The sequence below is a fragment of the Gymnoscopelus braueri genome (assembly GCF_963280865.1).
Source record: "Gymnoscopelus braueri genome assembly, chromosome: 17".
NCBI lineage: Eukaryota > Metazoa > Chordata > Actinopteri > Myctophiformes > Myctophidae > Gymnoscopelus > Gymnoscopelus braueri.
Window position 1 is genome coordinate 8,169,505 of NC_137617.1, and position 144,179 is coordinate 8,313,683.

Consider the following 144,179-nt stretch of genomic DNA (forward strand, 5'->3'; position numbering starts at 1 on the left):
TTCCAATATAGTAGGCACTTGGCAGCAAGAAAAGATTCATCGCTCTGGAGAGAACCAACAGGAGCCAGCTCATACCACAGTTACTGTCACAGCTCACACAGCCGTCACTCTCGCCGAGGTCATTAAGAGAATGATCTATTTATATTGGATCAATAATGACACATATTAGTACAGTCTACTACAGTGTAGTTTTTTCTAGCTCATGCAACTGATTTATATTAGAATAAAAAAAACACATTTAGGGCTGAAACTATTGATTATTTTCTAAGTGATTACTTTTTTGATAAATCAAATATATCAAGAGAGCGTATTATTTAAAATACTTTTGAAAGAATCGATTAACCAGTTAAGCCTCATGCACGCACGCACGCACACACACTGTGTATGGATGTGCTGTGTGTGCAAAAGGACACAGACAAAAAATACTCACCAAATATAATCCTTGTGGTGATATTGCCATATATGTAGGATATGTCTGTACATATAAGGCAAATGATCCTAATCCGCCCCCAGTATTCTATGCTACAAACTGCATATTTCCTACTCTGGCAATACCAGAATTGGAAATCAGTTCGTAGTTATGGAAAATTTGTATACAATACATGACTAAAAGGAAGCAGATGAAATACTTACTGAATAAAACTCTTGTGGTGACTTTACCATATTTGTAGAATGTTTGAGCACATTCTGCAATCCAATGTTTGGTTCCACAGTAGTAGAGACCCAGGTCAGAATTAGTTAAGTTCTCTATCAGCAGATCATAGGATTCAGTAGATTTGTTATACTTTAAATTAAAAGTTGGATCTTGTTCATTCATTTCAAGAGTAGGTTGGTTCCTGAACCACACTATGGAAGCTCCAGGTGATTTTTTGCAGTCACAGTAGAGAAGGATGTTGTCTCCTGGTCTGACTGTCAACTCCACTTCGAATCCAGAGACCCCATCCTGACTGATGTAAATGACACCTGGAACATAAAAACAATAAGAAATATAATTAACTGCATCATTAACACTATCTTCATCTGCACAGTGAAAGAATACACAGTCCATTCGAAAGAAATACCACAGTTAATCATAATTCTTGGATTATCAAAGAGCAACTAGGAATGATAATAACTAATATCAAATCATTAAAAAAAAGACTTAAACGTTTACCCAGTAGAGAAGCTAAAAGTAGAAGCAGCTTTTCCATGTCTGATGATAGAATGAAGTTGACAGTGACAAAGCTCTTTCACACTGATGTCAAATATCATGCAGACAGTCTTCTGCAAAGGCAGGCAGCCTTGTGTCTAATTATTTCTAGCTCATGCAAATGTTTTATTTTAGAATAAAAAAAACACATTTAGGGCTGAAACTATTGATTATTTTCTAAGTGATAACTTTTTTGATAAATCAAATATATCAAGAGAGCGTATTATTTAAAATACTTTTGAAAGAATCGATTAACCAGTTAAGCCCTATTTTACATTGGTCAATCAAAAGTGTCATGCAAAAATTGTGAAATAGCAGGTCTACAAGCTCTCTACGCACCGCGATGCGTGCTATTTTCACTATTTTTGCAGTTTGATTAACTGTTACATTGCTACAGGAACATTAATCACACTGGAACCATTAGGTATCCAGAAGTGTGGCCACCTGAGAAGTGTTCTTTTCCCCAGAACACTATGCACTTGAGATAATCTTTCATGGACCACATTGCAAAATGTTTTCATTACGCTTTTATGTATATCCTTGTGATTACTTGTATTTATTATCAAACGTTTGATGGATGGTCAGATGTTGCCGCAACCGTCACTATGGTACTACTTGAGAGTGATAATGTGTAGGCGAGTTGGCATGCAGTAGTGGATGGAATAGGTTATCACCTATTGCAATGCTCATATTTAAAGTCAAAACTATTGTTTTAGCCTGTAGACCTGTTACATATTCATTGAGTGTTTTGTTGAATGATCTGGAATGATGATTTTTACCAAATTCTCTAGTGAGTTTACAAACTCCCTGGTTTTCCAAATTCATTGTAACATACACGCACACACACTGTGTATGGATGTGCTGTATGTGCAAAAGGACACAGACAAAAATACTCACCAAATATAATCCTTGTGGTGATATTGCCATATATGTAGGATATGTCTGTACATATTAGGCAAATGATCCTAATCCGCCCCAGTATTCTATGCTACAAGCTGCATATTTCCTACTCTGGCAATACCAGAATTGGAAATCAGTTCGTAATTATGGAAAATTTCCCAATTCATTGTAGTGTTCATTCATTGTATACATAGCCTCGGAAACCCATGCTTTTTTTTTTGTTACAAAAGAAAAAGCATGGGTTTATTGTATACATGACTAAAAGGAAGTAGATAAAAATACTTACTGAATAAAACCCTTGTGGTGATGTTACCATATTTGTAGAATGAATGTTTTAGCATCCTCCCCCGCTGTCCAATGTTTGGTTCCACAGTAGTAGAGACCCAAGTCAGAATTAGTTAAGTTCTCTATCAGCAGATCATAGGATTCAGTAGATTTGTTATACTTTAAATCAAAAGGGGGATCTTGTTCATTCATTTCAAGAGTAGGTTGGTTTTTATGAGAACAGTTCCTGAACCACACTATGTCAACTCCAGGTGATTTTCTGCAGTCACAGTAGAGAGTGACGTTGTCTCCTGGTCTGACTATCAACTCCACTTCTAATCCAAAGACCCCATCCTGACTGATGTAAATGACACCTGGAACATAAAAACAATAAGAAATATAAATAACTGCATAATTACCACACTCTTCATCTGCACAGTGAAAGAATACACAACGCATTCGAAAAAATACCACAGTTAATCATAATTCTTGGATTATCAAAGAGCAACTAAGAATGATAATAATTAATATAAAATAATAAACAAAAAAATACTTTAACGTTTACCCAGTAGAGAAGCTAAAAGCAGAGGCAGCTTTTCCATGTCTGATGATAGAATGAAGTTGACAGTGACAAAGCTCTTTGACACTGATGCCAAATACCATTATGCAGACAAAACAATGAACAAATTGTGATTGGTTAGCTGAGTGGAATTATTTTGGTGTTTCTTTTTTTATGACAACAGAGCTGTAGCTTTTTCTTGTGTTCAGTGCAATGACTCAAACCAAAACTCTCCACCCCTCAGGCCTAACTCACGTGTCACATGTTCCGTTGAACAATGTGACATTGATATCATTGCTTTTGGCCAAAGATAATAAGGGCACACATTTAAATTGATCTTTTGAGGCCATTGGAACATACAACAGAGATCTCTCTAGATTGTAGATACCTCCAGTAGCGTCTCAAGTCATCTCAAGCCTCCATACATCTGGCTAGTCAACCAGCCTCATACTCCGGGCTGCTATCTTTTCACTCACCCTTGGGGGGAATGTCCCGCTGAATTTGTTCATAACGTAGCAGGATAAAGTAGTATGTGACCCGTGGACGCTGCGATGGTTTGTTTGCTCTACAAGCATCATGAGCTTGTACTGTAGCTCAGCTACTTTTCGGTGTGTGACATCGCTGCACAACTAAGTATAAAATAAGGAAAACTCTAACCAGCCCGCTAAACTTAACGTCTAAATGTCTAATCCTAACCCTAAACCCAACCTGAATCTTTTTCTAATTGTAAGCTCTCTTTTTTTTGCAGTAAATCAACAATTTTTCTTGAGGAACAATGGTTCTCACAATGTCCATTTCTCACGTTTGGTCCTCACAAGTATAGTAACACTTGAATTAGCCTGTGTCAGGCCGATGGCCACATATGTAGCAACCACAGTAACTGCAACGTGCCTGAGAATATGCTGTTTACGTATAAGCACCCCTGTGGTTGGAGGCTTAACTGAGGTGCTGGAGCTAAACACGTGTGTGTGTGTGTGTGTGTGTGTGTGTGTGTGTGTGTGTGTGTGTGTGTGTGTGTGTGTGTGTGTGTGTGTGCGTGTGCGTGTGCGTGTGTGTGTGTGTGTGTGTGTTGCTCATCACGCAAACCGATGGACTGATCAGTGCCAGTACTAGGCCATATATAGATTTTCACAACATGTAATGTAGACATTTAAGCTAGCTAATACATCCTCCTAGCGTATGTGATGCACTTTGAAGGAAAGAATGCAACACCTGCAGCAGGTCACTTCTCAGTTTGAAACGCTGAGGAAGGCCGACGTGCCGAAACGCGTCTGTTTCTCTAGATAGACTGCTGCTGCTGTGAACCTATATAAACAAGTAAGACGCGTGAACGCTGGAAGCGAACGCAGCGCGAAAATATTGTGTGTGTGTGTGTGTGTGTGTGTGTGTGTGTGTGTGTGTGTGTGTGTGTGTGTGTGTGTGTGTGTGTGGCAGGCTGGTGTGCATTGTCTAAATTCCTGCACTCTGGCGCACTCTGGAGGCTGCTTACAGGCAGTGCACGCATGTGAGTCACATGGGGGCCTGAGCCAATGAGAGCATGAACACAGACAGAATTACAGACAGACACACACACACACACACACAACCTGAGCAGGGTGACATAGTAAGCTCCACTTGGTCGGAGGCGCGGCGAACTTCCGCGTTCGCAAAAATGAATTAAGAATATAGCTGAAGAGAGTGCAGATAATCCTTTCATGCACTTCTCTGAAATCACACATGTTGAGCACTTCAGTAGAATGAAACAATGTGCAGTATGGTTTTATTATTTTCCTTTATTTTATTTTATTTTTTTATTGCAGGGGGAGGTTGAATTGAGTAACTTCATAAGCAAATCAGCAAATGAATGCAAACCATGACTAAATATAGAAAATCAAGAAGTAAACAAATAAGTGACTCAATTCAAACTATAGGCCAACGTTATCACATACTATCAACATATTTCTTATTTTAAATCCAATTCTGTGTCAAGAATCAGATATAATGGAGTTCTTATGTGATCATTAGAATCAATGTAATAAGTGAGGAAAGAAATATTATGACCATTACATGCTTGTGTAGACATTGTTGTGTAGGAGCTAACCAGTTTTCGAGGCAGAGCTTTATTCCTGAACAGGACTGTTGGGCCCAGGCCCAATTGGGGTTCACATTCAAACCAGCAAACCTGAGCATGACTGGATGGTGGATGATATGAAAGGATATTTTTATCTAGGTTTTCAAACTGCTCCACGAGCGAGCAAAAAGCTGTTATAAGCTGTGTAAATAGTTGTTGATGGCACATGGCAGGTGACTACATTAAGGCCTGATGTATTATTATGTGTCAGGCTTTAACGCTTCCTAGCTCATGTCATTATGTGACTGTTAACTCTGTTAACTCTGGGCTTGAGGCAATCTAAGGCCCAGCATCCCATGCACAGTATCTGGCCCTGACGTCTGCTGAGTCCTTTGTAATGGGCAGGCAGGGCTCCCCCTGTAGGCAAAGGCTTGGCTAGGTCAGTATTAACAAGAAACAAGGGCTCAACTCAAAAGTATTCAGATGACCCAAAAGCCCACTTTTAATTAAAAAAAAGAAAACAACAGCAGAAAGAAACAGCTGCTTTTGTGAGTTGTTTAGGACATATATTCTAAACCATGTGTAGGTCCCTTGGATAGGCTTTTAATGACTTAAAGGGATACTTCACTTTCGGGCCGGGGACACATTTAAAAAAAATATTAAAAATAAATGAAAAAAGTTATGGAAAATTCATGGCCCCCTCACACATTAGTAGGACACTGCGTGTCGTGAGGGGGCCATGAATTTTCCATAACTTTTTTCATTTATTTTTAATATTTTTTTTAAATGTGTCCCCGGCCCGAAAGTGAAGTATCCCTTTAAGCGGCTTTTCTAGGAATCATTATCATCCACATTTTTAACTAATATATAGGTACCTGCCCTCCCAAAAGTCATTCAATTATAATTACACTTGAATCATAGCAAAAGAAATGTCAGAAAAATACACAACTCCATCTACAGGTTTTAAAGAACTTTGAGTGATCCGTAGTGTGTTTGATGCAGAGCTCAATAATCAACAATATTATGCAATACAATACAATACATAACTATTTAAACTGCCTCAAATTCTACTGTTGTTTCTCCACATGGTGTCATTGAGGTAGGTGCAATACTGTAAATGGTTTATTGTTTAGCCATGAAGACTACTGGTTACTAGAGTTGGCAGCTGTTGTTTAGGGTTTTTATGTGTTTGTCTTCTGTTGCCAAAGGGTCAAAGACCAGTGACAGCTTGATAGACAAAGATAATCAAATGGGATTGACCTTGATTGAGTTCATGTGCATGTTGATATTCTGATATTTGGATTACTAAACTTTTTACTGCAAGTAGCTTGAAGATGGTGTCTGACCAAAAGCATAAATGACTTTTGCACAGCTCTGAGTGTGAACAGTAGTTTACTAGTACTGTTACTGTAAGCTCCAGCACCTCAGCTATAAGACTCCAACCACAGAAGGCACAAGTAAGCTTCATTATCCTTTTTACATACAACTGAATACAGTTTGCGTGCGTGCGTGCGTGCGTGCGTGCGTGCGAGAGAGAGAGAGAGAGAGAGAGAGAGAGAGAGAGAGACAGAGAGACAGAGACAGAGACAGAGACAGAGACAGAGACAGAGACAGAGAGAGGGTGTGTGTGTGAGAGAGAGAGTGGGAGAGTCAGAGAGAGAGCGAGTGTGTGTGTGTGTATGTGTGTGTGTGTGTGTGTGTGTGTGTGTGTGTGTGTGTGTGTGTGTGTGTGTGTGTGTGTGTGTGTGTGTGTGTGTGTGTGTGTGTGTGTGTGTGTGTGTGTGTGTGTGTGTGTGTGTGTGTGTGTGTGAGATACAATAAGTTTCGTTTTTATTACTTTTTATTTGATACATTTAATTCTACCTACATGTCGCTCACATAAAATGTCATTCATATTTTATGGCATGTGTAGATCAGTGACCAGTCAAATATTCCAGCATGTAGGCCTATGCAGTAGCCTAATTATGTCTGCCAGGCCAAAGGCTGAATGTATGTCTAGATCTTTAAAATTGAACGTATCCGTGTAGGCCATGGGTCCATGGGGCAAACGTAGCTGAGTGGATAGGGAGGCTGACTGGGAAACAGAAGGTCCCTGGTCTACGTATGTGTCCTTGAGCAAGACACTTAACCCCTGACTGCTCCCAGAGTACTGCACAAATAGCGCTGTGCTCACTGCTCCTAATAATCAGGATGTGTAAATACAGAGGACAAATAGAGGACATGTACAGTATGCCCTATACATACAGTGACAAAAATAGGCCAAAGAAATGGGGACCAAATTATTATACACTCACCATAGTATTGGTGTTTCCATCACACCCTTTTGTAAATGGTGCATTTATATAGCGCTTTTATCCAAAGCGCTTTGCATAGATTGTGCATTACATTCACCCAGTCACATACACATTCATACACCGATGGCAGAGGAAACCATGCAAGCCCCCCCCCCCCCCACACACACACACACACGCACACACACACACACACTAATAGACACTCTAATGCAAGGAAACCAGTGACAGCCTGACAGATAAAGAGAAACATGTTGATATTCTCATGCTATTGACATTACTCTAATTTCTATGGCAAGTGGACATCTTCAAGGTGCCTTGAAAAAGGAATACATTGACTTCTGCCCAGATCTGAGTGTGTAGTTTACTAGTACTGTTTAGCTCCAGCACCTCAGTTAAGCCTCCAACCACAGACAGGGAGCTTATACGTAAACAGGATATTCTCAGGCACTCTGCAGTTACTGTGGTTACTACATACAGTATGTGGCCCTCGGCCTGACACAGGCTAATTAAAGTGCAATAGTGCTGTGTCAAGAACATAGAAGTATAAAACACAGACGCCAATGTAACAATAGATCAAATCTTAAATAGGCAACACAGGTTCGTAGGACAATAATAAAAGCATTGGCAAAATATTTGAAGCAAGGCAATGCTGCAGTTTAAAGGTAAATACCAAGTTTATTAATAAAAGCCCTTAATAGTGGTTTCTGAAATACCAGAAGAATACAATCCACTAATAAAACTACACTATATTGAAACTAAAATGCAACCTCACAATAAAATCAGCAACAGTAATGGGGTGGGCTTTAGATGGTGGGTGGGAGCCTTCACACCAGGCAGCTTCACAGACACCGCTCCTAAGGACAGAAAGTAGCCTACTAGCAGATCACTCGAATCAATATAATGACGACTCAGTTTCAGGGTATTGGCATGGCCAATGGGTTCTTGGACAGTGCTATTCAGATCAGTACTTACCGACGGGGCAGAGTTAGCCTTAGATCAAGACTCTCGTAGATGTATTTGATCGATTTAGATTTTTTTTTCATCTCTACGAGAGTCTTAGCTTCCACCCCCCCAGATTGCCCTGGAATGTCAGCTCCAAAGCCCGTACTTCTCCAAACATGTAGAAATGCAAAATATAAGGTGCTTACCCGCGTGCCAATGAGGAGCCATTCTCATGTGATCATAAGAATCAATGTAATAAGTGAGGAAAGCTATATTATGACCATTACATGCTTGTGAAGACATGTTGTGTTGGAGCTAACCAGTTTCCGAGGCAGAGCTTTATTCCTGAACAGGACTGTTAGGCCATATTTTTTTGTCTGCCCCTCGGGATTGACCAGTCATCTTAAAGAGGTGGGTGCCCACCGCTGCTCTAAATAGTTGTTGATGTCACATGGCAGGTGACTACATTAAAGCCTGATGTATTATTATGTGTCAGGTTTTAAAGCACCCAGGGCCCTAGCTCATGTCATTATGTGACTGTTAACTGTTGACTCTGGGCGTGAGGCAGTCTCAGGCGGCAGGCCCAGCATCCCATGGACAGTATCTGGTCCTGACGTCTGCTGAGTCATTTGTAATGAGGAGGAAGGGCTCCCCCTGTAGGCAAAAGCTTGGATAGGTCAGTTTTAACAAGAAACTCAAAAGTATTCAGATGACCCAAAAGGCAAAAATATCATCAGCAATCGCAAACACGTTGTTTAGGACACTGATTCATTCTATAGCCTATCGGTTAGATTGATTAGTTCTTGTGGACATTCATTAGTGTCACTTACCTTTTGCTACAGCAGGGCTGTGTTAATCAGTGCAGCTGTTTCCCTGATTTGTCGCTTCATGCACGGGGTGACGGTACGTGTGCTGCCGATGCGTTTTGTTACCTTCTTACCACTACTTCACCAGCACCACTCCAGGTCAACATTTCGGCGCTGTTACTCGTAATAGCACAATCTTTTTCGGCCATGCATTTGGTTCCCCCAAAGCTTGGTGCCCACGGCTATTGCAGCCTGCACCTATAAAGCCCATGCATTAAGCCGGGGCTGGCTTCCAAGTTCCAGGGCTAATATTATTCCAAGTGCACGAGTAATGGATATACATCTGAGCTGAGCTCTACCCCGTGAGTGCAGGAGGTTGTTTTCTGTTTGGGGGTGCAAGGGTTAATCGAAATTATCGATCAATAATCGATTATTTAATGATATAATAGATTAATAATCAATCACTATTTTGTCATCATAATAGGCAAAATGTTTCAAACAATTTAAAAATAGTGAGCTCGTAGATAGGCTATTTTCACTATTATTGTAATAATCGTTCATTAATCATAATCAGGGCAAAGGTTTGAATTAATTGTGATATTGATTTGAAGTCATTATCGCCCAGCCCTACCTATTATGGAAACTGTCATAGACAGTTAAAGAATATGACAACAAAATGGCTGCTACCCAGCAGAGATTTGCTTTTAATTTTGTGTATTTTACTTGTACTTGTTTCTATATATAGCATTTCATCTCATTCCAGTTGGTGTTTGCCTTAGTTAAAAAGAAAACTATTCCGCATCAGAAGAAAAACATTTAGGAGCAGCTGAAAGACTTTGCAGTTAAGACATTATTCACAAACGAAAGGCAAGTCCTTGAAATTATAATTGAAAAAAGGTGCAATGGTGATAGAAAACACTATGTTTCTTATCAGAATCAGTTTAACAAGTAATTATATTCAATACCAAGCCAGATGCACCAAGGATTATTTGAATCCCTGGTCCATGGCTTAATCGTTCCACTAGAGGTCAGTAGAGGCTCATTAAGAAATACACCAAGGCTGCTCCCTTCAAAATATAATCTTATTAATAGTAGTATATGTGCAAAGCTGTTGCACGCAATTACAAAATAAAAGTTTAAAAAAATAACATTCAGAAAGAGTAAATATCCCAACACCCATCCATGTCATGTCTCCTAAAGCAGGGGTTTTCAACTGGTGATCCGTGGAGGTTTTGCATGTGGTCCCTGATCATGCATTCAGTAATGTAGAAAAGTTAAGATTGTTTTTATTTATTTATTTCAATTATTTTATTTTATTTTATTTGCCACTACTCTGACTTTTCTGAGATCGACCTGCTCCCCGACCTGTCAGCGGACACCACAATCCGACGATGCAAGGCCCAGTTTACATGCTACGGTGTGCCAGACAGGGCCATTTCTGATGGAGGAGGCCAGTTTGCCTGTGGAGTGTTCCGGGCGTTTGCAAGGGAGTGGGGATTTGAACATGTCATGTCCTCACCGAGGCACCCAAAGGCCAAAGAGGACCCCTGGAAGGCCATTTTGCATTGAAGAAATACGCCCACTGAGGGTATGCGTTGCAGCCCAGCACAGCGGCTTACGTCATGAACCCTTCTCCCTGTGGCCTGCCAGCTACTGGTACCTCAGATCGTCACAGGGGTTCCCGTCAAGCTGAGAGTGAAACATCAAGCAGCAAAGCTGATGTATGACAGATCTGCCAAGGATCTGCCGGAGCTGAACGTCGGCCAGCCCATATGGATGAAGCCACTCCCGGGAGACAGGACGGGCTGATGGAGGAGAGGTGTGTAACTGCAGCAGTTGGGACTCCGGTCCTATCTGGTCAACGTGGAGGGGACACGTATCGGCCCAACAGGGTCAGGTCACCCAGAATTGGCACCAGAGCAGCCTGGGAGTGGGGGAAGCGCCAGAGAGGTCGTCAGCAGCTCTGAGGAGTCTCCAAGGCCATCAGCCCCGAGGTCGTGCCCGTCTTCCCCGCAGACTGGGAACACACCATGCCGTGAGTTACAGGGCTGGGCCTTCTCCCGGAGTGGTAGGCTGATTAGGCCTCCTGACAGACTTGACCTCTATAGGTCACACACACACACACACACACACACACACACACACACACACACACACACACACACACACACACACACACACACACACACACACACACACACACACACACACACACACACACACACACACACACACAAGGTCGAGATGAACGACGCACCTGCCGCGATTGTGAACAGAGCAGCAGGAGCTTAGCAGTGTTGCCAGATTCTGCGAGAGAAATAAGCAGCCAGGTCTATGAAAACAAGCCCAAAAGAAGCGACTAGGCTACGGCTATACAATCTACAAGCTCTACAATCTACAAGCTCACAACGCGTGAGCATGTAGATCTGCCATTTTCAAAAAAATACAAAAATTATCTTGAATTTGTTAATTTTGGAACATTTGTGAAACATTTTAACAACACACATCTTGTAGGGGGGGTCCCTGGCACAAAATATGGGGGGTCGGTGGACAAATAAATAAAATCATTATTTCCATAGAAAGAAAAAAAGGGAAGAAGGTGGGGGGGTGGGGGGGGGGAGAGAATCAACAAAGAGAGATCAAACTAAAAAACTAAAAAACAAACAAGGTATCTACTTATTTACACATGGTACCTGAGATAAGATAGAGGTGCGTGAGCATAGCAGCAGATGTATAGTGCATACTGTTATGGACGTTAGTTAAGGTGCTAGAAAAACACCATTAAAAAAAATGGCACAAATGTTCACCATTCCTGTGGTGTATATTCTACACTGCCCTTGTGGTCTTGCCTATAAGTTCTACACGATCTGGATCTTTTTCTAAACGCACATTTTGGTGTGCGTTTGGGCCTTTCAGCCACACGCAAACGGTGTTTTTGGCTGCTAAAACCGAGAATTTTGTAAACGGATAAATAAGTGAAGGTTTTCCAAAAGATCCGGTTCAGTGGATCTCTGTGGACACCTAATCCGGAGGTTTTGAGAAACGATGATGTCATCGCGCATTCGCACATGGTCGTTATAATAATAAATAATAATACTACATAAACACCGGACATTATGATACCAAATGGAGAGATAGAGAGAGCAACACTTACAGTCTATGAATCAAGGCATGCTCATTTATGGCAAAATAACTATAATTAATAATAAGACTGTGGTGGAAAAAGTAGGCTACTCAAATGTTTTATTTGAGTAAAATAAAATAAATACTCTGTTACAAGTAAAAAAGAAGGTAATAAAAATGTACTTGAGTAAAAGTACAAAAGTATTGGCATCAAAATATACTTAAAGTAGAAAGTATAGACTCATCCAGAATGTCACGTTTCACAAGGTATCATATTCATAAAATGTATCAAAACACTTTTGAAAATAGCAGATCTACAAGCTCACAACATTGCGTCACATCGACAGGCGTTGTGAGCTTGTAGATCGGCTATTTTCAAATAGCCAAAGTTTAAATAGGGTTGAAGTTGTTAATGTATGTTTTGTATTAATAATCACAATCTACAAAGTAACTAGTAACTAAAGCTGTTAAATAATTGTAGTGGATCCATGGAAAAGATCCATATACGTGTAGCCTAGGCCTAAGAGAGCACAAGTTCTATCCGTAGGAATGACATTTCAATGATATTAAACATGACATTTCTTCTCTGCATTTTTGTGGTGTGGAGTCTGTTTCACTGCCACCTAAAGGCTTTGACCTTGGCTTGAACACATTATCAAGAAAAGGGTTCTGGTTCTATGCTTTGAACACCTTAGCTCCAAAAGGGTTGAATGATGAATTATCTGTAAATATAATATTATGATGTGTTCATGTCATGTACTGTATGTGTTTGTTTTTTTTTTCACCTCATGTATTCCTAATCTGACTTGTTTTCTACTTTGTATTTATCTTGCCTATTTGTTCATCATGTGATTATGCATTGTTCTTGTGATCAGTGTTGCCAGATTTAGCAAGAGACGCAAGTGGCCAGTTCTTCAAAAGAAAATCCACGAAACTGATTGGTGGGGTTCCATGGTTGGACCTCACCTCTCTATTCTCCCCTATGGGTCTGTCTTTGGGTCTGTAATAAATACAATTTCGGTCCAACTGACCTTCATCAGGTATCTGATACCTTCATCTGATACCTTAATCAGTTCATTAAATAAATCCATTTTTTGTCTTCACTACAAAAAGTAGTTTTAAAAAAAATAAACAACAACGTTCAACAACAGCAGTGCACTGAACGTTTCCCTTTTAAGTCTTTTCATGTTGAAGTACAGTAGGTGTGCAAGAGGACTCTTTCTATCTAGTTCTAATAAAAAAATCAGTCGGTCATGGTTTGTTCCCTTCTTCAGTAGGATCCACGCTCCCTTTTTCCCCCTCAGTGGGAGTCTCAGGGTTACAGCTGGTGAGCCTGGGACAGCTTTTCCTTGCTGCCCGGCCCCATGTGCTTGAGGGCTCCATCAGTATATTGTTCGACAATCTTTTCAGCAGACTGCAATGTTTCCTTGACCTCACAGAGGGCCTTCTCCACATCGGCAGAGTTCTGACCAGCTCCGTTTTGTTTGATTGCCTCCACCAGGTTCTGTAGCTGTTTCACTTGCTGTTTCAGAGGCTGGCACTCTTCCTTGTTGCCCTTTGCATTCTCACAGAGAGAGATGAATGCATTTGCTCTGAGGAAGATGTCATCTATGAGATCCATGACTGATTGAAAAAACAAGAGAGAAGGGAAAAAGAAGGATACAGTTGGTTGAAATCCAATAGATTGAACCATAACATGCTTTTTTGCACTGAATGAGAAGTGGCAACTGACTTCAAAGTTGTTTAATTAAGCAACAAGAGAGGATCTGCTTTATACTGTCATTGTTGGTAAAACAGTGATGTGGTCAGGAATGAGATGCTTGTACTGAGTTCCCTAAGCATCACTGTGTAAACTGTGAAGTGTAAATAATAATAATGATGGTAAAGCCCACCATCTTATGTAATATTGTCATTATACTATGGTTACCAACTAAAGAAAACATATTCAAAATACTGTATACTGTACTGAAAAAAATGTTTTAAAGACCACTACTGCATCAAAAGTAACACACTATACTATAAAAAACTGGTCAAACATTGGCCAAATTGTCAAATAATATAAGAAAGAGGCAAACATTTTGAAAATAGAAGATCTACAAGCTCACAGCGGCTCACGTTGCGAGGCGTTGTGAGCATGCAGATCTGCTATTTTCACAATATTTATCTGTGGTATCGAGTGAACTTGTCAGGGTGGGGGGTCCCCTGTTCAAATATGATTATTTGGGGGGTCACGACCTGAAAAGGTTGAGAACCACTGTACTAAAGGACCACAATGGAAACAATCTGTAAGCTTTCTTGCGTTGTCCTGTTGATTATGGTGTGTCAGATGTCTGCTACAGATGTATGTATGTATAATCAATAAAGACATCTATCTATCTATCTGTCTATCTATCTATCTGTCTAGTATTCACATGGAGTGTTAAACAAGTAGACCCCCCTCTTACTTCTCTTCAGCTCTGCATGATCCTTCTCCCTGTCTGCTTTATCCTCTGCCTGCCATGAAGTTTCTTTGGACACCTTGTGTTCAACCTGCAGATTCTGGGACAACGCCTTGAATGTGGCGTAGAGGCTGTGGTTCAATTTTTGCAACACAATCCCCTTGCTGCGATAGTCCTCAAACAAATGTACATGGAAACTCTCAGAGGTGTATTTTGTTACAAACGCAGCAGCATACTCCAGGTTGTAATTGAGATCACTGAGGTCCTTCTCCACATCACCAGAGTTCTGACCAGCTCCTTTTTGTTTGATTGTCAGCATCAGTTCCTCCAGTCCTTTCACACGCTGGACCAGACGCTGGAACTGTTTCGTGTTGGCCTTGACCTCCTCACAGAGAGGGTAGAGTGAGGTTGCTGTGGACACGATGGAGTCTACGAGATCCATGACTGAATGAAAAACATGAAGAGAAGAGAGAAAGGGGACAGATCCATTAACCCTCTAGAACCTGAACTATGAAGGAAAGGTCAGAAAATTCCAAAATTTTGAAAAGGGACACTTTATTGGGTCTTAAAACATTTTTGATTTTGTTTTATTTTTTTTAACATTCCTTTGTATCATTTATTTGTTGTATCATATTTGATACAAGGGGTATTAAAAGGGGTATTTCAAGTCGTTTTTTTTTTTTTTTACTGCCTCCCCCCTGGCCAGCCGGGGCGCCTGATGGAGGGGAAAGGAACTGGTTGGAATAACGTGTTCCTTCCACGCGCTACGTCCAACCAGGGAAACTCTCCCCTGTCAGGTGATAAGAAGGTCAGTTAGCTCTCATGCATTGAAGGAGGCATGAGCTCGGCCCTGGCCTCCCTAGGTTGGCAGAGGGAGTGTAGTGCCCAGGATTACATAGAGATTGGCACTGGGTGTAAAAAATAGGGTTACAAAATCGTGGGATAAAATTTTGAAAAAAAATAAAAAATCAAGTCGGTTTTAACATTACAAAAACATTTATTTTAGACCTGTAGTATCAAATATGATACAAATCATAAAGGACTATAGACCTGTAGTATCAAATATGATACAAACACTTTTGACATCATAAAAAACAAACTCAAATGCTAAATTTTGAGAGCTCATAAGTGCATTCAAGTTATCCAACACTTATTTCAAAATATTAGTAAAGATATACTAGGAAAACGTACCCGAACTGCTTAAAAAATAATAGTTTGTTAGTAGTGCATCAACCTCTCCTGTTTAGTTGATGGCAGCCATTTTGGGTCAGACCACCTGAGGCTCTGTAACTACCTGCAGTGCAAATGGTATGGTCCAGGGGGAAGTGGGGATGTGTCAGATATGATACAACAGGTTCTTGGTCCAAGTATTCATTACACTGATTTATAAAAAAATCAGTGTAATGTGTGTATCATATATGATACGTTTGGTGACAAATCATCATCACTGAAGTAAATCCGTGGGATTGATCGATCAATCAGTCAGTTTATCAACCAACCAAACCACCACCCCCACCCACCCACCCATCCATCCATCCATCCATCCATCCATCCATCCATCCATCCATCCATCCATCTTCACATGGAGAGTTAAACTAGTAGACCCCCTCTTACTTCTCTTCAGCTCTGCATGATCCTTCTTCCTGTCTGCTTCATCCATTACCTGCCAGGTTTCTTTGGACACCTTGAGTTCAACCTGCAGATTCTGGGACAAAGCCTTGAATGTGTCGTAGAGGCTGTGGTTCAATTTCTGCAAGTCATTCTCCTTGCTTTCATAGTCCTTAAACACATGCACATGGAAACTATCAGAGGTGTATTTTTTGACAAACTCTTCATCAGACGTCAGTGTGTTATTGAGATCACTGAGGGCCTCCTCGACACCAGCAGGGTTCTGACCAGGTCCTTTTTCTTTTATTCTCAACACCAGTTCCACCAGTCCTTTCACACGATCGACCAGACGCTGGCACTGGTTCTTGTTGGCCTTGACCTCCTTACAGAGAGGGTAGAGTGAAGTTGCTTTGGACACGGTGGCGTCTACGAGATCCATGACTGAATGAAAAACATGAAGAGAAGAGAGAAAGGGGACAGATCCATTAATCATCATCACTGAAGTAAATCCACAGGATTGATCGATCAGTCAGTCAGTCAATCAACCCACCCATCTATCTCACAACAGCTCACGTTGTGAGGCGTTGTGAGCTTGCAGATCTGATATTTTCACAATATTTACCTATGGAACCGAATCAAACTAAATGTAATGCCTCAACTCCTACATTCCAAGTACTTATCAGGGTGGGGGGTCCCCTGTTCAAATATGATTATTTGGGGGGTCACGACCTGAAAAGGTTGAGAACCACTGTACTAAAGGACCACAATGGAAACAATCTGTAAGCTTTCTTGCGTTGTCCTGTTGATTATGGTGTGTCAGATGTCTGCTACAGATGTATGTATGTATAATCAATAAAGACATCTATCTATCTATCTGTCTATCTATCTATCTGTCTAGTATTCACATGGAGTGTTAAACAAGTAGACCCCCCTCTTACTTCTCTTCAGCTCTGCATGATCCTTCTCCCTGTCTGCTTTATCCTCTGCCTGCCATGAAGTTTCTTTGGACACCTTGTGTTCAACCTGCAGATTCTGGGACAACGCCTTGAATGTGGCGTAGAGGCTGTGGTTCAATTTTTGCAACACAATCCCCTTGCTGCGATAGTCCTCAAACAAATGTACATGGAAACTCTCAGAGGTGTATTTTGTTACAAACGCAGCAGCATACTCCAGGTTGTAATTGAGATCACTGAGGTCCTTCTCCACATCACCAGAGTTCTGACCAGCTCCTTTTTGTTTGATTGTCAGCATCAGTTCCTCCAGTCCTTTCACACGCTGGACCAGACGCTGGAACTGTTTCGTGTTGGCCTTGACCTCCTCACAGAGAGGGTAGAGTGAGGTTGCTGTGGACACGATGGAGTCTACGAGATCCATGACTGAATGAAAAACATGAAGAGAAGAGAGAAAGGGGACAGATCCATTAACCCTCTAGAACCTGAACTATGAAGGAAAGGTCAGAAAATTCCAAAATTTTGAAAAGGGACACTTTATTGGGTCTTAAAACATTTTTGATTTTGTTTTATTTTTTTTAACATTCCTTTGTATCATTTATTTGTTGTATCATATTTGATACAAGGGGTATTAAAAGGGGTATTTCAAGTCGTTTTTTTTTTTTTTTACTGCCTCCCCCCTGGCCAGCCGGGGCGCCTGATGGAGGGGAAAGGAACTGGTTGGAATAACGTGTTCCTTCCACGCGCTACGTCCAACCAGGGAAACTCTCCCCTGTCAGGTGATAAGAAGGTCAGTTAGCTCTCATGCATTGAAGGAGGCATGAGCTCGGCCCTGGCCTCCCTAGGTTGGCAGAGGGAGTGTAGTGCCCAGGATTACATAGAGATTGGCACTGGGTGTAAAAAATAGGGTTACAAAATCGTGGGATAAAATTTTGAAAAAAAATAAAAAATCAAGTCGGTTTTAACATTACAAAAACATTTATTTTAGACCTGTAGTATCAAATATGATACAAATCATAAAGGACTATAGACCTGTAGTATCAAATATGATACAAACACTTTTGACATCATAAAAAACAAACTCAAATGCTAAATTTTGAGAGCTCATAAGTGCATTCAAGTTATCCAACACTTATTTCAAAATATTAGTAAAGATATACTAGGAAAACGTACCCGAACTGCTTAAAAAATAATAGTTTGTTAGTAGTGCATCAACCTCTCCTGTTTAGTTGATGGCAGCCATTTTGGGTCAGACCACCTGAGGCTCTGTAACTACCTGCAGTGCAAATGGTATGGTCCAGGGGGAAGTGGGGATGTGTCAGATATGATACAACAGGTTCTTGGTCCAAGTATTCATTACACTGATTTATAAAAAAATCAGTGTAATGTGTGTATCATATTATATGATACGTTTGGTGACAAATCATCATCACTGAAGTAAATCCGTGGGATTGATCGATCAATCAGTCAGTTTATCAACCAACCAAACCACCACCCCCACCCACCCACCCATCCATCCATCCATCCATCCATCCATCCATCCATCCATCCATCTTCACATGGAGAGTTAAACTAGTAGACCCCCTCTTACTTCTCTTCAGCTCTGCATGATCCTTCTTCCTGTCTGCTTCATCCATTACCTGCCAGGTTTCTTTGGACACCTTGAGTTCAACCTGCAGATTCTGGGACAAAGCCTTGAATGTGTCGTAGAGGCTGTGGTTCAATTTCTGCAAGTCATTCTCCTTGCTTTCATAGTCCTTAAACACATGCACATGGAAACTATCAGAGGTGTATTTTTTGACAAACTCTTCATCAGACGTCAGTGTGTTATTGAGATCACTGAGGGCCTCCTCGACACCAGCAGGGTTCTGACCAGGTCCTTTTTCTTTTATTCTCAACACCAGTTCCACCAGTCCTTTCACACGATCGACCAGACGCTGGCACTGGTTCTTGTTGGCCTTGACCTCCTTACAGAGAGGGTAGAGTGAAGTTGCTTTGGACACGGTGGCGTCTACGAGATCCATGACTGAATGAAAAACATGAAGAGAAGAGAGAAAGGGGACAGATCCATTAATCATCATCACTGAAGTAAATCCACAGGATTGATCGATCAGTCAGTCAGTCAATCAACCCACCCATCTATCTCACAACAGCTCACGTTGTGAGGCGTTGTGAGCTTGCAGATCTGATATTTTCACAATATTTACCTATGGAACCGAATCAAACTAAATGTAATGCCTCAACTCCTACATTCCAAGTACTTATCAGGGTGGGGGGTCCCCAGTTCAAATAGGATTATTTGGGGGGGTCACGACCTGAAAAGGTTGAGAACCACTGTACTAAAGGACCACAATGGAAACAATCTGTAAGCTTTCTTGCGTTGTCCTGTTGATTATGGTGTGTCAGATGTTTGTTACAGATGTATGTGACATATGATTTTATTTCATAATTAATAAATCTGTCTGTCTGTCTGTCACGTCTTCACATGGACTGTTGAGTAGTAGACCCCCCTCTTACTTCTCTTCAGCTCTGCATGATCCTTCTCCCTGTCTGCTTCATCCTCTACCTGCCAGGAAGTTTCTTCGGGCACCTTGTGTTCAACCTGCAGATTCTGGGATAACGCCTTGAATGTGTCGTAGAGACTGTGGTTCAATTTCTGCAAGTCATTACCCTTGTCATTAAACACATGCACATGGAAACTATCAGAGGTGTACTTTGTGACAAACTTTTCAACAGACGTCAGTGTGGTATTGAGATCCCTGAGGTCCTTCTCCACACCAGCAGGGTTCTGACCAGCTCCTTTTTGTTTGATTGTCAGCATCAGTTCCTCCAGCTCTTTCACACGCTGGGCCAGACGCTGACACTGTTTCTTGTTGGCCTTGACCTCCTCACAGCGAGGGTATAGTGAGGTTGCTCTGGACACGATGGCGTCTATGAGATTCATGACTGAATGAAAAACATGAAGAGAAGAGAGAAAGGGGACAGATCCATTAATCATCATCACTGAAGTAAATCCGCGGGATTGATCGATCAATCAGTCAGTCAATCAATCAACCCACCCATCTATCTCACAACGGCTCATGTTGTGAGGCGTTGTGAGCTTGCAGATCTGATATTTTCACAATATTTATCTGTGGAATCGAGTCAAACTAACTGTAATGCCTCAACTCCTACATTCCAAGTACTTATCAGGGTGGGGGGTCCCCAGTTCAAATATGATTATTTGGGGAAGAAACAGGCAGCAGTTAAAACAATAACATAATTATAAACAGTAGTTACAGAAGAGAAACAGACATACCATCTGGGGCATCAGGGGTGATCACCCCTTCAAGGTTCACTTGTGAACCTGGTGTTGAACCTGGTATTACTTGTAGAAGTACTGTCATACACACACGCACGCACGCACGTACGCACGCACGCACGCACACGCAACTATTTCTGTGAACAAATGAGAAGGAGTTCTCTTATGATGCTAATTCAGAGTTCTATGTTCACCAGAAATACAACAACAATTTACAAAAGGCAGTTTATAGGTCTGAGCACAGGGTCAGCCCTCCTAAGTATGTCTTGAATTATCTGTATACTGTATGTGATGCATATATATTTTTTATCAAATAAAACACTTTTTATAGATAGAAAAACCATTAGGACAATTAGTACCTTCATTTTCATTGCTTGGTGAAGATGCATCTGTAGTTGGGGCTGCTGAGTAGACAGGCAAAGATCAGTTTGTTTCACATTATTACAGACAAGTTAGTAAATCAACACCAGCAACCATATTTCTGTTGTATTGCTGTGAGGAGAGACTACTCAGATGTTGTAGTGAATGGTCACATCACACTATTTCAGAATACTGTTTTATTGCTGTAATGTCAGTTCTGGACTCATATTTATCAAGCCTCTCATGGTAGGAAAATCGGTCCTAAGTGCCCAGAAATTCAAATGTATTATGTGTCTGTATCTGTGTGAGCGGGTGTTCTCCATTAACAAATCCAAACTGCACTCACAACAATCTAAATGACATTATGCAAATCAACACTGCTCACAAAGTGGTCCCTGATGAGGCAAGGGGCATTTTGCAATTGGGGGATAGAAAAGGTAGACAGACCCCTCCGTGGTGGTGATCATAACCGCTTACTACTCCAACGTGAAGCCTTTTATATATAAACAGTCAATATATGGCTCCTTGTGGGCTCAACGAAGAATTTGATGTCAAGCCATTTCTGTGATTCTTCTCTATTATTTTTTATCTTTGTGTATATTTGTCATTTTGCATTGTCTTTGATTTTGTCCTTTTTGTCCTCTATATTATTATTATTTATTTTGTTGTATTGTATCTGCTGCACTTTGCAATTGGTTATCTCTAGGCGTTTTTATTGAGTAGTTACAGTTTTTTACTGTAATTTTCATGTGTCTATTTAGCTGTGAATGGTACTGTATTGCATATGAACTACTGTTGTTCTTATAATCACTCCAGCCTGTAAGCCCCTTTAATTGGAGAATTGTTCTCCTCAGCATGGCACTATCCTACTCAGCCTGAGCCTGTAGATCTGGTGGGTGTGACGGTGATTAATCACTACTACAGCTACCTCTGATTGTGACCAGACCTGATGAAGACCCACAGTGGTCAAAACGTTGTTAATGCTTTCTAGAGACTGTGATTTCCCAAACTGAATAAATAAATACCACACATTTCCTGAACTCCCTCAGACTCCTGGCTCTAAATCAATGTGCCGTGTGGCTCATGAATGAGTTTATGCTGCTCATGTCTGTCTTTTGTCTATAGGATATTTAGATTTTGACCAGACACACTACCTGCCTCTCACACCAGAAGCAGAATTAAGGAAGGTGGAGAAAGAGAGGGAGAGAGGGGAGAAACTGCGGGAAGAAGGGGGAAGCGAGTGAAAAACAGACAAAGGAAAGGTGTTCTAAAAAAAAAGGGGGGAGAAATCTGGCTTGAACTGTTGAAAACAAATAAGAAACAGGCAGCAGTTAAAATAATAACATAATTGTTAACAGTAGTTACAGGAGAAGAGAAACAGACATACCATCTGGGGAATCAGGGATGATCACCACTTCTTCTACACCTGGTGTTGAACTTGATATCACTTGTAGATACACTAAACAAATATTGCGATGCACGCACGCACACGCACACACACACACACGCACACAGATGCATATAATAAATGATCACTTGGGACCGATTTTCCTACAAAATATTTGGTGTTGTCCAGTGGTTTATAAGGTTAGATCTGCGGCCGCGCGCGCGCACACACACACACACACACACACACACACACACACACACACACACACACACACACACACACAAAACAATCTTTGATAGATAACTCAATTGTCAGACAAGAGAGAGAATGAGAATGAGGGAGGGAGTGAGGGGGACAAGGAGAGAGAGGGACAAGGAGGGTGGAGAAAGAGAGGGAGAGAGATGCAGAGAGGGGGGACAGAGGAGAGAGACTGCGGGAAGGAGGGGGAAGCGGAAGCGAGTGAAAAACAGACAAATGAAAAGAAGGTGTTCTAAAGCCTTGAACTGTTGAAAACAAATAAGAAACAGGCAGCAGTTAAAATAATAACATCATTATAAACAGTAGTTACAGAAGAGAAACAGACATACCATCTGAGGAATCAGGGATGATCACCACTGGTAGTAGAGGTTCTGTGATACAAGGCAATTTAAACACACAGTTTAAATAGTATTGTTCTTCAAAGAGAAACGTCCTCCACAACCATGCAGAGGTCTGAGTACAGGGCCAGCCCTCCTAAGCATGTCTTGAATTATCTATGTGATGCATATTTTTTAATCAAATAAAACACTTGTAGGCCATTAGTACCTTCATTTTCCTTGCTTGGTGGAGAAAAAAAAGAAGATATACTGTACATAGCAACAACGACCCCAAAAGGGGTTCCCGTCTTGAAAGGTATACCATAGTTACAAGTAGGGGTTCCCGCCCTAAATGGGTTAATAGATAAAAATAGCCGCCCATATTTCACAGTAAAGGCATGTGCTATTATATTTATTTTGGTCATTTCCAATATATTATGTAGCCTATAGGATTATATCTCCATAATAGTATAGTATTTCCGAGATGAGACGAGAAGAGTACCATTCCGCTGGTGGTAACCGGAACGCTCGCCGCAAAACACACTCGGCCCATTTTCTTTTGCGGACCGAGGCCGCCGGATTAGACCAGGGGCGAGGGTGTTTTAAGACGCCGGTTCTTCTTTTCCATTCCGGAATGGAGAGAGGCGCATGAGAGAAAAAAGGCAAGAGAACACGGTCCACTTCTAAGTTAAAAGCAGCTGTAAAGACCTTTATTTTATTTTATTTCAGTGGATTAATGAAGGAATAAACCATTGAGATGCCACCTGGAGTGGAACACGAGTCAGATCGGATGGATTGAAACGGTGTGAGTAGGCCTGTCTGTCCATACTGTACGTGCGTAATACGTGCCCTGTCCCTGTCCCATGCCCGATGTTTCCTTTTCGCTTGATATTGTTTGATGGGGAGACAATAAAATCATGATCCATACACCTAATGAAAATAGACGCTTCACAGATTATAGAGAACTTTAAATGTTAACAATCGGATCTGAATTTACTGAGTACGGCTACAGTTAAATGTGAAGCTCTTGCTGACTATATACGTACAGTATCCACGCTCTCTGTGTGCCCGATCTTTCCTTTTCGCTTGATATTGTTTGATGGGGCGACAATAAAATCATGAACTATACACCTAATGAAAATAGACGCTTCACAGATTATAGAGAACTTTATATTATAGCGATCGGTTCAGAATTAGCACGGATTAGTTAAGCTGCCAGTGTCCTTACAACAAAACATTTCTTTTTGCACTTAAAGGGTATCTTCCTGTTGATTTTGCCATTTTTAATAAGTAGAAAACCTGGACTGGATCCGCGGATCCGGATCCAGATCTTCAAATAGTAAAATCAACAGGAAGTTGACATTTTTATTAAAAAAACAAACAGTACTGGGTTTGGTGATGCTCTATATTGTCTGAATCAGCTATGTTTGGGTTCATTTATGTGCTAAAAGAGTGACTTTGAGAGCTGTTTTACCGTACAATGTAAGTCAATGAGGAGCATATTTTGAATTATCAATTTCTAATCAATGGAGCAAATATTTTTTATTTCTTGCCCACCTTTGGAGTTACATCATGGCAAGGTAACTACACAACCCAAACCAACAAAGTGGTCTTGCCCTTTAAGACGTGGTCTGACCATCGGGAATACATGGTCGCATTGGTCTACAGTGTACATACAGGTACAAAGGAAAAGTCTGTTTCTTTCCATAATATAATTCGAAAAGTGAAACCATTAGGACCATTAGTACCTCCATTTTCGTTCCTTCGCGAAGAGGCATCTGCAGAGAGGAAAATATCAATTTGTTTCACATCGTTACAGACAAGTTAGTAAATCAACACCAGCTTCAGGCTCATTTACGGTGTATACTGTATGTCACATATTTCTGTTGTATTGCTGTGTGAGGAGACTGCTCAGATGTTGGTATATCACACACAATTTTAGAACTTTTTGTGTTAGTTTTATTGCTGTAATTTCAGTTTTGGGCTCGTATTTATCAAGCCGCCCAATTTGAAAAGATTGACAACTGACAGTGTGCACAAAATATTTGGTGTTGTCCAGTGGTTTATGAGATTAGATCTGACTGCACACACATGCACGGACACACACACATGGAGGAAGGGGGATACTACAGTCTGGTTAAACTAGTCGGCCAAGCAGTTTGTTAGATTAGCTATGGAGAAATACATCAACCCTCTTATAGACGGCTAGCCACAAAGTCACTGCTCAAATAAAATTCTCAAACTCACCAGATTCAGGATCAACAGAGCCACATGAAGACAACCCACGCTTTATGTGATCTGTCAAATACATGATAACATAACAGTGATATGACTGGGTTGTTACAGCTGTTGGCTTATTTGAATGCACTCGTGTGCACAGCCACACACACACACACACACACACACACACACACACACACACACACACACACACACACGTCACACACACACACACACACACACACACACACACACACACACACACACACACACACACACACACACACACACACACACACACACACACACACACACACACAAAATATTAAAGCATTCAATATTGCTTGTGAAATTGCATGCAGCTGAGCAGTAACTATGTTATGTGTAATTTTAAATCAGTAAAGAAACTTACCACGATATTTCACACCCAGCACCATACAGACAAGGATAAAAAGGACCCCAATAATTCCTCCAACAATACTTCCCACGGGTGTATTTCTTTAAAATAAAAAGACAAAACAGCATGTGTTGTTACTGGGTCAAGTTCAATATACAGTATCTGTAGCATGTCTTGAATTCTCTGCCTATGTGATGCATATTTTATAAAATAAAATACATTTTAAAGATAAATCATCATGAGATCATCATCATTGGGAGTTTTGGGACCATTAATACCTTCATCTGTGTTCCTTGGTGTGCCAGGTGTGGCTGCGGAGTAGAAAACAAATGCAAATCAGTTTTGTTTCACGTTGTTACAGACAAGTTAGGAAATCAACACCAGCTTCAGGCTCATTTACTACAGTATATGTCACTATTTTAGAGTTCTGTTTTATTGCTGCAATGCCAGTTTTGGGCTTATGTTTATCAAGCCTCTCATGGTCCGTAAATCGGTCCTGAATGCTAAAACTACATTTTATAAAATGCATATTTTATAAAATAAAATACATTTTATAGATAAATCATCATGAGATAGAAATCATTGGGAGTTTTGGGACCATTAGTACCTTCATCTTTGTTCCTTGGTGTGGCAGCGGAGTAGAGAACAAAAGTAAATCAGTTTTGCTTCACGTCGTTACAGTCAAGTTACGTAGGAAACACCATCTATTGGTCTTGTCATGTGATTTGAAGGAGTTATTTAACATTCCTTATGGAACAATATTTCCTTTGATATGAAACAAAATACACCAAATGGAAAACAGAATGCATTGTTTAGATCTTTGCATTATTTAAATATTTTCCTTGTTCTATCCTTGGTAATACTTAGTTTCCCACTGATCTATATTTAGAATGATTGCTGTTGTTCCTGAAATCATCTCTGAATCACATGGGCGAGACAACTTTCATTATGTTCTTATCGAACATCACTGCAGTGGGCCCTAATCCCAAAAATAATCTAACCTTGTCCCCAAGACTAGACAAGACTTTTAATCATCCATCCATCCACTTACATATCGGCTAGGCTCTGAAAGAAGCTCTGAAAGAGCCTATGGCCATTGACGTCATTCATGCCCAAATGAAAGTATATAGAACATAATTATTTGAAGAAAAAGTAGTGGGATTGTGATGTGAACAACACATGTGGCAGTGATCGGTCCAGCAGTTTGCCAGATTAGCTCTAGACAGCAGACACAACGATGACTCCCCAACTACTTTAAAAGTCCTACAGTGTGTAGGTACACTACCTATCCTGTTATTTATGGTGTGGCTCTGAAAGATATAATAATAATAATAATAATAATAATAATAATAATAATAATAATAATAATTATTATTATTATTATTATTATTATTATAAACCATTTTAATAGTGCAGCGGCTAAAAGCAATATTTTGGGAGAATCGTTCACTTGGTGATACAAGCGTGAAACTTGGTACAGATCATCTTTAGAGGTCATTTATCGATTTTTTTAATCGAGCCACTTGAAAATCAAAGATGGCGGCCATTTTTCAAGATGGCCGACATCTTAGTGGGCAGTTAAGTGATATGATGGTTTATTTGGTGATACAAGCATGAAAATCGGCATGAGCAGTCTCTGTGGGTCACTTGACAATAGGCCACCCACAGCTACTTGAAATTTCAAGATGTCGGCCATTTTTCAAGATGGCCAACACTTTAGTGGAGCAATTAAGTTATATAATGGTTTATTTGGTGATACAAGCATGAACATTGGCATGAGCAGTCTCTGTGGGTCACTTGACAATAGGCCACCCACAACTACTTGAAATTTCAAGATGGCGGCCATTTTTTAAGATGGCCAACACTTTAGTGGAGCAATTAAGTTATATAATGGTTTATTTGGTGATACAAGCATTACATTTGGCATGAGCAGTCTCTAAGGGTTGCTTGACAAGAAAACACTCCCAGCCACTTTACATTTCTATTTTCAAGATGGCCGCCCCCTGGATCCTCAAAAGATACATTTTCTCATAGAAATGTATGTTTTTTTTTCATTAAGGACGATTATACGATTATTATTATTATGCTAAAGAACAACTTTTAACACATCACAATATAGTTGTGTTGATTTGTTGATCATAGATAGATTAGATAAGAGTGAATATCTGCACTACCAGGGCACACTGGTGATATATCACTGCTGTTAAACTCAGAGTGGGGTTCAATGTCAGCTAATTGAAAGTTGGTATCCCAAATGCTGTCTAATTTACCCCAAAACAGTTAGATAGCCGCACCTGAATTGACAGGTTGTGCCAGCACGGGAGAGCCGAGCCAAGGTTAATGGGGTTTTAGTTAACCGGATGGTGTACAGATCGCTCAGGATTTAAATGGCATTGGATGAACGATCGAACTAAGTGTAGGGTTAAGGCACGAACTTAGTTGTATCCCATACATCAAAGTGCTTGGTAAAAGGTGGTAAAAGGATAAACCCTCGGCCTCTGCCTATGCTGCAGACATGGCAGAAGCCATCATAACAGTTGTGAAAACTAACTGGGACAGATGTTTAATTTGTCAGCAGGTCACCAAGGAAAAACTCATTCAGCCGAGTTTATTCAACAGAGAGCACGATCGTACTGGTTATGATACCATTGCAAGAAATGTTCCATTATTTCATAAGATCAATGCTCTGCCTATCTTACTTAGTCCAACCCGACTAGATGAAGGTGATGGCATAGAAAGCACATCGACAAGAAACAGAGCAAAATATAATTCAAGCTGTAAACTTAGGTTCAACAACACAGAGCTGGAAAGGGCCCAAAAGAGAGCATCTACATCTGCTGAAGACACTGAAGATACCAAAGATATCCATGTCAAGAGGCCAAGAAGATCTAATGTATGACCGGTCCAGCGATGTCACAACTGTGAACGAGGCCAGGCTTGATCTCTTTGCCAGAAAGCAAAGACAATATGACTTGATCCCACCAACTCAAGCAGCACTCAAAGAGCATGCCAAACATGCTTCTTATGAGGCTGGATACGTGTGGGGACAGGCATTGAAGCGACATCCACAAATGCCGAGCCCATCTGACTGGGGATGGGTGGAACAGGACGAGAAGTGGAAAGTCTTCTGGACTCCACTTCCACCTATTGCGGAGAGTTGTTGGGAGTTGACCAAATGTGGGTGCTCCAAGGCCTGGACTCAGTTTCACATGCCTATGTAGTTGCCCCTGCTAGAACCTATTTGCATGTTTATTTTGCCAGAGTTATTCCCTGTTGTCCTCTGTGTTTTCAAGTGGAGGCCTATGGCTCGGCTTCCCCTCGTCACATCGACGCATCATGTTTTACTTTTTATCTAGTCTATTACTGTGTAATTTTCAGTTGTTACTTTGTAACATTGCTTCCACTGCCTTCCACTGCCATATCTAACAGTGAAGCACATTTTCAGTTTAGTTCCTTAGTATCGTTTGTCATGGTTCCGTGGCTATTGCCATTCAGTTTTAGCCATTACTCATAATTTTGGAGCACTGTCCGTTCAGCACCACAACTGTGCTTATCAGCACCACAACTGTGCTAATTTATTCATCTTATTTTTTGTATCCCCACCCCTTAGTATTTATTTGACACATGTAATGGCTGTTAGTTTAAAAAAAACAATATATATATATATATATATATATATATATATATATATATATATATATATATATATATATATATATATATATATACTCCCTTGTGACTGTTACCTTGTCGTGGTAAGGGAGCTTGTTTAGGCCTACCTCAGTGAACCCTGAGAGCTATGCCGGTGGGAGGCAACTCCTGACAGGTCTTACCAAACTGGACAGGTCGTGGGCGAGGAGTCAGACAAAACACAGTCAAACAACCTCTCTTGACAGAGCTTTTTGAGGAACCCAATACATTTCTATGAGAAAAGGTATCATTTAAAGATTGACATCTTGAAATTTCAAGTGGCTGTGGGCGGTTTCTTGTCAAATGACCTTTTGAGACGGCTCATGGCAATTTTCATGCTTGTATCACCAACTAAATGATTTCTTAAGCTTAACTAGTCCACTAAGGTGGTGGCCATCTTGAAAAATGGCCGCCATCTTGACATTTCAAGTAGCTGTGGGTGGCTTATTGTCAAGTGACCCACAGAGACTGCTCATGCCAATTTTCATGCTTGTATCACCAAATGAACCATTATATAACTTAAATGCTCCACTAAAGTGTTGGCCATCTTGAAAAATGGCCACCATCTTGAAATTTCAAGTAGCTGTGGGTGGCCTATTGTCAAGTGACCCACAGAGACTGCTCATGCCAATTTTCATGCTTGTATCACCAAATAAACCATCATATCACTTAACTGCCCACTAAGGTATCGGCCATCTTGAAAAATGGCCGCCATCTTGGATTTTTGAGTGGCTCGATTAAAAAAGTCAAAGAGTTGACCTAAAGGAATGTTCATGCCAATTTTCACGCTTGTATCACAAAGTGAACGATTGTTCCTACTATCCGCTCTACTATAAGTAGAATAATTCAATTTGAAGTTAAACAATACCTGGTAATGTGTGTGGGTGGTTAAATAATTACATTTATAGAACAGTGGTGTAAAGTAACTAATTACATTTACTCAAGTAAAAAAGTTAGAGAACCACATATTATAGAAACATAAGTGTTTCAGAAAACTGGATTTAGGAGACATTTGTAAAGATTTCCATGATTTTTCAAAAATAGCAGATCTACAAGCTCATAGTGCGGCACTCAGTGCCGCACTATGAGCTTGTATATCTGCTATTTTTTAATAGCCAAATAAATCTTAAAATGACACAGATGCTTTCCCAGATTGAATGTTAAATACGCTCCGAGTTCAATTAATACTGAGGATTTCACTGGGCAAGCTCCTGAGAAATAAAAGAAGCAGCTTTGATACATTTATACGTTTTTAACACATATATGATTAATGCTTCTAACTACCTATTACCATTATTATATTTTCAAAAATATCAAAAATGGCAAATTTACATGGTGTAGCCAGCATGAAATTTCATCTATATCACTTGCTGCTCCCAGACACCTGACATCTCTTTGCTTTAACCAACTTGCCAATGTCATGGACCAGTTATTTTCATAACACTGCACTACGTTCGTGTGTGTGTGTGTGTGTGTGTGTGTGTGTGTGTGTGTGTGTGTGTGTGTGTGTGCGCGCGCGTGCGTGTGCGTGTGCGTGTCAGACAGAGAGAGAGAGAGAGAGGGAGAGGGAGAGGGAGAGAGAGAGAGAGAGAGAGAGAGAGAGAGAGAGAATACATGTCCGTGCTGGGCTGACTCCTGTGTGAGATCAAGAGAGAGAGAATACATGTCCGTGCTGGGCTGACTCCTGTGTGAGGATCAACGAGTATAGCCATTACTACTCGACTAGTAGTTGAATAGACTGTTAACGAGCCAATCAGCCAGAACATCCCACAGCTGGGGAGACAATGCCTCTCTATAGCGGGCCATCAGAGGTACTCGCTGCAGCCAAGTAGCAGCGAGTGGGGGAGGGGGGAGAGCTGCTTGGACGCGCAGCAAGGCAATGCAAACTGCGACTCTTATGTCTGTTAGATGTAGTATCAATTTACTATTTTTAAAAGTATTTCGCGGGCTGCCATGGACCTTTCCGCGGGCCGCCAGTTTGACAAGCCTGGTCTAAGAGTACAGAGAGATACACCTGAGATTAAAAACTAGAGAGGTGCGTTCAGTGGAGCCCTTACCCACAGAAGATTTCCCAGGCTGGGTGGAACTCCATATTTGGGCAAGACTATGATATCTGTCATCTATGTATCTATCACCGACTGCCATTGACTTCCACTATAAAATGTAAGTTAAATATTTTGTGTATATATATATATATATATATATATATATATATATATATATATATACAGAAAGCTCAATTACAGTTAGTTAGCAGCAATGAACAATAAATTCTTCCTTTTTCACATAGACTTAAACTCAAGTCCTTGAGACAAACAAGAAGTGGTCAGTGTGCTAAATGGCTGCACCACTTGGCACCCCACGAAGTATCATCTCTTACAGCTGCAACCGTGCATAGGACAGAGCCCCTCTCTCCTCAAGTTTGCTTTTACTGAGACCACCACTGTCCCAAGACAAATTAAAATGTCATCATGATAACCACTCTCACAAGAAATGTTCTCAACAACACTTCCTATCTGACAAAGAGGATTCTATAAGGCTTCAACTCGTTTTTGTTGCAGTTGACCATTTTAATGATAATGATGAACTTTATTTATATAGCACTTTTCAAACATCTAAATGCAGCTCAAAGTGCTGTACAATACAGCAAAAACAAACAATATTTTTTTTCAAACATTAAAACAACAACAAAAAAGCAGCAACATCTGGGTGCTGAGCAATACATCTCATAAGATGCTAGTTAAAAGCTAAGTTATAAAGATGGGTTTAACTGTGCTTGCCTCCCTGATTTCTTGAGGTAATGTGTTCCATAGATTAGGGGTGTAACAGATGAATGCAGCATCATAAATTTTCTTCTGGGTTTTAACTGTAGTCTCTATGACCTGCCGAAGAAGATATAAGTACTCTCGGGGGCCTATATTATTTTTTTGAGTCCAAGAGATGGGCCCATACCATGTAGTGCTGTTGTTAAATGTTAAAGTCGACGCTAAATGAAACAGGGAGCCAATGTAAAGTAGCCAAGACTGGGGTGATGTGCTCATGTCTTCTGGTTCTTGTTAGCAGTCTAGCTGCAGAGTTCTGAATTAATTTAGATTATTCACAATAAAGTATTATGGACAACATTTTTAGACAACAGATTGGGGTCCCTCTGGGTTTTTACTTTTCAACTAACTATGCTTGTCTACAATATATTTGGGCTGAAGGGGAAAGGATCTTAAATTCAAATAATCTGTTTTATAATAGCATATTACTGTGGAATGGCTGTTACATTGACAATGTATACATTATATTAGACATGAGATTAGACTTGGCTCTTGGCCTTCCATAAATATTTGAACTCTATTAACCACTAAAACCCCAGAGCTCTATACTTTGTCTCTACACCATATCTCTTCTCTTCACCACAAATAGCCGATCTACAAGCTCACATGTCACATTGTGACACCCACAGAGGGATTTTATCAGTCACATCACTATTATTGTGTAGCCTACTGCCTTACTTACCCTTGTGACAAATGTATTTTATATAGGATGTACTGTATGAGTCTTTCAGACCAACAGGACTAACATATAGCAAGACAGTTTGCAGAGGACCACAGAAACAATGCTTTTCTAGGCATTGAACATGATAAAGCCTCCATCATAGGTCATACAATACAGAAACTTAAATAAATAAAATAAAATAAAAACATAATTTAACTTTCATGATGTCTCCTTTGCCTATCCACTGGCTATATAGGCCAGTGGATAGGCAATCAATACTTTTTTGGGTGAACTAGTCCTTTAACAGACTTAAGAGAAGTGAATAACACAATTCATGCTGAAAAAAAGGACCCAATTCATACTTACTGATCACCTCAACCGTGTAAATATTGCTGTTCCGGTTGGAATCGAACACCATGTAATATACTCCACTGTCTTCTAGGGTCATATTTTTTGATGGTGACGTTTCCAGTTTCTTTATCCAATTCTGTACGGTTTTTATATTTCTTATTCTCATCGACTTTCTTTTCTTTAGCAGCCAAGCCCAAATCCCACTCTGCCACCACATCTTGTTTGCCTGAGGGTACAGTTATAAATAGTTTTATAGAAGCGGTAGGTTTCCCATCGATAGGTAATTCAAGGCTTCCTCCCAGTGGTATGTACATCACATCTGGTAGGCCTGTGTGGAGAAAATTATTTCAGTCAGTTAAAGCAGTTGCCAGGTATTATAATATAGTCGAATGGAAAGCTTTGCTATTCCCAAACATATCATATTTTCTGTAAGAGTGGAAATGACAGCTTTTCATGATTTCTTGAATGAGGGCAGTGATTTAAAATGTACTTTAAATGTGAGTGATGACCAGTGGTGGAAGAAGTACTCAGATATTTTACTTAGGTAAAAGTAGCAATACCACAATATAAAAAAATACTGTTACAAGTCAAAATGTTACTTGTATAAAAGTACAAAAGTATTGGCATCTAAATATACTTAAAGTACCAAAAGTAGAAGTACTAAAATGTTTGGAAAGCTCACAAGCTCGTTGTGAGCTTGTAGATCTTCTATTTTCAAATAGCTTATGTATACAATAGGGCTGAAGTGGTTAATGTATGTTTTATAATATAATAATGTAGATCCGCAAAGTGACTGGTAACTAAAGTTTTCAAATAATTGTAGTTGAGTAAAAGTACAATATTTGCCTCTAGGCGGGTGCAAATATGGTTCCTGTGGGGTGGGTAAGGGTAGGGGTGCAGAAAGATTGGTTCATAATGCAAGAAAATATTTTTGGGTGGGGTGTATAGTCAAAGATGAATTTAGTTTGGGCCAAATTTGATGAACAGAGCTGTCCAATACTTGTCAATATTGCAAACAATACTATCTATCAACTGACAATATTCTCTGCCACCGCCTTCTGAATTACTGAAAATTGTGACTATTAGTTTTGTTGTGTTTTGAGGATATCTTGAAGCCTTGTTCCAGTAAAAAAATAAAAATAATATATAGTTGAACATTTATGATATAATTAGTTAACTTGAAACGGATGACCATTTCAGAGGGTTTTAATAGAGGCACAATCAAAATATTGGATTTCACAATTATCTAACTGTATCTCTGCAATTTCGACAAGTCCAATGGATTCCTAGGCCCCCAAAACATAGGGTTAGACACAAAAGGTATTTGTCTAGGATAAATAATGAAAGTATTAGGCCAGGGGCGGACTGGCCATTTGGCATACCGGGCATTTTATTTATTTATTTATAAATATTTTTGCTCCCGTGTTATGATTAATACGGTCATTTCCGGATCGCGCGGCCCAATTATTAGTTACGTTAATGTTTGGGCTGGGATGCTTTACAGCAGTGGCATAATTTACATAGGGTTGCTGGGTTAAAACAGTGACTTTCCACCAATGATGATGACCAAATTGAATTTCTAGATATCGTAGAATGAGACAATTTGTGGTCGATTTGGAGCCAAAAACTGGGGGGTGCAAGGCTCAGCAAAGCTCATAACCATATAAATATTGATATAAAAACAATTATAGCATTATTAATTATTAATTTCAACGGCACAAATTAGAGCTCAATGAGCACTAAAGAATGAGACAATTTTTTCACATGAGACCATCGGATTAAAATGCTTTTTATTGAACAATACGGAAGATACGGGTACTTATGCGGGCCCGAGTAAAATGGTAACATCCGTGGCCATGGGGTAAGAACTTTATATTTGAAATCTGAACGTTTATGTAGATGTACGGGCTGTAAATGGAGAAAGTGCAATGTTTCAGGGTGCTTGCCGCGCCCTCCAAGCCACAGAATCAGAGTCAGCTTTTATTAATACGTTTCAGATCAATCAGTTGGATAATAAAGCCATGTCTCTGCCTCCGGTTTAAACTTTATGGAATCATTACAATATTGCATTTGAAGAGGCAAGGTGATCATCAAAACATATTGGGTTTCTAGCGCACAGCACACTTCAAATCAGGTAAGGTTGAATAAAGTATCTGTTTTTGGTATGAATATGTGTGAACAAAATTGTGATCTTAGGCTGGGAAATTGTCATGTGTAAAGATGCAAGGGTCATGCAACTTTGTTTGTGTATGCTCCAAGCAGCAGCACTGCCCCCATGGAAAGATAGCACTTAAGATCAAGTTCTGTGAGACTGGTCAAAGACAGACAACAACCCAAGAAGACCGGTTCCTCAACATTGCTTCACTGAGGAACCATAGGTTTTCTACCAGAGATATACAGGCAAGATTTGCACAACGGTACCAAAGACAGATATCAAAGTTGCAGGACCCCTGCTCAGGTGCCAGTCACACACCTGCATGTGACTGGCACACACCTGGCAGCAAATGGTACCAAGGCTGCCTGACACCAAATAATGCATAATCTGCATAACGGAACACCAGCTTCACTTGCCCTATTGCAGAGGCCTTATCCTGAAGGGTCAAACGTAGCATCTTTCCATGGGGGCAGTGTTGCTGCTTGGAGCACAAACAAACTCAACAAAGTTGCAAGACCCATACTCCCAAGACCCGGGGATTTTGGCAAGTTTTTTGGAAGCGTCACCCACACGTTTGGCTGTGTTGCTCATTCCACGATTGCACGATCCTTGCGTTTGGAAGTGGTACCAGGGCTGACACCAAATAATGGTGCCAGTCTGCATAACGGAACATGCTTCCACTTGCCCTATTGCAATGTTTGCACAACAAACATGCCATCTTTCCATGGGGGCAGTGCTGCTGCTTGGAGCATAAACAAACAAAGTTGCATGACCCATGCTTAGGTGCCAGTCACACACCTGTGACTTGCACCTGAGTGACTGGCAGATCACTCAAAACAAGAGCGATTATCAACAGAAGCATATTGGGGGATTTTGGCACCGTTATTGGGGGCGCTACCTACACGTTTAGCTGTGTTGCTCATTCCACAATTGCACAATCATTACAAGCTGTACCTCGTTGTAAAGGTGACTAATCAATGATAAAAATTATATAAAATACTATATCAATTATTATTATTGAAGGGGGAAAATAATCGAACACACACATATATATATTAATGCGCCACTGACTTCGCACAGGCTTTGTTCAACAAAGCATCACCTACCTGATGATATGCTGAGTCCATTTGCTACCAACAGCCAGACGCACAACGGAGCTCTGAGTATATCCATTTTTTTTCAATGTATACTATATACTATGCTATAGCCTACCAAATGACAGGCAAAATAAGAACTTTGAGACAACACACAACGTCCCTTAACACATTGGGTGCCAAAACCGTATATATACGGTTTTGCGCATACTAACGTTGAGTGCCAAAACCGTATATATACGGTTTTTGAAAAAAAAAAAAAAAAAAAACTTTTTTTTTTTTTTCCTTCACAGCAACAGGAAATATCACTCCTACAAGATTTAGACTCCAATCCACCTCCTGGTTAACTTATGACTTCAAAAACCTGTATCTCGGCTCCTGTGCACTTTTTTTTTTTACAATGTTAATTTAACTATTTTCAACTGGCTGCAACTATGGAATGGATTTCCGAATGTTTTAAATTTTTTCCCCCCGATTGTACGAGACCTGTATGTGTGTAATGAGGGGATCACCGTGAGAACGGTGATCACTGAAAATATTTTGTGACTACTTGAAAAAGGTTCAAAATGTTTAAAAAGTCCTGGCACTCAAAGTATAATATTTTAATAAACCTCTGGCACCCAATGTGTGTCGAGATTTGAAATTGAAAAAGAAAGTTGTCAGAAGAACTTGATGGTTGACACTCCCATTTAGGGAGTTTCCATTTCCATTTCTCCATTTCCATTAGTCAATATGCAGTTGTGGGGAAAAGTATTACATTTTTTTAAACACCAAAACATGGTTGGCCGCTGTTAAACTCAGGTTGTGCTTGGCCACATTTTTTTGCAGCCAGCAGCACATTCTAAATAAACGGAGTGACCCACCTGTCACTCACTTTCAGGACCCTCCCAGGGAAAAGCAGCATAGAGCGCATAAACACATTTGCATTGACAAAGCATTGGCAGATTCCGCCCCATAGGTAAAATAAAAGTGCGCTGTGACCGTGCCCTAAAGTATAAATACTGCAATGTAGAAATACTCTGTCCTGTATTCAAAATGTACTTGAGTAAAAGTACAAAAGTATTGGCATCAAAATATACTTAGGGACTGGTCGTTATTTACCGGAGTTTGGTATGGCCCAGAAGAGGGGGGGTCATCAAACTTTTTTTTTAGCCCTGGGGGGGGCCCATGTTTTTTTTATTTTGGCTTTAGGGGGGTTCATACAACTTTAATTTATTGAATTTAGTATTTAAAAAAAGTTATTTTTCATACGTGTTAATACTCCCCTATCTCTATCGCGTTTAATAACCCTGTATGGTGACTTGACATGAATTTTGACCAGATATGTTAGTGCAGGAATTCAAAGGTTGTGTAAGGAGACCAAGCAAGTCGAATTGTCTCTGTGCCATCTTGTTTTGACAGGGTGAAGTTCGCCACTGTGCATGTCAGCGTCATCTTGTTTTGACAAGGTGAAGTTAACGGTTGTGTGTGTGGGTAGCTCTCTCATGAGAGCAGAGGATGTGTCACAAAGAACCACATGCCTTGCCTAACAAAACCTGCTTCTCAGAAGTACCGGATGCATGTCAGTTGGAAACATTGTACTCGCAAAAAAATACTTTTTGTAAGTGAAGACAGTGGCCCTCATTTATCAACGCGGTGCAGCCCAAATAATGGGCGTACGGCGAGATCACCGCACCTTTCAGCATTTATCAATATATCCTGATGTCGGATTCATCCTACCGTAGGCTGAGATCTCACGTCTGGTAGAGACGAGTTGTTGACGTTGGCTGCACCCGTTTATTCCATCCTAGACCTGCGGATCAGCATTGTCTGACTGTCTGACAGGCATCTGGACACATAATCCACTCATAAATGTTCTGATCTACACTAATAAATAATCCCTGTGAAAATATAACATTTTATAAAGTAATTTAAACAAACTGCTTTTGCTTTAACAGTCATTCAGATAAGATTGTAGATCTGGCTGCATTGAAAATAGCAGATATACAAGCTCACAAGCCAGCGTCACATCACGACACGTTGTGAGCTTGTAGATCTGCTTTTTTCAAAATATACGAGCGCTCGGTTTAGTTTAGACCGGTGCAGCGGTGCTGCTGTTATATTTTCATGGCCACCGGGAGATCAGACATTTAACCCATGGTCCAACACACACCAGCCTTCATCCATTAATGTTCTCTCCAGGCTATCTCTCATTAATGCGGAGCGGGACGGGACTCGCCCGTCTGACGGTCCGAGTCTCACTGGGAATAGCCTACATGACGGCTTTATTTTAGTGTAACTCGAACGCGCACTGCTCGGTATGGGTTAAATAAATTAATATACAAACGTATTCTATTCATGGCGATGTGATTGGTATCATAATATATCATTCATGTAGGCTACAAGCCTACGTGACAAAGATTGTACCGCTACTGTACGGATTACATGAAAAACACAGCTGGGCGGGCGTGTATGTGTGTGTGTGTGTGTGTGTGTGTGTGTGTGTGAGAGAGAGAGAGGGGCGTGTGCGTGTGTGGCGAGGCGATCGGGGGAAACTTCTTATTGGCTTTTGATGTCTTTGGTCGTATTCTGGTTCTTCTTCATGTCGTAAAATCGGGGCGTTTTGAGAATATTTAAGGGCGTGTTATTTAAATGATGCTCGTTTTCAGACGTGAGATTTATCAAAGCTCCGACCTGATGTACGCCAGGATTGGCTGTGTAGGATTCGTTGATAAATGTGACTTCGACGTTGGTGTACGGCCGAATATATGGAAAAATATAAGCCGGTTTATACGCTCCGTTGATAAATGAGGGCCAGTGTGCGCGATCACCATTCTTTCCTGTCTCATGCACTGCTGTCTGCTCCTATGCACCTGTCCCAGTAGGTGTGCGAAGGATTTTTTTTTACTACATTTCAAGCCATACACTTTGATTATTGGCTGATGATGAAACCATAACTGGCATAAGGACTTTGCAGATTACAGGGAGAGAGATTGAATGACAGAAATCGGTTCACAATAACACACGGTATCAGAGCGGGTACATCATGCATCCTGTGCACGTTACAAAGCATCACACAATAGTCATCCGACACATTCCCGTGGGTGCTCGGCCTTCTCCACACTGGCCTGGGAACGCCTCAGGATCTGTTGCGCGACCCGGCTCCGGATAAGCGGTTGAAGATGGATGGATGGATTATAAAAAAATGATAAATATTTCAGTAAATGGCTACAGTACACAACATTCTTTTTTTTTAGGCCTACTTTCAGCAATGCAACTCAGACAATGAACTCAGATCAGTCTTTTTTATTGAACAATAACGAAAATTCAGACAATGTCAAAGAATCAAAATAATGACACTCAATGCTTTTTTTGCGGTTTTAGAATAGAAAAGAATAACCCAACAGTAAAAGCATCCTTTTTTTTTTACAAAAAAAGGATGTACCTGACATCTCTTTGCTTTAACTAACCTGTCAACATCAGGGACCAGGTTCTGAGCAGTTGTAACTTTCATAATGTCATTTAGTCCATGTGTCAACTGTGAGCGCAGTTTGGATTTGTTGATGTTCATTACTAGGGATGGAGCTTGTTATTTTTTATTGATAATGAGCACCTTATCGATCCTGCTTATTGAGCCAAGCTTTAATCGAGCCCACTATTCATCTTTTTCTATTAATTTGTGGAAAGACGTGAGAGGACAGATTCTGAACAGAACCGGTATCTTTTTTTTATTGGCCAATTGTGACTGTGTATGTGGCTGACCACCATCTAAAATTAAATGAAGATGACTAAAGTAAAACATATGTTTGCCTATCATTAAGTATTAGTGATAAGTGATAAGTGTTAAATGGCTTTATATTATGAATAGTATGCCTACTGTAATAAGTACTATAAAATCTCATGTCTCTTCAGCTCTTTATAAACAAAAAATGCATATTTATTTTTTCTATTCTTTTGTCTTGTTTTAGCCAAAATATATCACTTGCACTACATTTTACTAGGGTCTTCAAATACAGTACTTTTCTAACAGACAGAAGGCAAGTGGTTAATGTGTGTAGGCCTACTGTCACTTTAAAAGCGCAATTTATACTTCATCGTACAACAGTGTCACGCACCAAACATGGCCGATCTCCAAGCTCACACCGCGTCTGTTCGCACTGTTGTGTTAGGTAATTGTATATTATAAGGATGAGTTCGGCTACGACGAGGTACAATACTTTAGGCTTTATTTTACGGAATCTCACAGGAATGTTTGTTACACCGGGTCCCATTGGAATGTCCTTCATTCTATAGAGACACACGGCCGGAAGCGGAAGGCCTACAAATCCACGCCCACTTTTGACACTCGGGGTCCGTTAGAACGATGAACTGCATGTTGAACTGCACTCAATGCAATCTCTATGAGAGGCATTGTAAAATACCGTCATTTCACTGGTTAACTACTGAGGCTGTAGCGATTTTTTTTGTGTTCTAATAATCTGTCCCATTTGTTTAATTTGTCCTTTTTAATGTCCCATATCTTTCATCTCGATATACTACCCACAATATACTATAATATACTCCATCAGTATGTCAAAACCGCTAGCATCGGAGATCCAGACTTTAAGTGGTCGCATCACGGACGCATCCCTTGAGGTTTTCAATACCCAGAAAACTGGCGAAAGTGGCCGTTTTCAATAGGTTTTGGTCATTATCTCTGGAACAGAAGGTCCAATCTGCTCAGTTCAAAGCTTGTTGGATGCGTGACTTTGAGGACATTAAGCACGCAATGACACATTTTCGGGTTATTTTTTTTTTAGGGGAGGCGAGATCTTAGTTGGGCAGGCGACCGCCTCTCCTGCCTCTACAGTGGTACGCTGTCGGTCGGCGCTCGTAAAGACAGTGATGTCACTGAAATGCCTGTCTGCTGTCTACCCTCTGCTGTGTTAGCATTATGGGTAACTCGTTAAAGTGGCAAATTAAATGTGAAACACATCAACTATTAAGAAAACAAGAAGATATGTTGACAAAGACACTCCATACATTTGGAAACATATTTTTATTTAAATCAATATCGTCTTCAGTTAATGCAGGATAATTTTAAAAGTAGGCTAACTTTCATATCCTCTCATAGGGAATGCATTGGTAGCTGCAGTTCATCGTTCTAACGGACCTCGAGTAGCGGCGCTGTCTCAAAAGTGGGCGTGAAATTTGTAGTCCCCGTGTGTCTCTATAGCACGTTACATGCGTGAACATCACTTCCGGTGTCTGGGCGATACCAACCACAGGGGTGTCTAGGCTAGACCATTACACTGTGTAGCAGGTAACACCACACGCACCTCGTAGTGAGCTTGTAGATCTGCCATTTTCGGCAACGATAGACTGAGAAGACAGCGCACATTGAATATGTCACGTTAAGCGACACTAGTCATTCATTCACAGGGAGTTTTTAAGAGTTTCCTAAACTGATTATTATCATCCTTCATATGACCCTAATTGATAATCAACCTCTGGCCACGCAAAAATCCTAAGATTTCAAGATGGCCACCACCAGTTTTCAAAATGGCTGCAACTGGGCCAACATTTTGGACTATATCACTTTGCTGGGGCTGTAAATCTTTGATTTCCCCCTTGTTTTAATATAGGAGAATATGTTCTGAAGGTATTTCTACCAAGTAAGATAAAAAAATATATATTAGGTTCCAATATGGCGGCATATTTTCCAATATGGCTGCCGATAAATTGCATAAATGTACAACATGAGCTTGTAGCACATGTATTTGTATTAATTACCATACACAGAATCAATTTATAGCACATTTTAAAGTGATTTGGTATCTTTTTAATGACCTAGGGCAACAGACTTTTCAATATGTTCACCAATAAATACAAAAACTTAAATATATATAGGGATATTTTCTCAAACAGGTGCTGACCTTTTTCTCTTTCCGTGGAAGGACAAAACTGTATGGCATCTGCTGAACGCATGAAAGAAGCAAAGACCTGATGACTTTGATCCAATAGCTGATGCATTTTCATGAAGGGGGATTCGGTCCTTCGACAGCTTTTTCAAGCCAAGTCTTTGTGTCTGGGTAGCTCAGTCGGTAGAGCTTTCACCTTCGGGTCACATGGTCATGCGCGAATGACGGCTGACGGCGCATGCTCTGCTGCGACGACACGGGTCTGTTCGCTTATTTGTTTAGTTTTTGTTTAGTCTTTTAGTTTGTTTAGCGTTGCGTCCAGTCTTTTTGTCTGAGTCCCCACTGTCTGGCTAAGCACATCATGCTGGACATGTACAGAATAACCTGGATTATATTTATAATCCTCTGGATCATAAATGACAGCGCCGCGGTGGCCCCCGAACCTAGCCCAGTGTTAGCAACGGGGGTTAGCGGTGGCTATGGAGGAACACTCAGCTACACCTACAGCCGAGATGATCTCCTCCAACTACGGTCCTCTATCCTCTGCAACATGGGACCGGTGGGTATACCACCGGAGATCCGTCCAAGGAAAAGGGGGAGACGGGGGGGTGTCCGTACCAGACTGAGGAAGCGTCGCTTCAGACCCCATCTCCCCTCCATCATCTTGGCCAATGTTCGCTCTCTGAGGAACAAGATGGACTTATTACACGCCCAGTGCCGTCTGGAGAGAGCCTACAAGGAGGCTTGTATCATCGCCTTGACGGAAACCTGGCTCGATGAGGACATATTGGACTCTGCTGTCAGCCTGGACGGATTCACCGTCATACGGGCAGACAGGACAGATCAGTCGGACAAGGATGGTGGTGGGGGGGTCTGTATCTACGTGAACAACAGGTGGTGTAACAACATCAAGATCCACAACACAGTCTGTACACCTAACATGGAGATGCTAACCCTGTCACTTCGCCCTTTCTATCTCCCAAGAGAATTCCCAACTGTGGTTATCGGGTGTGTTTACATCCATCCCAAAGCCAACTGTAGGATAGCAGCAGAGCAGGTAGCCGAGGCAGCTAACTCTCTGATGGCTAGGTACCCTGAAGCCCCGGTGTTCTTTATGGGAGATTATAACAGCTGTAGACTCGAGGGGGTTGTGCCCTCTTTCCATCAATATGTGGACGTTCCCACGAGGAAAGAACGTACCTTGGATCTATGTTATGGAAATATTGATGATGCTTTTAGTGCGAGAGCGCACTCTCCACTCGGACGCTCAGACCACAACATAGTCTTTCTGCTTCCGCACTACAAGCTGGAGCTGAAGCGATCCAAACCGCGGACCCACTGCGCTCCCCAGTGGTCGGAGGACGCAATCGCACAGCTGCAGGGCTCTCTGGCATGCACGGACTGGGACGTCTTCCAAGGCGACCTGGATGAGAAGGTTTCCGTGATCACCGACTACATCAAGTTCTGTATCACCACCACTATACCCACAAAGACAATAAAAAATATCCAAACTCCAAACCATGGATTACTCCTCATATTAAACATAGTCTCAGAGAAAAGCAGAAGGCATTTCAACGCCAGGATTGGGCCGCCCTCAAAATTATTGATGGGCAAATTAAGAATGAAATTCTTAATGTCAAACTCAAATACAAAAACAGTCTAGAACAGGAGTTTAGTAACATGAACACAAAACAAGCTTTCAATAAAGTAAAAATTCTAACCGGTGGTGAGACAAGACAAAATAACTGTACAACTCCAGATCCTACCACCTTTGCAAACACACTGAATACTTTTTATAAACGTTTTGACAGTCAGGACTACTCTGCTGCCTGTGAGGAACTATTGGGAGCCCTCCCCTTCCAGGAGCCTTCACATCCCCCATTCACCCAGGAGGATGTACGACAGCTGCTGGCCAGGTGTAAGCCTGGCAAGGCGCCAGGGCCGGATGGCATCTCGGTGAAGGTGCTCAAGCTCTGTGCCATGGAGCTCTCCCCCATCCTTCACTCCATCTTCTGGGAATCCTACAGGACAGTGTCTGTACCCACCCTCTGGAAAACATCCACCATCATACCGGTACCCAAGAAACCCCACCCCTCAGAACCCAACCATTATAGACCTGTTGCACTAACATCAATAATGATGAAACTTATGGAAAGACTGATACTGAACATCATCCTGCCAGCTGTCAGGTCACAGCTGGACCCGTATCAGTTTGCCTACAGGGCCAAGAGGGGGACAGAGGATGCTGTGGCATGCCTCCTTCATCCCCTTCTACAACACCTGGATTCATCAAAGGACAATTCTGCCTCTATTCTTTTTGTTGACTTTAGTTCTGCCTTTAACACCATTCAACGCCATCACATGATCGAGAAACTGCATCACCTCAGCATCCCCCCACTCCTCATCCACTGGATTCACAGTTTTTTGAGTAATAGACCACAAACAGTTAAAGTAGGCTCATCATTTTCCAACACAGGTGCCCCTCAGGGCTGTGTTCTCAGTCCCTTCCTCTACACATTATACACAAATGACTGTTTCAGCCCCTCACCCACCAACATCACATACTTTAAATACTCTGATGACACTGCCATTCTTGGACTGCTCAATGACAATAACTCTATCACGGACTTCCATAACACCATCTCTCATTTCACACAGTGGTGCACTGACAACTACTTAAAGTTGAATGTGGCCAAAACAAAAGAACTGGGGCCTGTTCCTCAAAAGGTGAATTAGAGCTAAAGCCTGGCTTTTCCACCTATCCTGGCTTAATTTAGCCAGGATTAGAGCTGACTCGGTTCCTCAAAAGGTGAATTATCTTGAAGATTAGTTTAGCCAGTTCACCCTGGCTAAGTTTAGCCTTATCCGATTCCTCAAAAGAGAATTGAAGCAAGCCTAGCTTAGTTACCATGGCAATTTAGCTGTGAAGTTAGCCTGGTCAGGAGCAGGCTAACAGCCAAGCTTACTTAATCTAGTGCCTTGTTCTTCAAGTTTTTCCACAGTTAATTCAAAACATGTGTTTGTATATGGACTCATTTTAATGACCCTGCATTCAAATAAAATGAAATAAATACAATAAGATATAATCAAATTAATTACTGAAATAGTGTGTGACCATGAATCATAATCATAATTGTTTCACAATGACTGTGATATGTAATTGTCACTCTGTTATAGTTAACACTATAGTTCATCTTGTTGTTAGATGTTTGATAATATATTCCTTTTTTTTTAAAAATATTATAAAAAATGTCTGACACATACATACACACACATATACCCGTAACTAATAATTTATATATATATATATATATATATATATATATATATATATATATATATATATATATATATATAAATTATTAGTTAAGGGTTTAAAGGAGCCTCTTTGTAAGTCAATGAGGAGCATATTTTAAATTATCAATTTCTAGTCAATGGAGAAATTATTTTGTATTTCTTGTCCACCTTTGGAGTTACATCATGATGGCAAGGTAACTACACAACCCAAACCTCTACCAAAGTGGTCTTGCAAATGTGGGGTTATTTATTGCGTGTCTCGTCCCGTCCCATCCCCCCCCGCTCATCCCGTCACGGCCCCCTGTCGCGGTCAACCCCCCCCCCCCCGTCCCGTCCCGTTGTGGCCCCCGTCGCAGTACACAACCCCCCCCCCCCCCGTCCCGTCCCGTTGTGGCCCCCGTCGCAGTACACAACCCCCCCCCCCCCCCCGTCCCCGTTCGTCCCGTTCGTCCCGTTGCCCGTCCGTCTCAAACACACACACAAACACACACACACACACACACACACACACACACACACACACACACACACACACACACACAGGATCTATTTATTGCCATCGCGTTTCCTTTCTTGCTTAAATACATTTTACTTCCTTGTATGACTTCATGAGCTGCTGCAGTGCTGCTATTCAGCCACAGAGAAGAACGCTGCTCTGGTTTTGGACTCCGTGATTGGTCAAGTTCAAGGAATCTGTGCTCGAGTTCATGGTCTTTTATAGAAATACGTCGCCGGCGAATCCCCGCCCATTCAGCCTGGCTTCATTATCCTGGCTGGACACAGCCTGTCTTGACAAGGTCTAGCTCGACAAAGTTGCTCCTTTTCAGCCTGGCTTGGCGTCTGAGGAACGGAACAAACGAGGCTTTTCGGACCCGACTTTGTCAAGCCTTGATTTGGCTTAAGGCCAGGCTTTGTTAATTCACCTTTTGAGGAACAGGCCCCTGGTCATGAACACAACCCAAACTGGACTCAACCCACTCCTCATTCATGGTAAAACAATAGAACAGGTTGACAGTTGTCAGTTTCACATATCTTGGACTCACAATGGACAACAGACTCAGATTTGATCAACACATCACATCTATCCATAAACGTTTTCAGCAAAGACTTTATGTGATCCGCAAGTTAAGATCATTATCTGTTGCCCCTCATCTTCTGCTATTACTGTACAAAAGTATCATTCAACCCGTTTTGTTGTATTGTTCCGCATGTTTTTTCACCATACTGTCCATGCCAAACAGAAACAAACTTTACAGTATCACCCGTATTGCCTCCAAAATCATCGGACTTCCCATACCTACACTTGCTGATATGAACAATAAGGCCATCACACGCTTAGCACTTTCAATAAAAAATGACACTGATCATCCCCTGTATCGCTACTTTGACCTCATGCCATCTGGTCGGAGATACAGAACCTTAAAGTGGAAAAAGGTTATTTTTAGCAGGAGTTTTGTCCCCTCAGCCATCGCGGCATTAAACCAACTGCCCCGTCCATAGGAGGGTTTTCTGTGTACAGTGGGGACCTCATGTCTTTGTCTTTGTGATATGTTGTTTTTGTTGTTATGGTTGTTTTGTTGTTTTTGTTGTAACGAACAGACCTGTGAAGACAATTTTCCCCTTGGGGACAATAAACGATATTATTATTATTATGGGTTCGATCAGGATCAGTGTATGAGTAGGTACGGTGAGTGTGGCGCTCCACCTCAGCAATACCAGGGGCAGAGGCGTCAATTGGGTATGGCAGGCTATGGCAGCTGCCATACCCTGGCTCCAGGAAAATAAAAAAATAAGAAAAATTATATATGTATATATATATTTTTTTTTTAATAAAAAATAAATCCATGAATGTCTCTGTCTATCTGCGTTGATTATTCTGTTATTAAATTTCAGTAAAATAACTACCAATGCAAAATGATTGCTTTCACAGGGTATTTCATTCTTCACAACTGCTTGTATCTCCCCTATCTTGTCAAATGGTATATTCAACACAGGTGCAATGCATTATTGTTAATTAGCATGCAGCAGAGGCGCGTTTTTTCAATAGCAGACAGGCTGTTTTATTTACTTGTGAACAGTGAGTTAAAATGAAAAGGAAGCAGACCTCTCTGCATGCATTTTTTGGTAAAAAAGACTGACACAGCAACCCGCACAGCAGACAAGCCGTGCGGCCGAAAAAGGGCCCCCCCAAAAAGGGGCCCCCAAATTTTTTTTCTGCAGAAAAAGGGGTAGACAAGATAGTTAACCCTGCCATACCCTAGCTTTTACTGAACTGACGCCACTGACCAGGGGGTCTATAACACCCCTGCGTTCTCAGCTGATACTGACAATAAGTCTCAGACTTACTTAATATGAACAAGTGCAACTGCTATGACAACAACGTCAGTATCTGAGCTGCAAATCATGATGTGTCAGATGCTATCCTCTGCAGCTCTGCCTCAGTTACTGACATTGTTGACATAACAGTTTCACTTGTTCAAAGACTTGGCTTGAATTAGCTGTGGATTGCCTTTGGAAGGAGGGAAGGATCTCAGATGGATCCCGTTCATGAAATTGCATCAGCTATTGAATCAAAGTCATCAGGTCTTTGCTTCTTTCATGCATTCAGGGGATGCCACACAGTTTCGTCCTTCCATGGAAAGGGAAAAAGGTCAGCATGGCAAACAACTTCTCCAAATAAGGTTCAACACCTGTTGGCTGCCCACCATTGGCTGCCCCCTTCGCACTTTTTACCAAAACTACAAAAGCTGCGGCTTGTGAAATACAATTATGTTTGCCTTTTAGGCTTTCTAAACAAGAATTGCACAGGGCAGATGTGACAAATAACTTAAATATACACAGAAATTACTGACAATATGACCGGTACCAATAATCAAAATAATACTTCAATATTTTTGTTTAATAGTGGAAATAACTGATTTGCGACGCGTTGTGAACTTAGATCTGCTATTTCAAAAACAAATTAAGGGTAAAATTATTAATTGTTACTTTGTAATGACCTTTAAAGGGGAATTTTGGACCACGGTTTTCTTGCCTTTTCTATCATGTTATGATATCTTAGGATTAATGGTACAGTAGGAAAATTCCATAACTCCATCCCGGGTCCGCCACAGCTTAAAACGTACGCCAATAGGCCTTGCGCTAGATCGCGTATTTGATTAGCTTTTTTTTTTTTTTTTTTTTTTTTTAGATCTGATGTTCATAGTGACAGAACACTATGCAGCCGGAAAAAATCACACCCAGTGTGAAGTGAGCGGTGCTATTTATGAGCGAAGTTTTAAGTTAATTTCATCATGTCTCTCGCTAGCCAATCACAGCACGTCCTGCAAAGATAAGTATTCAGACCCTTTGCTGTGACACTTGTATATTTGCACCGCTCGGTGCTCAAAAACAACAGTGGTCATCACAGTGATGGAAGCTCACTTTTTAAAAAAAGATTTTTTTTTTAAGTGAGTGGTGCTATTTATGAGTTATTAATTTCATCATGCGTCTCGCTAGCCAATCACAGTACGTCACAGCCAATCAGCCAATCACAGTACAGCGAAAGACAAATTTTCGCGACGGAAAGAAAAACTTTTGCCACGGATAGGTCCCAAACCCACTTATAGGAGCGGCTACACCGCTCAAAAACAAGAACAAAAAAAACGAAGTCTCGGAAATCTTGATATTTCAATCTCGTCTAGCGAGACTTCCATTTTTTTGTTTTTTTTTGCACAGTGTTCTGTCACTATGAACGTCAGATCTCACCAAAAAAACTATTAAAATACACTAGCGCAAGGCCTATTGGCGCACGTTTTAAGCTGTGGCGGACCCAGGATGAAGTTATGAAATGTTTCTACTGTACCATTCATCCTTAGATTTCATAACATCATAGAAAAGGTAAGAAAACCGTGGTCCAAAATTCCCCTTTAAGTTCATTACACACCAGGAGCAACGTGCTTTCATAAAACATGTTTTGTTGTGTGCACTACTTTTTATATCCAGGGGGCAACTCACTAGACTGAAATTATGCACTATGTAGCCCTAAAACCCTCAACCCCAAATAGCCTATTGAACATGGACTAAAGTAAAAAATAGCTATTACAAATTAGCACTCCGTTTACCAGCGTCATAGTCTACTGTATGTGTCCAGGATTCTTTATTTGTTTTTATTTTTTACAAGACTGAAGTGGTAGGCCTATCCATAGTCTACACTTGATTAAAGTGCTGAAAACTTTGCTTTGTTTGTGTTTATTTTATATTCATGTTGTGGATCAAGGTATTGTTTAATGTATAGCCTACATACACATGAATTATGGACTTTTACTTGTAACAGAGTATTTCTATATTGTAGTATTGATACATTGAACATTTGAGTACATCCCATGGACAGTGTCTGGCCCTGAGGTCTGCTGAGTCCTTTGTAATGTAGAGCCAGGGCTCTCCCTGTAGGCAAAGGCTTGGCTATGTCAGTTTTAGCAAGAAACAAGGGATCAACTCAAAAGTATTCAGATCACCAGGCCAAGGCCAAAATAGCAAATAAAGTTATCAGCAATCACAAACACTTTTAATTTAAAAAAAAAGAGAGAAAACAACAGCAAAAAGAAACAGCTGCTTTTGTGAGTGTGAGTTGTTTAGGACATAATTATAGTCTACTCTAAACCATGTTTAGGTCATGGTTTAAACGTGTTTCAGGGACCTACTATAATGAACTTGTAGGTCCCCCTGCAACTGTAGGTCCCTTGGATAGGCTTTTAATGACTTAACCAGCTTTTCTAGGAATCATTATCATCCACATTTTAACCAATATATGGGCACATGCCCTACCAAAAGTAATCCAATTATAATTACACTTGAATCATAGCAAAAAAGAGTCCGATAAATACACAACTCCATCTACAGGTTTTAAAGAGCTTTGAGTGATCTGTAGAGTGTTTGAATAATCAACAATCTCAATAATCAACAAAGTATGCACAACTTGTTAGACAAAGATAATCAAATGTGATTGACTTTGGCGTGTGCTGTCATATCGCCGCTGGCGGCTGGAAACCTTTTTGAATGTAATGTAATCACTTTTTACCTAGTATCAATATGATTGATATACAAGCTAGTTAAATGTGGTATCAGCGCCTTCTACAGGCTCACAAGGTCACTTCACAAGCCATGACTGAAACAAATAGTTGAACTGAACTGGTAGACAGCTAGTCGGTGTGTGCGGGGTCACAACAAGCTCTTTATCTCCCACAGGCACTCTACAGAGTCCATACTGATGAAGAGATCTTGTTATAAGTAACCCCTAGCAGTACTTTTTTGAGAAGTAGTATTGCCATGTTAGTATTGGCAAAGTGGCAGTACTGTCAGTGGCATCCATGGTCAGAGCTCTAGAGATAAATGTGACTGTTAGTGATATTTACAACTACTGTACACCAAAAGGCTTAAGTTGAAATGACCAAAGGGGTGCAGCAATGGTGACCAAAAAGGTAAGATATAACAGCCTGGGGTGAGTAGACACACCGTATCTCTACAGATTCTAGGTGAGTTACCGCCGGGCCTGAGATGTTTCACCAGATAGTTTGCCCAGTGATAAGTTTGAATATAAAGAGTTGAGTTTAGCCAAGCAAGCACCTATTCCATAGTATTGGTTTTCATCACACTAGATCAGATCATCTGTTACGCCCTTTTGTATGGGTAAAAAGACGGAGGACAACAACTGAATTCTCAACTAAAATGTTTTATTTTCTAATGATTGCAATTTAAACAGGTGATTGTTTGACTTCAGGGTGAATGTACATAGCTAGGCTCACAACCAAATAAGCCAAAACCCCTATGATAAACTCCCTGACCTGACATATAATCCCAAACAAAAAGAAAACAACTAAAAGACAAGAACTAAACCTACTCACCTAAACTAAACCTAAAAGTAAACAAAAAAAAACAATAACCCCTACAGCTCTGTGATACTTGTGTTTGGCATTCCATACAAGTACAGAACGAAATGTGTTACCCAGGTCCTAGTCATGGCAGAATAAGTTAAAATAATACACCTATACAACTACATACAACCTCTAAATAATACCCAAACAATTCAATAGCAACAACAATGTTAAAACAGCAACATTAAAATAACAGTGCAGAGTTCAGGAGTAATCTCACCGATCAGAAGTGCAACGATTACAACATCAAGGTCTCAGAGTTCATACGTCTCACAGCTTTTGGAAAGAAGCTATTCTTCAACCTGGTGGTTTTGGACATGATACTATGCAGCCTCCTGCCCGAAGGGAGAGGGACAAACAGTCCATGTGCAGGGTGGGTGGCGTCCTTCATGATGTTGGCAGCCTTTTTCCTGTGCCAGTGTGCCTGCTGGTGTAAATAACTAAATATCACTAATGGCAGGTAGGCCGCTTGCAGTGATTTTCTGTGCAGACTTCACCACTTGCTGCAGAGCCTGTGTTGTGCAGGATGTAAGGATACTCTCCACCACACCTGTAGAAGGAAGTAAGTACAGGGGTACCCAGCCCTGCTCGCTTTAGCCTCATCAAGAAGTACAATTGTTGGTGAGCCTTCTTTATTAAGGAGGCTGAGTTGTGTCTCCAGGTCAGGTTGTAGCACTAATTCATAGTGAACTGGCGCCGAAAAAAACAGACTCCCTGACATCAAAGGCAATGCTCAGCTCTGCTCCGAGCGCAGAACCAAATGCAGTGCTCTCCAGTACAGCATTGCATGTCATTCCAGTTGGTGTTTGGTGTTTGCCTTAGTTAAAAAGCAAACACCAAACACCAGAGCTTGGTCTATTCCGCATCAGTAAAAAAAACATTTGGGAGCAGCTGAAAGACTTTGCAGTTAAGACATTATTTTATTCACAAACGAAAGGCAAGTTCTTGAAATTATAATTGAAAAAAGGTGCAATGGTGATAGAAAATACAGTTTTTATTATCAGAATCACTTAATCAAATAATTATGTTCAATTCCAAGCCAGATGCACGCCAGATGCAAGCCAGATGCACCAAGGCATGGAATGATTAAGCCTCAGCAAGGCATCTGGGTGGCACAGGGTGACAGAGGTAAAAGTGGTCCTGTCCACTGCATGGACCAGTCCATGCAGTGGACAGGACCACTTTTACCTCTGTCACCCTGTGCCACCCAGATGCCTTGCTGAGGCTTAATCATTCCACTAGAGGTCAGGAGAGGCTCATTAGGAAATACATCAAGGCTGCTCTGTTCAAAATCTAATTTTATTAATGGTATTAGTATATGTGCAAAGCTGTTGCACGCAATTAGAAAATAAAAGTAAAGAACATAAAAAAACATTCAGAAAGAGTAAATATCCCAACACCCATCCATGTCTTGTCTCCTAAAGCAGGGGTTTTCAACTGGTGATCCGTGGAGGTATATTGCATGTGGTCCCTGATCATGCATTCAGTAATGTAGAAAAGTGAAGATTGTTTTATTTATTTATTTCAATTATTTTATGTATTTATTTGCCACTAATCTGACTTTTGGGAGATCAACCTGCTCCCTCCCTGTCAGCGGACACCACAATCCGACGATGCAAGGCACAGCTTGCACGCTACGGTGTGCCAGACAGGACCATTTCTGATGGAGAGTTCTGGGCGTTTGCAAGGGAGTGGGGATTTGAACCTGTCATGTCCTCACCGAGGCACCCAAAGGCTAACGGCAAAGCGGAATCAGCAGTAAAAATTGTAAAGAGCCTGTGCAGAAAGGTAGACCATGCCAAAGAGGACCCCTGGAGGGCCATTTTGCATTGGAGAAATACGCCCACTGAGGGTATGCGTTGCAGCCCAGCACAATGGCGTACGTCATGAACCCTTTTCCCTGTGTCCTACCAGCTACTGGTACCTCAGATCGTCACAGGGGTTCCCGTCAAGCTGAGAGTGAAACATCAAGCAGCAAAGCTGATGTATGACAGATCTGCCAAGGATCTGCCGGAGCTGAACGTCGGCCAGCCCATATGGATGAAGCCACTCCCGGGAGACAGGACGGGCCGATGGAAGGAGGGGTGTGTAACTGCAGCAGTTGGGACTCCGGTCCTATCTGGTCAACGTGGAGGGGACACGTATCGGTGCAACAGGGTCAGGTCACCCAGAATTGGCCCCAGAGCAGCCTGCGAGTTGGGGAAGCGCCAGAGAGGTCGTCAGCAGCCCTGAGGAGTCTCCAAGGCCATCAGCACCGAGGTCGTCCCCGTCTTCCCCGCAGACTGGGAACACACCATGCCGTGAGTTACAGGGCCGGGCCTTCTCCCGGAGTGGGAGGCTGATTAGGCCTCCTGACAGACTTGACCTCTATAGGTCACACACACACACACACACACACACACACACACACACACACACACACACACACACACACACACACACACACACACACACACACACACACACACACACAGGTCGAGATGAACGACGCAGCTGCCGCGATTGTGAACAGAGCAGCAGGAGCTCAGCATTGTTGCCAGATTCTGCGAGAGAAATAAGCAACCAGGTCTATGAAAACGAGCCCAAAAGAAGCGACTAGGTATATCCAATCTACAAGCTCTACAATCTACAAGCTCACAACGCGTGAGCATGTAGATCTGCCATTTTCAAAAAAAGACAAAAATGATCTTGAATTTGTTAATTTTGGAACATTTGTGAAACATTTTAACAACACACGTTTGTATGGGTGGGGGGGGGGGGGTCCCTGCCACAAAATATGGGGGGGTCTGTGGACAAGTACATAAAATCATTACTTCCATAGAAAAAAAGAAAGTGAAGAAGAAGTGTGGGGGGGGGGGGGGAGAGATCAAACAAAAAAACAAACAAGGTATCTACTTATTTACACATGTAGGCCTACCTGAGATAAGATATAGAGGTGCGTGAGCATAGCAGCAGATGTATACTGTGCATGATATACTGTTATGGACGTTAATTAAGGTGCTAGAAAAACACAATTAAAAAAATGGCACATATAGTTCACCATTCCTGTGGTGTATATTCTACACTGCCCTTGTGGTCTTGCCGATAAGAGAGCATAAGTTCTATCCGTAGGAATGACATTTCAATGATATTAAACATGACATTTCTTCTCTGCATTTTTGTGGTGTGGAGTCGGTTTCACTGCCACATAAAGGCTTTGACCTTGGCTTGAACACATTATCAAGAGAAGGGTTCTGGTTCTATGCTTTGAACACCTTAGCTCCAAAATGGTTGAATGATGAATTTTCTGTAAATATAATATTATAATGTGTTCATGTCGTGTATTTTATTTTTTATTTTTGTATTCCTAATCTGACTTGTTTTCTACTTTGTATTTATCTTGACTTATGAGTCCCTATTTGTTCATCGTGTGATTATGCATTGTTCTTGTGATCAGTGTTGCCAGATTTTGCAAGAGACACAAGCGCCCAGTTCTTCATAAGAAAATCCATGAAAACTGATTGGTGGGGTTCCATGATTGGACCTCACCTCTCTATTCTCCCCTATATATATATATATATATATATATAGGTCTGTCTTTGTATTTGATTCAGATACCTGAAGGTCAGTTGGACCGAAATGTTATTATGTATTCAATAAAACATTTTTTTTTTGTGTCTTCACTTACAAAAAGTAGTTTTTTTTAAATAAAGAACAATGTTCATCAACAGCAGTGCACTGAACTTTTCCCTTTTAAGTCTTTTCATGTTGATTTTTTCCCTTTAAGTACAGTAGGTGTGCAAGAGGACTCCAGGGTTACAGCTGGTGAACCTGGGACAGCACATTGAAAGTTTCGCTGAGAGGCTCTTCACACTTTTTAAGCTTTTCCTTGCTGCCCGGCCCCATATGCTTGAGGGCTCCATCAGTATATTGTTCGACAATCTTTTCAGCAGACGGCAATGTTTCCTTGACCTCACAGAGGGCCTTCTCCACATCGGCAGAGTTCTGACCAGCTCCGTTTTGCTTGATTTCCTCCACCAGGTTCTGTAGCTGTTTAACTTGCTGTTTCAGAGGCTGGCACTCTTCCTTGTTGCCCTTTGCATTCTCACAGAGAGAGCAGAAGGACTTTGCTCTGGGCAAGATGTCATCTATGAGATCCATGACTGATTGAAAAACAAGAGAGAAGGGAAAAAGGACAGATACAGTTGGTTGAAATCCAATAGATTGAATCATAACTTTTTTGCATTGAATGAGAAATGGCAACTGACTTCAAAGTTGTTTAATTAAGCAATATTACAAGAGAGGATCTACTTTATACTGTCATTGTTGGTAAAACAGTGATGTGGTCAGGAATGAGATGCTTGTACTGAGTTCCCTAAGCATCACTGAAGTGTAAATAATGATGGTAAAGCCCACCATCTTATGTAATATTGTGATTATACTATGGTTACCAACTAAAGAAAACATATTCAAAATACTGTATATTCAAATTGTGGGGGGGAAATTGTGGGGAAGAAGCTTAAGTGCTATCTAAAGCTTAAGATTGTGATTTCCCAAACTGAATGAATAAATACATGAACAATACCACACAAAACTATATTGTTAGCTCAATTTCATTGTAACTAAGGTATCTGCTGAAAGAAATATTGTTTTTGTTACTATGTCTTCATATAGATCACTCCACGTGAAAAAGAGAAAAAATGTTTTAAAGACCATTACTGCATCAAAGGTAACACACTATACTATACAAAACTGGTCAAACATTGGCCAAATTGTCAAATAATAAGAAATATAAGATCTACAAGCTCACAACGGCTCACGTTGTGAGGCGTTGTGAGCATGCAGATCTGCTATTTTCACAATATTTATCTGTGGTATCGAGTCAAACAAAAATGAATGCCTCCACTCCTACATTCCAAGTGCTTGTCAGGGTGGGGGGTCCCCAGTTCAAATATGATTATTTGGGGGGTCACGACCTGAAAAGGTTGAGAACCACTGTACTAAAGGACTGCAATCGAAACAATCTGTAAGCTTTCTTGCGTTGTCCTGTTGATTATGGTGTGTCACATGTTTGCTACAGATGTATGTATGTGACATATGATTTTATTTCATAATCAATAAAGACCTCTCTCTCTCTCTCTCTCTCTCTCTCTCTCTCTCTCTCTCTCTCTCTCTCTCTCTCTCTCTCTCTCTCTCATATCTCATGGAGTGTTAAACAAGTAGACCCCCCCTCTTACTTCTCTTCAGCTCTGCATGATCCTTCTCCCTGTCTGCTTCATCCTCTGCCTGCCAGGAAGTTTCTTCGGACACCTTGTGTTCAACCTGCAGATTCTGGGATAACACCTTGAATGGGCCGTAGAGCCTGCGGTTCAATTTCTGCAACACAATCCCCTTGCTGCGATAGTCCTCAAACAAATGCACATGGAAACTCTCAGAGGTGTAGTTTGTTACAAACGCAGCAGCATACTCCAGGTTGGAATTGAGATCACTGAGGTCCTTCTCCACATCACCAGAGTTCTGACCAGCTCCTTTTTGTTTGATTGTCAGCATCAGTTCCTCCAGTCCTTTCACACGCTGGGCCAGACGCTGGAACTGTTTCTTGTTGGCCTTGACCTCCTCACAGAGAGGGTAGAGTGAAGTTGCTTTGGACAAGATGGCGTCTATGTGATCCATGACTGAATGAAAAACATGAAGAGAAGAGAGAAAGGGAGCAGATCCATTAATCATCATCACTGAAGTAAAAATAACAATGACATTTACCTCAGTAAAAGTATGCCTCTTAACCCTAACCTTATTCCTAACCTTAACCTCAGTAAAAGTACCGTTTTATCTTAGAAAATAAACCGCAAAAAGTAGCGTTGGATCGCGGAAAATCATTGTCCATAGTGGGATTTCGATCCCGCGATCCATGGAGTCCATGGAATGAGCGTCTGATGATTAACACAGTAGCCACAAGCTGCATGGGGAACATTTGGGAGAAGAAGTAGAAAGGAAGGGAAGTAGTGGGGAGGAAGAAAATGAGAAGAAAGAAGGGAAAGGAATGCAACTCTAAGTTCTAACTCAGCTCTGTCACTTTGCTTGACTCCATTATTCTTACTTAATAATTTCATCATGTGTCTCGCTAGCCAATCACAGTGCTGAATAGAGTCAGCCAATAGCGTCAGCCAATCACAATACAGCTAGGGGTGTACTAATGCTAGGGGTGTACTAATTATGAGCCAATCACAGTACAGCGAAGGGTGTACTAATGAGGTGTCCCAACCCCACTTATAGGGGCGCTACACCGCCAAAAAATATATATTTGTGTATTCTTTTATAGAACACATCATCATCATTACGTCTGGAGACCCCTGTCCAGGAGATGCTTCAGACGCGCCTCCTCAGGAGATTTGGCTCAGATTGAAACCCATTTCATTAGGAGTTAGGAACCCGTTGCGACCGCATACCCTTGCTGACGTCCACCCCAGGCAGTAAAAAGAACTGGAATTTGTACGTTTTAAGTATTTGAAAAAATGTAAGGTGCGCCCCATCAATGGACCCCTCTGTTTCATAGGTTTTTGGTTTGGCCCAGCCATGTGTATCCAGACGGCTCTGCTTTCCGTTTCAACAGTCTGGCAGAATCAGAGTTAAATTAACTTTGAGGATTTTTACTGTGTTCTACCATCTCTGTTTTTCACTCTCTGTGGCAACACAGAGGATGTTTGTACAGTATAGACAGGTTTATTGTTTACAAACATTAGTGTGTGTGTGTGTGTGTGTGTGTGTGTGTGTGTGTGTGTGTGTGTGTGTGTGTGTGTGTGTGTGTGTGTGTGTGTGTGTGTGCGCGCGCGCGTGCGTGCGTGCGTGCGTGCGTGCGTGCGTGCGTGTGTGTGTGTACATTCAGGTTGCAAAACCACTTTAAAAGAAACACGTACAAAAACAGATTAATAAGCTGTTTGATTAGAGTCAGCTAGAGCAGGGGTTTTCAACTGATTGTGAACCAGGGACCATCACCCTGAGTAAGACTCAACCTGGGGACCACTGACCACTGGGGACCACTGGGAGGGGATATGGGCTCAGATTAGTGTTTTTGGTAACACTAACACTATGCATCCCAGGTCTATAATACATGATCAGCTTATAACTCTGTATGATTAGAGTTATAAGAACTAAAATACTTATAAGCCTTTATAACACTGTTTCTCAACCAATTGTCCATAGACATGTTCTTAAATAATGACTGTTAAGGGCTTGATATAATTCATTGCACGATACTACGCGCAACACATTTAATCAAGCCATTAATTATCATTATTGTCATTATTTAACTGAAATATAATGCTAGTGAGCAGAGCGTTTTTGAGTGTTTGAGTGTTTATTAAACTCATGTTAACTGATGAGTGAGCAGACACATGCTATTATATGGGCACATTTCCTAATAATGATGACTCAACCAGGCAACTTCCCCTTCTTGAGATTCCAATTCCCCTTTCTGTGGAAGTTCCAGTAACAACATTGATGTGTCATCTTAGGTCACCAGGTCATTGAGTGAACTGTTTCTCAAATTCAGTGTAAACGATAGTTCATGTAGACACGGCAGGCAGAATGTTTATATTTCATTCATACTCCCCGGACCCCCCCATTCGCTAACAAGCTTATTCAGTTGTACTCCTTTAAGTCATACGTTCAACCCCTTGTCATTCTCATTCGCTTCAAGCTAACTCACTCACGCCCTCTTATACCCACAGTGCATCTCAGGCGGTTCATTTAAGCAGCCTCTGTTCTCTGTTCATTCTCTGTTCATTCTATGTGCTTGGCTGTCAGTGCCGGTTGTACAGCTGTAGGTTTCAAATTTTCAAATTTCTTGGTTGCTGAACTAATGCATTTTGCTAGCTGCTGCGAGCTGTCATCTGCTACTTATCTACGGTTTGTGTGTTGCTCTACGATATTTTGGTGCTATATGAGATGATTTGCTAATGATGCTGACTTTAACACTGCTACAGCAGCCAATGCTTCTTCTATTATTGCTGCTAACACTACTGTGCTCATAGCTCAAAGCTAATACAGCATGCTTGCTGCCCATGTACAGTAGAAGCTTGGTTGTAGGCTACTCCCTTTTACCATGTGGAAAGCTGGAATTGTTGTAGCTAAAGCTAACGTAGCATGCTGCTGCATGTAGAATCTTTGTTTGTTATACAGCACTGCACAGTTAGCATGCTTGCTTCCCATGTGGAAAAAATCGAATCGTTTGTAGCTTAAAGCTAACAGCATGTTGTTGCCATGTAAAAGCTTTGATTGTTTGTTCAACACTGCACAGTTAACACAGCAGGCTTGCTTCCCATGTAGGCTACTCCCCTTTACCTCATCAGGTAATGAATCTTGGCTATTTTAGATTATTATTATTATTATTGTTTACTTAAGGTATAGAAGTAATGGAGTTATTTGGGCCAAATTGTTTTTCCAAAATAAGTACTGCTTCTAAGTTCTAATGCTGTTCTGCTGAGGCACTCTTGACTCTGGGAATACCCACAATGGTGCAGTGCCATCTAGTTGGCTCTGAAGCTTCAAGCAGAGTTTCCAACAGTTGTATTGCTACTGCTCGCTCAAATGCTTTTATAATATGTTTATACTTAAGGCTGTCGTAGACAATCTGTGTGCAACGGGGCATAATATAAGACAAGTCAAATTCAGACATGTACTCAAGCCAGGATAGGAAAACACAGCATGTGTATCAAATCAGTGTTGCCATGTATGCTTATTATAAGCGACTTTGGGATTGTGTTCCGTAAGTCACAGCAAATATATTACTGAACAGCGTTCATGGGAAGGAACCCCAGTTTCATATGTAATCACGGTGCAAAAAATGTTTAATATTCTAAACATTTGTTTTGCGACTTGTTTTTATAGACTTGGCCGCTTGTTTCTCTTACAATCTGGCAACACGGCGTGGTGGTGTCATGTGACTTTCCTTGGGAGTAATCAGGAAGTCTCATACAATACAGCAATGCATCTTGGGTACTGTAGTCTATGCAACTGACAGTCATATCATGGGGATCAGTTCAATGCTACTGTGTGAGAATAAGGTGAAAGGGCAAGGGTGTTTTCTTTTTAACTGGTCATGTGCAGGCATTATGGCAGTGTAACTGTCATGTTAAATAGGTACACAACTATCATGGGATATTCAAGTTAATTTAATCCACTCAGTGAAGCTGTTATTTCTGCATTCCTGTTCTATTCACTTAATCAACGCTCAAGTTCAGGTAACTATAATATGGGTGGATTAGTTTGCAGAGGCTTAAATAGATAATTACTTCATGGTGGATTTGAAGTCTTGTGAAATGGGGTGATTGCTTCAATTGTAGTGGGTTGTCCTCCAGGGGGTGCCATTTAGAGGGCAAACAAAGGTTAATCTGATTCTCAGATGCAGGTAGATTCATTAGTGCACTGAAGCTAATTTGCACGTTACTTCGCTTTTAGCTAACCATGTCATTGTAAAGAGATATTCATTGCTTGAATTCACACTGCTTCTGTTTTCGTTTCATGATTGACTGCTATTATGGTGATCCAAGGCTTTGATGGCATGACCATCTTTCCATCACGGATGCCGGGAAGGTTCAGGTTGGGTTTCCGTTAGTTCTAAAGTGCGAGCTACTGATTCTACTACTAAAAGGGGCTGTTGTATAGCATTATGTAGCATTGACACCGTACTGCTATTCAAGTCAAAAGCTTAACAGGTAATGTGAGGTAAGGATTGTAGTATATGTAAGAAGGGTTAATGGAAGTAGTTTGGAAGAAGAGCAGATAAGGGTAGCTATTGTATTCATTGTGGATTGAAGCTCGTGAATGGGGTGATTGTTTTAACTGTAATTATCTCTAGGGGGTGCCATTTAGAGGGCATACAAAGGCTAATCTGATTCTCTGCTGCTTCAATTTCTATCATCATTATGGATTGGATTCATCGTTTGATGAGCTAACTTGCATGTTACCTTCACTTTTAGCTTAAACATGTCTTTGTAAAGGGATATTCATTCATTGCTTAAACTTATTCTGCTTCTGTTTTATGTTTCTTGAGCAACTGCCCATTATGGTGATCCAATTCTGACGATGGCATGAACTTCTGTCCATCATGGATGCTGGGAAGGTTCAGGTTGTGGGTTGCTGCCGGTCTTCATAACTACTGCAGCGATATGGTCATTGCCGAGCAGTTCTCAAGATCACCTTGGTGGTATAACTGGATCTACTTCTGCCGAAGTCATGAGAGGCAGGTCATCATTAATCAAATCTAAATTTATTCTGGTTCAAGCTTACTGAAAGCCATGTCGGTTGCTCACTGCTTGATCTGTGTAACCCACTCACACTGATGTTCTAAAGGAACGGCGTCCATAAAATCCAGGCGTATGTCAAATGGTATGGATCGTTTAATGATCTCGGACATTTAAGTATTCTGGGATGGTCGCTTTATATTGAACTTATTACATGGGTGTTTAAATCGCTCCATTCTACGTTGGGATTGTGATAGTGAAATGTTGTGAAAAGTTAATGCATGATTTGACTCAAAAGTAGCTTGGATCACTCGGCTCATGTGTCGATGAACGCAGCTAGCTGCGAGGAGTTATGTAATTACTAAGCGGAGGAAAGAATCTGAACTAATGTAGATATTACTTGGAAGCAGTTTCTATCAGTATCTTATGGGTTTCTTAGATGTGGGGAATACTTTCTTGCATTTCCACATTTCCATTCCTGTCTTCTCTTTCAGTCACATGTTTCAATTCCTCTTAAGCACTCTAAATCAGTTAATTATTCTTATGGAATATCAGTTATTGTAAGAACTGATACCGCTTTATTCTAATGGAATATCAATTATTGTAAGAACTGATACCGTTTTTGTCCGTTCTCTTCTATGTCTCGCTACCTTCAACGGCGGTTAAATTCTGGGGGAGATGAACCTTGTTCGGATGTTGGGAGGGCCATGTCAAGGCTTGGTTCGCTGCCAGGAAGCAGGATGCCTTCAGATGTGGACTGCCCCAAGTTGTTCACTCCTTTCGGATTGGTGCTGCAACTCAGCAGCATCTTTGGTTCCATCATTCACACTGAAAGCCATGGGTCGTTGGTCATCTGCTGCTTATATTATTATGTTATATCCGTTAAATACGGATAAAATTCTTTCTGCTCAAAAAGCTATGAGTGTAAATGTACGATCAATTATGGAATAAATCAGGAGTTGCATAATTGATGCCATGTTAAGTAATTGCTCCTGCCTGAGCGCAGGTTGGGGGTCAGGTAAAACACTATAGCATCGGTCGTGTTATGGTCTCACGTAGGCTATAGTGTGGTATTATGATGTTATGGTATCTTTTAAAGTATAACTGGTAAAACACTATAGCATCGGTCGTGTCATGGTCTCACGTAGGCTATAGTGTGGTATTATGATGTTATGGTATCTTTTAAAGTATAACTGGTAAAACACTATAGCATCGGTCGTGTTATGGTCTCACGTAGGCTATAGTGTGGTATTATGATGTTATGGTATCTTTTAAAGTATAACTGGTAAAACACTATAGCATCGGTCGTGTCATGGTCTCACGTAGGCTATAGTGTGGTATTATGATGTTATGGTATCTTTTAAAGTATAACTGGTAAAACACTATAGCATCGGTCGTGTCATGGTCTCACGTAGGCTATAGTGTGGTATTATGATGTTATGGTATCTTTTAAAGTATAACTGGTCTTCATATGCTTCAGTGGTTTAGGTTGGTAGGCATGGTTTACCTAAGGTTTGGTCGTGTTTGGTCTCACGTTTACCTTAATGTGGTAGGCTTATAGATAGGTAAATTTATAAGCTTTGGTCGTGTTGGGTCTCACGTATGCTTAATGGTGGTTTAGATGGTAGGTTTAGATGGGTAATTCACTATAGTGTATTCCTTCTATATCAGGTCACCGTCCGGGCGAGCGGGACTTGCCTAAAGGGTTAGCATTGCTGCCATCATATAGAAGGAATTAGACATTGCTGTCTATACACATAGTTATTCATAAGTTCATAGTTTATTTCCTTTAACATCAGAACACAGTGGTGTTTTGCCAAATGTGCATCTAATAGTCGCTGCTGGCGCAGGATGTCGGCTTTAGATGTGAAGGGCATCTTCGGTATGCATTTAAAGGAAATGTGTCAACGCTGACACTCACATAGTTAATTCATGTAGCATATTTCATTTATATCAAATGGATTTAAATGGAATTGCGTCAATTTGATGCTTTTACTGATAAACATTCTCATATAAGGTAAGGTGTGGCTCTGTATTTGCTCACTGCAAGTGAGCGCGTGTTGGGGGTTTGTGATTGAAGATCTGTGTCATTTTGCACAGGAAATCTTTTAATATCACATGAGCAGAGTCACACCGCCAAACTTGAATGCAATATCATTGCATATATGGTAACGGTCATATATTAATAAATGGTTAAATGGTTCATTACGGTCTGGTTATTTCTGAGCTGAAGTGTCTAAATGAAATTCAGTGTAAACGATAGTTCATGTAGACACGGCAGGCAGAATGTTTATATTTCATTCATACTCCCCGGACCCCCCCATTCGCTAACAAGCTTATTCAGTTGTACTCCTTTAAGTCATACGTTCAACCCCTTGTCATTCTCATTCGCTTCAAGCTAACTCACTCACGCCCTCTTATACCCACAGTGCATCTCAGGCGGTTCATTTAAGCAGCCTCTGTTCTCTGTTCATTCTCTGTTCATTCTATGTGCTTGGCTGTCAGTGCCGGTTGTACAGCTGTAGGTTTCAAAACTCCTCCACCTCCCCGGCCTCCTCCCTAGCATCTGATGTTGGCAGGATAGTTTTGTAGATGGCGTTGTATTATGGTGATGGTTGTACATTAAGGGTTTAATGTCGTGTCATGTTATAACTGTGGTGTAATAACTGTGGTGTAATAACTGTTGTGTAATAACTGTTGCGTTATAACTGTTGTTTCTGTGTTGTACTGTGGTTCTATGATTCTGTGTATTGTACTCCGTGGTTCCATGATTCTGTGTATTGTACTGCGTTTTTGGATTGTACTATGTTGTGGTTGTTTAATTATGCATTGATGGTTCAATGTTATGTTAAACTGTATTATGTTTCATGCTTTCTGTCTCTCCTCTGTCTCTCCCTCTCTCTTTTCCCCCGACACGGTCGAGGCAGAAGGCCGCCACCCTAGAGCCTAGGGTCTGCCTGACGTTTTCTCCCAGTTAAGAGGGAGTTTTTTCGTTGCCACTGTCGCTAATTGCTTGCTCAGGGTGGGATCGTCGGGTCTCTTCTCTACATGTAAAGTGTTGAGACAACTTGTGATTTGACACTTTAATTGAATTGAATTAAATGCTCTGCTCTGGGGTTTGTGATTGAAGATCTGTGTCATTTTGCACAGGAAATCTTTTAATATCACATGAGCAGAGTCACACCGCCAAACTTGAATGCAATATCATTGCATATATGGTAACGGTCATATATTAATAAATGGTTAAATGGTTCATTACGGTCTGGTTATTTCTGAGCTGAAGTGTCTAAATGAACTAGTGGTTCATGACATGATCACGGGTGGTCCATGCAGCGTTCGCGCGTCTTACTTGTTATTATTATCTAATGTTGACCCCGCATCGGTCCGCACACCGCTCAGGAAAAAAAATAGTATTTTGCTGCGTGTCTGAATCACTTTTTCTTTTATCCCAAATGCGTCCCCATCAGTGTAAAGGAAGAGCCTCGATGGACAGCTAGGTCTACTATGTTGCAAAAGACGCCATCTAAGTTTCCCTTTTATGTAGGCATTGTCTTTTTTTTATAAATCCTGTGGGTTAATGATTAATCACCAGGTTCGAGAGTGGTGGAAAAAGTAGTCACATTGTTTAGTCTTATCCAACGATAACAAAATATTCTAGTTTTGGGTCTGAGAGTCTAAACCTCATCAATGGGATCCGTGGCTTAAATGTGGAATAAACTAGAAAAAGTGCTCCTCGGAGCACAGGTCTCCGCCAGGTTAGGTAAGTTAATGTGGCCTCCTGGTGGCGCTATAACAGGCCAATGTGAAAAGGGTGCCATTTATTCTTAGGCCTTTCACGGCAATCAGACACTGCATTCATGATTTGAGGCATTTTGTTCCAAAAATGTGTTTTGCTAAATTAGACCTGTTGGTGGCGCTATAACAGGCCAATGTGAAAAGGCTGGCATTTCTTCCTCGGCCTAATGGGAATTTGCGTGTGAAATTGCACGGAAAGCGCAAGCTGCGTTCATGATTTGAGGCATTTTGTTCAAAACGGACCAATCCTGCAAATTTTGGAAGCCAACCTTAGCCAATGAGGATGGAATATGGACAATCGGACAGATCCGTGTTGATCACATGACTATAGAGATACTGTGTACCGATTTCCATGACGTTTGGATAAAATCTGTAGGAGTAAAAGGGTTTTGCACAAATCGGCCTCCTGGTGGCGCTATAACAGGCCCCTACACAGGGGCAAGCTGGGTTTACAGACCGGGCCATGGCCTTGTTGGCCCCAATGACAGTACGCGCCTGGTTGGCAGTGACAGGGACTATACAGTACATAATATTGTCTCTGTCGGGTGGAAACCTCATAGAGCTTGTAGATCTACTTTTGTGACTTTTGTGTGACGCTGTAGGATGATGACGATAAGAAGGGCATTCATTTACACCACTGCGAGAGAGAGGCTCGCCGCTCACGTCGCTAAAGCCAGTGTTGTTAATTCAGCCAAAATCATTTGCGTTTCAAATCGTATTGTTTGATCGGCTGGTGATAAAACTTAGCAGTCACAAGGTATTTATAAACATACTTGTGTGGATGACGGGAACGGAGAATTTTAATGAAGTCTGGATCTGGACGCGCTACACACTTCTGTGTTGCTCGCACAGACAATGTGTCAGCCCGTACAACATGTGGCGCGCGGTAACGACCGCGGTCCATGCTCTGCGTTTTTTATCTCTACTTTTTATTACTGATTTTATGTTAAAACTAAATGTTAAAAAAGGATTGATCAAGTGATATTACTCAAACAGAGAACATAACCTCTCCAGAATCATAGTCAGCAAAGTTTCACAGCGTGCTGGTGAGAAGTGCTGCATAGAACTGCTAGAGTGGAGTGCTGGAATGGAGTGCTTTGATCGGAGCGTTTGATCGGCATTTTCGATGCGATCTAAAAAATTTTTACCTGTTAATCGGATCGCGGCATCTCTACTTGTTTGTTGAAATGTTAATAAATGGGAGCTTCCCCAAACAGCCATCTCTTTCCCGACAATCCCCTCTGTGCACGAACCTTACATATGGTAATTAAACATTAAAACACCTGCGGCTTATAGTCCAGTGCGGCTTATATATGTACACATCATTCAATTTAGCTGCTGCGGCTTATATTCAGGTGCGCCTTATAGTCAAGAAAATCTTCCCTTTCCTACATTCATGATCAGGGACCACATGCAATACCTCCATGGACCACCAGAGGTCCACGGACCACCAGTTAAAAACCCCTGAGCTAAATCCATGAGCTGCAGTATGTGATGGTGATCACGTTACCTGTGTCTCAAACTAAAGATATTAAGACCTTTATTGCTAGAAGGATGCATTCCAGATAATGTAAAGAGTGCTGCGTTCATCCCAAACAGAAACCTGTTCATTAATTGAATGGTACGCAGTGGTGGAAAAAGTACTCAAATGTTTTACTTAAGTAAAAATATCAATACTGCAATGTAGAAGTACTCTGTCCGGAATTATAAATTTACTTGAGTAAAAGTACAAAAGTATTGGTATCAAAATGTACTTAAAGTACCAAAAGTAAAAGTACTAAAATGTTTGAAAATAGCAGATCTACAAGCTCACAACGCGTTGCGATGAGACGCGTTGTGAGCTTGTAGATCGGCTATTTTCAAATAGCCTAGGTATAAAATAAGGTTAAAGTGGTTAATGTATGTTTTATAATGTAAAAATTTATATCTGTAAAGTAACTCATGCATGGACTGTTAAAGTAGTAGACCCCCCTCTTACTTCTCTTCAGCTCTGCATGATCCTTCTCCCTGTCTGCTTCATCCTCTGCCTGCCAGGAAGTTTCTTCGGACACCTTGTGTTCAACCTGCAGATTCTGGGACAACGCCTTGAATGTGGCGTAGAGACTGTGGTTCAATTTCTGCAACACAATCCCCTTGCTTTCATAGTCCTTAAACAAATGCACATGGAAACTCTCAGAGGTGTATTTTTGGACTAATTCTTCAGCAGACTCCAGTGTGGAATTGAGGTCACTGAGGGTCTTCTCGACATCCGCAGGGTTCTGACCAGCTCCTTTTTGTTTGATTGTCAGCACCAGTTCCTCCAGTCCTTTCACACGCTGGACCAGACGCTGGAACTGTGTCTTGTTGCCCTTGACCTCATCACAGAGAGGGTAGAGTGAAGTTGCTCTGGACAAGATGGCGTCTATGACTGATGAAAAAACATAACAGAAGGGAGAAAGGAGGACAGATTGGTTGAAATGCAATAGATTGACCCATAACATGCTTTTATCATTACATTGAATGAGAAGTAGCAATGGGCTTAAACCAATATTACATGAGATGGTGTCCAATTTGTTGATTACAGTAGTTAATTTTCAGTTGGTTCTTCTATCAAACCTGTAGAGTTCATTGGGTTTTTGAGTTTTTCTGTTTTTCCTGAGCTCCCTGAGACTCCTAGGCTAGTCTAAATCAATGTGACATGTGGCTCATGAATGGGTTTAATACATGCTGCTCATGTCTGTCTTTTGTCTAAAGGATATTTAGATTTTTACCAGACACACCACCTGCCTCTCACATCAGAAGCAGAATTAAACATTGTGCAGCTAAGGATGCATCTTGTGTACTGTTGTGGTGTTCTCTCTATATATATAGAGTAGGCCGGGCCATGCATGTTGTGAATGATGCAGGTGAGGAATACATGGTCGGTCCTACGGTGTGTATACAGGTACAAAGGAAAAACATTTTTTTTCCTGCAATATAATTAGAAAAGTGAAACCATTAGTACCTCCATTTTTGTTCTTTAGTGAAGAGGCACCTGCAGTTGCGGCTGCTGAGTAGAGAGGAAAAGAACAACAAGTTAGTAAATCAACACCAGCTTCAGGCTCATTTACTGTATGTCACAAATGTCTGTTGTATTGCAGTGTGAGAAGACTACTCCGATGTTGGTAGTGAACTGTGAAAGGTCACATCACACACAATTTTAGAACTCCTGTGTGTGTGTGTGTGTGTGTGTGTGTGTGTGTGTGTGTGTGTGCGTGCGTGTCATTTGGGCTGGCGTAACTCAGAAAGTGAATGGTCTCAAACTTGACGTGTGTCCCGACTCCGAGGTGTTCAGCGCAGAATGGCAATTGGGACGAAAATAGCAGATTCAGAACTTCCCAATTAATGCATAGCAGCACAACGCGTTGTGAACTTGTAGTTCAGTCAGACAACTCTTAGATTGAATTTAGAATATATTTTTATTGAGCATAATTGAGCATAGATATATGAAGCATAGTCTGGCATCAGGGCTCTGTATTTATTAATTCCCTGTGCATGAACATTTTAATTCACTGCCACAATTATTGCTGGCCGCGTTTGCCCACTGCCAGAGATTTTTCATCGAAAAAAAAAAGTACTCAGGATCCAAGATACAGAATTTTTAAGTTTTAAGTTAACAAGGAAGTGGATTGGAGTCTAGATCTTCGAAAAATCATATCTCCTTGGTCTTTGGGTCAAATTTGAACAAAAAAAAAAAAGAAAAAGCCAATCAGTATGCTACATCAAAAGTATGTTTTATACAGATATTTATCACTTGAGATAACGTGTAACAATGTGTGTGAGTTTTGGACAAAATATGTACCAGTAGTATCAAAAACTGTGTTTTGAAGAAAACACAAAAATGGTGGAAACCCTAGTTAGGCGGAAAATAAAATGTTATTATACAATCTATGGTTCAAGAATTATAGGGTAAAGCAGTGGTGGCCATTTTGTGGTGCCACAGATAGAAACCCCAATAATTCTTCCCATAGAGATTTCCAAAAATATATATATTTAATTTTAAGCCTGGAACCAAGCCATACAGGCTCCCGGTGAATCATGACCATAAAACATTTGACTCTGTGTCAAAGAATATTTGAAAAGCGCAAAAAAAAGGGTACAGTATTTATTAAATATAATGCAAATATTCAAATACTTTTTGACACAAAATCAAATGTTTTGTGGTGAAGTGAGCTATGGTACCACCACCATGAGGCCGATTTGAAAAGATTGACTTCCTTGCCACACATGCACGGAGACACACGCATGGAGGGAGGGGGGAGCGAGTGAAAATAAGACAAATGAAAAGAATTAGATATTCTAAAATCCACAAATAAAAAATTCTGGCTTGAACTGTTGAAAACAAACAGCCATACCATCTGCTGAATCAAGGTTGTTCTTCACTGGTGTTGATTCTTTCTTCACTTGTAGAGGCACTCCTGTGAACAAATAAGAAGCAGTTCTCTTTTGATGCTAATTATGAGTTCTGTGTCCACCAGAAATACAACTGCAACTGTCCTTTTAGCAGACCAACCTCTATGTTATTTTTTGGCAGTGTGCACAAAATATTTGGTGCTGTCCAGCGGTTTATGAGATTAGAGCTGCACACACATGCACAGGTACACATGCATGGAGACGCACGCATGGAGGGAGGGGGGAGTGAGTGAAAATAAGGCGAATGAAAAGAATGAGGTATTCTAAAATACACAAATTGAAAATTCTGGCTTGAACTGTTGAAAACAAACAGACATACCATCTGCTGAATCAAGGTTGTTCTTCACTGGTGTTGATTCTTTATTCCCCTGTAGAGGCACTCCTGTGAACAAATGAGAAGCAGTTCTCTTATGATGCTAATTATGAGTTCTGTATCCACCAGAAATACAACTGCAACTGTGTAGTTTTATAGGGTCTGTCCGACCTTATTATATAGTTTTATTGTGTTTGTAATTCTTCACTACCAGGCACGTTTTAAGCTGGTAGCTGGTGACCCCTGCCGGAGAGAAAGGGGTCTTATTCTTGTCCGTGTTCGGTGACGTCGTGGAAATTTCCATTACAATAGTTGTTTGTGTTTTTAAATAAGTTTGTTTAACCGTGTTTACACCAATGTCATATGTTCTTTGTGGTTCTTAATCCTGGGGAAATGTGTACAATCGGGGGTAAGATTTTATGGGAGTTATTCCATTATTTTTGTGATACGATAAACGTCCATATTTACTTGAAACTTATGTTTGTTTTGGTAAGAGAGTTCCACAGGGGATCTTGCGCATGCCCATTAGAGTTGTTGTGATCAGCGGGATTCATTCCATCGCAGCATGAGAGAGCGATAGCACGTAGACCCGAGCTGGTAAGCAATTGTGCATGAAAAATGGTTGTTTTGTGTGTTCATCTCTTTTATTATAATCATACATGTTGTTTACATATTTATGTATGTTTTTGTAGTATTAATAGTATTTTCCATTTGTGTGTTTTCTGTTTACAGTTAAATAACCTACTATTGCTTCTACAACACACTACTACTCGTGTTACCGTTAGCACCCATTTTAAGGAGAGCTAATGTTTGTAGTGTCTCTTGGGCTGGCTGAGGTAATAGCAAATACTGTACCAAGTGATAGTTTAGTTTAGTTAACATGTGTGTTTTTGTGTGAAAGTGTGTGTGTTAATAAATTATCAAAAGGCAGTATTCGTGTTGTCGAAGTTGTTGAGTGATTTACACCAATCTAGCTATGTGCATCGTCCCTGGACCGAAGGGTAGATTTGGAGTTATTAGGTTGAGCTCTAGATATCGGTACAGCAACTGTCCTTTTAGCAGACCAACCTCTATGTTATTTTTTCAATGATGTGGAACTAATTGATGTTCAGACAGTGTTGAAATTTAAATTGTGTGGTTCTGGACTCATCCTATCAATACAACGTACCCCAAGAGAACAGACTTTGCCTCACAGATCCTTTGCACGTTCGGGACAACAACATATCTTTGTGAGCAGGGTAGGCGTTCTCTTACTCTCTATGATGAACATTAACAAACCAAAAACTGCACTCACAACTGACACACTATCATGACATTATGAAAATCACAACTGCTTAGAAACTGGTCCCTGACGTTGATGTCATATTGTAGATAGTATATTGTGAGTATGTCAAACTCACCAGATTCAGGATCAACCATAGGTTTAGAGCCACATGAAGACAACCTATCCTTTATATGATCTGTTATGAAATTATGAAATTATGAAATTCAAACACAATGATAACATAACAGTGATATGAGGTTACAGGTGTTGGCTTATTTGGATGCACTTGTGTGCGCGCACACTCCGCTCACACACTTGTGCACGCACGCACGCACGCACGCACGCACGCACGCACGCACGCACGCACGCGCACACACACACACACACACACACACACACACACACACACACACACACACACACACACACACACACACACACACACACACACACACACACACACACACACACACACACACAGCATATTAAACGCATTACAGAACAAACTAAATATTAAAGCATTCAATATTTGCTTGTGAAATTGCACGTATGTTATGTGTCATTTAAAATCAGTAGAGAAACTTACCACGATATTTCACACCCAGCACCAAACAGACTGCAAGGATAAGAGCCCCAATAATTCCTCCAACAATACTTCCCACGGGTGTATTTCCTTAAAATAAAAAGTGGGTCCAGTTTAATCTATAGTATCTGTAGCATGTCTTGAATTCTCTGCCTATGTGATGAATATATTATAAAATATATATTTTTTAAATAAATAATCATGAAATAGAATTGGGAGTTTTGGGACCATTAGTACCTTCATCTTCGTTCCTTGGTGTGGCTGCTGGGTAGAGAACAAAAGTAAATCAGTTTTGTTTCACGTCGTTACAGTCAAGTTAGGAAATCAACACCAGCTTCAGGCTCCTTTACTGTATGTCACATATTTCTATTGGTCTTGTCATGTGATTTGAAGGAGTTATTTATCTTTACCTTATGGAACAATATTTCCTTTGATATTAAACTCATCAAAATACACCAAATGGAATGCATTGTTTAGATCTTTGTATTATTTCAATATTTTCCTTGTTCTATCCTTGGTAATACTTAGTTTCCCACTGATCTATATTTAGAACGATTGCTTTAGTTCCTGAAATCATCTCTGAATCACATGGGCAAGACAACTTTCATTATGTTCTTATCGAACATCACTGCAGTGGGCCCTAATCCCAACCAATAATCCAACCTTATCCCCAAGACTAGACAAGACAAGATTTTTAATCATCCATCCATCCACTTCCAGCCATTCACTTACATATCGGCTAGGCTCTGAAAGAGGCTCTGAAAGAGGCTCTGTAAGAGCCGTTGTTGTAATTCATGCCCAAATGAAAGTATATAGATAATTATTTGAACAAAAAGTAGTGGGATTGTGTGCACAAGACATGTGGCGGTGATCGGTCCAGCAGTTTGCCAGATTAGCTCCAGACAGCAGACACAACGAACGATGATGACTCCCCGACGACTTTAAAAGTCCTACAGTGTGTAGGTACACTACCTATCCTGTTATTTATGGTGTGGCTCTGAAAGAGGCTAAGCCGTCATTAAGATGTTTACAGAGATACACCTGAGTTTAAAAACTAGAGCGGTGCGTTCAGTGGAGCCCTTACCCACAGCAAATTTCCCAGGCTGGGTGGAACTCCATATTTGGGCAAGACTATGATATCTGTCATCTGTATCTATCTATCACCGACTGCCATTGACTTCCATTATAAAATTCAAGTTAAATATTTAATATATATATAAAACATATTTGGAAAGAAATACATGGAGGAACTTCCTTGGCCTACATGGACCATGGAAGACAGACTATAGTCTTTTACGACATTAGCCCTGGACACAGACATACACATACAGACAGTACAGAAAGCTCAATTACAGTTAGTGCAGCAATGAACAATAATTTCTTCCCTTTTCACATGAGCCAGACTTAAACTCAAGTCCTTGAGACAAACAAGAAGTGGTCAGTGTGCTAAATGGCTGTACCACTTGGCACCCCATGAAGTATCATCTCTTACAGCTCCAACCGTGCAGCAACAGCAGAGGAGGCCTTATGAATCAGTGAGTTATCACCAACAGCAGGTCTGAATCACAAATGGGGCTTTAAATGGCCATGGCTCTCTCAGGACCAGGGGCCCATGAACTTGGGATTTGACCATGCAACAATGTAATAAGACCTTTCATGTCTTTTTACGAGTTATCGGTTTTGATGATGGTGAAACAAGAGTTGCTGGCCTTGTGAATGAAAAGCTGGTGGAAACTGTCCTTGACCTTCCTCCTCAGAACATAGAACATCTCTCCTCAATGTTAGCTTTTACTGAGACCACCACTGTCCCAAGAAAAGCTAAAATGTCATCATGATAACCACTCTCACAAGAAATGTTCTCCACAACACTTCCTATCTGACAAAGAGGATTCTATAAGGCTTCAACTTGTTTTTGTTGCACGTTTTTGTTTGCTCACGTCTTCTGGTTCTTGTTAGCAGTCTAGCTGCAGAGTTCTGAATTAATTTAGTTTTTATTCAATTTTATTCAAAATAAAGTATTATGGACAACATTCATAGACAGATTGGGGTCCCTCTGGGTTTTTACTTTTCAACTAACTATGCTTGTCTACAATATATTTGGGCTGAAGGGGAAAGGATCTTAAATTCAAATAATCAGTTTTATAATAGCCTATTACTGTGGTATGGCTGTTACATTGACAATGTATAAATTATATTAGACATGAGATGAGACTTGGCTGTTGACCTTCCATAAATATTTGAACTCTATTAACCACTAAAACCTGCTGTCCCAGAGCTCTATACTTTGTCTCTATACCGTATCTCTTCTCTTCACCACAAATAGCCGATCTACAAGCTCACCACACAGGGATTCATTTTATCAGTCACACCACTATTATTGTGTAGCCTACTGCCTTATTTACCCTTGTGACAAATGTATTTTATATAGGATGTACTTTATACATTCTGTATGAGTCTTTCAGACTAACAGGACTAACATATAGCAAGACAGTTTGCAGAGGACCACAGCAACAATGATTTTCTAGGCATTGAACATAATAAGGCCTCCATCATAGGTCATACAATACAGAAACTTAAAGAATAAAATAAAACTAGAAAAAGTGCTCCTCGGAGCACAGGTCTCCGCCAGGTCAGGTAGGTTATTGTGGCCTCCTGGTGGCGCTATAATAGGCCAATGTGAAAAGGGTGACATTTCTTTTTAGGCCTTGCATGGCAATAGGACACTGCATTCATGATTTGAGGAATTTTGTTCAAAAAATTTGTTTTGCTAAATTAGACCTGCTGGTGGGGCTATAACAGGCCAATGTTAAAAGGGTAGCATTTGTTCCTCAACATAGTGTGAATGTGCGTGCAAAGTTTGACCGCAATCGGACGCTGCGTTCATGATTTGCGGTATTTTGTTCAAAACAAGCCACTACTGCAAACTTTAGATGTGAATCTTAGCCAATCAGGATGGAGTATGAAAAAGATCCGTCTTGATCACATGACTATAGAGATCATGTGTACCGATTTGCGTGAAATTTGGATAAAATCGGAAGGAGTAATATAAAGAAATATGTTTTAAATAAGTCGGCCTCCTGGTGGCGCTATAAAAGGCAGAAGTGAAAAATGCAAGGCAAAGGTTTTTCTTTGACCTCTAGGGAGTGCGCATACAGAGTTTTCCACAGATCGGTGCAGTTATAGGTAAAAACACAAATGGGCCTGTTATAGCGCCACCATGAGGCTGATTTGAACATTTTCTTCCTCGGCCTAATGGGAATGTGCGTGCAAAATGTCATGGAAATTGCATGCTGTGTTCATGATTTGAGGCATTTTGTTCAAAACTGAGCACTCCTACAAACTTTAGAAGACATTTTTAGCCAATCAAGAATAAAGATGGAATAGGAAAAATCTGAATGACTAGTTTTGTTTAATGACTATAGAGATACTGTGTACCGATTTGCATGATTTTGGGGCAAAATCTGTAGGAGTACTGTCAAAAAATATGTTTTGCACAAAGCGGCCTCCTGGTGCTATAACAGGCCTATGTGAAAAATGTGGGGCAGAGGTTCTGCTGTGGCATCCAGGGAGTGTGTGTGCACAGTTTGACTGCGATCAAGCCAACTGTGCGGGAGATTAGCTCATTTAGCTGTACACAAAATGACAGAATGACGGACGGACGCGGACGGACGGACGGACGGACGGACGGACAGGGGGTAAAACATACTCTCTCGCCATGCCTTTCGGCCTGGCGGAGACAATAAAAACATAATTTCACCATCTTTCATGATGTCTCCTTTGCCTATCCACTGGCTATATAGGCCAGGCCTCACCTGTTTGCCATTAGTATTACAGTATGCCCTGATGACTGGTTCTCATGTTGGCTTTTTGGCATGTTGGCAATTTAGCCATGATAATACACCCTGATGAAGGCTGTGCTTAAAGGTCACAGTTATTTATTTGATTAATAAAGGCTTTTTACCATAACCTTTTTCCTGCCTCTTGGATTGTATGAGTGCCTATGTTCTTTTAGACTAATTTTCTCGCCCTCAATTACTGGTGATGTCTTCCGGACAGGAGTTAGAACAGTTAGATAAGGAGCACTTGCTGGCTGTGAGGATTAAACCCAAATTACAATGAGTTAGGCTACCTGCTCCAATGCACCTGTTGCCAGACTTAACAGATTTAAGAGAGGTTAATAACACAATTCATGCTGAAAAAAATGACCCAATTCATACTTACTGATCACCTCAACCATGTAAATCTTGCTGTTCCGGACGGAATCGAACACCATGTAATATCCTCCACTGTCTTCTATGGTCATGTTGTTGATGGTGACTCCAGTTTCTTTATCCAATTCTGTACGGTTTTTATATTTCCCATAGACTTCCCCTTCAGCCGAGCCCCAATCCCACTCTGCCACCACATCTTCTTTGCCTGAGTGTACAGTTTTTAATAGTACTTTGGTAGGTTTCCCATCAATAGGCAATTCAAGGCTTCCTCCCAGTGGTATGTACATCACATCTTGTAGGCCTGTGTGGAGAAAATGATTTCAGTCAGTTAAAGCAGTTGGTATTGTAATATAGTAGAATGAAAGCTTTCTATTCCCAAACATAATCATATTTTCAGGAAGAGTGAAAATGACAGCTTTTCACGATTTCTTAAATGAGGCCAGTGATTTAAATTGTACTCTAAATGAGGGATGATGACCAAATTGAATTTGTAGATATCATCATGAAGGAAAAGTAAATCACTGATGATGACAGATCTGAACCCACAGATCGAAACACTCCAATGAGACAAAAAAAAAACACTGGCACAACGGTTGTGACAGATTGTCTCTTAAAAAGCCCCACCATAAGTGATCTTTAGGACCACCCATCTGGGACCGCCTAATACCCCCCCCCCCCCCACACACACACACACACACACACGCACGCACACACACACACACACACACACACACACACACACACACACACACACAACACACCAGTTTGTGTCCGGTGCCCAGTCTTCCTGATGCCCAGATTTCCCTAGTGCCCACTCTTCTCCCCCCCAAAGTGCCCACTCTTCCGGCTATCAACATTTTCCTAGTGCCCACTGTTCTCCCCCCCTAAGTGCCCACTCTTATGGCTACCCACATTTCCTTAGTGCTCACTCTTCTCCCCCCTAAAGTGCCCACTGTTCCGGCTAAAAACATTTCCCTAGTGCCCACTCTTCTCCCCCCAAAGTGTCCACTCTTCCGGCTACCAACATTTCCCTAGTGCCCACTTTTCTCCCCCCCAAAGTGCCCTCTTCTCCCCCCAAAGTGCCCACTCTCCCCCCCCCCCCCCCAAAGTGCCCACTCTTCTCCCCCCAAAGTGCCCACTCTCTCCCCCCCCCCCCCCCAAAGTGCCCACTCTTCTCCCCACAAAGTGCCCACTCTTCTCCCCCCAAAGTGCCCACTCCTCCCCCAAAGTGCCCACTCTTCCTTCCGGCTACCCCCATTTCCTTAGTGCCCACTCTTCCAAGGTGCCCAGAATTGTTCCACCTTTCCTGTTCCTCCTGTTCCCTGAGTAGGGAACTTCCAGCTGAACCGTTAGTTGGCGGATCCGTTGTTGTTGGTAGATTTGTCTTCTATTTTTAGAATGAAACAAAATAGCCGATATACAAGCCCACAACGCGTCGTGGTCGCGGATGTAACGCCTTGTGCACTTGTATATCGGCTATTTCGGCGCGCGACACCGTCGTATGATGAAGCATATATTACGCCACAGCTGTATCCCACCGAGTTGAGTCAGGAAACCCGGGTTGCCAGACTCATTTTAGCATTGGCCAATGCTAAAATGGACAAAAGTATTCTGCTATTAAACACATCCATGGATAGGCTATGTGTTAGCAGAATAGTTAATAGTAGGCTGTAGTTGATCTAGTTCAAAGAGCCACCTACCTGATGATATGCTGAGTCCATTCGCTAACAGCAGCCAGATGCACAATGGAGCTCTGAGTATGCCCATGTTTTTTTTGTTGTCAATGTAGCCTACAAATGACAAATAAGAACTTTGAAACAACACACGTCCCTTAATGGCGTCTGGGTTCACATGGAAAAAACAAGAAAGGTTTTGAAACCTTCCTTGGGAAAAACTAGGAAGAAGCAGCAAACAGGAAAGAGTATTAACGGTTCGGGCAGAGTAGTATGGATAGAGAGTAGACCCTATTTTTAACTCTATGGAGTAGACCCGTTGAGACTTGAGAGAGAAGTTGACACTCCCAATTGTTCCCCATGGGAAATGTGCGGTGGTGGCTTTTTTTTAACTTTTTTTTTACTGAAGTAAAAGTATCAATAGTGCAATGTAGAAATACTCTGTTACAAGTAAAAGTCCTGTATTCAAAACTTACTTAAGTAAAAGTATAAAAGTATATTGGTATCAAAACATACTTAAAGAAGTACCAACAGTAAAAGTATACTCATTATGAAGTTATCATAATTATGCTTAAAATGTATAGGCCTACATTCTACAACATATTTTCAAAATAGCAGATCTTCAAGCACACAACACAACACATTGCATCAATCAAAATCAAATCAAATAATAAAAATCTACAAAACAATTAATATTAATAACCAAAACCAAGTGTCTTTGGTTTCCACTTTCCACCTTGTGGTTAAATTAACTTGCAGTTAATTAGTAGCTATTTCTGCAATTCTGAAAGTCACTACAATGTGCTGTGCACAGTGTAGTAGGCTACTGTATCGTTTCCCAGTAAAGACGTGTAGTTACACAGCATAATATCACAGAATCAACTTCTGACATTTATGCCAAATGCGCCCATAGGGAGAGTATGAGGGAGGGGGGTGCCCACCAAGCATGCATGTTATTTTATTTTGTCTTACTCATATATACATATTTTGATAGAATTAATTGAAAAGTTTTGACAAATCTTAAGTTTGGGGCGGGCATCACAACACACCCCTCTGCACAGTTTTTTTTGGTTTAGCCCAGTGGGGACTCCCTCTTTGTTTGGTGTTTCGACCAGGTGGGCGTGGTTGCGTCCTGAAGCGTGCACTGCTCGTCCCGTGTCCCAATCTGGGAACCCAGAGCCAGTGAGAATGAAAAACAGCGCCCTCTGCTGTTTGTACTATCTCTCCAGAATCTGTTCTTGAGAGATTAACCGCGTCCTAACCTCGCATCACCAGTCTTTCCACCTCGGAGGAAAGACTGGTGTAACCGCGTCCCACCAAAACGGTCGAAACCATAGAGTTAAAAATGGGGGTCGAAACACCGAAGAAATAAAGTTCACAGTCTTTGGTGTTTCGACCCCCATTTTTAACTCTATGGTTGTGTCCTGATTGAAGCTGAGGCAGTGAGTGTGGTCCTGATGTGAACTCAGCAACTCAGCAAAGCAGCCAGACCCTATTGGAGGCAGCTGGCCAGGCCAGCTGCTGCTGTCAGGGGCGGAGGGTGGGCAAAAAAATGCCCTGTCCACTGCAGGTAGTAGACACGTTATATATATATCATTTATACAGCATCATTTGTTGTGGAAAACAAGTGGAGAGTGTCGTCGACTCGTCGTTAATGTGATTTTGTGATTATGTCCAACTTAAGAGACCAAAAGCCTCTGGTGCACAGGGAAGAAAGAGAAGAAGAGAAGAGGAGGAAAAACGGGGAAAAGACAGAGGTAATGTGAAATAAACAGTTATGCCAACTAAGCTGTAAAGGTCACTGTTTAGTCATGAATATTGAGTAATTAGCAATGCATAATGATCTACTTTTGCCAAAACCTGGAATAATGTTGCTTTGGTTAACTTAAATGCGCTGTAAGAGTCTAACACCACGTTTGTAATGGCCAGAAATTAATCTTTTACCATGGTGCAATCATGCCAGTCTTTGCCAGATGCCACTGCTACATTTCCTATAAGCATACTTTGCAATAGAAGTGTTTCAATTAGGTAGAAACCAGGAAATGGCCTGCCCAGTCAACTTAGAAAGATGTACCATGTAGGCCTAGTCGCAGTCTAAATTTAAGTAAAACAAATATGTGTCTCTTTTCATTATAAAGCCTTTCTTCATTTACATAATTTGCTTGAATTTTGTAATAATTACACCAAAACTAGTAAATATACCACAAAATTGACAAATGTCAATATGCGATAGGGATCTGAAGTCTACCTCATTGTTTCTGTCTATTTAGGTGCTGCTGAGTCAGTTTCTGTTTTATAATAAGCTGTAAAAGTGTTGTCATTAATAATAATAATAATAATAATAATAATAAATAAGGATGGTAATACTAAGAAAATGCTGTTCCTGAAGGAACAATGTAGGCTCATGACAGTGTGGGACATTCAGATATACTGTAGGCCTACTGTATATATCATTGACATTAATTGTGAAAACACGTATCATGCACACACGGTATAAGATTGTTTTGTTATCAACCAGCTTTATTTGTGCAATCATTTGCAATTACAATTTCTGCTTCATGCTGCTGTTTCTTACCAAATCAGTTTATTGGACAATTATATTCATGTATATTCACAAGAAAGTGTACATTCTAGAACAAACAGTATAAATCTGTCAGTGGTGAAGGCTTTTTGGTATGTGACATTTTTAACTGTTATGTTCTTACCCAATTTAAGTCCCTTGTCAGAAGTTGTCACGGCAGTGGTTCTCAAACCTTTTCAAGTCAAGGACCCACACATTGATGTCAAAATTGATTGATTGATCTGAAAAGGTTTTTTGCCAGGGAGTGGGACCCCCAGAAGAGAATATTTATGTTCAAAATTAAAAAAAATATTCAAATTGGACGTTTTGGGTATGCGGCTTAATCATTCCACTAGAGGTCAGGAGAGGCTCATTATAGGTTCAAAATCTACTCATCAATAGTACAGTATAATATGTGCAATGCTGTTGCAAGCAATTAGAAAATTAGGAGAATAGTAAATAGCCTATCCCAACTCCTAAAATATTGTATTCTGTAATTGCTAGTTATCATCACTATCAATTAACAGCACCAAGTAGGCATACAATTGAACCATGCTCAAATGTCTGTTCACTGACATTCAATTAATTTGTTCCTGGTTCAGTTGGCTCTCCTCTGAAGTTCTCTCCTGATACGGTTGGACCCTGGTTAAAAAGAAATGGTTGCGCAGTTAAAACTGACTGAAATATAAAAAAAGTTTTTCTTCTGATTACAATACTAATTTAATCAACTCAAGTCTTTATTTATATAGCACATTTAAAAATAATAGAAGTTGACCCAAAGTGCTTCCCAATCGAGAGACAAAACCAACAACATATAGAACACAGTCCATAGTCCACAAAAGCAAGATTAGAACGCAAAATATGACAAAATTATTTAAAATAAAATAATAAACAATATAAAATATATATAAATGATATATAAAAAATAACTGATTAAAACATTAGAAGGATATATTAAAATAGATTAACAATAATCAGTGTACATGGACCATCGGTCGACCCCGGACTGTGCTAAAAGCAAGAGAAAAAATTCAACAAAATTGTCAATGGTGGTTTTTGCTTAATGCTTAATGTGGTATGGGAGATTATTCCAAAGTTGAGGGGCAGCAACAGAGAAGGCCTTTGGTTTTGAGGTGTGTGTGGGAACTGAAAGGAACTGTTGAGTGGATGACATAGGCGCTGGAGGGGGGGTCCGAATGGCCTGAATGTCCCGCAATAGTGTCCCCCACTATTGGGGGGACACTGTTGCGATTGACTGGTCTATTTATTTATTTATTTTTCCCGACTGGTCTAGCACCCCACGGTTTCCCATCGTGTTGCGCTGCGCTGTTGTGTATTGGCTGCATGCTTGCCTCTCGCCGCAATAACCGTTCTGTTACTGGCTACGTGCTGTTGCTCTCACAACTCATCAACTATGTGTCAGACAACTAATACACAACAAATAGTTCTTCTTTGTAAACTGGCTGTGGGTGTGAAAGAAGGGGGGCTCGGGCTGCAGGAATCAAGTGCTGCTATGATAGACTGACAGTCAGTATATCCTGACAAACTTAAAATGTTGTTCTATGACAGTCGGCGAGATGTCAGCTGTAGCAGCCTACAACTAGATGCGTCGCAATTCAGGGCAATTGCAAAGTGTGGTTGCGCCGACGCGAGTCGCGGGTCGCGGCCGCCGGGCTCTAGGAATACGCTGGGAGGAATACCATCGGAGGCTGTGCCAATTACATTGTCACGTCACTCCTGAGATCACTTGCGTTTCATTTAGAGAGGATTGATCCCCCCAAAAATCTTTTTTTTGCATCAAACGGTTACGTTTTGTGCATTTGTGGCGCCCCCTATGGGTCAAAGTGGAAATGCTTTTGGGTATTTGTTGAGTAAACCACCCTCGACATGTGATTCAAATTTGGGATTGATTGGACGTTTCGTTCGTGATTTCTGGCATTTTTGGTAAAACGGGCCCCTCCCACTAACTTTGGAAGCCAATTACGGACGAACGGTAAGGACTATCAAAATTTGGATATATGTTTGGATATATTTATCGCATGGGTCCATAGATCATGTGTACCGATTTGTGTGAGATTTGGTAAAAATTTGAAGGAAAAGGAGCAAAAAGTATGTTTTGAAGAAAATTCAAAATGGCGGAAAATCTATCCTGACGCAAATGGGCGTGGCCTGTATGGGGAGATGCGTCTTGACCCAAGGAATCTAGGGGAAAAAAGATTTTTATTCTACGACCTACGGTTCAAGAGTTATAGGCCAAAACGTAAAGGCGGCTGTTATAGCGCCACCATGAGGCCGAATGGTGTAATTATTTGTTTAATAATTTCGGACTAAATTATGAACCTCCCCTTCAAATCTGGTAACTCTAGCTCTTACGGTTTCTGAGAAAAAAATACTTGAATTTGAGTTTTTTCACTTTTCCATTAAAGCGGATGGGGAAATTTAATGCACTAATAAATCAATATCAATAAAACTATGCAACCAATCTCTTAGCAAAATGGATGAACACGATTCCCGGTGAAGCCGGTCATTTTGACATATGTCACAAAATTGGGAAAAATAAACTGTGGGAGGAGTAGCGCGCCAAAGTATTGTTTATCTAGAAAGATTAATATAGTATCCCTAGAACTATAGTCTGGTTGCCACACTAATAAGAGACATTGAAAATGACATGTTTTCACCTCGATTAATAAGGAATCGGATCCAAGATCACACATGCCATGGTGCACTTTGATTTCAAAGAAGTATAGTTTGTGCGTGCGCTCTCGGCTCTCACTTTAACTGACGGGCGAACATATATTGGCTGCAGTAATCTGATCCCTGGTCAGTCAGTCAAGTGATGTTTATTGAAATTCAATGTTTCATGTTGTTTTTCTAACTTTCACTATAAAGTAAGTTTGAATTTCCCTTAAATAGAAAGTCTGAAAATCACTTTAACATTTACAATTTTATCTTTATCCAGAGCAATAGTGCTTATATAGTTACGGTAGTTAGGCTAATTACATTCCGAGGAGTCCATTTGGTTACATACAGATAATGTCCCCAGACTTTTTGCCTCATGCAGGAGTGCTTGGTGGATCACCTGGGGGCAGGCAGTTAGCAGATTGGAGATAGAGCTAGGCCATTCAGGGCTTTAAACAAAAAAATACATTTAAAAAAATATTTTATACGTCACTGGTAACCGCAGTTGGACCAAAACAGGGGTGTGCTTTCGTTTCTTCGTTCCAGTAATGAAGTTAATCAACTTTTGCATACATGCAACGCGTGTGCATGTGCGTGTGTATGCATGCGTGTGTGTGCAGATTGTGCATGTGTATCATAATTCTACTCTTATTTCTCAATGGTAAGCCAAAACAAAATAAAGATTAAACCTTACATCCTACTGTTACAATGATCCAGGGTGAATGTAATGTTGACCTACCACAGATGGTTCCAATATAGTAGGCACTTGGTAGCAGGAAAAGAAGCATCACTCTGGAGAGAACCAGCAGGAGCCAGCTCATACCACAGCCACAGTCACAGTCACAGCTCACACTGCCGTCAGGGTCCTTACTGTCCTCACTGTCCCGAGAATGATCTGTTCATATTGGATGTATAAATGGCACATTCTATATTAGTACATGTAAGAGTCAATTCTAGCTCATGCAAATGTTTTATATAAGCTCTATGGGAATATAATTTGAAATGTCTCTTTTTGATAGAAATGTTTTCAATGTATTGTATGTACAAATCCTTATCTAATCTACCAGTATTCTATGCTACAGGCTACAGAATTCATACTCTGGGAAAACTAAAATAAAAAATCTATTTGTAATTATGGAAAAAGTCACAATTCATTGTATAATATATAATAATTATTATTAATATTTTAACTTAGATTAGCCAATTATACCACTTTTTCTCCGAATCAAATCCTGCCCACACATTTCTGTTGTCACAGCTGTTGTACCTAACCCTACTGGGCTCACGTGCCAGTGAGAAGCCCCCACAGAGAGGATGTAGAGCAGCAACAAAGATCACCCTCCCTGCCCGGCTTCCCTCTCCTGAGTGTTTCAAGGTTCAGGGAGTTTAATGTCATTCTATCCATCGATGGCCAAAACGCAAAACCTCCTATCTGAAAAATTAACATTGTTGGGAAAATGAAAAAGAAAACTACCAAATGTTGTATCTTTTTTGCACAATGCTATTTTTTTATGATACCCATCACATAATTCACCGTTTCTGGATTTCTGGATTATATTACAATATTATATGTTAATTACACTGATCTCATATTGCAAATGCAGATAGGAGGTTTTTCCCCACTTTTCCTGGATAATTCTGCAGATAGGAGCTTTTGCACTGTGATGTTAAGTGATTGCATAACTAAATAATGATAAATAGTACAGGCTGTAAATACATACATTTACAGCTGCAAACAGTTGCATCAGTGGTGTGGTCTAGGTCTGCTTTCTGAGGTATACAATAATCATTCCCTGCACGAGATGCGCGTGGTCGTGGGTATACGCTAGCGCATTTTCAATGGATGAAATGGTTAGTAGACTGTATACGCTTTTTTCCAAAAACAACAACAATTAGGTGGACTACAAAACAACTGGCCTAGGCACCCCTCGACATAATCCCCCCTATACCCTCAACTCCACCACCTGAAATACCCCCCCACTCCCACAACCCCCATTCCCCCCAACCAGCACAACACACCCCCCAAACCCCACCCACCCAAACCCTCATGCCCTCCAACTCCCCTAACTCATACAACTGGATCACCAACCTTGTGTCCGGTGTGGATAGTGGAATAGTATGTAAGATCATTGAATGTCTTAAAGAGCCTATAAGCAAGGAGGAAAGACGGATGCCTTGACCCTAGAATCACCACAGCCAGGGAGGAGATGAGAGCAGCACACAGGGACTTTGTCGCTGACCAAAAAGGAGAGGGTCTGAGGGAGGAATATAAGCGGAGGAAGGAGGAGCTATATCAAGTGTATGCAACTGGAACAACGGGAGCTGACCCAAAAGATCAGGGACATTAAAGAGGTGCATGTTAACCAGAAACATGGCAAGAGCTGGAAGCTCATCAATGACATTTCTGGCAGAATTCTCTTCTCAGACTTCCAAGATCTGGGGAGAAAGCGCAGAGGAACAAGTTGAAACATGGTACCAGCACTTCAAAACACTCCTAGGAAATCCTCCTTCAACCGAAGAAGAGGATTATCCGATGCAACTGTCTTCCATGACCTTCCCAAACCAGACGGTTCACCATGGATGAGTACCAGAGGGCCAAGGCTACTATCAAGTGAGGCAAGAGCTGCGGGGAAGATGGAGTGACAGCAGAGGTTCTGATGTATGTGCCCATAGACGAGGTGGTGTTGGATTTTATCAAGCACACACGTCTAGCAAGCTGCCGAAGCTGTGGAGCAAAATTTTCATCGATCCAGTACCAAAGTCAGGCGAACTCACCAAGGCATTAGCCTGAGCTCACAAGTTGCCAAGACGGCTAACAGGAAGATCCTCAACCGTCTTAGACCCATCTTAGACCCTGTAATGAGAAACTCGGGCAGATACTGGTGCTGAGGAGGATACTGGAAGGAGTAAGGAGCGGAATCTTTCAGTGGTGATCACCTTCATGACTTCCAAAAGGCTTTTGGCACCATCCACCGGGGGAATCTGATGAACATTCTCCGGGCCTATAGAGTTCCTGAGAAGATGGTTCAGATGATGGAGACAAGCTACTCGAGGCAGTCCAGGACTAATAACCTGGGCCTGGACTGCTTCAATGGAACAGGACCTGAAGGTCCGGGGGGCACTTGACTGGAATGCCTTGCATGGGATGAGGAGAGTGTGGAAATCAGACATGGGAGAAGACCTCAAGAGGCGGCTGTTCGTATAGCTACAGTGGAGTCAGTACTGCTGTATGAGACATGGACCGTTACAGCACAACAGGAAAGGGCCTTGGATGGAGTCTACACAAGAATGCTATGAATGGCACTAGGAGTCACATGGACGGACCACATCAGAAATGTGGTCCTCTACAGGAACCTACCATGGGTCACAGACAAAGTCAGAGAGAGAAGGATGAGGCAGGGCACTGCGTCAGGGACCCATAACTAGTGGCAAGCAAACTAACACTATGAGAGCCAACCCAGGGCAAAGCCAGGAGAGACAAGAAGTGCACCACCTACGTAGATGCACTTTGGCGTAACAGCTTAGCCAACAATACTGTAGAGCTCAAGACCCTGATGCTAGATAGGAGAGTGTGGAGGGCAGCGATTCAGGAGTCCCAAGTTGGTGTTGGCTAGACCACACTCACACATCGCATCACAAAGACCCTATTCTATATGATCCGGCCTAACTGACCCATGCCCCCCTCAACATAATCCCCCCCCATACCCTCTACCCCCAACTCCACCACCTGCAATACTCCCCCACTCCCACAACCCCCCCCCAAACTGCCAGCCCACACCTCTCCACCTCCATAACTCAAAACCCCATCCCACTTCAGGGGTCCCGAGTTGGTGTTGGCTAGACCACACTCTCGCATCGCAAATACCCTATCCTGTGTGATCCGGCCTAACTGGCCTATGCCCCCCTCAACATAATCCCCCCATACCCTATACCCCCCAACTCCACCTACTGCAATACTCCCCCACTCCCACAACCCCCCCCCCAAATGCCAGCCCACACCTCTCCACCTCCCTAACTCAAAAGCCCATCCCACTTCAGGAGTCCTGAGTTGGTGTTGGCTAGACCACACTTTCGCATCACAAAGACCCTATCCTGTATGATCCGGCCTAACTGGCCTATGCCCCCCTCAACATAATCCCCCCCATACCCTCTACCCCCCCAACTCAACCACCTGCAATACTCCCCCACTCCCACAACCCCCCCCCCCCAACTGCCAGCCCACACCTCTCCACCTCCCTAACTCAAAACCCCATCCCACTTCAGGAGTCCTGAGTTGTTGTTGGCTAGACCACACTTTCGCATCACAAAGACCCTATCCTGTATGATCCGGCCTAACTGGCCTATGCCCCCCTCAACATAATCCCCCCATACCCTCTACCCCCCAACTCCACCACCTGCAATACTCCCCCACTCCCACAAACCCCATACCCCCCAACTGCCAGCCCACACCTCAAAACCCCCATAACTCAAAACCCCATCCCACCCCATACCCTCATACCCCCAAATCCCACCCAACCCATTACCCCCACTCCCAGAACCCCCGGTCCCCATGCCCCCAACCAGCACACCACAACCCCCAAACTCCACCCACCCAAACCCTCATGCACCCCCCACCCCATACCCCCCCAACCACCACCCACACCTCCCACACCCTATAACTCCAAACCCATCCACCCCCATACCCTCATACCCCCCAACCGACACACCACAATATTTTCACAGGGTTGTTGGCTGCCACGGTGTTCACGTGTGATTTTGATCTGCAATTAATAAAAAATCACGACAATGACGTTCACATTTAAGCAGCAATGACAACCTCTAACCACAAGTTCAAAATGTTCAATGCCAAAACCTCCTATCTATACCTAAAAATGACCTCCTATCTACATAGATGCACATAGGAGGTTTGTACCTAGAAATAGTTAGGCTTACAAACAAACATTATTTTAGTTAAACAATGCTTTTTTATGCTCATTTTGAGATCAAGACATTCTACAGTACTGTATCAAGTATTACCATTACATTTTTTTTATCAACTCACACTCTTGGTGTGATAAAAGTGTCACCACCTGACACTAATCATTAGCAATCAACAAGGCAATGCAATTAACTTGACAGAGTTACTAACAAATACTTAACTAGTAAGGGGGGAAGACACTTTTTTATTTTGAAAATAATAGTTGACTACAAACTGAAAGACATTTAGACGGTCTACATAACATAGAATTCCCAAGTTTCAGCTCTGTCTGCTGCTCAACTAGTTCTGGTGCAGATAAGAGGTTTTGCGCTTCAACATTTTAGCACTAATTGGCACTGAACAAGATAGGAGGTTTTAGTCAAATGACTTTTTCTGACAAAATGAGGGGCGGGACTATCTTGCAGACAGACTGAGCATGTGCAGCATAGCCCATAGTCCTCATCCACAGTGAAATCCGAAAATCATGAAATTTGCACATAGGAGGTTTTGCATTTTGGCCATCGCCATAGTACATAGTACATGAGGAATGAAATTAGTCACTCAGGTCCTGGTCATGGCAGAATAAAAAAACAAGAATTCAACATACGGTATACGCTAATAAAACTATTCCTCATAACTCTGTAGTGCACTGCACATAAGCAATTGCACATGCCCACCAACAGCATAAAAACAAATACAACAGACGAAAACCAACAGCAGTGTTAAAAACAGCAGCACTGTGTAGCAGACACTCAGGAAGCTGGATGTACTTGTGCCATCTGAGTGTCCATGCAATTGTACATAAATTGTACATAAAAATGAATATATTAACAGGAAGCTGATCACAATAATACTTACTGAATAAAATCCTTGTGGTGATGTTGCCATATTTGTAGGATGATTTGATACAACCTTCCTCCACTGACCAATCTTTGGTTCCACAGTAGTAGAGACCCAGGTTAGAATCAGATATTTCTTTTATCAGCAGATCAGTGGATTCAGTAGATGTGTTATACTTTAAATTGAAAGTGGAATCTAGTACATTAATTTCAAGAGTAGGTTGGTTTTTATGAGAGCAGTTTCTGAACCACACTATGGAAACTCCAGGTGATTTTCTGCGATCACAGGAGAGAGTGATGTTGTCTCCTGGTCTGACTGTCAACTCCACTTCTAATCCAGAGACCCCATCCTGACTGATGTAAATGACAACTGGAACACAAAAACAATAATTTACATAACCCAGTCACCTCAACACCACAGTAAAGTCACAACCCACTCAAAAGTATACTACAGTTAATCTTAATTCTTTATTTATCAAAGCAACCTAAGAATTATAATAATTAATATCAAATCATAATAAAAGATTACCGTTTACCTATTAAAGCAGCTAAAAGCAGAGGCAGCTTTGCCATGTCTGATGGTGGAATGAAGTTGACAGTGACAAAGTTCTTTGACAATGATGTCAAATATCATATGCAAGCAGACTTCCACTAAAATGATAAACACATTGTGATTGGCTAGCTGAGTGGAACGTCTTCATGTTGTGGTTCTTTTCTATGACAACAGAGCAGTATTTACCACCCTTTTGTGGTCAGTGTTTTAACATGCAATGAAACAACCCAAACCCCTCTCAGGTCTAACACTGCATGTTCTATTTGACATAGTAATAGCCCTGGCAGACTGATAATTTGTGGGCCCTTCAATGCTTTTTGGCCTTATATTACATATAGGCAAAAGCAAAATTGATATTTTGAAGCCAAAGGTCCATAGGGGTATCTTGTGATAAAGGTAAAGTTTAGTCAAATGATGAGCCCTAAACATGAGATGTTGGCAGGTTTATACTTTAACTTAAAAACAAATGTAACTGTATTTTGCCCTTTAGCATTTTGTATGGATAGTATACTAGCTAGATGGTGCAGTATATATAAACAGATCAAAATATGCAAAAAAAAGGGAGCAATTAAAACACTGCCTCTTGTATTCCGTGTACAGGGAGTAGAGAAAGGGGCCCAGAACTCATCTCTGGGGGGCTCCTGTGCCGTTGGTCAGGGGGGTAGAGGTTTTTGATCCAATCCTCACCTCCTGCAGTCATTCTGACAGAAAGTCCAGGATTTAGCTGTACATGCTGGGGTTTGGCCTTCAACCACATGAAAAACCTCTGTAATTCTTCCTTGACCACAAGAACATCACCAGACAAATAATTAAGTATAGCAACAATAGTAAATAGAAGGCAAAGACAAATAGCTAAGTATGTACGTGCAGTGTTCATGGTATCTAGATCTAAATATTATGTGTAGGTGTCGGTGCGCACTGCACAGTACGTGTGGATAAGTATTTATATACTGTACACACATATACATTTATGTATGCATATATGTTTGTGTGCAGTCTTAATATGCAAAGTGTCATGTGCCAGTGTTTAAATATTTAGGTAGTTGTGTGAGCGTGCTGTGGGTAGATAAGTGCTATGCGTAGATATGTTCCTTATTGCAAATTGCTCACTTCCCTTTACTGGAAGCACGTTTTGTCCAAATGTGGTGCGCTCAGGGTGCCATGTGTTGTGATGGGTGCAAAATGCTTAGTGTCCAGTGGTGCTCCATTTTGTATGGTTGCAGTTCTCAATATCATGCACAGATGAACCATATCGTGATCTCATGTGATCTGTCTCTAGTTCAAACTTTAATAGGGCCATTAATCAACTAGCTTCTATACTCATTATTATCCAAAGGGAATATATATCTGTAGCCCACACAAGCTTCTCTTTCTTGAAAAAGAAGCTCAGGCCCAACACTACAACATATTTAAAGCAAGGAGTATACTGTCAAAATGTTAGGGAAGTAGGGAACCCATTCAGACAGATCAGGGGCAATGGGTCAGACAGATCAGGGGCAGGTTCAGGGGCATAGAGAGCTTCTAATGCTGTTGCTTTGTGGATTTCTCCACACAGAAATGGAGGGCTCATATTTTTTGGCCTTATTATCATGTCCAAGCCCGGCACGAATGTCACACAAAGCTACAGGACAATCCCCAGAGGCAGAGGTAGAATGATCACAACCAAAGTGACACTGCCATCGTCAACATCTACAAGCCACCACCAAGCAGACTGGTCTTATCGTCGCTGGACCATTGATATGCTGCCAGGGTCATTCCTATGTTCATTCACTCTACACCACTCCCCTGATATGATTTGAGCATGAGCGTGACTGGATGGTAGACGATATGAATGGGTGTTTTTGTCTGGGTTTTAAAATTGCTCCAAAGTCGAGCAAAAAGACCCTCGAGGTCTTAAAGACATGGGTGCCCACCCCGGCTCTAAATGGCACATGACATGGGTGAGTGAGTGAGTGAGTGAGTGAGTGAGTGAGTGAGTGAGTGAGTGAGTAAAGAGTAGAGAAGGAGGCCTGCAGTTCACAATATATACAATATTTCTACGAACACATAATGGGTAGTACTTTGTTGATGGTCATATGTTGCCTGTTAACTGAATGTTCATGAAATAGCTTTCTCTGCATCTAAATGATAAATCACAGGTTATAACAGGGAAACAACAGCTGTACAGTGTGCAATACTGTAGGTCTACAAAGAGCTGGATCCCTCAACGGATTGGGGAAGGAAAAAATGAAGTTACAGCAGCCCTAACATGTGTAATTCTTATAAATAAAAATAATAAGGTAGTGAAAGCACATCAGCTGATCAGTCAGCCTCAAAATGACACATGGAGTCACATGTGATCGAGGTGTATGATCAGATTTGTCATATTCCAATTCAATTTGCTATGACAGACTTCCAAAGCTTGCAGGCCCTGGGTAGGCAACCCGACCTGGCAGAGACCTGTGCTCAGAGGAGCACATTGTTCGAGTTAATGCTGTGCTGCTCTTCTCACTGACACTGACACTATACACTGGCTTCCTATAAGGGCCTTCAACTCAAAAGAAAATAGTAAAGAAAAGCATGCATTCACACAAAATCTATAAAATATCAAAAGTAATAAAACACAAGGCCAGCTATAATGCAAAAGAATTACTAGCAGTCTGTCATCATGACAATAACTAGTATTAATAATAATACACATTTGTCCTGTTTATTTTTGCTTTGCCATGATGTCATGTCATAACCATAATAATCATAATTACTGCATAAGGACATTATGCTTTAGAATTGCATAAAGGCAGCTAAGTTGTAGGTCTGCTCTGGTTTTAGTTATAAGAATAATGCCTTGAATTCAGGTGACTGCAGAGCAGGCTGTTTCCAAACACTACTTAAGACTGCAGTGCACTGGCTGATTGCCTTCAATGGAGAAAGTGCCCGTTTTTATACCTATGCAATTACTCTCATGTATCTCTTTGAGAACCGAAACAGTTTGTCCGTTTTATGAAGAAAACGGAACTGGTGTGGTCAACTCAAAGTGAAGTCGTCAGACGTCAGCAGTCAGCAAATACTTTTGCAGAAGGAAACAAACACATTTCCTTAGCGTTTCTGAGATGTGGGTATGAAGTGTGGTTTTAGAGAAAAGGAAGGGAAGTCCGCACACTTAAGCTCCCAGGAGAGCTGTTGTTGTTTATAAGTTAAACAACGTTACGACCGCTCAGGGTCTTCATCAGGTCTGAGACCTGATGAAGACCTGATGAAGACCTGATAGGACCAAACAAAAATAACCATTCACCCCTACAGCTCTATTATATTATTTAAGTGAAGTGAAGGTTTCTGAGTGTGCAGTTTACTACTGTTTAGCTCCAGCGCCTCAGTTAAGCCTCCAACCACAGACGGGGTGCTTATACGTAAACAGGATATTCTCAGGCACTCTGCAGTTACTGTGGTACTACATAGATGTACACTTAACTGTGTGCTTAAGCACAATAGGATACCAAACAATAGACTATAATTGTATGCTCTTAAAATTGCAAACTCAACATTAAGTTTAGTTTTTACATTTTTGTATTTGAGATCTATCTACTATCCTAAAAAATTATTAATTAATATATATATATATATATATATATATATATATATATATATATATATATATATATATATATATAGCTTAGCTTATGTAGCTTACATCCTCCTACCGTATGTGATGAACTTTGAAGAAAAGAATGCAGCAGGTCACTTCTCTGTAATCACACATGTTGAGCACTTCAGTAGAATGAAACAATATGCAGTATGGTTGAATTTTTCCCTTTTTTTTTCCTTATTATGTATTTATTTGTTTTCTTGAGGGGGGGGTGAATTTAGTTACTTGCTTATCAGTAAGAAAAATAAGTGACAATTCAAACTATAGGCCAACATTACGCACATACAGTACTATCAACATGTTTCTTATTTCAAATCCAATTCTGTGTCAAAAAGTTCTCATGTGATCATACGAATCAATGTAATAAGTGAAGAAAGCAATATTATGACCATTACATGCTTGTGTAGACATGTTTTGTAGGAGCTAACCAGTTTCAGAGGCAGAGCTTTATTCCTCAACAGGACTGTTGGGCCAAGGCCCAATTGGGGTTCACATTCAAACCAGCAAACCTGAGCATGATTGGATGGTGGAAATGTTTGTCTGCCCCTCGGGATTGACCAGTCAATCTTAAAGACGTGGGTGCCCCTGCTCTAAATAGTTGGTGATGGCACATGGCAGGTGACTACATTAAGGCCTGATGTATTATTATGTGTCAGGCTTTAAAGCGCCCTAGCTCATGTCATTATGTGACTGTTAACTCTGTTAACCCTGGGCGTGAGGCAATCTAAGGCCCAGCATCTCATGGACAGTATCTGGCCCTGACGTCTGCTGAGTCCTTTGTAATGTGCAAGCAGGGCTCCCCCTGTAGGCAAAGGCTTGGCTATGTCAGTTTTAACAAGAAACAAGGGCTCAACTCAAAAGTATTCAGATGACCCAAAAGCTAATTTCTTGTCACATATAAGTGCACGAGTAATGGATGTGCATCTGAGCTGAGCTCTGCCTCGTGAATACAGGAGGTTGTTTCCTGGAGGAGTTGTTTCTGTTTAGGGGTGCGAGAGTTAATCGAAATGATCGATTTAATTAATTATGAAAATGATCAATAATCGATAATTTATTTATATAATAGAATAATAATCAATCACTATTTTGTCATCATAATAGGCTAAATGTTTCAAACAATTTAAAAATAGTGAGCTTGTAGATAGGCTATTTTCACTATTATTTTAATAATCGTTCATTAATCATAATCAGGGCAAAGGTTTGAATTAATTGTGATATTGATTTGAAGTCATTATCGCCCAGCCCTACCTATTATGGAAACTGTCATAGACAGTTAAAGAATATGACAACAAAATGGCTGCTACCCAGCAGAGATTTGTTTTTCATGGTGTGTATTTTACTTGTACTTGTTTCTATATAAGCATCTCATGTCATTCCAGTTGGTGTTTGGTGTTTGCCTTAGTTAAAAAGCAAACACCAAACACCAGAGCATGGACTATTCCGCATCAGAAGAAAAACATTTGGGAGCAGCTGAAAGACTTTGCAGTTAAGACATTATTCACAAACGAAAGGCAAGTCCATGAAATTATAATTGAAAAAAGGTGCATTGGTGATAGAAAATATTATTTTTCAGTTTCAGAATCAGTTTATCAAGTAATTATACTCAATACCAAGCCAGATGCACCAAGGCATGCATCCCTGGTCCATGCAGTGGTGGACAGGACCACTTTTACCCTGTCACCCTGTGCCACCCAGATGCCTTGCTGTGGCTTAATCATTCCACTAGAGGTCAGGAGAGGCTCATTAGGAAATACATCAAGGCTGCTATGTTCAAAATCAAATCTTATTAATAGTATTAGTATATGTGCAAAGCTGTTGCACGCTATTAGAAAATGAAAGTAAAACAAATAATACATTCAGAAAGTGTAAATATCCCAACACCCGACCCATCCATGTCTTGTCTCCTAAAGCAGGGGTTTTCAACTGGTGATCCGTGGAGGTATTGCATGTGGTCCCTGATCATGCATTCAGTAGGCTAATGTAGGAAAGTGAAGATTGTTTTATTTATTTTATTTTGGAGAAACGTAGTAACTTGGTATTTGAGGACAAAGGATTTAAAGACATTGGTTCAAATACCACCGAAGTGGAAAATGTGGCACTCCAAAATAAATGACGTAAGACTGGCTCAGATATACATTCTATTTATTAAGAACGCTTTCCGTGTTTTGGCCTGAGCCTTCCTCCGAGCAGATTTAAAAAGTTTAACTTTTTAAATATCGCTTTTTGCACTTTGGTGGTATTTGAACCAAGTTGTATTTATAGCTGAGCACCCACTGCCTAAACAAAAAGGCATCCAGAGGAAGCTACCTGCTTTTTTTCTTACCTGATTTAAATACATTATCATCATTAGCAGCGGTCCTTTGGCTATGGATCTCCCTTTGCAATGACATTGAAACTGATTGCAATCTGTTTTTAACTAAAGTTAATGAGGTCATGGATTCCTTCACCACAATAGAGCACCGAAGTCCTGACGTCACTCGTTCATCCCCAGGTTTGCGGAAGTAATTTCTCTATGGAGAATAACATTGGGTCATCTTAGAATCGTCTCATATAAGAATTGTGGTCCAAAAATAAACACCGCGTGTCGGCGTTATTGTCAGGGAGGAGGTTCTGTATCGTTTATGATAGTCAGTCACTTATATTTGATACAGTCTGTTTCTGGCGAAAATGTAACTAATTCGGCGGAAGTAACATTAGCGTTTTCTCACCGTCAGTTGATGCTTCATATCCATAAGAGTCAACCCGCCGTGGTCATTTGTTTATTTTTGGAACACAGTTCTTATTTGACGCGATATTAAATACGTCTATGGGATTCAGAACGGGGGTGGAAAACTGCGAACCAGGTAGACAAACAAAGGATGTGTAAATGACGTCAGACTTCGGCGGTCTATAGGACAGCGTAGGAAGGGTAAAGTAGTTTCCTTGCCCTGGGCAGAGATAACTGAAGAAATGTAAGATTAGAGACCAGTTGTTGAAGCAATCATTAGTTTGCTCAATCAAAAGTCTGGCCTGACCACAGATAGACAAAGCAAACATTTACATCAGTGTTATAGAGAGTGCCAAGGGAAATGGGAGAAAGGTTTGGCAATATATTAATAAACTACTAGGCAGACAGAATAGTCTGTTATATAGTCATCAAATGGGGGTCTTGGCCTAATGCATATTAAACTGGGAGTCTTAAAATTACAAAGTTTGAGTCACTGCTTTAGAACATTAACATCAGAGTGTGGCCAATTATATCTACATATCTCTGCTGTCTGGCAGAAACCAGCTAACTCCAAAACATTTTTCAGGAAATGAAAAAAAAAAAGTGGAGTTAGGAGGTTTTGTTCATCATTGATAAAAAACAGCTGAATGGACCTCCAAGCTCACAATGAGGTTGGAGGTCAAAGGGGGGTGGAGCTAGCTGGTTTAGCAGAAAGTTTAAGGATCCAATGGAGTTAGCTGGTTTTGTCGGAAGCACTTTTTAATGCTTTTCATTGGTAAAAATGTTTTATACCAACACACAGACAAGTAAAGGGTGTTCAATGGCCCCGATTCATGGGGAAAAAATGCAAAAGCGTCAAAATGGAGACAGTTTGTGCATTACACGTAGACACTGTGACTACAGTGTATATTTTGCGGGGGGAGGCTTTAGAAGGGGATATACTAGCAGTGTCATTAAATGAAACTGCCTACTTGACAACGTCACCTTTTTCTAAATTGAAGGTCTTCTTTAACAATGCACAGGTACTTTTAACCAAGGAAGGAGCATGGAAATAAGACATTTAAAAAAAAAGACAATTTATTCTTTTGCCTTCTGTACAGACAGTATATTTAACTTTTAAAAATAGACATTAAACCAACAAACATATCTAAAAACATACATACAATACCACACATTGGCTGACGTAACAGAGGAGAAGGAGCAGAGCAGCATGGAATAAGGGGTGCCCATTACGTCGATCGCGATCGACCAGTAGACCGCAGAGGCTGCGCAGGTAGACCACCTGCAATTTTTTTTTTTTTTTTTTTTTTTTTTGCAGGCTCTAGGTGGCACTGTGGCAGAAAACGGTGGCGCGGCGCTAAATGGGGGGGGCGCCAGGAAAAATATTGAAACAGTCCTAATGCCTTAATGTTGTTATTTAGCCCCCATAGGTAAATGTTTAAGTATTTTCATTAATGGGATAATAATTATTTGTTGGTTGGTAAATAAAATGAATGAATTACATTTTTTTTAATAATAAATCGGTAAAATCAGGCAAAAATAATAATTAAAATATAGCTGCAAGCAGCGATAATACGGGGCCAGTGAAGAGAGAGAGAGAGAGAGAGAGAGAGAGAGAGAGAGAGAGAGAGAGAGAGAGAGAGAGAGAGAGAGAGAGAGAGAGAGAGTAGATTGAGAGAGAGAGAGAGAGAGAGAGAGAGAGAGAGAGAGAGAGAGAGAGAGAGAGAGAGAGAGAGAGAGTAGATTGAAGAGAGAGAGAGACGGAATAGATTGAAGAGAGAGAGAGACCGGAATAGATTGAAGAGAAAGAGAGAGAGAGAGAAACGGAATAGATTGAAGAGAAAGAGAGAGAGAGAGAAACGGAATAGATTGAAGAGAAAGAGAGAGAGAGAGAAACGGAATAGATTGAAGAGAAAGAGAGAGAGAGAGAAACGGAATAGATTGAAGAGAAAGAGAGAGAGAGAGAGGAGAGAGAGAGAGACATGGAAACGGAATAGATTGAAGAGAGAGAGAGACATGGAAACGGAATAGATTGAAGAGAGAGAGAGAGAAAGAGACATGGAAACGGAATAGATTGAAGAGAGAGAGAGAGAGAGAGAGAGAGAGAGAGAGAGAGAGAGAGAGACAGACAGACATGGAAATGGAATAGATTGAAGAGAGAGAGAGAGAGAGAGAGAGAGAGAGAGAGAGAGAGAGAGAGAGAGAGAGAAAGAGACATGGAAACGGAATAGATTGAAGAGAGAGAGAGAGAGAGAGAGAGAGAGAGAGATGGAAACGGAATAGATTGAAGAGAGAGAGAGACATGGAAACGGAATAGATTGAAGAGAGAGAGAGAGACTTGGAAACATAATAGATTGAAGAGAGATGGAAGCGGAATTGACATCTCAACCTATTGCCATTAACAGGAATCGAACCCTGAACCTTCGGATTGACAAGCTGCAACACTACCTATAGTGCTATAGCTTTGTACAGGCTGAGGTTGTCTGTTGAAGATAAAAGTGAACCAGTGAAAGCAGCCGATCTACAAGCTCAGAAACACGTTGCTATCTGAAAAGTTTTGAGATTGTAGATCTATTTTCAGAATGAACTATGTCATACATTGAAAAGACATACTCTCAAATAAGCATTTCAGGTTATCTTTAACAATTGCACTTGCATTAATTGACACAATCATGTTGTGTGCAATGCAACTTAAATGAAGTCTGCATCAAGTGGGGCTTGAACTGGCAACCTTGAGGTTCTAAGGCACACACTTAAGCGAGAAGCCATTGGACCAACAGACCTGACCTGGTGAATGAGAGAGAGAGAGAGAGAGAGAGAGAGAGAGAGAGAGAGAGAGAGAGAGAGAGAGAGAGAGAGAGAGAGAGAGAGAGAGAGAGAGAGAGAGAGAGAGAGAGAGAGAGAGAGAGAGAGAGAGAGAGAGAGAGAGAGAGAGAGAGAGAGAGAGAGGACATTTTACATCCTGCCAAGTGAAAAGCAACATGTGGTTTCACAGTGTCTGAATTAAATATTAGATTGTAATGTCTTAAAAAATTGCACATGCATTATTTGATGCAGTCATGTTTTGTGCGATGCAATTGAAAAGTGGAATGACCCACCTACAGACAGAGCCAGATAGACAGACAGAGTGAGAGAAACAGACAGCTCAACCTATTGCCATTGACAGGAATCAAACTCTCAACCTTCGGACTCACAGAATGAGACACTACAAGTAGTGCTATAGCTTCATCCAGGCTGAAGTTGTCTGTTGAAGATCATACACTTTTGCCTTCTGTCATGAACCAAGCCCCTGTTTCACTAACACTAAGATCACTCGTTCACAAACCATTTACCAATAGAGAAATTGTATGTCTCCTCGAAACCGAAACCAGTGAAAGCAGCCGATCTACAAGCTCACAAAACGTTGCTATCTGAAAAGTTGTGAGATTGTAGATCGGATATTTTCACAATGAAGTACGTCATACATTGAAAAAACATACTCTCAAATAAGCATTTCATGTTATCTTTACCGTTTGCATATGTATTCATTGATACAGTCATGTTTTTTGCAATTCAACTTAAATGAGTCTGCATCAAGTGAGGCTTGAACCGGCAACCTTGCGGTCGTGAGGCACTCGCTTAAGGGAGAAGCCATTGGACCAACAGACAAGAACCTGTGAAAAAGGAGATCACACAGATGATACAGTTTCACGCAAATAGCTGAAAAATCCTGGGTTTAAGTGTTTTTCAAACTGCTCAAAATTGCAGACAATCTAAGGGCGGAGCTTACTGGTTAACGTGATACATGTGTTCCTCATGAGTCAAGGCACATGTGTAAGCAGGTTTAATGGCTGTCGGCCAAACGAGGCATGACTTTTGCCTGTTTAAAGTTTGCATTTAAAAAAAATCGCTATAGCGCCCCCCTTTGACCAATTGGAGTAAGATTGGTTTCAGTGATATTTGGAATGACCCTCAACATTACCGCAAAGTTTCAAAGAAATGTGAGTCTGCATGTATGTGTTAGGGGCAGATGAATAATTGTCATAAAACTGCAATATTCATTGGCTCATTAAAGCTTCATTTTTTCACTTATGGAAAATCTTTTGCATCAGTTTTTCGGCATAGGTTCAAAGTTCATGTGTAAAACGTTTCGTGCAGATTACTAAAAAATCCCAGGAGGAGATAGGTTTTAACTGTTTTTCATATTATTCAAAATGGTGGGAGATCTAAAGGTCAGAGGTCAAAAGTCAGAGTGTGAAAGTTGTTGATCATGAGTAGACGCATATGTATATTGAAGTTTCATGGCTGTAGGTCAAACAGGGCATGAGTTGTACCTGTTCAAAGTTGGCATTTTGCTATAGCGCCACCTTTTGACGAAAGATTGTGAGAATTATTTCTTGATAGTTTTTCATGACCATCTACCATATGGCCAAGTTTCGTAAAAAGCGTATGCCAAAAGTGGGAGAAGAAAAAAGAGGGGAACATTAAAACAGGTCCAGAGCTGAGAGCTCTGGCCCCGTAATAACCTAATCCTGACCCTAACCCTAAAACCGAAATAAAGTAACCAAAAAACGGAAAAGAAACTAACAAAAAACACCCAAAAACCAAAAAATAAAATAAAAAATCCACCCAAAACCGCGCAAATTTCGCCCACCATGCCTACCACCATGCCTACCACTCATGCACGCGCGAGTGGTAGATCACCTTGAGCTTGCAATTTCAATAGTAGAACTCAAGTTAAAAACGTGTGGGCACCCCTAAGGGCATACTTTTTATACCTTATGCCGATCCATTTCGAAAAGCCATGCCTTCGAGCTCTTGTCATCCTCAGGTATGCCAACCTTACAGCAAGGGGATCCCCTGAATTAATGCAGCGCAGCCGCTTTATACCCTGTGCATATAAACCCCATTTCTCACAAATAAGCATAGTCTCAGCAGAACATCTAAACGTAAAATGAAAATCCCAAACCATATTCAACATTATGAAAACAACCATATGAAACATTCAACATTAATTACATGCTTCCCTTTCTCACAAGTTTAGCATTTTGTGAATTCACAGTCCTGTGAAAAAAATGGCACATACAGTGTAGTTCACCATTCCTGTGGTGTATATTCTACAGTGCCCTTGTGGTCTTTCCTATAAGCGACCATAAGCTCTATCCGTAGGAATGACATTTCAATTATGTTAAACATGACATTTCTTCTCTGCATTTTTGTGGTATGGAGTCGGTTTCACTGCCACCTAAAGGCTTTGACCTTGACCAAATGTTCAAGAGAAGGGTTCTGGTTCAATGCTTTGAACACCTTAGCTCCAAAAGGGTGAATGATGAATTATCTGTAAATATAATATTATGATGTGTTCATGTCGTGTATGTTTGTTTGTTTTTGTTCACTTTATGTATTCCTAATCTGACTTGTTTTCTACTTTGTATTTATCTTGATTTATGAGTCCCTATTTGTTCATCATGTGATTTATGCATTGTTCTTGTGATCAATGTTGTCAGATTTTGCAAGAGACGCAAGCGGCCAGTTCTTCAAAAGCAAATCCATGAAAACTGATAGGTGGGGTTCATGATTTTACCTCCCCTCTCTCTCTCTCTCTCTCTCTCTCTCTCTCTCTCTCTATGTATATATATATGTGTGTGTATGTATATATCTCTCTCTCTCTCTCTCTCTCTCTCTCTCTCTCTCTCTCTCTCTCTCTCTCTATGTATATATATATGTGTGTGTATGTATATATATCTCTCTATGTGTATATATATATGTGTGTGTATGTGTATATATATATATATATATATATATATATATATATATATATATATATATATATATATATATATATATATATGGGTATGTCTTTGTATTTGATACAGATACCTGATGAAGGTCAGTTGGTTCGAATGTTGTTGTTTATTCAACAACAGCAGTGCACTGAACTTTTCCATTTTAAGTCTTTTCATGTTGATTTTTTCCGTTTAAGTCCAGTAGGTGTGCAAGAGGACTCTTTCTATCTAGTTCTAATAATAAAATCAGTCACATGGTTGGTTCCCTTGTTCAGTGGGATCCACGCTCCCTTTTTTCCCCTCAGTGGGAGTCCCAGGGTTACAGTTATGAGCCTGGGACAGCTCATTGACAGCTTTTCTGAGAGGCTCTTCCCACTTTGTAATCTTTTCCTTTTTGCCCGGCCTCTTATGCATGAAGCTTCCATCAGCATATTTTTCGACACACTGTTCAGCATCGGCCAATGTTTTCTTGACCTCACAGAGGGCCTTCTCCACATCGGCAGAGTTCTGACCAGCTCCGTTTTGCTTGATTTCCTCCACCAGGTTCTGTAGCTGTTTCACTTGCTCTTTCAGAGGCTGGCACTCTTTCTTGTTGCCCTTTGCATTCTCACAGAGAGAGCAGAAGGACTTTGCTCTGTGGAAGATGTCATCTATGAGTTCCATGACTGATTGAAAAACAAGAGAGAAGGGAAAAAGAAGGACAGATACAGTTGGTTGAAATCCAATAGATTGAACCATAACATGCTTTTCAGATTACATTGAATGAGAACTGGCAACTGACTTTAAAGTTGTTTAATTAAGCAATATTACAAGAGAGGATCTGCTTTATACTCATTGTTGGTACAACAGTGATGTGGTCAGGAATGAGATGCTTGTACTGAGTTCCCTATAGTCAGGGGATATTAGCAGAAAGATTTCCAATCTTGGAATAAATTCCTTACCAAAAATAATCTTCACCAATGTGTTTGTAAAGGTGTCTAGTAACACATCTCACAAAGACTGAAATTCAGTTTCCCTAGGAGAATTTTTGACAGCTGCTGAAAGTTGGGGTACCCACCATTTCCCTGCATTTCCATGCAGGGCAAAAAAAATCTAATTTTAATTCTGTTTTAAGTAGCATGTGAGGGGTCAAACTAGGGTGTTTTTATGATTCTGAATCCATTGCAAGCATTTGTTTTGCACCAAAACCACTCCTTGGGCTAAAAACAGCCCAATCTCAATGGGCTTTTTACACAAAAAGCATACCTGGACAAGGATGGCTATGGCCGTTTTTAGCCCAAGGAGTGGTTTTGGTGCAAAACAAATGCTTGCAATGGATTCAGAATCATAAAAACACCCTAGTTTGACCCCTCACATGCTACTTAAAACAGAATTAAAATTTGTTTGTTTTTTGCCCTGCATGGAAATGCAGGGAAATGGTGGGTACCCCAACTTTCAGCAGCTTTCAAAAATTCTCCTAGGGAAACTGAATTTCAGTCTTTGTGAGATGTGTTACTAGACACCTTTACAAACACATTGGTGAAGATTTTTTTTGGTAAGGAATTTATTCCAAGATTGGAAATCTTTCTGCTAATATCCCCTGACTACTAAGCATCACTGAAGTGTAAATAATGATGGTAAAGCCTCTTATGTAATATTGTGATTATACTATAGTTACCAACTAAAGAAAACATATTCATAATACTGTATATTCAAATTGTGGGACAAAATTTGTGGGGGGAAAAAAGCTTAAATGCAATCTTAAGCTTAAGATTATGATTTCCCAAACTGAATGAATAAATACCACACATGTAAACACAAAACTATATTGTTAGCTCAATTTCGTTATAACTAAGATATCTGCTGAAAGAAATATTTTGTTTGTTACTATGTCTTCATATAGCTTTATAAACTAGTAGACACCGTTCAGCTCCTTATGACCCTCCTTCCTTATAGTATTCCTTATTATCCATATCATGGAAAATAACTAAGCCTTCTTCAGGTAGGGAATAGATTCTATATTGGGATATTATATCTATAATACAGCATGTATGTGGGACTGTCAATTTGTAAAAAAATAATAATAATAAAATAAAAAAATAAAAAAATAATAATAATATTAAAAAAGAAAATGTTATTCTCAAAATAAACTGCCAGGACAGATATTATTGGTGCCGGTTCTGGACCGTGGGCTGCCTATTGCAGACCACTGCCCTAGAGTGTAATATTGCGATTATAGTTACAAACTAAATAAAACATATAATACAGAAAACTGCCTTGTTATAGCTTAATCTTGTTGTAACTTATATATCTTTTAGATAGATTTAGCTACTACTGCAACCCCCCCCCCTTACTTTTCTGCAGCTCTGCATGATCCTCTTTCCTGTCAGAGTCATCCACTGTCCACCGAGAAGCTATGCTAAACAGCAGCTGTAGTTTAGTTGTTAGATTGGGATCCACCTGCAGGGGCATGGACACCCTTGAGAATGTGTCGTAGAGACGGTCGTTCAAACTCCGAAACTCTTGCTTATCATTGTAGTCCTTAAACAAATGCTTGTGGAAACTATCAGAGGTGTATTTTGTGACAAACTCTTCAGCACACTCCAGTGTGATATTGAGATCACTGAGGGCCTCCTCCACACCAGCAGAGTTCTGACCAGGTCTTTTTTCTTTGATTGTCAGCACCAGTTCCTCCAGTCCTTTCACACGCTGGGCCAGACGCTGGAACTGTTTCATGTTGGCCTTGACCTCATCACAGAGAGTGTAGAGGGAAGTTGCTGTGGACACGATGGTGTCAATGAGATCCATGACTGAATGAAAAAACATGAAGAGAAGAGAGAATAGGGACAGATCCATTAATCATCATCACTGAAGTAAATCCGCGGGATTGATCGATCAATCAGTCAGTCAATCAATCAACCCACCCATCTACCTCACAATGGCTCACGTTGTGAGACGTTGTGAGCTTGCAGATCTGCTATATTCACAATATGTATCTGTGGAATCGAGTCAAACAAAAATGTAATTCCTCAACTCCTACATTCCAAGTACTTATCAGGGTGGGGGGTCCCCAGTTCAAATATGATTATTTGGGGCGGTCACGGCCTGAAAAGTTTGAGAACCACTGTACTAAAGGACCACAATGGAAACAATCTGTAAGCTTTTTTTGCGTTGTCCTGTTGATTATGGTGTGTCAGATCAGATGTTTGCTACAGATGTATGTATGTGACATATGATTTTATTTCATAATCAATAATGACATCTGTCTGTCTGTCTATCTATCTATCATGTCTTCACATGGAGTGTTAAAGTAGTAGACCCCCCTCTTACTTCTCTTCAGCTCTGCATGATCCTTCTCCCTGTCTGCTTCATCCTCTGCCTGCCAGGAAGTTTCTTCGGACACCTTGTGTTCAACCTGCAGTTTCTGGGACAACGCCTTGAATGTGTCGTAGAGGCTGTGGTTCAATTTCTGCAACACAATCCCCTTGCTTTCATAGTCCTTAAACAAATGCTCATGGAAACTCCCAGAGGTGTATTCTTTGACTAATTCTTCAGCAGACTCCAGTGTGGTATTGAGCTCACTGAGGGCCTCCTCGACATCAGCAGAGTTCTGACCAGCTCCTTTTTCTTTGATTGTCAGCACCAGTTCCTCCAGTCCTTTCACACGCTGGGCCAGACGCTGGAACTGTTCCTTGTTGCCCTTGACCTCATCACAGAGAGGGTAGAGTGAAGTTGCTCTGGACAAGATGGCGTCTATGACCGATGAAAAAACATAACAGAAGGGAGAAAAGGGGACAGATTGGTTGAAATGCAATATATTGACCCATAACATGCTTTTATCATTACATTGAATGAGAAGTAGCAATGAACTTAAAGCAATATTACACGAGATGGTGTCCAATTTGTTGATTACAGTAATTCATTTTCAGTTGGGTCTTCTATCAAACCTTTATGCCTCACTCACACAGTTAAAACACTCGTTTTATGGCTGCCTTATGCCTTACGTGAAGCATAAGGCCATTTCAATTGAAAAAAAAAATGAAAAAAATATGAAAGTCACTTGTTTTGATAAAACTGACTTGCCTCGCCGCTCTCTGGCTTTACCCCCCCTCCCCTAATGCAAGTCAGCTTTATCAAAACACGTGACTTCCATAGGGAATGAATTGAAACTGCCTTCTGCTTCACGTAAGGCATAAGGCAGCCATAAAACGAGTGTTTTAGCTGTGTGAGTGAGGCCTTAAAGTTCATTGAGTTTTTCCTGAGCTCCCTGAGACTCCTGCCTCTAAAGCAATGTGACATGTGGCTCATGAATGGGTTTAATACATGCTGCTCACATCTGTCTTTTGTCTATAGGATATTTAGATTTTTACCAGACACACCACCTGCCATCAGAAGCAGAATTAAACATTGTGCAGCTAAGGATGCATCTTGTGTACTGTTGTGTTGTTCTCTCTCTCTACAGTAGGCCGGGCCATGCATGTCATGAACGATGCAGGTCAGGAATACATGGTCGGTCCTACAGTGTGTATACAGGTATAAAGGAAAAGTTCGTTTTTTTCCCGTAATATAATTTGAAAAGTGAAACCATTAGGACCATTAGTACCTCCATGTTTGTTCCATAGTGAAGAGGCATCTGCATATGCAGCTGCTGAGTAGAGAGGAAAAGATTAATTGGTTTCACATCGTTACAGACAGTTAGTAAATCAACACCAGCTTCAGGCTCATTTACTGTATGTCACATATTTCTGTTGTATTGCTGTGTGGGGAGACTGCTCAGATGTTGGTAGTGAACTGTGAAAGGTCACATCACAATTTTAGAACTCTGTTTTATTGCTGTAATGTCAGTTTTGGGCTCGTATTTATCAAGCCTCTCAGGAAAATCGCTTTTAAGTGCTCATTTATTGTGTGTGTGTGTGTGTGTGTGTGTGTGTGTGTGTGTGTGTGTGTGTGTGTGTGTGTGTGTGTGTGTGTGTGTGTGTGTGTGTGTGTGTGTGAGACATTTTGGCTGGCGTAACTCAGAAAGTGAACGGTCTCAAACTTGGCGTGTGTCCCGAGGTGTGCGGTGCAGAATGGCAATTTGACGAAAATAGCAGATTCACAACTTCCCAATGCATTGCAGCACAACGCGTTGTGAACTTGTAGATCTTATATTTTCTTTTTTTTAATTTTAATGTTTAATGTTGTTAGAGATTGAGAGGCTGGGAATTTACTGTGTACAGTACAAAAAGCCAATTAGTATGCCATATCAAAAGTATGTTTTATACATGTTTATCACTTGATAATGTGTACAAATGTGTGCGAGTTTTAGACAAGATATGTAGTATCAAAAAGTGTGTTTTGAAGAAAATACAAAAATGGTGGAAAACCTAGTTATGCTGAAAATAAAATGTTATTGTACGATCTATGGTTCAATAGTTATAGAGCACCGAAGTCTGACGTAATTTACACATTCTACCTGGTTCGCGGTTTTCCACCCCCGTTCTGAATCCCCATCGACGTCTTTAATATCGCGTCAAATAAGAACTGTGTTCCAAAAATGAACAAATTATCCCGGCGGTTTGACTCTTATGGATATGAAGCATCAACTGACGGTGAGAAAACGATAATGTTACTTCCGCCGAATTAGTTAAATTTTCACCAGAAACAGATTGTATCAAATATAAGTGACTGACTATCATAAACGATACAGAACCTCCTCCCTGACAATATCGCCGAGACAGTTTGTTTATTTTTGGACCACAATTCTTATATGAGACGATTCTAAGATGACCCAATGTTATTCTCCATAGAGAAATTACTTTACGAACCAGGGGATGAACGAGTGACGTCAGGACTTCTGTATTCTATAGGGCATAGCAGTGGCGGCCATTTTGTGGTGCCACCGATAGAAAACCCATTAATTTTCCCCATAAATGTGTATATTTAATTTTAAGCATGGGACCAAGCCATACAGGCTCCCGGTGAATCATGACCATAAAACATTTGATTCTGTGTAAAAAATATATTAGTATTATTAGTAGTAGTATTATTATTACTATATAGTATATAGTATATTAAATATAGTATATAAAATATAATACAAATATTCAAAGGTTTTGTGGTGAAGTGAGCTATAGTACCACCATGAGGCCGATTTGAAAAGATTGACTTCCTTGGACTACTACTGGCAGTGTATACAAAATGTTTGGTGTTGTCCAGCGGTTTATAAGATTAGATCTGCACACACATGCACGGACACACACACATGGAGGGAGGGGGGAGCGAGTGAAAATAAGACGAATGAAAAGAATGAGGTATTACCATCTGCTGAATCAAGGTTGTTCTTCACTGGTGTTGATTCTTTCTTCTCTTGTAGAGGCACTCCTGTAAACAAATAAGAAGCAGTTCTCTTATGATGCTAATTATGAGTTCTGTGTTCACCAAAAATACAACTGCAACTGTCCTTTTAGCAGACCAACCTCTATGTGGAGGTCTGAGCACAGGGCCAGCCTTCCTAAGCATGTCTTGAATTCTCTGCATACATGATGCATATATTATAAAATAAAATACATTTTATAGATAAATCATCATGAGATAGAAATCATTGGGAGTTTTGGGACCATTAGTACCTTTATCTTTGTCCCTTTGTTCCTTTGTTCCTTGGTGGAGTAGAGAACAAAAGTAAATCAGTTTTGTTTCACGTCGTTACAGTCAAGTTAGGAAATCAACACCAGCTTCAGGCTCATTTACTGTATGTCACATATTTCTATTGGTCTGATCATGTGAATGTAACAGGAGTGATTTAACATATTTCCTTTGGTATGAAACTCATCAAAATACACCTAATGGAAAACAGAATGCATTGTTTAGATCTTTGTATTATTTCAATATTTTCCTTGTTCTATCCTTGGTAATACTTTGTTAAACAACAGCGCCCTCTTCTGGTTGAACTAAACTTCCCTGTGGTCAAATCTGTGTATGTGACGTTGCAGTAAATGTATAATAAATCTCAGTAAGAGAATACCAGCACTCACGGAACAGTCCTTTTAAGGCACTTTTATTTATATATTTTAAGCATGGTGGTATGCTGCAGAGCAGACAGCAACGGACGCGTTTCGGCGTTAAGCCTTCATCAGCGTTGTGTGTTGCGGGCAACAGAAGTGTCCAATTTATAGTGTCCGGGTAAGACAACTTCCCCTGTCCATGTAGAGATCAACAACTTCTAACCAATTTGTACACAAAATCCAAATACATAAACAACATATCAACTGGTCATTACATTACATTATACACAGAGTCTTTGAAGTCTTCGAATACAATAAGTTCAGTTAATCTGAGTCTGTTCCAATATAGGGGTCCAAGTAAAGACAAACAGTTGCAGTAATTGACCACATGGTGTCTTGTCCTCATCAGTTGATGATGATAAACGGGGTAGCTGCCTGAACAGAGACCAAGTACTGTGGTGTGTTCTGTCTTGCTGTAATGCCAGTTTTGGGCTTGTATTTATCAAGCCTCTCATGGTCAGTAAATTGGTCCTAAATGCCAAGACATTCTCATTTATTATGTATCTGTGTACAGCAGCCGCTTTCATCACTCTCTCTCTCTTACTACTGTCTGTGGCTATGTCACCTGCTACATGGCAGCTTGTCGTGTGAACTTACTTAGGAAACGCATAATCATCTACCAGCCTGCACTATTTTGTCCAAAAGTAAAACTGTACTCGACCTACCCTACCACACCACTAGTTGGGCAGGAGTTCTGCTCAAATGCTGTTGTTATTTTTTCAATGATGGTGGAACTAACTGATGTTCAGACAGTGTTGAAATTTAAATTTGAGAGTGTGGGTCTGGACTCATTCTATCAATACAACGTACCCCAAGAGAACAGACTTTGCCTCAAAGATCCTTTGCACGTTTGGGACAACAACAACATATCTCTGTGAACAGGCCAGGCGTTGAACATTAACAAACCAAAAACTGCACTCACAACTGACACACTATGAATGACATTATGAAAATCACAACTGCTTAGAAACTGATCCCTGATGTTGATAGTCTGGTTAAACTAATTGGCCAAGCGGTTCGTTAGATTAGCTCTGGAAAAACACACACAGAGAAATACATCAACCCTCTTATAGACGGCTAGCCACTGAATCACTGCTCAAATAAAATTCTCAAACTCACCAGATTCAGGATCAACCACAGGTTTAGAGACACATGAAGACAACCTATCCTTTATATGATCTGTTATGAAATTCAAACACAATGAAACAGTGATATGAGGTTACAGCTGTTGGCTTATTTGGATGCACTCACTCGTGCATGCACACAAACACACACACACACACGCACGCACGCACGCACGCACGCACGCACGCACGCACGCACGCACGCGCGCGCACACACACACACACACACACACACACACACACACACACACACACACACACACACAGCATATTAAACGCATTACAGAACAAACTAAATATTAAAGCATTCGACGTTTGCTTGTGAAATTGCATGTAGTTGCTGAGCAGTAACTTTGCGAGAATGTTGTATGTTATGTGTCATTTAAAATCAGTAGAGAAACTTACCACGATATTTCACACCCAGCACCAAACAGACAAGGATAAGAACCCCAATAATTCCTCCAACAATACTTCCCAGGGGTGTATTTCCTTAAAATAAAAAGACAAAAAAGCATTTGTTGTTACTGGGTCCTGTTTAATCTACAGTATCTGTCTTGAATTCTCTGCCTATGTGATGCATATTTTATGAAATAAAATACATTTTATGTATCTTTGTTCCTTGGTGTGGCTGCGGAGTAGAGAACAAAAGTAAATCAGTTTTGTTTCACGTCGTTACAGTCAAATTAGGAAATCAACACCAGCTTCTGGCTCATTTACTGTAAGTCACATATTTCTATTGGTCATGTCGTGTGATTTGAAGGAGTTATTTAACATCCCTTATGGAAAAATATTTCCTTTGATATGAAAATACACCAAATGGAAAACAGAATGCATTGTTTAGATCTTTGCATTATTTCAATATTTTCCTTGTTCTATCCTTGGTAATACTTAGTTTCTCACTGATCTATATTTAGAACGATTGCTGTATAGTTCCTGAAATCATCTCTGAATCACATGGGCGAGACAACTTTCATAATGTTCTTATCGAACATCACTGCAGTGGGCCCTAATCCCAAAAATAATCTAACCTTATCCCCAAGACTAGACAAGACAAGACTTTTAATCATCCATCCATCACCTTACATATCGGCTAGGCTCTGAAAGAAGCTCTGAAAGAAGCTCTGAAAGAAGCTCTGAAAGAAGCTCTGAAAGAAGCTCTGAAAGAAGCTCTGAAAGAGCCTAGCCATTGACGTCATTCATGCCCAAATGAAAGTATATAGAACATAATTATTAGAACAAAAAGTAGTGGGATTGTTATGTGCACAAGACATGTGGCGGTGATCGGTCCAGCAGTTTGCCAGATTAGCTCCAGACAGCAGACACAACGATGACTCCCCGACTACTTTAAAAGTCCTACAGTGTGTAGGTACACTACCTATCCTGTTATTTATGGTGTGGCTCTGAAAGAGACTAAGCCGTCATGGTTTGTCTAAGAGTACAGAGAGATACACCTGAGATTAAAAACTAGAGAGGTGCGTTCAGTGGAGCCCATACCCACAGAAGATTTCTCAGGCTGGGTGGAACTCCATATTTGGGCAAGACTATGATATCTGTCATCTATGTATCTATCACCGACTGCCATTGACTTCCATTATAAAATGTAAGTTAAATATTTTCATATATCATATATGTATCATCTCTTACAGCTGCAACCATGCAGCAACAGCAGAGGTGCTTATGAATCAGTCACCAACAGCAGGTCTGAATCACAAATGAGGCTTTAAATGGCAATGGCTTTAAGGCCCAGGGGCCCATGAACTTGGGATTTGACCATGCAACAATGAAATAAGACATTTCATGTCTTTTTATGAGTTGTCTGTTTTGATAATGGTGAAACAAGAATTGCTGGCCTTGTGAATGAAAAGCTGGTGGAAACTGTCCTTGACCTTCCTCCTGCATTGCTCAGAACATAGGACAGAGCCCCTCTCCCCTCAAAGTTATCTTTTACTGAGACCACCACTGTCCCAAGAAAAACTAGAAAAAGTGCTCCTCGGAGCACAGGTCTCCGCCAGGTCAGGTAGGTTATATTTGCCTCCTGTTGGCGCTATAATAGGCCAATTTGAAAAGGGTGCCATTTTTTCCTAGGCCGTGCACAGCAATCGAACACTGCATTCGTGATTTGAGGCATTTTGTTCTATAAATGTGTTTTGCTAAATTTGACCTGCTGGTGGCGCTATAACAGGCCAATGTTAAAAGGGTGGCATTTCTTCCTCAACATAGTGTGAATGTGTGTGGAAAGTTTCACAGCAATCAGACGCTGCGTCCATGATTTGCGGCATTTTGTTCAAAACGAGGCACTACTGCAAACTTTAGTTGTTAATCTTAGCCAATCAGGATGGAATATGAAAAATCAAACAGATCCGTGTTGATCACATTACTATAGAAATCAGGTGTACCGATTTGCGTGAAATTTGGATAAAATGGGAATGAGTAATATAAAGATATGTGTTTTACATAAGTCGGCCTCTTGGTGGCGCTATAAAAGGCAGATGTGAAAAATGCAGGGCAAAGGTTTTTCCTTGGCCTCTAGGGAGTGCGCATACAAAGTTTTGCACAGATCGGTGCAGTTCTAGGTAAAAACATGAATCGGCCTGTTATAGCGCCACCATGAGGCTGATTTGAAAATCTTCAAGTAGCATTTCTTCCTCGGCCTAGTGGGAATGTGGGTGCAAAATTTCACGGAAATTGCATGCTGTGTTCATGTTTTGAGGCATTTTGTTCAACACGGAGCACTTCTGCCAACCTTGGAAGCCATTTTGAGCCAATCAGGATGCAATATGAAAAATCTGGAAAATCTGTTTTGTTTAATGACTATAGAGATACTGCGTACCGATTTGCGTGACGTTTGGACTAAATCTGTAGGAGTACTGTCAAAAAATGAGTTTTGCAAAAAGCGGCCTCCTGGTGGCGCTATAACAGGGCCATGTGAAACATTTGGGGCAGAGGTTCTGAATTGGCATCCAGGGAGTGTGTGTGCACAGTTTCGCTGCGATCAAGCCAGCGGTGCCGGAGATTAGCTGTTCACAGACGGACACACACACGGACGGACGGACGGACACACACACGGACGGACGGACGGACGGACAGGGGGCAAAACATACTCTCTCGCCATGCCTTTCGGCCTGGCGGAGACAATTAAAATGTCATCATGATAACCACTCTCACAAAGAAATGTTCTCCACAACACTTCCTATCTGACAAAGAGGATTCTATAAGGCTTCAACTAGTTTTTGTTGCAGTTGATCATTTTAATGATAATGATGAACTTTATTTATATAGCACTTTTCAAACATCTAAATGCAGCTCAAAGTGCTGTACAATACAGCAAAACAAACAATATATATATTTTTTAAACAGATTAAAACAACAACAAAAAAGCAGCAACATCTGGATGCTGAGCAATACATCTCATAAGATGCTAGTTAAAAGCTAAGTTATAAAGATGGGTTTAACTGTGCTTGCCTCCCTGATTTCTTGAGGTAATGTGTTCCATAGATTAGGGGCGTAACAGATGAATGCAGCAGCATCAATTTTCTTCGGGGTATTAACTGTAGTCTCTATAACCTGCCGAAGAAGATATAAGTACTCTCGGGGGCCTATATTATTATTTTGAGTCCAAGAGATAGGCTGGGCCCATAGTAGTGCTGTTGTTAAATGTTAAAGTCGACACTAAATGAAACAGGGAGCCAATGTAAAGTAGCCAAGACTGGGGTGATGTGCTCATGTCTTCTGGTTCTTATTAGCAGTCTAGCTGCAGAGTTCTGAATTAATTTAGATTATTCACAATAAAGTATTATGGACAACATTTTTAGACAACAGATTGGGGTCCCTCTGGGTTTTTACTTTTCAACTAACTATGCTTGTCTACAATATATTTGGGCTGAAGGGGAAAGGATCTTAAATTCAAATAATCTGTTTTATAATAGCATATTACTGTGGAATGGCTGTTACATTGACAATGTATACATTATGTTAGACATGAGATTAGACTTGGCTCTTGGCCTTCCATAAATATTTGAATATCTATTAACCACTAAAACCCCAGAGCTCTATACTTTGTCTCTACACCATATCTCTTCTCTTCACCACAAATAGCCGATCTACAAGCTCACATGTCACATTGTGACACCCACAGAGGGATTTTATCAGTCACATCACTATTATTGTGTAGCCTACTGCCTTACTTACCCTTGTGACAAATGTATTTTATATAGGATGTACTGTATGAGTCTTTCAGACCAACAGGACTAACATATAGCAAGACAGTTTGCAGAGGACCACAGCAACAATGATTTTCTAGGCATTGAACATGATAAAGCCTCCATCATAGGTCATAAAATACAGAAACTTAAACAAAATAAAATAAAATAAAAACATAATTTAACTTTCATGATGTCTCCTTTGCCTATCCACTGGCTACAGTATATAGGCCAGGCCTCCCATTAGTATTACAGCATGCCCTGATAGCCATGATAATAAACCCTGATGAAGGCTGAATAACATTGGTGCGTGCTTGATGTTCACAGTTATTTCTTTGATTAATAAAGGCTACCATAACTCTTTCCTGCCTCTTGGATTGAGCCCAGAAACATTTTCAAGTTCTCTTTTAGACTAATTTTCTCGCCCTCAACTCCTGTCTTCCGGACAGGAGTTAGAACAGTTATATAAGGAGCACATGTTGGCTGTGAGGATTAAACCCATAGCCAAATTACAATGGGTTATAGGGTGCCTGCTCCTATGCACCTGTTGCCAGACTTAACAGACTTAAGAGAAGTTAATAACACAATTCATGCTGAAAAAAAGGACCCAATTCATACTTACTGATCACCTCAACCGTGTAAAAATCGCTGTTCCGGTTGGAATCGAACACCATGTAATATACTCCACTGTCTTCTAGGGTCATATTTTTGATGGTGACGTTTCCAGTTTCTTTATCCAATTCTGTACGGTTTGTATATTTCCCATAGACTTTAGGAGGCAAGTCCCTTTCCCACTCTGCCACCACCACATCAACTTGTTTGCCAGTTATAAATAGTTTTATAGAAGGTTTCCCATCGATAGGTAATTCAAGGCTTCCTCCCAGTGGTATGTACATCACATCTGGTAGGCCTGTGTGGAGAAAATTATTTCAGTCAGTTAAAGCAGTTGCCAGGTATTATAATATAGTCGAATGGAAAGCTTTGCTATTCCCAAACATATCATATTTTCTGGAAGAGTGGAAATGACAGCTTTTCATGATTTCTTGAATGAGGGCAGTGATTTAAAATGTACTTTAAATGTGAGTGATCACCAGTGGTGGAAGAAATACTCAGATATTTTACTTAGGTAAAAGTAGCAATACCACAATATAAAAAAATACTCTGTTACAAGTCAAAATGTTACTTGTATAAAAGTACAAAAGTATTGGCATCTAAATATACTTAAAGTACCAAAAGTAGAAGTACTAAAATGTTTGGAAAGCTCACAAGCTCGTTGTGAGCTTGTAGATCTTCTATTTTCAAATAGCTTATGTATACAATAGGGCTGAAGTGGTTAATGTATGTTTTATAATATAATAATGTAGATCCGCAAAGTGACTGGTAACTAAAGTTTTCAAATAATTGTAGTTGAGTAAAAGTACAATATTTGCCTCTAGGCGGGTGCAAATATGGTTCCTGTGGGGTGGGTAAGGGGAGGGGTGCAGAGAGATTGGTTCATAATGCAAGAAAATATTTTTGGGTGGGGTGTATAGTCAAAGATGAATTTAGTTTGGGCCAAATTTGATGAACAGAGCTGTCCAATACTTGTCAATATTGCAAACAATACTATCTATCAACTGACAATATTCTCTGCCACCGCCTTCTGAATTACTGAAAATTGTGACTATTAGTTTTGTTGTGTTTTGAGGATATCTTGAAGCCTTGTTCCAGTAAAAAAATATATATATAATATATAGTTGAACATTTATGATATAATTAGTTAACTTGAAACGGGTGACCATTTCAGAGGGTTTTAATAGTCACAAACAAAATATTGGATTTCACAATTATCTAACTGTATCTCTGCAATTTCGACAAGTCCAATGGATTCCTAGCCCCAAAACATAGGGTTAGACACAAAAGGTATTTGTCTAGGATAAATAATGAAAGAATTAGGCTGTTCTAATGATGTTTTGGCCATTGAATGGGGCGGCCATAGCTGAGTGGTTAGTGAGCCCGCCTAGGGAGCCAGGTTCGATTCCAGGCCAGATGTGTCGATGAAATGAAATTTGTCCCTGAGCTAGACTCTTAACCCCTAATGGCTCACAGGTTCTCATTGGAAACAAGACCGCAAGGACTTAATTGAATGACCTGTTAAAAAAAGGAATTATCCATTATCCATCTTGGACGCCATCTTGGTCAAACTTTGGTAAACGTTTAGTATGTTAGGAGTAGTGACGCACGCATGCACACACACACACACACACACGCGCACACACACACACACACACACACGCACACACACACACACACACACACACACACACACACACACACACACACATAGGCCTACACACATACACACATACATACATACATACATACATACATACATACATACATACATACATACATACATACATACATACATACATACATACATACATACATACGATACATACATACGATACATACATACATACATACATAATATATATATATATATATATATATATATATATATATATATATATATATATATATATATATATATATATATATATACTACATACTTTATGACTTTCATGATTTGCAGACATATAGGCTAAAGCCGCGGTCAATGCCCTTCATACACTCACTTCTATTCTATGGGAGTAAAAGGGTGAAGCGTGCGTCATAGACCTGGGTGCTTATTTCTCTCACACAATCTGGCAACACGAGCTCAACCGTTAGTTGGATGGATGATTTGTCTTCTATTTTTAGAAGAGAATATTAGAATAAACCGCGGATATACAAGCCCACAACGCGTTGTGGATGCGAGGCGTTGTGGGCTTGTATATCGGCCATTTCTGTGCGCGACACCGTCGTATGACGAAGGAATATCGCCACAGCAGGAAACAATTATCGAGGCTGTTACTCGAGTGAGTCAGGCCAGAGTCTTGTATTAATTAGAGAGTACAGAGCTTTGAAGTCAGGCAACCCAATACCGAAAATGGGCAGAAATGTCGCATTTCTGTAATAAGATTATGCTATTCTGTTATTATCACACATCAAATTTCGGCTGCAGCAGGTAGGTAGCCTCGGATCTAGCCCCCATGACTGGAATACAAGAAGACTCACTCCAAAACCAACTCACCCCAACTCAAAAAGGAAAACTCACCCCGGAGCTAGGAACACTCACCCCGGGGGGTGGGTAAACTCACCCCAGGACCTGAGAAAACTCACTCCGGAACACTCACCCCGGGGGTAGGAAACCTCACCCCGGGGGTAGGAAAACTCACCCCAGAAAAACTCAATGGTGTAAAGTACAGTGAGTTTTTGTTTTGTGGGTGGGTTTAACTTTTCCCCTCTACACCAAGTCTGTATGTTTAAAAAAGGCACATCTACCGGCTTGTGAGCTTTCCTTTTTCACAGAATGCTTTCATAATGAGACATGTTTAATCCATACTGGATTAAATTCTTTCTTTGAAGGTATAGAATTACCAAATTATGTCGTTCAATTATATTTTTGTGTTTAAAATATTGTCATCATTGTCCATGTAGACAGGAGGCAAGATTATATTGATTTCAGCAGAAAAGCCCAAAACTTGTAGAAACACTGCTCTAAATATCAGGTTTACACATAAGCTACAAGTTGCTGTTCACCATAACACAACACAAGAGGTCAAATGTAGGAATAGATCAGTTTATTTGACAAAAGAGGCAGTGTAAAACAACAGGTCAGAACACAGTTACTACGACATAACTGCATAGAAAAAAATGGCCAAAAGTGCCTATCTGAGCTGTTAAAATAATAGAGGAAAAAAAACTTGTCAAAAATAGTAAAAAAGTTGCAGTGTGCTACTGTCCTTCAGACTATTCTTCAGGTGTCGAGTCGACCTGGCGGGGCGTGACAGGAATCACAGAGTTGAGGTGGGATAACTTCCTCAGCAACTGGCTGATGGAAATCGTCTGGTTTTCATAGTCCTTCCATAACTGGAACAGGTTGCGCTGTGTCTTCTTCGTCGTTCGTCGTTGATAGCGTCGTAGCTGATTCGCTGAGAGAAGACGCAGCTCGATCCTGATCCAATCAGCTTGAGCGTACAACAATGCCACAAGCGTGTACAATGGCAGATGTGCTCGTCCTCCTGCTGCTTTATTGAGTTTATTGTGCCAGCCTTCTACGTCATTGTTGGTTCTGATGGCGCGGTTGTAGACACACCAGCTGGTTGGCTTTGAGTATTGCTGGCAGCCATTTATCCAGGTGTTTCGGATGTAGTCAACAATAGGTTTTAGCTCTTCTTTAAACTCTTCTGTGCCAGATGATGCGAGCCGATTGAAAGCTCCTTCGATCTCATCAACGGGCAGATATGGTAGAGCAAAGAGTTTCTTCATGAACATGTTGACATCTGGTTTGGTTTTATATGCCACTATCAAGCCTTTTAGCTGGACTGCACGCATCACAGCTTGGGCCCAATGGAAAGAACAGCCGTGCATCGTGGCATTTGGAAACACTTTGGCAGCAGCTTCCCATATGGCTGGTTCGAAATCTGTCACCATGTCCATTTCCACATTGTCCAGGTGTGGAGCAATGTTCTTGATGGCCTTGAACACAGCAACGTAGTCACGCTTCCTCCTCCTTGACATTAGCACAAATACCAGAGGGACTATATTCTATAATGTTATCATTTATACCAGCAAAGTAGTAGGTAACTAAATATCCTAGGTAAAAATAGGGAAAAGTGTTTAATGCATGTTTTACAATAGTGAAATGTATATCTAATAGTAACTAAAGTTCAATAATGCTTACAATAGTGAAATGTATATCTAATAGTAACTAAAGTTCAATAATGCTTACCAAAAGCTTTTCTCACAAATGTGTTCACACAGAAAACAAAACATTATACCTGTGTTTTACCTTCACTGGAGTTTTTCTTCATTTTTCTTTGTTAAGGGCGCGCCCCCACCAAGAGTTGGCTGGCCGCTGATAAACGCAGGTTGTGCGCGGCCACAGTTTTTTGCAGCCAGCGGATTCTAAAAAACGGGAGTGTCGCGCCTGTCACTCACTTTCAGGAGCCTCCCCGTAGCCCTCACCGCCTGTGCCTGCTGCCTTGAGCACCATGTTGCTTCCTGAGTCTTGAGACGGTCCGCCTTCGACTCACCCGATTGGACAGAGGGAGAAAATCAGCGCCTGCCTCCAGCAGTTTTATGCTTAGTCGCGGAGAGCAGATAAACGCAAGGTCTGCGCGAGAGGCGGAAAAATCTGCTCTTGCGTGAATCAACGCATTTGCATTGACAATGCATTGGCAGATTCTGCAAACAGCAGCCAGCCAACTCTTGGTGGGGGCGCGCCCTAAGTTAGTATTTGTTTGCATTATAAACACATTGATTATAAACACATTGGAATGTTCACTTTTCTGATGAAATCTACCTTGTATTTAAAGCACTTTAATTAGCAAAATGTAATTGAACAACATAATTTGACATTGGAATGTTCACTTTTCTGATGAAATCTACCTTGTATTTAAAGCACTTTAATTAGCTAAATATAATTGAACAACATAATTTGGTAATTCTATACCTTCAAAGAAAGAATTTTTCTTTTTTTTTAAACCATTTTTCACCATCACATTATGAAAGCATTCTGTGAAAATGGAAAGCTCACAAAGTTAAAAACCATTGGGGTGAGTTTTCCACAAAGTTAAAAACCATTGGGGTGAGTTGGTTTTGGAGTGAGTCTTCTTGATACCCATTCCATGGGGTATCAAGAAGACTCACTCCAAAACCAACTCACCCCATTGCTAGGAAAACTCACTCCGGAAAACTCACCCCACAGGGTAGGAAAACTCACCCCCAAGATTTTCGGGGGTAGGAAAACTCACCCCAGGACCTGAGAAAACTCACTCCGGAAAACTCACCCCAATGGTTTTTAACTTTGTGGAAAACTCACCCCAATGGTTTTTAACTTTGTGAGCTTTCCATTTTCACAGAATGCTTTCATAATGTGATGGTGAAAAATGGTTTTAAAAAAAATAAAAATTCTTTCTTTGAAGGTATAGAATTACCAAATTATGTTGTTCAATTATATTTAGCTAATTAAAGTGCTTTAAATACAAGGTAGATTTCATCAGAAAAGTGAACATTCCAATGTCAAATTATGTTGTTCAATTACATTTAGCTAATTAAAGTGCTTTAAATACAAGGTAGATTTCATCAGAAAAGTGAACATGCAAAATACTGGGGTGAGTTTACCCACCCCCCGGGGTGAGTGTTCCTAGCTCCGGGGTGAGTTTTCCTTTTTGAGTTGGGGTGAGTTGGTTTTGGAGTGAGTCTTCTTGTATTCCATGGAATGTCATACCATGACAGTCATGGACCACTTGTTCCTGGTTTTCGATTTTTTTTTACATTTACAACTCTCGTACATAAACGTTCAGATTTCAAATATAAAGTGCTTACCCCCGAGCCACAGATGTAACAAGTTGAGCCGAACCGCGATAAGTACCCGTATCTGCCGTGTTGTTCAATATAAAGCATTTTAATCCGATCGGCGGCCATGTTCTATAATTTTTTTCTAACGTATTAGAGTGCAATACACATTTCAACCGATAGTGTCGCATAGTTGAAAGCATCGGGGAAAATGGCTGGCCATCGGATTAAAAAGCTTTTTATTGAACAATAGGGAACATACAGGTACTTAGACCTTTTGCGGCTCAACTTGTTACATCCGTGGCATGGGGGTCAGCACTTTATATTTGAAATCTGAACGTTTATGTAGATGTAGCAGCAGTTGTGAATGTAAAACAAATCGAAAACCAGGAACAAGCGGTTCCATGACGCTTGTGACAGACGAGCGTCATGTGAACCATGGCTACCTCGGATCAAGACCATCATAGATGTACTTTTTATCGATTTTGACATTTGCATTTAATAGGAAAGTAAATAGTGGTGGAAAGTAACTAAGTACATTTACTTAAGTACAACTTTACTTGAGTATTTCCAGTTTTCAGTATTTTTACTTCAGTTTGCCCAACTTGTGAGCTTGTAGATTTGAAAACTTGAAATGGGACATTCAGCATAATGTGTACTTTTACTTTTGGTACTTTAAGTACATTTTGATGCCAATACCTTTGTACTTAGTTTTACTCATATACATTTTGAATACGGGGGAAAAAATTGACTTTTTTCACCACTGAGTAAAAGTCAGACTCGATCAAATACATCTAGATTCTATACATAGTCTTGATCCAAGGCTAGCAGGTAACCTCGCGATGTTCAAAGCGTCACCTACCTGAACCTGATGATATGCTGAGTCCATTAATCGCTGCCAACAGCCAGTAGATGATGCACAACGGAGCTCTGCGTGTGCCCATAATGACAGGCAGAATAAGAACTTTGAAACAACTCACAACGTCCCTTAATGGCGGCTGGGTTACAACTAAGAAGCAGCAGTAAAGACTGGTATAAATGAACGCTTTGGCCAGGGGGGCAGAGAGGAGACCCTGAGACTTGAAAGTGAAAGTTGGGAATTTTCCCAGTGGAAAATATGGTTCATCTGTAAAGTGTCTTTGGTTTACACCTTGTGGTTAAATTGTGCAATTGCAGTTAATACACAGTGAATACGTGTATGATTGATTGATTGAATACTTTATTAACAGTTTGCAAAAAAAAAGCACAGACAGTACAGTTCTATACAAAAGGATGCTAAAAGGATTAAACCCAAGAAAGCACTATTGTTTCCATTGGGGTCCTGTGTATTCAATTCATCGAAACATTTAATGACAAACAATAATATATAGGCTACTGTGCAAACACGTCATATAAACGAGTAGTAATCAAAATAAGTTGGGGGGGGGCATTACTGGTGATAGGCTTTGTCTTTTTACAGTATTCAAAGGTACAGAATAATAGCACTGAATCAACTTCTGCTGTAGGCTATGCCAAGCTGTAAAAAGCACTGTTTAGTCATGAACATTGAGCAATTAGCATAATGATATTTCGCCCCAAAACCTGGAATATTTTTGCTTTAGTTAAATAACTGAGTCTAAAGACCACGTTTGTGATGTCCAGAAATGCATCTTTTAGGCTACCATGGTCCAATCATGCCAGAAGATGCCACTGCCACATGTCCTTAAAAGCATAATTTGCAATACAAATGTAACAATTAAGTAGAAACCAGGAAATGGCTCAGTCAAAGATGCTCATATGCTGTTTCTGTGGTGGTAGACAGGCACTGTCTAGGTTCAAAATCTACTCTTATCAATAGTATACGTATAAACAATTTGGAGAAGACATTTAAAAATAGAAGAAACAGGAAATAGCCTATCCCAACACCCAATGTCTCCTAAAATATTGTATTCTGTGCTAGTTATCATCACCATCAATTAACGTAATAATAACACGAAGCATACAATTGAACCATACTCAAATGTCAGTTCACTGCCATACGTCAATTCACTTGTTCCTGGTTCAGTTGGCTCTCCTCTGAAGTTCTCTCCTGATACGGTTGGACCCTGGTTAAAAAGAAATGATTAAGCAGTTAAACTATCAGACTAAAATATAGCCTAAGTCATGCAACCATGTGAGTTTTTTTCCGCACACAGTAGGCCTATAATGTAATCAAGTCAAGTAATCTTTATTTATATATAGCACATTTAAAAACAATAGAAGTTTACCTTAAAGGTAGGGTAAGTGATTTACTTTGGTTAAAATATGTGTTAAATAGCTCTATTGTGATAGTACTCATTGATATAGAGTGTTTGTTCAGTAAAAGGAGTCTCCCATGTCTCTCCAGCTCTTTATTAAACAGAAAATGCATTTTCAGTGCTCTGTCCTGATTGGCTTAAATTTTGTCACCTACCTGAAAATGTACTATATTCTGTTTACTAAAGAGCTGGAGAGACCCCTGTGACCGAACAAACGCTCTGTAGCAATGATTACTATCAGAATATAGTTCTTTAACAAAAAAAATATCACTTACCCTACCTTTAAAGGACGATTTCACCGATTTTCAACGTACTGTATCTTCATATAATTGGTCCTCACTAATACTCATGATAAAATGGTACCATTTTTTTCTACTTGGTCTGTGTCTCATAGGAGGGCTGTGGACAGTCCAGAAACCCGTCTACCAGTGACATCATCGTTAGGCATGATTGTTTTCCCCCACAAGATTTCACATTTCTTATTTAGATTTTTATTAACACGAGAACAATAGCTTCTTTTATTGCATTGCAACTTTCCAGGAATAGAAAGCCTGCAGTTTCTATTAGCTTGGATTCCCCATTGATGATGTCACTGGTAGACAGGACTCTGAACTGTCCACAGCCCTCCTCTGAGACACAGACCGAGTAGAAAAAAATTGTACCATTTTATCAGTATTAGTGAGAACCAATTATAAGAAGATAGGTTGAAAATCGGAGAAGTCGTCCTTTAAGTGCCTCCCAATTGAGAGAGACAAAATCAACAACATACAGTAGCCTATAGACCACAGTCCAGAGTCCACAAAAGCAATATTAGAACACAACATATGTAAATTACAAAGTAATTTAAAATAAAATAAACAATATTAAACAGAACTGATTAAAATGTTAGAAGGTTGTATCAAAAATAGATTAATAAGTATATTCAGTATATTCAGTGTACTTTGCAAAAACATGGACCATCGGTCGACCCCAGACTGCGCTAAAAGCAAGACAAGGTGGGTCTTTAAATTAGATTCAAAATTGTCAATGGTGGGGCTTAACTTAATGTGGGATGGGAGGTTATTCCAAAATTGAGGGGCAGCAACAGCGAAGGCCCGGTCACCTTTGGTTTTGAGGTGTATTCGGGGAACTGAAAGGAGCTAGAGATGGAGATAGGCCATTCGGCTTTGAAAACAAAAAGTTATTTTTTTTAAATAATTCTATATTTCACTGGTAACCAATGCAGTTGGACCAAAACAGGGGTTTCTTAGTTCCACTTAATGAATAAACTTTGGCATGCGTGTATGCGTGCATAAGTGAGTGCACATAGTGCATGTGTGTCATAATTCTACTCAAATTTCTCAATGGTAAGCCAAAAAAAGAAATAAAGATTAAACCTTAGATCCTCTGTCATAATTATCCAGGCGGAATGTAAATGTTGACCTACCACAGATGGTTCCAATATAGTAGGCACATGGCAGCAGGAAAAGAAGCATCGCTCTGAAAACCAACAGGAGCCAGCTCATACCACTGTCACAGTCGCAGTCGCGGTCACTGCTCACACTGCCGTCACTGTCCTGAGAATGATCTGTTCATATTTGGATGTATAAATGGCACATTCTATTAGTACATGTGTACTACGGTACAGTCAATTCTAGCTCATGCAAATGTTTTATATAAGCACTATTGGGAATATTATTTGAAATGTCTCTTATTGATAGAAATGTATTCAATGTATGTTCTGCATGTACAAATCCTATAGTGTTATTGCCAATTTAGGCAAATCCTTACCTAATCTACCAGTATTCTATGCTACAAGCTACATAATTCATACCCTGGGAATACTAGAATTAAAAATCTATTTGTAATTATGGGAAAAGTCACCATTCATTGTACATATAATAATAACAATAATAATTATTATTATTATTATACTTTAGAGTAACCAATTTGACAACTTTTTCTCCCAATTTACTAATCAAATCCTCCCCACACATTCCTGTTGTCACAGCTGTTGTACACTATTTCACGTGCCAGTAAGAAGCCCCCACCGGGGGGACTACGCCGCACTGTGTCGCTGGCGCAGCGACAAAGATCACCCTCCCTGCCCGTCTTCCCTCACCTGAAAATGGCCAGTTGTGTTTCAAGGTTCAAGGAGATTAATGTCATTCTATACATAGTACAAGTAGGCCTACATGAGGAATGAAATTAGTTACTCAGGTCCTGATCATGGCATAATAAAAATAAAATAATACAACATACGGTATACACTAAATAAAACTATCCCTCTAAACATAACTAACTCTGTAGTGCAAATATAAACAATTGCACATGCCCACTCACAGCATAAAAACAGCAGCACTGTGTAGGAGATGCTCGGCAAGCTGGATATACCTTAGCCATCTGAGTGCCCAAATAAATTAATACATTTAAAGGAAGCTGATCACAATACTTACTGAATAAAATCCTTGTGGTGATGTTGCCATAATTGTAGGATGGTTTAACTCTATTTTGTCCCCCAGATAACCAATATTTGTTTCCACAGTAGTAGAGACCAAGGTTAGAATCTGTTACATTCTCTATCAGAAGATCATAGGATTCACTATATTTGTTATACTTTAAATTAGAAGGGGAATTTTGTTCATTAATTTCAAGAGTAGGTTGGTTTCTGAACCACACTATGGAAAATCCAGGTGGCTTTCTGCAGTCACAGTAGAGAGTGATGTTGTCTCCTGGTCTGACTGTCAACTCCACTTCTAATGCAAAGATCCCCCTGATGTAAATGACACCTGGAACACAAAAACAATAACAATAACCCACTGACCTCAACACCACAGTAAAGACACAACCCACTCAAAAGTATATTACAGTTAATCTTAATTCTTTAATTATGAAAGCAACCTAAGAATGATAATAATTCAATAGAATATTACAGTTTACCTAGTAGAGCAGCTAAAAGCAGAGGCAGCTTTGCCATGTCTGATGGTGGAATGAAGTTGACAGTGACAGAGCTCTTTGACACTGATGTCAAATATCATATTCAGGCAGACTTCCACTAAAATGATCAATACATTGTGATTGGCTAGCTGAACGTCTTCATGTTGTGTTTCTTTTCTATGACAACAGAGCAGTATGAAGCTGCAACACCCTTTTGTGGTCAGTGTTTTAACATGCAATGAAACAACCCAACCCCCCCCCAGGTCTAACTCAACACTTCTGTTCTCTTTGATATAATAATAATAGCCCTGGCAGACTGATAATTTGTGGGCCCTTCAATGCTTTTTGGCCTTATATTACTTACAAAAGCATTTTTTTTTATTTTGAAGCCAATACTAAATATACAACAGAGACCTCTCAAAAGGTCAAATGTAACTGTATTTTATCCTTTAGCATTTTTTATGGATAGGATAGTATACTAGCTAGATATATGCAAAAAAGGGAGCAATTAAAACACTGCCTCTTGTATTCCGTGTACAGGGAGTAGAGAAGGGGGCCCAGAACACATCTCTGGGGGGCTCCTGTGCCGAGTGTCAGGGGGTAGAGGTTTTAGATCCAATCCTCACCTCCTGCTGGCATTCTGACAGAAAGTCCAGGATCCAGCTGTACAGGCTGGGGTTGAGCTTGCTTGGTATCTGTCTGAGGGGGACACTATGGTGTTGAATGCAGTCAAAGTATGGATCCGTTTTGTCGGTAGGCAAATTGGTGTTTTTTCTTTTATTTGAATGTTTATTTTGAATAAAGCAATGTTAAAACAAATATAGTAAATTAAATGAATAATGCAAAATAAAAAAATGCATATTCGAAAAGGAGTGAGAAGAAGCATAACTTATTGCTCCCTCCCCTTCTCCATCAATAATAAATATCAATAACAAGCTTCCACGTTAGTCTATCTCTATCTATGATAAATACTTAACTATCTATGATATTTATACATAATATATTACATAGTATGTATAAATGTATGAGTTGTAACTTGCTGTTGATCAGCTGTTTCACATATTTCTCAAAACAATTGCTCACTAAGGGTGCGAGTACTATGGGCCGCCAGTCATTTTGTCCTATAACACACCCCTGTTCTCTGATCAGAGCATTCCCTCCCTCCACCGTAGTCACAACAAATGTTGGTGTAAGGTTTGGCCTTCCACATGAAAAACCTCTGTAATTCTTCCTTGACCACAAGACCATCACCAGATTCGGACCCACCATGACCCACTTAAAGAAGTCAACCCATACCTTTATACCCTCGGAGTAATTTGTTTATTTGATCGGGCCCTTTGGTTCCATTTGTACACTTTTCTGAGTTAAAGTGACACAAGTACACAAGAGTCAAATTCTTTGGTTTTAGTTCCTCCACATTGTATCAGAAATAACAAAGAAATAACTAAGTATAGCAACAATAGGAAGTAGAAGGTAAAGAAAAATAGCCAAGTATGTGCAGTGTTCATGGTATCTACTAAATATTATAAATAGGTGTCCGTGCGCACTGCACAGTACGTGTGGATAAGTATTTATATACTGTACACACATACATTTATGCATGCATATATGTTTGTGTGCAGTCTTAATATGCAAAGTGTCATGTGCCAGTGTTTAAATATTTAGGTAGTTGTGGGTAGATATGTGCTATGTGCGTAGATATGTTCCTTATTGCAAATGGCTCACTTCCCTTTACTGGAAGCGCATTTTGTCCAAATGTGTGGTGCTCCATTTTGCATGGTTGCAGTTCTCAATATAATGCACAGATTAACCATATCGTGATCTCATGTGATCTGTCTCTAGTTCACAAACTTTAACAGTGCCATTAATCAACCAGTTTCTATACTAATTATAATCCAAAGCGAATGTACATCTGTAGCCCATACAAGCTTCTCTTTCTTGAAAAAAGAAGCTTGGGCCCAACACTACAACATATTTAAAGCAAGGAGCATACAGTCAAGACTTAAATGATGTTAGGCCAGGGGACCCATTCAGACAGATCAGGGGCATAGAGAGCTTCTAATGCTGTTGGGCCCATATTGGTTAACACACAACTGGAGTTGTAAGGCTTGTATAGGTCAGAAAAGTAAAATAATTATCATGTCCTAGCCCGGCACGAACGTCACCTGCCTATTTCACTCAAGGTGACTGATAGACCTAACAAAGACGCCTAGAACCGGTGCCTCCTCCCCAGACCAGTTTTTTTATTTCGGGATCCGCGCGCTCACACCCAAAATCTGGGACCATTTGGTCTATCGCTCCCCGAGTTATGCCCCGGACAGAGATTCTGCAGACAGAGATTTGGTGGCTTCAACAGAATGATGGGAATGGAAAATGTACAATTAGATGGTTAAATACGGTTTAAGGGTTATAGAACAAAGCAGCCTGGTGTAAGGCCATCTATATGAGGCTGATTAGACAAATCTGGGGTGGTGTGGTCTTCTTTGGCCTACTATGAGTGTGCATTCAATGTTTCACGGTGATTGCTCCAGTGGTAGCCTGGGATCAATACCATTTTCGGGTTTCTGATCCGGTCAGGCGGCCGGAACCTGCACAAGCCGAAACCAGGGGGGCCTGTGTATCACCCCAAAATAGTTCCCTGTGATCAAGGGCATTTAAATTTGAGGGCCTACCCAATAAAACCCTTAATGCTGCGTAGTTTAGCTTGTAGAAATAATTTGTTTGGTATATCCATCCTTTATTCCAACTCGTAGCGACTGGCGAGACTAAACTAGTAGTTATACTCGATTTAGCATTTAAATGCTAACAGGGGGAACCAAAACAAAGCAGCTGGAAAGTCTGTGACACGAGGTTACTCCAGTGGTGTCTGAGATAGCTCTCCACACACACACACACACACACACACACACACACACACACACACACACACACACACACACACACACACACACACACACACACACACACACACACACACAGCCAAAAACATAGTCTTCGCCTCCCTGCCTGGTGAAGACAAATATCATTGCAATCACTCCCAAACACTTGACACTCAACACCTCATTACTCTTATGTAGCCCTGTGAGGTTCTCAGCCATGCATCTGATTCTAATTCTGATTCAACCTCAAGGTTTGCAAAAGTGCAATGGTGATTGAAACCTTAAGATGTTCTTCATGTCCAGAGCTAATCTCACAAACCGCTGGACTGATCAGTGCCAAACTTTGTGTGCACACTGCCAGCAGACCATAGATGTATCTCCACTAATTGATGTACGCAACATGCCAGCTATGTGCTGAACATTGTGATGCACATTGAAGAAAATAATACAAACACCTTCAGGCAGAGAGAGAGACATGTAGAGGTTCAGTATATATTTCCATGAACACATAATGGGGGCGGGGGGGTCAGCCTGGGAATTTAAGGTACAGCGGCCCTAACATGTGTAATTTTTTATAAATAAAAATAGTAAAGCAGTGAAAGCACATCAATCAGCTGATCAGTAAAATAAAAATGTATAAAGGGCCACTAAACTTATGTGAAATCTCAAATTTTCCCCCACTCTATAGGAGGAAACTGATGACAAAAAGATAAAGTGAAGTATGACTAAGTTACAGAAGCTGTATACATTTTATCATCAACTTATCAACAAAAATCTGCGACCCTTATCTATTTAAATAAATAAAAAATAATGTAGTAAAAGCATATCAATCAGCTGATCAGTCAGTCTATCAAAGAAACACAAACTAATGGGCCGCAACATGATGGGAGAAGTCCCCTATGGTCGGTTTGCAAACCACAGTATTGTACTGAAACTAATAGTTACTTTTTCAGATGCTATGGGAGGAAACCGGTGAGAAAAAGATAAAAAAAAGAGAGAAGTATGACTAAGTTACACAATAATTTTATCATCAAGTTCATGTTGAAATGTACTGTCTAGATCATATCTCACACTAAACACGCAGGACCAGGCCCTGACTTCTGCTAACAGCCGAGTCCTTCGATAAAGGCTTGGCTAGGTCAGTTTGAACAAGAAACAAGGGAGATAGACAACACATCTCATGCACGTCATGCCAAAAAGTGTGAAGACTGTTTGCAAACTACAGTATTGCACTGGGAGGAAACTGGTGCCAAAATGATTTTAAAAAAAAGAGAGAAGTATGACTAAATTACACAATCATTTTATCATATTGAAATTAGCTGTCCAGTAGATCTTATCTCACACTAAACAAAATGGTGTTAAATAGCTCCTTTGTCAAATGGTTCTATATAGAACCATTAGAGGTGTCTAAACTAAACTGAAGACCCAGTAGAGAACCCTTAAAGAACCATACAGGGGCTTAACAGGTTCTTTGTATGGCAGTGGTACGCTATACTGTATATACACCTCAACCACTGCAAAGGGCCTGAGGAAGAAACATTATTTTTGTGTGTGAATGGACAAACAAGTGAGAAAATAATAATCCAAAGTAAACACAAAATATTAAAATTTAAGACAGTGAAATTAAATAAAGTGTGCAAAAGGAACTAACTTAAGCCTAAAGTTCTGCTTGTGAAAAAAAAGAATTGGAAGACACACTAAGGTGGACTCATATAATAACATATGAGCTTTTATTTCATCCCTATGACAGCTAGTGTCAGTATATGAGTCAAGCCACGTTGTGTGAGTCTTTTTCATTTAATGAAAAACAAACAAACAAGGTCCAATGGAGTTTAGTATTTGACAATTTAAATCTTCGTCATACAGCAAAAATAGCCAGTCTACAAGCTCAGAAGGCATTGCATCGATGCACTGTGAGCTTGCAGATCTGCTATTTTTGAAAAAAAAGAAGAAAATGATTGTTTTATAGGCAGTCAGGGTTAATGTAGTTCAGAGCTATTGAGGTTTGAAGACCTGAATCTGTAGAATATCGCACCCATATTGATTTCATTGGGAAATGTACACAATTTCATAAGAATCATAAGAAAATATAACAAAAAGCTTCTTTATGTCCATTGCTCTTCTCATACTTCACACAACATTTGGACGTGTTTACCCAGTTTTTAAATCCACCACGTCTAAACATATCCTCGTCTCCAAGTGCAAAATGCTGACAAATCTTCCAAAACACAGCATCTTGACTAATGCTGTACTCGATAAATGCAAATTGGTCATACCAGCGGATTGAAAAGCTGCTGGACTGTCCGTTGATCACTGTAGGTGGGAAGCGGTTTAGTTTGGGATGAGCTGCCGGTTCGTCTATAGCAGAGAGGTCTATTGGAGCAGCCGAGCCACAGGTGCCCGAGTCTGGGAAGCAGGCCGCTGCTGCCCCAGCGGTTCTGCTGGTGGTCTTGCTGGTCGCGGTAGTTGCTGTTGTTCCCGGCGCCGCAGTGAGCTACTGGGCGCTGTCGGCACCAAGGTCTTGCTGGCGGTGGTGGCGCTGTGTGTGCGGCCCTTTGCAAGCAGCTCCTCGGCAGGTCCTGGTGCTGGCGGAACCACCAAGGTCTTGCTGGCGGTGGTGAAATGTAGCGTCTTCTGGATGAATCTCTTCTTTGCTGGTGGTCTCTTCATCTTGTAGTTCAATAATGAGTGGCTCAAGCTACTCTCAGAGCCTTTTATACTGTACCTGCCAGTCAAGAACAGATGATGGCAAATCACAAATCACAGACTCGACAGACACACAGATCTCCATATACTGTATGGCCATATCTGTCACATCGGCAGTGGCACGTAGGTGTCGAACTCTAATTTCTAGTTATGTAACAGTTGACCCTGGGTGTGAGGCAGTCTCAGGCCCAGTGTCCCATGGACTCAGGATCTGGCCCTGACGTTTGCTAATTAACAGCCCTTTGTACTGAGCAGGCAGGGCTTCCTGTTTCTACAAAAGGCTTGGCTAGGTGAGTTTAAAGAAGAAATAAGGGATCAACTCAAAAGTCTTCAGCAGACCTAAAAGGCACAACATTGCAAATTAAGTCATCAGCGCTTGCAAACACTATTAATAACAATTTGCTATGACAGACTTCCAAAACTTGCAGGCCCTGCTGTAGGCAACAAGACCTGGCAGAGACCTGTGCTCAGAGGAGCACATGTTTCGAGTTAATGCTGTGCTGTACTGCTCTTCTCACTGACACTATACACTGGCTTCCTGGCCCTGTGACTCAAAAGAAAATAGACGCGTCGGCGTCGCAATTATGGGAAATTGCAAAGTGTGGTTGCGCCGAAGCCGGTCGCGGGTCGCCGCCGCCCGGACTTGAGGAATACGCTTGGAGGAATACCGTCGGAGGCCGCGCGACGTGCCATTCGAATTTGGTGCTGATTGGATCCTGCGTTCGTGATACATGGCGTTTTGATTTGAAGAAATAGGCCCCTCCCACTAAAATAAATAAGCCCCTCCCACAAATGTAGCGGGCCAATGACATCGTCATGTCACTCCTGAGATCACCTGCTTTTCAATTTGAGAGGAGTGATTCCCCCAAAAATCATGTTTTTGCATCAAACGGTTACGTTTTGCGCAGTTGTGGCGCCCCCTATGGATCAAAGTGGAAATGCTTTTGGTGATTCGTTGAGTAAACCACCCTCGACATGTGATTTAAATTTGGAATCGATTGGAGGTTTTGTTCGTGATTTTTGGCATTTTTGGTAAAACGGGCCCCTCCCACTAACTTTGGAAGCCAATTACGGACGAACGGTAAGGACTATCAAAATGCCGTTTGGATAGGTTTATCACATGGGTCCATAGATCACGTGTACCTTTTTTTGTAAGATTTGGAAAAAATCTGTAGGAAAAGATGCAAAAAGTGTGTTTTGAAGAAAATTAAAAATGGCGGAAAATCTATCCTGACGCACATGGGCGTGGCCTATATGGAGAGATGCGTCATGACCCAAGGAATCTAGGGAAAATAGATTTTGATTTTACGACATACGGTTCAAGAGTTATAAGCCAAAACGTAAAGGGGGCTGTTATAGCGCCACCATGAGGCCGACTGGTGTAATAATTTTTTCGATAATTTCGGACTAAATGATGAACCTCCCCTCCAAATCTGGTAACTCTAGCTCTTACGGTTTCAGAGAAAAAAATACTTGAATTTGAGTTTTTTCACTTTTTCATTAAAGCGGATGGGGAAATTTAATGCACTAATAAATCAATATCAATTAAACTATTTAACCAATCTCTTAGCAAAATACAAGCGCACGATTCCCGGTCAAGACGGTCATTTTGACATATGCCACTAAATTGGGAAAAATAAACTGTGGGAGGAGATGCGGTTGAAAAAATTGTTTATCTATAAATAAAGTTTATCTATAACAATAGTCTGGTTGCCCATTCGGGCAACCACACTAAATAGAAAAGAAAAGCATTCATTCACACAAAATCTGTAAAATATCAAAAGGAATAAAACACAAGGCCAGCTATAATACAAAATTATTACTAGCAGTATGTCAGCATGACAATATCACAATAACTAGTACTAATAATAACTAGACGCGTCGCAATTCAGGGCAATTGCAGAGTGTGGTTGCACCGACGCTAGTCGCGGGTCGCTGCCACCGGGACTCGAGGAATATGCTGGGAGGAATACCGTCGGAGGCTGTGCCAATTACATTGTCAAGTAACTCCTGAGATCACTTGCGTTTCATTTTGAGAGGATTGATCCACCCAAAATAAGGTTTTTGCATCAAACGGTTACATTTTGAGCAATTGTGGCGCCCCCTATGGATCAAAGTGGAAATTATTGTGGGGATTTGTTGAGTAAACCACCCTCGACATGTGATTTAAATTTGGGATTGACCGGACGTTTCGTTCGTGATTTGTGGGCTTTTTTGTAAAACGGGCCCCTCCCGCTAACTTTGGAAGCCATTTACGGACGAACGGTAAGGACTATCAAAATGCCGTTTGGATATCTTTATCGCATGGGTCCATAGATCACGTGTACCGATTTGTGTGAGATTTGGACAAAATTTGAAGGAAAAGGAGCAATAAGTGTGTTTTGAAGAAAATTCAAAATGGCGGAAAATATATCCCGGCGCAAATGGGCGTGGCCTATATGGGGAGCTGCGTCATGACCCAAGGAATCTAAGGGAAAAAAATATTTTTATTCTATGACCTACGGTTCAAGAGTTATAGGCCAAAACGTAAAGTGGACTGTTATAGCGCCACCATGAGGCCAAATGGTTTGATTATTTTTAAAATAATTTCGGACTAAATTATGAACCTCCCCTTCAAATCTGGTATCTCTAGCTCTTACGGTTTCTGAGAAAAAAATACTTGAAATCTAGTTTTTTAATTTTCCCATTTTCCATTGAAGTGGATGGGGAAATGTAATTCACTAATAAATTAATATCAATTAAACTATTTAACCAATCTCTTAGCAAAATACAAGCGCACGATTCCCGGTCAAGCCGGTCATTTTGACGTATGGCACGACATTGGGGGATAAAAACTGTGGGAGGAGATGCGGTTTGAAGTTTTTCAGTTTCTCTATAACAATAGTTTGGTTGCCCTGTTAGGGCAACCACACTAATAAGGACTGTGGCGCCCCCTATCGATCAAAGTGGAAATGCTTTGGGGGATTTGTTGAGTAAACCACCCTCGACATGTGATTTAAATTTGGGATTGACCGGACGTTTCGTCCGTGATTTGTGGGCTTTTTTGTAAAACGGGCCCCTCCCGCTAACTTTGGAAGCCATTTACGGACGAACGGTAAGGACTATCAAAATGCCGTTTGGATATCTTTATCGCATGGGTCCATAGATCACGTGTACCGATTTGTGTGAGATTTGGACAAAATTTGAAGGAAAAGGAGCAATAAGTGTGTTTTGAAGAAAATTCAAAATGGCGGAAAATATATCCCGGCGCAAATGGGCGTGGCCTATATGGGGAGCTGCGTCATGACCCAAGGAATCTAAGGGAAAAAAATATTTTTATTCTATGACCTACGGTTCAAGAGTTATAGGCCAAAACGTAAAGTGGACTGTTATAGCGCCACCATGAGGCCAAATGGTTTGATTATTTTTAAAATAATTTCGGACTAAATTATGAACCTCCCCTTCAAATCTGGTATCTCTAGCTCTTACGGTTTCTGAGAAAAAAATACTTGAAATCTAGTTTTTTAATTTTCCCATTTTCCATTGAAGTGGATGGGGAAATGTAATTCACTAATAAATTAATATCAATTAAACTATTTAACCAATCTCTTAGCAAAATACAAGCGCACGATTCCCGGTCAAGCCGGTCATTTTGACGTATGGCACGACATTGGGGGATAAAAACTGTGGGAGGAGATGCGGTTTGAAGTTTTTCAGTTTCTCTATAACAATAGTTTGGTTGCCCTGTTAGGGCAACCACACTAATAAGGACTGTGGCGCCCCCTATCGATCAAAGTGAAAATGCTTTGGGGGATTTGTTGAGTAAACCACCCTCGACATGTGATTTAAATTTGGGATTGACCGGACGTTTCGTCCGTGATTTGTGGGCTTTTTTGTAAAACGGGCCCCTCCCGCTAACTTTGGAAGCCATTTACGGACGAACGGTAAGGACTATCAAAATGCCGTTTGGATATCTTTATCGCATGGGTCCATAGATCACGTGTACCGATTTGTGTGAGATTTGGACAACAAAATTTGAAGGAAAAGGAGCAATAAGTGTGTTTTGAAGAAAATTCAAAATGGCGGAAAATATATCCCGGCGCAAATGGGCGTGGCCTATATGGGGAGCTGCGTCATGACCCAAGGAATCTAAGGGAAAAAATATTTTTATTCTATGACCTACGGTTCAAGAGTTATAGGCCAAAACGTAAAGTGGACTGTTATAGCGCCACCATGAGGCCAAATGGTTTGATTATTTTAAAATAATTTCGGACTAAATTATGAACCTCCCCTTCAAATCTGGTATCTCTAGCTCTTACGGTTCTGAGAAAAAAATACTTGAAATCTAGTTTTTTAATTTTCCCATTTTCCATTGAAGTGGATGGGGAAATGTAATTCACTAATAAATTAATATCAATTAAACTATTTAACCAATCTCTTAGCAAAATACAAGCGCACGATTCCCGGTCAAGCCGGTCATTTTGACGTATGGCACGACATTGGGGGATAAAAACTGTGGGAGGAGATGCGGTTTGAAGTTTTTCAGTTTCTCTATAACAATAGTTTGGTTGCCCTGTTAGGGCAACCACACTAATAAGGACTGTGGCGCCCCCTATCGATCAAAGTGGAAATGCTTTGGGGATTTGTTGAGTAAACCACCCTCGACATGTGATTTAAATTTGGGATTGACCGGACGTTTCGTTCGTGATTTGTGGGCTTTTTTGTAAAACGGGCCCCTCCCGCTAACTTTGGAAGCCATTTACGGACGAACGGTAAGGACTATCAAAATGCCGTTTGGATATCTTTATCGCATGGGTCCATAGATCACGTGTACCGATTTGTGTGAGATTTGGACAAAATTTGAAGGAAAAGGAGCAATAAGTGTGTTTTGAAGAAAATTCAAAATGGCGGAAAATATATCCCGGCGCAAATGGGCGTGGCCTATATGGGGAGCTGCGTCATGACCCAAGGAATCTAAGGGAAAAAATATTTTTATTCTATGACCTACGGTTCAAGAGTTATAGGCCAAAACGTAAAGTGGACTGTTATAGCGCCACCATGAGGCCAAATGGTTTGATTATTTTTAAAATAATTTCGGACTAAATTATGAACCTCCCCTTCAAATCTGGTATCTCTAGCTCTTACGGTTTCTGAGAAAAAAATACTTGAAATCTAGTTTTTTAATTTTCCCATTTTCCATTGAAGTGGATGGGGAAATGTAATTCACTAATAAATTAATATCAATTAAACTATTTAACCAATCTCTTAGCAAAATACAAGCGCACGATTCCCGGTCAAGCCGGTCATTTTGACGTATGGCACGACATTGGGGGATAAAAACTGTGGGAGGAGATGCGGTTTGAAGTTTTTCAGTTTCTCTATAACAATAGTTTGGTTGCCCTGTTAGGGCAACCACACTAATAAGGACTGTGGCGCCCCCTATCGATCAAAGTGAAAATGCTTTGGGGGATTTGTTGAGTAAACCACCCTCGACATGTGATTTAAATTTGGGATTGACCGGACGTTTCGTCCGTGATTTGTGGGCTTTTTTGTAAAACGGGCCCCTCCCGCTAACTTTGGAAGCCATTTACGGACGAACGGTAAGGACTATCAAAATGCCGTTTGGATATCTTTATCGCATGGGTCCATAGATCACGTGTACCGATTTGTGTGAGATTTGGACAAAATTTGAAGGAAAAGGAGCAATAAGTGTGTTTTGAAGAAAATTCAAAATGGCGGAAAATATATCCCGGCGCAAATGGGCGTGGCCTATATGGGGAGCTGCGTCATGACCCAAGGAATCTAAGGGAAAAAATATTTTTATTCTATGACCTACGGTTCAAGAGTTATAGGCCAAAACGTAAAGTGGACTGTTATAGCGCCACCATGAGGCCAAATGGTTTGATTATTTTTAAAATAATTTCGGACTAAATTATGAACCTCCCCTTCAAATCTGGTATCTCTAGCTCTTACGGTTTCTGAGAAAAAAATACTTGAAATCTAGTTTTTTAATTTTCCCATTTTCCATTGAAGTGGATGGGGAAATGTAATTCACTAATAAATTAATATCAATTAAACTATTTAACCAATCTCTTAGCAAAATACAAGCGCACGATTCCCGGTCAAGCCGGTCATTTTGACGTATGGCACGACATTGGGGGATAAAAACTGTGGGAGGAGATGCGGTTTGAAGTTTTTCAGTTTCTCTATAACAATAGTTTGGTTGCCCTGTTAGGGCAACCACACTAATAAGGACTGTGGCGCCCCCTATCGATCAAAGTGGAAATGCTTTGGGGGATTTGTTGAGTAAACCACCCTCGACATGTGATTTAAATTTGGGATTGACCGGACGTTTCGTCCGTGATTTGTGGGCTTTTTTGTAAAACGGGCCCCTCCCGCTAACTTTGGAAGCCATTTACGGACGAACGGTAAGGACTATCAAAATGCCGTTTGGATATCTTTATCGCATGGGTCCATAGATCACGTGTACCGATTTGTGTGAGATTTGGACAAAATTTGAAGGAAAAGGAGCAATAAGTGTGTTTTGAAGAAAATTCAAAATGGCGGAAAATATATCCCGGCGCAAATGGGCGTGGCCTATATGGGGAGCTGCGTCATGACCCAAGGAATCTAAGGGAAAAAATATTTTTATTCTATGACCTACGGTTCAAGAGTTATAGGCCAAAACGTAAAGTGGACTGTTATAGCGCCACCATGAGGCCAAATGGTTTGATTATTTTTAAAATAATTTCGGACTAAATTATGAACCTCCCCTTCAAATCTGGTATCTCTAGCTCTTACGGTTTCTGAGAAAAAAATACTTGAAATCTAGTTTTTTAATTTTCCCATTTTCCATTGAAGTGGATGGGGAAATGTAATTCACTAATAAATTAATATCAATTAAACTATTTAACCAATCTCTTAGCAAAATACAAGCGCACGATTCCCGGTCAAGCCGGTCATTTTGACGTATGGCACGACATTGGGGGATAAAAACTGTGGGAGGAGATGCGGTTTGAAGTTTTTCAGTTTCTCTATAACAATAGTTTGGTTGCCCTGTTAGGGCAACCACACTAATAAGGACTGTGGCGCCCCCTATCGATCAAAGTGGAAATGCTTTGGGGGATTTGTTGAGTAAACCACCCTCGACATGTGATTTAAATTTGGGATTGACCGGACGTTTCGTCCGTGATTTGTGGGCTTTTTTGTAAAACGGGCCCCTCCCGCTAACTTTGGAAGCCATTTACGGACGAACGGTAAGGACTATCAAAATGCCGTTTGGATATCTTTATCGCATGGGTCCATAGATCACGTGTACCGATTTGTGTGAGATTTGGACAAAATTTGAAGGAAAAGGAGCAATAAGTGTGTTTTGAAGAAAATTCAAAATGGCGGAAAATATATCCCGGCGCAAATGGGCGTGGCCTATATGGGGAGCTGCGTCATGACCCAAGGAATCTAAGGGAAAAAATATTTTTATTCTATGACCTACGGTTCAAGAGTTATAGGCCAAAACGTAAAGTGGACTGTTATAGCGCCACCATGAGGCCAAATGGTTTGATTATTTTTAAAATAATTTCGGACTAAATTATGAACCTCCCCTTCAAATCTGGTATCTCTAGCTCTTACGGTTTCTGAGAAAAAAATACTTGAAATCTAGTTTTTTAATTTTCCCATTTTCCATTGAAGTGGATGGGGAAATGTAATTCACTAATAAATTAATATCAATTAAACTATTTAACCAATCTCTTAGCAAAATACAAGCGCACGATTCCCGGTCAAGCCGGTCATTTTGACGTATGGCACGACATTGGGGGATAAAAACTGTGGGAGGAGATGCGGTTTGAAGTTTTTCAGTTTCTCTATAACAATAGTTTGGTTGCCCTGTTAGGGCAACCACACTAATAAGGACTGTGGCGCCCCCTATCGATCAAAGTGAAAATGCTTTGGGGGATTTGTTGAGTAAACCACCCTCGACATGTGATTTAAATTTGGGATTGACCGGACGTTTCGTCCGTGATTTGTGGGCTTTTTTGTAAAACGGGCCCCTCCCGCTAACTTTGGAAGCCATTTACGGACGAACGGTAAGGACTATCAAAATGCCGTTTGGATATCTTTATCGCATGGGTCCATAGATCACGTGTACCGATTTGTGTGAGATTTGGACAAAATTTGAAGGAAAAGGAGCAATAAGTGTGTTTTGAAGAAAATTCAAAATGGCGGAAAATATATCCCGGCGCAAATGGGCGTGGCCTATATGGGGAGCTGCGTCATGACCCAAGGAATCTAAGGGAAAAAATATTTTTATTCTATGACCTACGGTTCAAGAGTTATAGGCCAAAACGTAAAGTGGACTGTTATAGCGCCACCATGAGGCCAAATGGTTTGATTATTTTTAAAATAATTTCGGACTAAATTATGAACCTCCCCTTCAAATCTGGTATCTCTAGCTCTTACGGTTTCTGAGAAAAAAATACTTGAAATCTAGTTTTTTAATTTTCCCATTTTCCATTGAAGTGGATGGGGAAATGTAATTCACTAATAAATTAATATCAATTAAACTATTTAACCAATCTCTTAGCAAAATACAAGCGCACGATTCCCGGTCAAGCCGGTCATTTTGACGTATGGCACGACATTGGGGGATAAAAACTGTGGGAGGAGATGCGGTTTGAAGTTTTTCAGTTTCTCTATAACAATAGTTTGGTTGCCCTGTTAGGGCAACCACACTAATAAGGACTGTGGCGCCCCCTATCGATCAAAGTGGAAATGCTTTGGGGGATTTGTTGAGTAAACCACCCTCGACATGTGATTTAAATTTGGGATTGACCGGACGTTTCGTCCGTGATTTGTGGGCTTTTTTGTAAAACGGGCCCCTCCCGCTAACTTTGGAAGCCATTTACGGACGAACGGTAAGGACTATCAAAATGCCGTTTGGATATCTTTATCGCATGGGTCCATAGATCACGTGTACCGATTTGTGTGAGATTTGGACAAAATTTGAAGGAAAAGGAGCAATAAGTGTGTTTTGAAGAAAATTCAAAATGGCGGAAAATATATCCCGGCGCAAATGGGCGTGGCCTATATGGGGAGCTGCGTCATGACCCAAGGAATCTAAGGGAAAAAATATTTTTATTCTATGACCTACGGTTCAAGAGTTATAGGCCAAAACGTAAAGTGGACTGTTATAGCGCCACCATGAGGCCAAATGGTTTGATTATTTTTAAAATAATTTCGGACTAAATTATGAACCTCCCCTTCAAATCTGGTATCTCTAGCTCTTACGGTTTCTGAGAAAAAAATACTTGAAATCTAGTTTTTTAATTTTCCCATTTTCCATTGAAGTGGATGGGGAAATGTAATTCACTAATAAATTAATATCAATTAAACTATTTAACCAATCTCTTAGCAAAATACAAGCGCACGATTCCCGGTCAAGCCGGTCATTTTGACGTATGGCACGACATTGGGGGATAAAAACTGTGGGAGGAGATGCGGTTTGAAGTTTTTCAGTTTCTCTATAACAATAGTTTGGTTGCCCTGTTAGGGCAACCACACTAATAAGGACTGTGGCGCCCCCTATCGATCAAAGTGGAAATGCTTTGGGGGATTTGTTGAGTAAACCACCCTCGACATGTGATTTAAATTTGGGATTGACCGGACGTTTCGTCCGTGATTTGTGGGCTTTTTTGTAAAACGGGCCCCTCCCGCTAACTTTGGAAGCCATTTACGGACGAACGGTAAGGACTATCAAAATGCCGTTTGGATATCTTTATCGCATGGGTCCATAGATCACGTGTACCGATTTGTGTGAGATTTGGACAAAATTTGAAGGAAAAGGAGCAATAAGTGTGTTTTGAAGAAAATTCAAAATGGCGGAAAATATATCCCGGCGCAAATGGGCGTGGCCTATATGGGGAGCTGCGTCATGACCCAAGGAATCTAAGGGAAAAAATATTTTTATTCTATGACCTACGGTTCAAGAGTTATAGGCCAAAACGTAAAGTGGACTGTTATAGCGCCACCATGAGGCCAAATGGTTTGATTATTTTTAAAATAATTTCGGACTAAATTATGAACCTCCCCTTCAAATCTGGTATCTCTAGCTCTTACGGTTTCTGAGAAAAAAATACTTGAAATCTAGTTTTTTAATTTTCCCATTTTCCATTGAAGTGGATGGGGAAATGTAATTCACTAATAAATTAATATCAATTAAACTATTTAACCAATCTCTTAGCAAAATACAAGCGCACGATTCCCGGTCAAGCCGGTCATTTTGACGTATGGCACGACATTGGGGGATAAAAACTGTGGGAGGAGATGCCGTTTGAAGTTTTTCAGTTTCTCTATAACAATAGTTTGGTTGCCCTGTTAGGGCAACCACACTAATAAGGACTGTGGCGCCCCCTATCGATCAAAGTGGAAATGCTTTGGGGGATTTGTTGAGTAAACCACCCTCGACATGTGATTTAAATTTGGGATTGACCGGACGTTTCGTCCGTGATTTGTGGGCTTTTTTGTAAAACGGGCCCCTCCCGCTAACTTTGGAAGCCATTTACGGACGAACGGTAAGGACTATCAAAATGCCGTTTGGATATCTTTATCGCATGGGTCCATAGATCACGTGTACCGATTTGTGTGAGATTTGGACAAAATTTGAAGGAAAAGGAGCAATAAGTGTGTTTTGAAGAAAATTCAAAATGGCGGAAAATATATCCCGGCGCAAATGGGCGTGGCCTATATGGGGAGCTGCGTCATGACCCAAGGAATCTAAGGGAAAAAATATTTTTATTCTATGACCTACGGTTCAAGAGTTATAGGCCAAAACGTAAAGTGGACTGTTATAGCGCCACCATGAGGCCAAATGGTTTGATTATTTTTAAAATAATTTCGGACTAAATTATGAACCTCCCCTTCAAATCTGGTATCTCTAGCTCTTACGGTTTCTGAGAAAAAAATACTTGAAATCTAGTTTTTTAATTTTCCCATTTTCCATTGAAGTGGATGGGGAAATGTAATTCACTAATAAATTAATATCAATTAAACTATTTAACCAATCTCTTAGCAAAATACAAGCGCACGATTCCCGGTCAAGCCGGTCATTTTGACGTATGGCACGACATTGGGGGATAAAAACTGTGGGAGGAGATGCCGTTTGAAGTTTTTCAGTTTCTCTATAACAATAGTTTGGTTGCCCTGTTAGGGCAACCACACTAATAAGGACTGTGGCGCCCCCTATCGATCAAAGTGGAAATGCTTTGGGGGATTTGTTGAGTAAACCACCCTCGACATGTGATTTAAATTTGGGATTGACCGGACGTTTCGTCCGTGATTTGTGGGCTTTTTTGTAAAACGGGCCCCTCCCGCTAACTTTGGAAGCCATTTACGGACGAACGGTAAGGACTATCAAAATGCCGTTTGGATATCTTTATCGCATGGGTCCATAGATCACGTGTACCGATTTGTGTGAGATTTGGACAAAATTTGAAGGAAAAGGAGCAATAAGTGTGTTTTGAAGAAAATTCAAAATGGCGGAAAATATATCCCGGCGCAAATGGGCGTGGCCTATATGGGGAGCTGCGTCATGACCCAAGGAATCTAAGGGAAAAAATATTTTTATTCTATGACCTACGGTTCAAGAGTTATAGGCCAAAACGTAAAGTGGACTGTTATAGCGCCACCATGAGGCCAAATGGTTTGATTATTTTTAAAATAATTTCGGACTAAATTATGAACCTCCCCTTCAAATCTGGTATCTCTAGCTCTTACGGTTTCTGAGAAAAAAATACTTGAAATCTAGTTTTTTAATTTTCCCATTTTCCATTGAAGTGGATGGGGAAATGTAATTCACTAATAAATTAATATCAATTAAACTATTTAACCAATCTCTTAGCAAAATACAAGCGCACGATTCCCGGTCAAGCCGGTCATTTTGACGTATGGCACGACATTGGGGGATAAAAACTGTGGGAGGAGATGCGGTTTGAAGTTTTTCAGTTTCTCTATAACAATAGTTTGGTTGCCCTGTTAGGGCAACCACACTAATAAGGACTGTGGCGCCCCCTATCGATCAAAGTGGAAATGCTTTGGGGGATTTGTTGAGTAAACCACCCTCGACATGTGATTTAAATTTGGGATTGACCGGACGTTTCGTCCGTGATTTGTGGGCTTTTTTGTAAAACGGGCCCCTCCCGCTAACTTTGGAAGCCATTTACGGACGAACGGTAAGGACTATCAAAATGCCGTTTGGATATCTTTATCGCATGGGTCCATAGATCACGTGTACCGATTTGTGTGAGATTTGGACAAAATTTGAAGGAAAAGGAGCAATAAGTGTGTTTTGAAGAAAATTCAAAATGGCGGAAAATATATCCCGGCGCAAATGGGCGTGGCCTATATGGGGAGCTGCGTCATGACCCAAGGAATCTAAGGGAAAAAATATTTTTATTCTATGACCTACGGTTCAAGAGTTATAGGCCAAAACGTAAAGTGGACTGTTATAGCGCCACCATGAGGCCAAATGGTTTGATTATTTTTAAAATAATTTCGGACTAAATTATGAACCTCCCCTTCAAATCTGGTATCTCTAGCTCTTACGGTTTCTGAGAAAAAAATACTTGAAATCTAGTTTTTTAATTTTCCCATTTTCCATTGAAGTGGATGGGGAAATGTAATTCACTAATAAATTAATATCAATTAAACTATTTAACCAATCTCTTAGCAAAATACAAGCGCACGATTCCCGGTCAAGCCGGTCATTTTGACGTATGGCACGACATTGGGGGATAAAAACTGTGGGAGGAGATGCCGTTTGAAGTTTTTCAGTTTCTCTATAACAATAGTTTGGTTGCCCTGTTAGGGCAACCACACTAATAAGGACTGTGGCGCCCCCTATCGATCAAAGTGGAAATGCTTTGGGGGATTTGTTGAGTAAACCACCCTCGACATGTGATTTAAATTTGGGATTGACCGGACGTTTCGTCCGTGATTTGTGGGCTTTTTTGTAAAACGGGCCCCTCCCGCTAACTTTGGAAGCCATTTACGGACGAACGGTAAGGACTATCAAAATGCCGTTTGGATATCTTTATCGCATGGGTCCATAGATCACGTGTACCGATTTGTGTGAGATTTGGACAAAATTTGAAGGAAAAGGAGCAATAAGTGTGTTTTGAAGAAAATTCAAAATGGCGGAAAATATATCCCGGCGCAAATGGGCGTGGCCTATATGGGGAGCTGCGTCATGACCCAAGGAATCTAAGGGAAAAAATATTTTTATTCTATGACCTACGGTTCAA

The 144,179-nt window shown here is 40.7% G+C and overlaps 2 protein-coding genes and 1 long non-coding RNA gene across 4 annotated transcripts; all 3 read right to left on the reverse strand.

The window, feature by feature from the left end:
• Positions 1–13,445: 13,445 nt before the first annotated feature.
• LOC308104919 (uncharacterized protein) lies at positions 13,446–77,983 on the reverse strand (the record flags this gene model as incomplete). The annotated part of the gene is made up of 16 exons (XM_080455561.1): positions 77,745–77,983; positions 76,055–76,345; positions 72,071–72,097; positions 71,837–71,923; positions 71,387–71,446; positions 69,993–70,055; positions 69,616–69,678; positions 68,226–68,270; positions 67,221–67,649; positions 56,444–56,881; positions 19,641–20,069; positions 18,715–19,149; positions 17,112–17,549; positions 16,180–16,614; positions 14,572–15,009; positions 13,446–13,750 (listed from the first exon to the last, which is right to left on the reverse strand). Exons 1-16 carry the CDS (start codon positions 77,809–77,811, stop codon positions 13,446–13,448), a joined length of 4,050 nt encoding a protein of 1,349 aa, XP_080311687.1. The 5' UTR covers positions 77,812–77,983.
• Positions 24,498–25,471, reverse strand: LOC308104534. Its single transcript, XR_013934833.1, has 3 exons — positions 25,382–25,471; positions 24,997–25,047; positions 24,498–24,527 (listed from the first exon to the last, which is right to left on the reverse strand). It is a non-coding gene; the product is annotated as an uncharacterized lncRNA (long non-coding RNA).
• Positions 77,984–80,251: 2,268 nt separating the features above from the next.
• Positions 80,252–125,391, reverse strand: LOC308104055 (uncharacterized protein). 2 transcript variants are annotated; one of them, XM_080454321.1, is made up of 4 exons: positions 125,324–125,391; positions 88,772–89,122; positions 83,696–83,851; positions 80,252–80,919 (listed from the first exon to the last, which is right to left on the reverse strand). In XM_080454321.1, exons 1-4 carry the CDS (start codon positions 125,358–125,360, stop codon positions 80,876–80,878), a joined length of 588 nt encoding a protein of 195 aa, XP_080310447.1. In that variant the 5' UTR covers positions 125,361–125,391; the 3' UTR covers positions 80,252–80,875. The 2 variants fall into 2 exon arrangements, with proteins under 2 accessions (XP_080310447.1, XP_080310446.1); XM_080454320.1 differs by lacking the exon at positions 125,324–125,391 and adding an exon at positions 89,289–89,358.
• Between the last annotated feature and the right edge of the window lie 18,788 nt (positions 125,392–144,179).

What these genes read in the sequence shown, in the direction of transcription:
- LOC308104055 (XM_080454321.1), bottom strand. Translation starts at nt 125,360, where the DNA reads ATGGCAAAGCTGCCTCTGCTTTTAGCTGCTCTACTAG. An exon ending in GCTTTTAGCTGCTCTACTAG is followed by an intron (nt 89,123 to 125,323) that starts GTAAACTGTAAT and finishes TTTGTGTTCCAG; the next exon opens with TTGTCATTTACATCAGTCAG. An exon ending in CACCACAAGGATTTTATTCA is followed by an intron (nt 83,852 to 88,771) that starts GTAAGTATTATT and finishes CAATATGAACAG; the next exon opens with ATCATTCTCGGGACAGTGAG.